At 37.5% G+C, this 144,179-nt stretch overlaps 3 protein-coding genes and 1 pseudogene across 7 annotated transcripts; 1 reads left to right on the top strand and 3 right to left on the bottom strand.

Moving 5' to 3' along the window:
- Positions 1-25,809: 25,809 nt before the first annotated feature.
- Positions 25,810-55,796, top strand: GNB4 (G protein subunit beta 4). Its single transcript, XM_040480821.1, has 9 exons — positions 25,810-25,913; positions 35,464-35,502; positions 36,206-36,312; positions 39,274-39,337; positions 41,575-41,737; positions 42,693-42,759; positions 42,904-43,105; positions 51,807-52,023; positions 55,488-55,796. The coding sequence occupies exons 1-9, from the start codon at positions 25,857-25,859 to the stop codon at positions 55,592-55,594; spliced, it is 1,023 nt and encodes a 340-aa protein (XP_040336755.1). The 5' UTR covers positions 25,810-25,856; the 3' UTR covers positions 55,595-55,796.
- A 4,477-nt stretch (positions 55,797-60,273) lies between these two features.
- Positions 60,274-95,827, bottom strand: MFN1 (mitofusin 1). Of its 3 annotated transcripts, none has more exons than XM_040480817.1 (18): positions 95,395-95,821; positions 94,558-94,676; positions 91,837-91,972; positions 90,839-91,001; positions 85,953-86,077; positions 84,564-84,672; positions 82,860-82,967; positions 79,514-79,667; positions 79,331-79,398; positions 72,667-72,788; positions 70,862-70,988; positions 70,643-70,747; positions 70,264-70,366; positions 69,901-70,130; positions 67,895-68,047; positions 66,908-67,104; positions 64,213-64,347; positions 60,274-62,434 (listed from the first exon to the last, which is right to left on the bottom strand). In XM_040480817.1, exons 2-18 carry the CDS (start codon positions 94,667-94,669, stop codon positions 62,353-62,355), a joined length of 2,229 nt encoding a protein of 742 aa, XP_040336751.1. In that variant the 5' UTR covers positions 94,670-94,676; positions 95,395-95,821; the 3' UTR covers positions 60,274-62,352. The 3 variants fall into 3 exon arrangements, with proteins under 3 accessions (XP_040336751.1, XP_040336753.1, XP_040336752.1); XM_040480818.1 differs by having other exon boundaries at positions 60,301-62,434; positions 95,715-95,827; XM_040480819.1 differs by lacking the exons at positions 90,839-91,001; positions 91,837-91,972; positions 95,395-95,821 and having other exon boundaries at positions 94,558-94,669.
- Positions 95,828-107,763: 11,936 nt separating this feature from the next.
- ZNF639 (zinc finger protein 639) lies at positions 107,764-119,069 on the bottom strand. Of its 3 annotated transcripts, none has more exons than XM_040480814.1 (6): positions 118,884-119,069; positions 115,261-115,334; positions 114,510-114,578; positions 113,399-113,509; positions 110,985-111,119; positions 107,764-110,852 (listed from the first exon to the last, which is right to left on the bottom strand). In XM_040480814.1, the coding sequence occupies exons 3-6, from the start codon at positions 114,565-114,567 to the stop codon at positions 109,699-109,701; spliced, it is 1,458 nt and encodes a 485-aa protein (XP_040336748.1). In that variant the 5' UTR covers positions 114,568-114,578; positions 115,261-115,334; positions 118,884-119,069; the 3' UTR covers positions 107,764-109,698. The 3 variants fall into 3 exon arrangements, with proteins under 3 accessions (XP_040336748.1, XP_040336747.1, XP_040336746.1); XM_040480813.1 differs by lacking the exon at positions 118,884-119,069 and adding an exon at positions 118,750-118,865; XM_040480812.1 differs by lacking the exon at positions 118,884-119,069 and adding an exon at positions 118,551-118,678.
- A 10,898-nt stretch (positions 119,070-129,967) lies between these two features.
- LOC121034227 (protein Smaug homolog 2-like) lies at positions 129,968-130,818 on the bottom strand (annotated as a pseudogene).
- Between the last annotated feature and the right edge of the window lie 13,361 nt (positions 130,819-144,179).

Genomic DNA, 144,179 nt, shown 5'->3' with positions numbered 1-144,179 from the left:
TTTGGAAATGATTTGTCCATTATTGGGGAGGGGGTAGTGGATAGGAATTCTTGTAAATTCTGAACATGGTAAAATGTTTTTCTTTTCTCTCCACATTCTTTTTCTGCTTCAAAACATAAATGATTGCCTTCTACTTTGATATTTATTGCTCTACGGTAAGGCAAGACTGAATTTCCAAAAGTTTAAAAACAGACTTGAATTTGTTTATAGAAGCGATGCTTTGTTATCTTGCCTCTCTCTCTTTCACTCCTTCCCTTTCTCTTAGTAGAGGATGTGGATACATCTTTCTTTCGGCCACGGACTGAATAGCTCGGCGGCGTTTGGATAAAGCACCCTACTGGGAAGTTTTCTTAAGACATTCGAGATTTAATTGTTGGTCAGAACGCTTTATTATCATTCCTTCTTAGCGTTGCAAACTGAGATTGTGACCTTAGAGTACATTTTCCTAGAACCCCGAGCACACACTGCTTATTTAAGATGAAAGGGAAGTCATTTCTAGACGTGGAGGAAAAGGACGGTTTGGATACATAAAATTGTATGCTTTGAGTGTCTTTTCCATTGTACATTTTAAGACTTTAGTGTGGGGCTTTTTGTTTATTACTGATCCTGGGCTCTGAAGGTTTATTGTGTATTTCAGTATTTGGCTAAAGATCATTTTAAGATTTTCCTTGTTGCATTTTGGTTTGCAGATGAATTTGAAACTGAAATGGAAACTTTTAAAATACCGTTTTATTGAACGTGGTTAACCCTCTTGTGCATACACATTTATAAAATTATAAAATTGGTTAATGTGGCTTGCAGTACATTCAGGTTCATCTCTTTGTGAGCCATAGGCATTATTTTGGTGGTTATTCTGAGTCATCGGTCTTTGTTAATCTGTAGAATTACTTTTATTATTTTTTCCAGCTTTACTGAGATATAATTGACATCTAACATGGTATAAGTTTAAGATATTCAGCGTGTTGACTTGATACTCATGTATTGCAAAATGGTGACCATAGTAAGGTTAGTTAACACATCCATCACCTTCCATAATTACCTATGTGTGTATGTGTGTGTGTTTAGCAACTTTCAAGTATAGAATACAGTGTTAACCATAGTAATCATGCGGTACCATGCATCCCCAGAACTTTCTTATAACTGGAAGTTTGTACCATTTGATCAACATCTCCCCAGAATTGTTTCTTTAAAGTCATTGGCGCTTTAGTATGTCAGCACATATTTTTACACTTTAAAAATAGATTCTGGGACATTTTGAAAATTGAGAATTGGAACAAAGTATCGGACATTTTTCTGCCCTTAGCAAGTACTGCCTGAGATGGTGTGATTTCTGATTTTTTTCAGGCATGTTACTAAATGCACTGTGTCACTAGTTTCTTTACCTTGCTGACTGGTTTTGCCTGTATTTATTATAGGAACTATTTATTTGACATTTCTTCTGGTCCAGGGGGTGATGCTGTACATTTTTCTCTTTATGTCTTACATGAACTTGGCAAAGGGGGCATTATTCAGTTCTAAAGGTAAGGAAACTGTGCCCCTGAGATGTTAAGTAACCGCTGATGGTCGATGTAGCTGTTAAGTAACTCATCTGGGATACAAGGCCAGACCTCTCTGAATCTGAAGTCCACGTTCTTTCCTCTGTGCCACATTGACTTAGTGCCAGGACATGAGGAATGACCCTCAATTACTCGTTAGCATATTTGTAAATTTTCCAAGACATGCCAGAGATACAGATTTGTTTTTCTAGCATTATCATTACTATCCGTCTGTGTTGTTATACAGATTCTCATGTCAACCATTCTCTTCTCACTTCTTTATTCCTGGTTAAATGTCTGGCTCAGGGTTCAAGACCTCCCTCTTGCGAGGGCAGATTTTCTCCTGTCAACATTAATAGGTGGTGAAAGCTTGATGATTCTTCCAAAATAATAACCCCCTATTAATGTGGGGTTTCTAGAGCTGTAGATACAACTATTTTGGAAGGTTATAAACAGTATGGCAATCTGTTTTGGACTATGGGAACCCTCTGAGATTCCTCAAATTAAGCCAGATGATATTTTGATAGATGTTTACCCCTGCAGTTATCCTGTCTCTACTACAATTTCAATTCAGTTTCTGCAGAATCATTTATATCATTATACAAACATTCTGTTATGTCTCTCATCTTAAAATTATTTTCTTGATCCAGTATTCTGCCCCACTTCTCTGGCTCCACTTTGAGAAGGCATAATTTTTTTTTTTTTTTGAGAAAGCATAATTTTTTGATAGAACAAAAATAAATACAGGCAAGGATAACCAGAACGTAATTAGTCATCTACAGGGGGTGGGTAGGAACTGAGTAGAAGGCAGTGGAGGGAACAGCACTGTGGCAATTATATCTTTTTGTATAGTTTTGAGTTTTGGAAACTTGTTTATGTTTTATATGTTCAAAAATAAAATTAACAAGGTTGAAAGCAAAAACCTCCAAAATTGAATATAAACAGCAACAAATGAACCAGCTATATTTCAGTGAATAACATGAACTCTGTGAAGAAAAATCCAAGTAAGTCTTTAACACAACACTTGGACTATCTACCCTTAATCTAAAGATAGAAGGGACTGCAAAACAACAACAACAAAACCAACTTGAACCTGGTATAGCAAACTGGTTTTTTATGGTGGTAGGAAAAAAAGCAGTTCTTGAACTATTTTGTATGTGCTGTAGGAATGAGCAAATGAGTAAATTCATTGATGTTTTTTGAGGTAGGGTTTACACTGTGGGAGAAGGGAAATAAAGATATGGAGTGGAAGAAGACAGTGAAACACTCTCTGGTGTTGGGTTGGAATTAGAGTTATCATATATTTCCTAGCTCTGCCTGATGAACAGGTGTAGACAGTAGCAGTGAGCACAAGTAGTGCCCATATCTAAGTGGCTGGTTCCAGGGCTGGGGCAGGGAAAGTAGAAGACAAGCCTAGAACACAAAGTAAGGAATTGTTCTCCAAAATGGTGGTGGCATATCAAAAGGACATAGGAACTAGCTTGAACGGCTAAATCTGGGAAAATTTGAGCCTCGAAATGAATAATGATAGTAATGGATTGTAACCTATGGAATAAAATAAGAACCCACAAGTTCATAATAAATAAGGGAAAGGGGAAAGCACTCTCAAGTAGACTGCCAATAAAAATGTAGAAGGAGCAAGAGAATTCATAAAGTGACTGGCTTGTAACCACCATGGTCACGTTGATTCAGGCAAATGTTACTAATGGAGAAAGTTTGATGGGGAAAGGATATTAATACAGTTTCTAGTGGTCTCTCCAGAGGTTCATGACCAAGGGGAAAAGCAATAACTTCACAGTACAGAAGTCTGGCAGACCATCTCAGTGAAGCGATCAGTGTTAATATCACCAATAGTGGGATAAACAGATTCTTCCTGGTGTGCTTGGACTGGGGACATCAGTATTTTTCTAAAGTGCATAATCAAAATCTATGTAGAGGAAACAATTGAGGGACCTTAATTGAGGGCCATTCTACAGAGTTACTAGCTTGTGCTTTTCCAATATGTTAATATCATAAAAGACAAAGGCAAAGGAACTGTTGCAGATTAAAGGAAGTTTAAGAGACCTGACAGTAAAATCCAGTGCATAATCCTGGATTGGATCTTGGATTGGAAAATCCAGTTGATCTAAGACTATTATCAGGACATTGGCAAAATTTGAATATGTACCAAATATTAAATAATAGTATTGCATCACTGTTAAGTTTCCTGAATATGATAATTGTGCTGTGGTTATGTAAGACAGTGTCCTTGTTCTTAGAAGATACACAGTGAATTATTTAGGACTAAATGGCCAAAGTATCTTCAATTTACTCTCAAACGGATGAGCAGTAAGAATTATTATATATGAAGAAGGAACTTGATAAAGCAAACATGGCAAATATTAACAATTACTGAATCTAGGTGAAGAGTCTAAGAGTATTCACTATATTACTTTTTTCTTTTTCTTTTTTTTTAATTTTATTTTTTCTTTGTTAAAATTTACCTCCAAATTAGCATATAGTAAAACAATGATTTCAGGAGTAGATTCCTTAGTGCCCCTTTACCCATTTAGCCCCCCCCCCCAAACCCCTCCAGTAACCTTCAGTTTGTTCTCCATATTTATGAGTCTCTTCTGTTTTGTCCCCCTCCCTGTTTTTATATTATTTTTCTTTCCCTTCCCTTAATGTTCGTCTGTTTTTTCTCTTTACTTTTTTCAACTTTATATTTTAAATTTAAAAAAATGGAATGTTAAAAATAAAACTTCAAAAAATAATAAAGTTACTTTGTGTCCCAAAACGACAAAAACATTTTTGAAGGAGTCCATGTAAGCTGTATCTGCTCCTCAACTCCCCTCTTGTTCTGAATTCGTTCCAGAGAGACTTTATCCTTCCTGTGCTGAGAAGAGGCCATTCTTCTCAAGGTCACCAGCAATGTCAGTCCTTCCACATTAGATCTCTTGGCTGCATTTAACTCAGGTGATAGATAACTTCTTCCTATTGAAGCATTTTTCCCTTGGCTTCTGGGACACTGATTTTCATCCTGCTTCACTGGCTATGTAATCTCCTCAGTAACTGGTGTCATCATCTACCCAGCCACTTAGGCTAACAATCCTAAGAGTTCTCTTTAATGCTCCTGTTTCACTCATCCTACATCTATTCCTCCATTGGCAACTATAATGGGTTGTGACTTAAATATTATTTCAAATTTGGCTGTATTTTATTTCTACTGCCACTACCCTTGCCTCAAACCACCATCTTCCCTCGCCTGGACTACAGCAGTAGCCCCTAACTGGTCTTTCTGCTTCCAATCTCAGTCAGCAGAACCAATTGCTATTAGATAAAGTCTGAAGTTTTACTGTGGTCTGGAGGCCTACATGATTACATGCCCACCCACCTAATCTCTTCTGCTTTGTGTACTCCCCTCTAGCCTATCATCTCTCCTGTTGATTCAGCATGCCAGGTTAGTTTCTGCCTCAGGACCTTTGCATTTACTGTATATTCTTCCTGGAATGCTGTTCTCCCATTTAAGGCATGGCTCATTTGATCATTTTATTCAGGCTTTACAGATTAATTTATTTAAAAATAGCCTTCCTTGTCACTAACTTCTTGCAGTTTCTTTTCTCTTGCATAGTACTTATCTGTACTTGAAATTGTTGTTTATTTATGTGCTTTATTATCTGTTTCCTAGACAGATATAGAATAAAGCTCCATGACAACAGGGCCTTTTGTTTGTTTTGTTGACTGCTAAATCCCTAGAGCCTGGAATGTGCCTGGCATGTGGTTAGAACTCAGATATTTGTTGAATGAATGAATAAATGCATAGATTAATATTTGCCAACTTTTTTTTTTTTATTTAATACTATTTCAAATGGAGAAGACTGTCTCAGAGAATCCTGTAATGTTAGTGCTGTTTGAAGTTTCTTGGTGATACTGCTTAGCTTCTCTGGAAGTTATCAAGTTGTCAATTTTGTTTCTCAGCTTCACCTTCCTTTTGTCTGCCCTCTGGTGGAGGTAATGCAGATAACCAGCAGAGGAGAACAATAGGTTACTAGGAAGAAACAAAAAGTGAAGAACCTTGACTACCAACTGGATAATTAACTTCTAAATTACAAAGATGTAAAAAATTTTAATTTTTGATAAGCCTCTCAGTTCACCTATTAATATTGGAAAGATTGACAAGAAACAGCAATATTTGGATTTCAAGAGATATCTAGGATGAAGAAAAAAACCTATTTATCTCCAAAATGTTTTGATTACTTAACATAATCCCTGTTTAAATATACTTCGTTCTATTAAAATATTTTTAATATTTTTCCACTTTTAGTAATATTAATATTAATTTCAGTTCATCTTTTGACTTTTCTGTATGTCAGTAACATATACCAATGGAGAAGCCAGTATTCAAACCCCAACACTAGAGGGACTAGAAGCAGTCTAGACTAGAGGCAGCACTCTTAATATTTATGCTTCACCACAGCCTTCCTGTTGTGCTGTGATGAACAATATATGTTCCTCAATACCATTTTTCCAGTATGCATTGTGGAGAGCCTTCTAGAATTGCTGAAAATTATATCTTATTTAATTTGTTTTGAAGTAGCAATCACATTAAATGATTTTAACACCCATGTGCTACTGACTTGCTAAAATAATGTAAATTTAAAGTTTCTCTTAATGTCCATCTTTAATATTTAAGGCAATACACAGCTTAAATTACTGCCCCCTTTCCCATTTTGGCTTTGCAGGGTTGTTTCCTGGGCTGTATAGTTTTTACCAAGGAAACTTAACATATTAATATATTAAGGGCAAACACCCACTGAAACGCTTATCTTACAGTTGGAACCCCAGAAGGGAGCATTTGTTCAGGGGTGTCGTTAGTACTGGCATCTTTGCAAGTGTTTTGAGCTCTGATGTTCTCATCTTAAACAGCTACATAATATTTCATCATATGGTTATGCCACATCTGCTTTGCTGTTTGTTTGTTATTTTTTTTGCAATTTTTTGTTATATAAACAATTGGATAGTGACTGTCCTTAAACATTCATTCTTACTTATTCAGAAATACTGTGTTTTTAGAAGTCTTACTGTTTCTTCTTCATCATCTAGTTTTTTAGCTATGGAGAAATTGATAGAATCTGTACCACATAGAATGAGAACACTACTTTGGAATAGACAAAGATGAAGACAGTGGTTCCTGTGCTCAAAGAGCTCTTTGTCTCTTGGCTTGTGTATAAGAATTTCTGATACTTTTGTTATGGTAACATTTAGCAATGGCTTGACTCATTTTTTCCCCTTCAATTTTTATGAGTTCCCCACCTACACACCATTACCCTGGAATTGCTTAACGAATGAAAATTGGGCCTTAACTATTTGGTTATGTGAAATTAAAAATCCAGTAATGCAGCTTAAGCAGAATGAGACTTTGTTGTCTAACTGGCGTAGATTATACATTGTATGGAGGATAGTTAACAAGGCTTATAGTGACCAGGTTTTTATAAGGAAGTAATTTATTTGCTAGACTTCTGTAAATTAAATTATGTGCTTAATGGAAAAATGGTAGACATTGAAATTGAAATTCATCAACAAGGGATCTTCATTATGTGCATTACTTATGAATTGGGTCTCTGGGGAAGCTGTTGTGGGGGAAGGAATAAAATTTTTGAGAAAATGTGGTCTTGGAGTGCCTGACTGGCTCAGTTGGAAGAGCATGTGATTCTTGATGTTGGGGTTGTGAGTTCGAGCCCCTCATTGGATGTAGAGATTACTTAAATAAGTAAATATTTTTTTAAAAAATGTGGTCTTGGGGCGCCTGGGTGGCGCAGTCGGTTAAGCGTCCGACTTCAGCCAGGTCACGATCTCGCGGTCCGTGAGTTCGAGCCCCGCGTCAGACTCTGGGCTGATGGCTCAGAGCCTGGAGCCTGCTTCCGATTCTGTGTCTCCCTCTTTCTCTGCCCCTCCCCCGTTCATGCTCTGTCTCTCTGTCCCAAAAAAATAAATAAACGTTAAAAAAAAAAAATAAAAAAAAAATAAATAAAAAATAAAAAAATGTGGTCTTGTGTCCATGATATGAAAAGCAAAAACAGTTGATATTTAAAATTTTTAAACCTTAGATATTAATTTTTATGGTTATATGTTAACCTTTATGGGAACTAAAATTTATCAACAAGGGATTTCATTATTTCATTAATTAATGTGCCACTAGGGAAGCTTTTGGGGAAAAATACTTAAAAACAGAGAAATGCTCCTCTGTGACTTAGGATATAAAGAAGGGGAGACATGTTCATACGTAAATTTCACCCATGGTTTTGTGCTAACTTTCAGTGAGGAAACAATCCTTGTAAAGTTTTTAGAGATGATGGTGAGACATGTTGTGAAGGGATGATGAAACATCAGGAGTAATGCGTGTTTCCTTAATGCTGCTGAAGAGTGAGCTATATTGGTATATGTGATAGTGAGTGTTGCAGGATGAAAACATCAGTAGGAGAATCAGAGCAATAGAATAAAACTAAATGTGTCTAAATGTAAAAAAAAAAAAAAAAAAAAAAGGAAACACTGTTCAAGCCTCTTGGGAGAGATAAGATGTATTGATGGATTTTGAGAACATTAGTGGTCCTGGAGGGAGTTGAGGATGGAGTGGAATCACGAATAGCTAGTGTGGGTTATTAGCTGTTAGTCTAAACCCAGGAAAGCAATCATATGATGTTTTTGTAAATAAAGTGTGATCCTGAAGTAGCATTCGTGGATATCTGTTCCTCTCAGACCAATACCACATAGGTGTATTTGCTTTTTAATTATTAAAAAAAAAAGTTTTACTTTGTGCCTAGGCATTATGGTTTTGTGTTAGAAAGAATGAAAACTGTACTGAAAGAAAGACATTGAGTGTTGTACTCTATTTCCACTTATTGGTAACTTTAAGATAATTTTACTTTTTAATTTTTTATCAAAAAAAATTTTTTTAATTAAGTTTATTTATTTTTGACAGACTAGTGAGAGCATGCACTGGGGAGGGGCAGAGAGAGAGAGGGAGACACAGAATCCGAAGCAGGCTCCAGGCTCCAAGCTGTCAGCACAGAGCCTGATGCGAGGCTCAAACTCATGAACCATGAGATCATGACCTGGGCTGAAGTCGGATGCTTAACCGACTGAGCCACCCAGGTGCCCCAGTTTAAAAAATTTTTTTTAATATTTACTTATATTTAAGAGAGAGAGAGGGGGACAGAGTGCAAATGGGGGAGGGGCAGAGAGAGGGAGACACAGAACCCGAAGCAGGCTCCAGGCTGAGCTGTCAGCACAGAGCCTAATGTGGGGCTTGAACCTGTGAAATGCAAGATAGTAACCTGAACTGAAGTTGGACACTCAACCCACTGAGCCACCCAGGTGCCCCTAATTTTGCTTTTTTAAAAAACATATTTTACTTTTACTAAAGCTGTGAACACATAGAATTATAGCTATCTTTCCATGAATATGTTAGTTGCACATCACATTTTGTCCTGTGAAGCCAAATTAGCAAATAAGCTAGATCATGATGCCTGTTGGGCACTTACATTTGTTGGATGAAATGCTGATCACCGCAGTTGTCATATTTATTTTAAATCAATTTGATTTGCAAAGTCAGTCAAAGTTTTTTTATTATTTTTAGAGGGATAGAGAAAGAGCCTGCACGGGCCACTGTGCAGGGGAAGGGCAGAGGGGGAGAGAGAATCTCAAGCAGGTTCCATGCTTAGCACTGAGCCCAACATGGGGCTCTATCCCATGGCCCGGGGATCATGACCTGAGCTGAAATCAAGAGTCAGATGCTCAACAGACTGAGCCACCCAGGTGCCCCCACAGTTGTCATATTTCCATCCTTTAGTGGTAGGATTCATTTAAACATTTTTTAGATATAACCAAGAGTAATACGTAACCAATTCTGGTAAATATAAGGGGTTTCTGGTCTAAGACTGTGTGATGTAGTGATACGGAGATGAACCATACATGGTCCTATAAAAAAAATCCAAGAGGTAATAATACTTGAGTGAAGTCATAAGAGAAAAGATAGTCTGAAAAAGTTATGATTTACATAATTTATTTTCCTAATGTTTGGTTCAGAATCTTAAAAATACTAAAACCAGAGGTGTCTCAACTTAGAAATGGTAGGACTTAGAGAAGTCCTTTTAGACTAAGTAAAAGGAAATTCCCTGCCATTTTACATAGCTGCCAGTGAATTTATAGAACTTGTTGCTTTAAGAGGTAGTACAGCTAAAAATATAAGCATACTAAAAACGGTTTCAGTTTAAGGGAACTTAGTGTGGTGAGTTCAGCCATATTCTCAGGAAACATTCAATTTTGGTGACATAACATCCTAAATATGTGCTGTTTCCACCCTTACATCCTAATATAATGATTATTACTTACCTTTCTCATGAGAAGATGAACTTTTCTGATTGCGGTGGGTCAGTGCCTGTACCTAATGTAAGTAGGTGTTAAATACATGTTTCTTGAGTAGAAGAATGAATCACATGAGTTGGATTGACAGTAGGTCGGGACAGTGTTCATTTCTTATGTGTTTTAGAATTATAGCTAAAGATAATAGGAATAATGCAGGAAGAAAAACCTTTTGAAAGGTTTTCCCCAAATGTTGACTGGAAAAAAGCTAAACTTATTCACTTAAAGCTTCCGTTTTCTTTCTGTATATGAATGTAGGATACACTAAAAGAATGGAAAAATATCCACTCTATATTTAAAACATACACTCTACATTAGGTTTTCATGTAATAGCTGATATTATTATAAGCTGTTACTACCTTTGTCTCAAAGACTCCTTCCCTTTTCCTTGATTTAAAGGATACTTTGTATAATTTGTAATTTAAAAATTAAACCCAAGGGATTTATGATTAAACACTCAGCTTTTATAAATGGCAAATAGTCTAAAACACTACAGGTGTCACACGTATTTAATTTATAACACAAATGTAAAAATGTATGGGAATGAAACAAAGTCTGGTTTTAATTCCATGAATTCCTATCCATTTTTTTTCCTTTTATTCATGACATTTTATTGGGTCATGGAATTTACTACTTCAGTTTAGATTTCTACCAAGATGACAAATCCTGTTCAATGACAGACCCCCTGATTTTTATCCAAAGTGTTCACCTCAGTGCATCTGTTTATGATACTTGGATGAAGAATTTGTTTTCTTGTTGATTGATTTATGACTAGGTGTGGCCTGATCTTGTGACTTAAGAAAATTTAATCACAAGTTCTTAAAACAAACAAACAAACAAACAAAAAGCCATAAAAGCTTCGTTTGGCATTTGAGCATCTAAGGCCCTTTTTAAATTAATTCCAGAGGTACATGAAACACAGGGGGTCTTTTTCACATACTTTGTTACTTTAACGAAGATTAAAAACTTTTCGGGGCACCTGGGTGGCTTGGTCGGTTAAGCGTCCGACTTCGGCTCCGGTCATGATCTCACGGTCCGTGGGTTCAAGCCCCGCATCGGGCTCTGTGCTGACAGCTTGGAGCCTGGAGCCTGTTTCAGATTCTGTGTCTCCCTCTCTCTGTGACCCTCCCCCACTCATGCTCTGTCTCTCTCTGTCTCAAAAATAAATAAACGTTAAAAAAAATTAAAAAATAAATAAATAAAAAAAATAAAAACTTTTCAAGTATCTCTTTTTTCAGGTGTTATGGGTATTTCCTGATAGAAGATCGCTGGTTCCTAAGCCATCCTTCCAACTCTTGAGTTTATTTCATTCTTCTATTTCTTAAAGAGTAAAGCAAGACCAACTACAGGTGGATTGTTTTAAAGAAGGCAGTGGCTGCCAAAATAAAAAAAAATCAGGTTATTGCTAGATACATTATTTCCCTTGAGGAAAGGGAAGCTAACACTTGAAATACATCAAGGAATCGTTAACGATTTCTTTGTAAAGGCATGGTTAAGTTGTATTTGAAAAATAGGAAATTTTTTTTTTTTAATTTTTTTTTCAACGTTTTTTATTTATTTTTGGGACAGAGAGAGACAGAGCATGAACGAGGGAGGGGCAGAGAGAGAGGGAGACACAGAATCGGAAACAGGCTCCAGGCTCCGAGCCATCAGCCCAGAGCCTGACGCGGGGCTCGAACTCGCGGACCGCGAGATCGTGACCTGGCTGAAGTCGGACGCTCAACCGACTGCGCCACCCAGGCGCCCCTGAAAAATAGGAAATTTATATGGGACCTTGTCTCTCTTTTTTCTCTCTTCCCATTCTTAAGCCATTCCTCAGAAAAAAAAAATTCAAAAAATTTTCACCATTCAGATATGGGAAATAAGCCTGCTCTATTTAAAAACCGATAAGAGGGGCGCCTGGGTGGCGCAGTCGGTTAAGCGTCCGACTTCAGCCAGGTCACGATCTCGCGGTCCGTTCGAGCCCCGCGTCAGACTCTGGGCTGATGGCTCAGAGCCTGGAGCCTGTTTCCGATTCTGTGTCTCCCTCTCTCTCTGCCCCTCCCGTTCATGCTCTGTCTCTCTCTGTCCCAAAAATAAATAAACGTTGAAAAAAAAAATTAAAAAAAAAACTGATAAGAATGGGAATGATTTTTTTTCTATAATTATGTATTCCAACAAATATATTTTTTTAAAGCATTTAGATGTTGTGTTTGACCAGGAAGATAGTATAAATGCCATTTAGCATTTTTAGGAACTTCTTAATGCATGAACAAACACATTCTTGAACTTTCATCCAATCAAATGGTTTTAGATTTGTTTCCTAGGTAAACAAGAGTTTAAACTTGTGGCTCTCAAACTCTAGGAGGCACCAGAAACACCTGGAGTGCTTGTCGAGCACTGAATACCAAGCTCCACCCTCAGAGTGGGAAAGGACCTAAAAATTTGTGTTTCTAGCAAGTTCCCCAGTGCTGCTGATGCTTCTGGTCCCCACACTTTGAGAACCACGGCTTAGGCTATTTAGTTAATTAGTGGTTATTAACCACGTTTCTTCCCTCATGCACCTGAAAGGTATATATAACATTAACAGCTTCAGTCTAAGAATCAAGGCATTAGGGTGGGGGTAGGCAGTGTGCTGGGGTGTGCCAGGAATTGATGTCTTCACAAGGTGGGTGTAGTTTGAGAAAGGCCTTCATGTGAATGGATGTTTTCTCTCTTACCCTGTTTCCCACCTTGAAGCTTTTTTCTCTCCTCCGCACTCATTAGAGTGTCTTGGTGTATATAGTAGGGGATAGGGATAATGTTTTCTCCTGGCAGACTATATAGAGAATAGAGTTTCCAGGGAGGAATCTTCAGTGCTTCTCAAGGAGTTACGGAGAGAACAAAGTGGTTATGTTGCAGCATAACTGAGATGCTGAGCCTATGACAAAAATTCTTTCTGGTAATAATTGTATTTTTCTCTTTTGTTTCAAGTATTTTGTGTTATATCTGTTGATCCAGATAAAGATATGGGTCTGAGTAGTGTTTCTGGTTAGAGTGTCTTTGTATATTTCCCTTGCTGGGCAACTTAGCCCTTACTTAAATATCCAAGGGCATTTTGTGAATGTGTATATTTAATTCCCAAAACAATCCCATGGGGTATCTCCACTGTACCGAAGAGGAAATCGAGACTCAGAGCTGTTAAGCAATTTCTGGGATCACACAGTAAGTATAATGTGAGTGAGTCAGCAAGCTCTATTAGGTTGTATGAACTTGGGTAAGCGCCGTAACCTCTATAACATGTAGTTTCCTCATCTGTAGGATGGGGATGATATTAACCGCTACCTACTGAGGTCAATTTGAAGTGCTCAAATGAGTTACTATGAAGAGTTTTGAACAGTGCATGGCACATAGTGCTCAGTAAATGCCATCTCTTGGTTGGCTAACTCCTACTAACTCCTCAGTTCTGGGGTTGTCCTAACTTTGTGCCAGGTAATCTTCCTCTTATATACTATAGTCTCTTATCCATAATTTGGAGATCCAAAATGCTTTGAAAACTGCAGTGTTTCTTTGTTTTGTTTTTTCATAAATTGTTTAGTGGCAAAATTTTATGTGAGTTGGACTCATTTTGTGCCACAACATGGCCTGAACATGAAACTTGCTAGTCTATTTTTCCCCCCTAGTTGTGAGTGTGCTTATTTTTTTTTTAATTTTTAAAAATGTTTTATTTATTTTTTGAGAGCGAGAGACAGAGACAGAGCATGAGCGGGTTGGGGCAGAGAGAGAGGGAGAGGGAGACACAGAATCTGAAGCAGGCTCCTGGCTCTGAGCTGTCAGTGCATAGCCAGACATGGGGCTCAAACTCACAAACTGTGAGATCATGACCTGAGCTGAAGTTGTACACTTAACCATCAGAGCCACCCAGGCGCCCCGTGAATGTGTGTGTTTTGTTGCAGAAATACTCCTTGATTATCTGGGGTGCTGCCTCAGAGTCCCATTGGTATGTTATGCAGTATATGGACACACCTTTTTAAAATCTGAAAACTTCCAAATCTGAAACACCTGGTGCTTCAGCTTAGGGTAATGGGTTACGGACCCATGTAAGCATGCGCATAAATGTCTTTTTCCTGCTTAACTGTGAACTGGGGAACTGTCCTACTCATGTGTACTCATTGTACATGATAGGCATTCAGTAAACGTTTGGTGAAAGAAGGAGCTGTGCCACAACATACCGTTAGGTGAAGGAAAACAGACTGAAGAGTGGCATCTTATTTTCTGGAACATAGACAAAACAGACCGCCTTCAGTTCTCAAGAGGTGGAATTTTTTACTTTGGGGGCACTTAATCGTGATGAGAAATTTGCTAGCAAAAAAACAAAGCAAAACAAAACCTTGATGCCCGTGCTACAGTTTCAGCAGCTCTAACGTTAGCTCTCACTTCAGTTTTTCTGTTGTATCCATCCATTTGCCCCATGCAGCTCCAGGTTTTTGGCTAACTTCTTGTAAAAGCCACATGGAAAGATCTGTATTTGGAATACTTGGGGTGGATAGGCAAGTATGTTTTGTTGTTGTTGTTGTTTATTTTGAGAGAGCGAGGGGCAGAGAGAGGGAGAGACAGAATCCCAAACGGGCTCCGCACTGTCAATGCAGAGGTTGAAGCAGGGCTTGAACTCATGAACCACAAGATCATGACCTGAGCCAAATCAAGAGTGGTCCGCTTACCCAACTAAGCCACCCAGGTGCCCTGCAAGTGTGTTTTTAAATTCCATGGTAAGAATGATCATAAAAGCTTTGAATACCTTACCTAATTGATTATGGGCTTAGGGTTGGGTTTTGTTGTTGTAGTTGTTTTTTAGCTTTACAAAGTATAGGAATTATAAAGACTACAAAGAGAAAAGTAGAACATTAGAGAATTATAATAGCAGCCTTGAATTTTTCTAACGAATAGACATAGTAAGCAAAAGTATTTTTATGCTTAAATTTAAGTACAATTTAAAATATTCTTTCATGCCTTATGAGCTTTCATGTTTAGTATGAAAAATATTAGTAGCTAAAAAATACTCCTATTTCCTTGTCTCATAGAGATGAAGATGGTTGTTCACCAGTGTAGCAATATAATTGTACAGGCTACATAATGCCTTGCTTTAGTAAAAATTCTGTGAACATTTTAAGAAGTGGAGAGGGAAGGTTGTTTGAATTATACAACTGTATTTTTTTCGATTTATTTAATAAATTGGCTTGGATACAGTGACTCATTGGTATTTTTTGAGTATGTGTAACTGGCACAGCTGAACTTTTAAAAAGATAACCAATATGCTGCTTTCTTCTCAACATACAATGCTTTCACTATATAATAATTTCAATTGTGTTAAATGAATCCGTTGTTCATGTTGAAAAGAACTTGGTCAAGAAGTTATGGTAACTGAAAGACACTGTGCTTATATTAAACTAATTTCGATTGAATTATTAGTTTAAAATTGCTTTAGTCTGCAGTTTCAGTACTACTTCAGAGATTGTAATGAATAGCTCCAGTGTGACCTAGCGTAAAAAAATCCCCATTGGTGAAATTGAGAATTACATTCTACCCTTCTGATGTTTTTTGTTTGTGTGTTTTGTTCTTGGTGTGTGTGTGTGTTGTGTTGTGTTGTGTTGTTTGTTTGTTTTGTGAAGGAATGTAGTTGGCTCATAGATTATCTCCTATTCCTCTATCTTTCCTTCCTCCCAGGAGGGAAATTTCTTGACCAGTTGGCTAAACATAGACCCTGGGAAACCAAAGTATTGAAGAAGGTGAATGGGGGTGGAAGGAGTCCACAAAAAGACAGAAAAACAATAGTGAGTGAAGTATAAGGAGGATCTAGGAAGTTGGGGTGATGAAAGCCGTAGTAGTAAAGTGCATAAAAAGGGAGTGTCATCAGTCATATTCAGCAGAGAAGTCTAATGAGAAGCCCTTTGAAAAGAGGCAGTGTGGTAGGGTAGTTGAGATCCTGGGTTCCATGCTTGGATTCAGTTCCCAGCGGTGCCTCTAATCTTAATAAGCAAGTTATTTAACCTGTCTGAGCCTCAGTTTATCTTTGGCTTTAAAAAAAAAAAAAAAAATTAGGTAAGGTCTATGCCCCATATGGGGCTCAAACTCATGACCCTGATCAAGAGTCACACACTTTTATGACTGAGCCAGCCACGTGCCCCTCTTTTTGTCTTTATGTCATTCCACTTATACTATGGTTGCCATTGGACTTGAGGTATGTTAAAAGATAAACTGAGGCATATTAAATATTTTAAGACTTTTTTAAAATTTTTTTTTCTTTTTCAACGTTTTTATTTATTTTTGGAACAGAGAGAGACAGAGCATGAACGGGGGAGGGGCAGAGAGAGAGGGAGACACAGAATCGGAAACAGGCTCCAGGCTCCGAGCCATCAGCCCAGAGCCTGACGTGGGGCTTGAACTCACGGACCGTGAGATTGTGACCTGGCTGAAGTCGGACGCTCAACTGACTGTGCCACCCAGGCGCCCCTTAAGACTTTTTTAAAGCAAAAATCGATTTAGTTTGGGCAGTGGTAGGGCAAGATTTTTATAGAGCTGGAAGCAAAACAAGAAAATTATTTGAATAGTTGATTAGCTTCTGTGGTTTCCCTCTTTGGAAGGCCTAGTTGGCTGCGATTGGTTGTCCTTAGGTTTTGACTTAACCTTGACAATTACAGGCTTAGTTTTGGTTTGCTTACATAGTATTCTACTGTATCAGAACCACCTCAGTCTAATAGCCTCCTTGTTTAATTAGTGCAAGAGTTCTATTAACTATAAAATATTTATTGTGGATCCATGTGTGACTTACTTTTATATATTTAAATTTGGTTGCTTATTGATAAACATAAATACCTGTAAAGCAAATACCCAAATCAGGAATTCAAAAATTAACAATCACTTGTAACTGCTGTACTTGTGTGCTTCTCCCTTGTACTGTTTTATCATTACCTTGAAAAACTTTTATTACATATGTATGCATTCCTAAACAATGTATTTCTTAGTTTTAGTTTTTGAGTTTTATAAAAAGTATAATGCTGGCATGTGTCTTCTGGAACTTGCTTCCCCCTACCCCCATGATATTGTTCAGATTAATCTATATTGTATACAACTGTAGTTCATTTGTTTTCATTGCAATAGAATTCAACATAAAAACACTATAATTGTCCATTCTCCTGTTGGTTGGCATTAGTGTTTTAGTTTATTGCTATTACCAGTAGTACTGTATGAACCCAACTCTTGAGCAACATGAGCACATGTACTTGAGTTTCTTTTAGGGCTTCTATACCCAGAAGTGGAATTAAATCTTTTTTTTTTTTTTTTTTTTTCCTTTAAGTAAACTCCATACCCAGTGTGGGGCTCGAACTCACCACTCCAGATCAGGAGTGGCGTATTCTACCAACTGAGCTAGCCAGGTGCCCTCAGAAATGGAATGGTCAGATTGAAAGATAGACATCACCTTTGCTAGATATTGGCCAAATTGCTTCCTGAGAGTTTTCCCACCTGAATTGAGTTAGCATTTTCCCCCAACCTTGCCAATTCTGGGTTGAGATAAAATTTTATCAATTTGATAGATACGAAATAGTTTTTTATATGCATTGCCCTGATTACTGAGGTTGAATATCTTTTCATTTGTATATTGGCTTCCACAGTTTTTCCTGTTGTGATTTGCTGATTCGTATCTTTGTACATTTTTCAATTGGATCATTGATCTTTTGTTCTTAGTTTGGAGAATTGCCTTTAAACTCCAGATGCTAATCCTTTATCTTAATTTTAGCTTGTAATTATCTTTTCCCTATCTGTGGCTTGGTTCCCCCTCTCCTCCTGCCCCCCTCCTCCGTAGACGAGAAACTCTTCTCATCATGAATACACTGTCCTTACACAACAGAAGATGCTAACCCTTCTAGCTGACCTTTTCTCCTCTTCTCAGCCTTCTTGTATGCATGGATCATTGTAAGAATTATGGTCAACAGTTGTGTTGTGGGTAGTGGTGGTGTGCCGCAGACCGTTGGGCTATTCAGTAAGCCTTGAGGTTGATTCTGCTCTCATATGTTAGAAGCTTTAAAAAACAGCATAGAGGCGCCTGGGTGGCTTAGTCGGTTACGCGTCAGACTTTGGCTCACGTCGTGATCTCACGGTTCAGTTCGTGAGTCTGAGCCTCACATCGGGCTCTGGCTCTGTGGTGACACTGCGGAGTCTGTCTGTCTCTCTCTCTCTACCTCTCCCCTACTCTATCTCCAAAAAGAAAATGTAGCATAATTGTTGTCTCTGCCTTCAGCTTTGGAGCTGTTCACTACATCTGAGTCCTCAGAAGTCCTACTCGGTTTTCTGTTAGGCACATGACCAGCGTAGATGAAAACCTTAATTTCTGTCTATAATCACTTCCATTTTTTGGTCATTAATTCATGTAAGGTCTGATCAGTGAAAGAGTATGTTTTGGTTTACTTCTCAGGTTGGATTCTTGATTACTTTAAACTTTAAGGAAGATTTGGAGTTAATTTATGTGGCAGTTGGCCTGGCCATCCCAGTGGAGAATTTTAGTGGTGTGTGACTGTTTTATTTTACTGGTTTTCTTTCCTCTGCCATTACTTTTCATATCCCCTTCCCCCAACCCTCAGGTTGAATTCACAATTAAAAAAAAAATTTTGCCATTTCCTTGATTTGTTATTAACTGTGGCTGTAAAGTAACTGCAGGAGTGCCAGCAAGTGGTTGGATGACTGTTGTTATAGTCAAATATGTGCCCTTGAAGACTTACTTGGCTTTAGATCTATAGTTTGAGGGAGCTACTTACTAAATTGTACCTGATGCAACAGTATTGTTCTCAAGAATTCAGAACTTTTATAGCCATAATCAATACACAGACCGACCACTTAGGTTGTCCTTTAGCCTTTCAAAACATAATGTAGTAGGATTTGGGGGTGTCTTATTGATTCATTTTTAACCCCAGTCAGCCTCTAGGCTTGTATGGAAGTAGTTTATAATCTAGTTTATGCTAGATCTTCCCTTTATTGGTATTCTCAGGAATCCAGCAATTGTCATGTGAGAAGAAAAGATCAACAGAAAGCTTGTGTAATCAAAATAATCCTTTCTCCTTAGTGACAGAACTAATAAGTTGGCTTTAAAGAGTGAAAAATTATGGGGCACCTGGGTGGCTCAGTGGTTAGGCGTCCCACTTCGGCTCAGGTGGTGGGTTCAAGCCTGCCCCTCCCCCGCTCGCACTGTCTCTGTGTCTGTCTCTGTCTCTCTCTCTCAAAAATAAATAAAAATGTTAAAAAAAACAAAGAGTGAAAAATTAGTTCCTCCTTTTAGCAGCAGATGTGCAAGAGGGGGGAAGGCAACTTGAACATTTCTTTTTAGGCATCCAGAAAAAATTTATGGTCTTCTCTGTAGGGGAGGAAGAATAATTTTCCCTTTACCCTTCTGAGTTCTTGACCGAGACCCCCTGCAGTAAAAGATAAATGAGAAAAACAAGTTTGTGAACACGTATTTCTCTGGTATACGAGGGAGATTCCCAGGGAAAAACTCCCTTAGATAGCCCAAGGCACCAGCTTAAATACCATCTTCAGCTAACGACCAAAGAAAGTGTACCAAGAGTACCGGTGGAGTGGATGGGGAGGGGCCGAATCCTGGAGGTTATCAGGAAAAGCAAGGGTAAACAAGGGTAAGATTTGTTGTGCAGATTTAAGCTGGTATGTTCTCCGTTGGTTAAGATTTTCTGGTGATAGAGTCCTCTTTTTCTTCCTAGTAGGAGAGGGAGACACCCTTACAAATGGAAATTTTCTTTATAAATGTACATTTCCATTTCAGAGGGGTGACTTCTCTTTTGTTTTCAGTTTCTCCTTAGTTTGCTGTTTCTGAGAATAATCCTATGCCACATCCTTAGGCCATATTTGGGGTGGCATATTCTGCTAGCTTTCATTTGGTACAAACATCACAAGGACTCTGATTTTGCCTCTTAGAAACCTTTCCAACACAGTCCCTTGCCTTATAACTGCCCCTGCCTTTTCCATGATGACTGCTTAATCTTACCTGAAGTTGGCTGGGCATGAGTGAGGCTGGAGAATTTATATTTCCTGTGAAGAAATGGGGTTATGTATAGGCAGCTCTCTTTGAGAGTTCATAATGAAGGACAGGAAGAGGAGTATGAGTGATAGTGAAATGTCAATCAAGGTGTTTTGTCTTTCTCTCCTCCCTCCCTCCCCCCCCCTTTTTTTAAGGGAGAGACTTGGGCATGTTTAACCCTGATAGAAAGGATCCAATTGAAAGTGAAAGGTTACCCACAGGTGGCAGTTTGCTAGGTAAAAGTGAGGAATTACAACTTTACAATAAACTAAGCTGTTAACGCCTAAATATACTGACTAATCTTAGCTTTCATTAAGTTCATTCTGATATAATATGAAGTCTGCAGTGTTACCTGGAAGTATTCCTGCCAGACACATTGAACTTGAGTATCATCTAGCATGTAGCTCTAACTTCCAGTCGATTGGCAGGATAGAGGATAGAGAAACAAGTTACACAATAACATAAGGAAGTAAACAGAATGTGAGTCACTCCAGTAAGTATTCTAGGGGAAAAAAAGAAAGCAGGTGGTGGATACTTTTAGATGGGAGAGACTTGAGACGTAGCCAAATGTACTACATAGTCCTTAGTTGGATCCTGTTTTGAATAAATCAGATGTAAGATAGTGGTGGAATAATTGGGGAGATTTGAAAGGACTAGATATTAGCTCCTAATTAATTACTATTAATTTTGGTAGATTGATTAAAGTTATTATGGTTAAATAGAAAACTGTCCTAATATTTTTGGAGATATATGCTGACGTATTTCAGAGTGAAATGTCTTGATGTTTGTACTACTTCAGCAAAAATAAGGTAAATATAACAATATTAGCAACTTGTAAATCACGTGGTGGGTATTATGGGTGTCCATTATAACTAATATCTTTACCTTTTTCTGTGTTTAAAAATCATCCTAAAAGACTAAGACAACGGAGGAAAAATGAGAGCATGAATATTCTAGAAGAGATCATCAGAAGTGTAACATTACTGAAAAGATGATAGATAGGATTTAAATCATAGGTGGAAGAATTGGACCAAATGACCGAAAAGTCAATTGCTCTGTCTTAATAGAGGGGAAAGAGAATGTGATGAGTCAGTTATGTTCGTGTGGTTTTATATATTTAGTAGTAGAAAATTGAAAGAGTTCATGTCTGATGGCTTCTGCTTTCTCTGTGATGTAGAAGGCAGTCATCTGCAAGAGGGGGTATGAAAGGTCAAAAGCTTAAAGAGTTCAAAGGAACTGAAATAGTTGATAGTAAGAGTGGAAGTGATAAAAAGCTGCATAGGCTGTTGGGTGGTTTTGAGGGCCCATTTGAGATGGGTAAAATGAATTTGTAGTGTCACTAATATGCCGTTTGACTTTTTCGATCAATGTTTGGCCACTTCAGTACTGGCTGAAAGAAAGTAGGTAGTTGGGTTTATGAAGGTTGTGATTTTTGTCTGTTGAGTATGACAGAATAAAAGGGTGGGGAAACTAGGGTGCTAGCAAGATTGTTGATCAATGCTGGATCTGGAACCTAATCCGTATAAGGAGGAAAATGCAGTTTGCAAGTAGCAGATGAATAAGCTCTGGGGGTCTAATGCACAGCCTAGTGACTACAGTCAACTGCACTGTGTCATATACTTCAAAGTTGCTAAGAGTCTCGATCTCACATGTTGTCTTTACAAAGAAAAGATGGTAATTGTGTGATAGGGTAGTTAACTCCTTGGTAATCATATTGCAATGTAGAAATCACATTCTTTAAAACTTCTACAGTAACTACATAATATTATATGTCAATATATCTCAAGAGGTACCACAAACTCACTGTGTTTCACACTGGACTCCTTATCTCTCTTATGAACTTCTCCTTCGAGGAGTCAAGGACTTGAAAGTGTCTGGGATTTTAAGTACTTGCAGGACGGTCAGTTAGCCTATTCCTGTTTCATGGATGCTAGCTGACCACAGAGACTCCTTGGTCAGAGACCAAGGACCACCTTACTCACAGCACAGCAAGTAGCATATCCTGGTGTTGGTTTGTGTTAATTTCCCCATGCTCTTCAGTTTCTATGAGGTTAACACAGGTGGGGGTAGATGGATGCCACACATACAGTGAGTGGGGTTTGTGTCACAGCCCAGAAACACTGAGCTTGCGGAATTGACTGATTTTACAGTTAGGTGGAAGCAAGCCTGCTGTGTCTTGGGGTTGAGGAGACATTGTGTCATCCCTCAAGGTTGCTCGCCCCGAATACATCCCTGAGAAATGGCCCAATTGAAAGTGACTAGGGCCTTACATTTTGGCTCACCCAGGAGAAATGTGTAGGGACGTCCAGGGACCATGGCCTCTCCCAAAAGTAACCCATCCACAGAGTGGTGGTGATGAGGGAACTGCTTTTTGTCATTCCTGTTCATGGTACCTCCATCCTTTTGGACACCCAGGCTAGAAAATCTCATTCATTTGGTACATACCATAGTGTGTTCTGAGTAGCCCTTGCCACATGCTACTAGCCTTGTTACCTGAAACTGGATTTGCCTCTTGATGAATGTTGAGCCAAAACACACAACCAAAGAACAGGAAAAGGAAGGGTTTTACTTGTCATAAGTAAAGGAGAATACCTTTGTTTGTTTCTTCCCCAAAGCAGTGTCTCCCTGACTGACAAAATTGAGGACATTTTAAGCTGAGGGTGAGTACATATTCATGAAGGGGTTTAGGCAATGGGAAATACAGCATGGAGTTGGGGCAAATGTCATCTTAAGGTAACTAGGTCCAGGTCAAAGTCACAAGGAATGGTAGTGCTGACCTCTGCTTCTATCAGTTCTCTGGCTCCAGTTGGACTGATATCTAAGTGCTCAAAGGGGTGTAGATCTTGCAAAGTTAACTCTAGAATGTGGGTCGGGTCACCTGGCCTGATAGTGGCTGTTCTCACATTCTTTCCTGAGATGTCTGGGGGCCTCAAATGACTTTTTAAGAAAGCTATGTCTGTTGGTCTTTTTCTGGGGACCCCTAACTCTTTGTGTTTACAGTTGGAGATAAGCTCTTCTGTAAAGGGTCATTTGTGTGTGGGTGGCTTTGGGTGGAAAGGCAGTAGTGAGTGGGTAAAAAGTGGCTTTGAATACCCTGTAACTAATGAGATCTGTTAGAGCTCCTTGGTACTCCTTTTGAGTACATTAGCAACTCAGTAAGCAAGATTTACACCAATTTTACTTGCTTAGGAGTTTCTGGAACTCAGGAAATGAAGAAGCATCAGAACCAGAGTTTTTAGGATTTGGGGGCCAGTGATATCTTCGGTATGATCCAGCACGGGCAGTTAAGGTTGTGAATTTAAAGAATCTGTGAATGCTACTTACCTTCAGTTAGGCAGAATGATATTCCAGATTGGCTGTAATCCAGTCAGTCTGGTAGTCTCTGAGGAACATACTAAATTATTAAACAGTAGGATTTTGTCATGAAATGGTTAAGACTTACAAAGAAAGTTACCCAAATTTGCTGAAAATTTAGATAATGGAGAAGTATATTACAAAAGTAAATTGGAAATGGAATATTAGAAGGATGTCAGCTCTTCTCAAATGTATTTACAGTTTAATGCTATTCCAGTCAATCCCAATAGATTACTTTGTTAGTTTGACAAAATAAACTGAAAATTAACCCTGAAAAATAAACAGATACTTATACTACAGTTGAAGTGAATGAAGGGTAGACACCAGAAACAAATTTTCTCTTATGGGAGAGTCTCTCTTATGGGAGTTTGGGGTTGGGATAGTCTTTTGGGGCTCTAATTTTGACCTGAGGAAACACAAACTGGATCTTGCGCTTGGAGAAACAGAAAAAAGTTATTTTGTAGAAAGAAGAAAAACAAAAATATGAAGAGAAAAACAGGACAGGTAGAGAAATAATACTATCAGTTTTCAGCTTCTAGTTTTGTGCTGAGGTAGTAATATTCTTGCCTTGTGGTTCTGTGATTCATCCTAAATACTTAGCTTAATAAATAAAGGAAAATTTTTTCTATTTCAACTTAATTTACCGGAGGAGTGTCTTGCGTGCTAGGGATGTAGACAAAAAATAAAGCGAACAAGGTTCCTGCCTCAAAGGAGCTTTCATTCTACCACGAGGAAATGGACGACAAATAAGCAAATACATGCAGGGTGGCAGCGTTAAGTGATGTTATAGGATAAGGCGCGTACATATGTGCTGTCAGTAAAGATCCCTCTGAGGGGGTAACGTTTGAACAAAAATCCAAGAGCAAGCAATGAAAATACCAGGAATAAGAGCATTTCAGACCCAGGAAAGAGCAAATATAAAGACACTGAGGCTGGGGCCCCTGGGTGGCTCAGTTGGTTAAGTGTCTGACGTCGGCTCAGATCATGGTCTCATGGTTCATGAGTTGGAGCCCCACATCAGGCTCTTTCCTTACAGTGCAGAGCCTGCTTTGGATAGTCTGTCTCCCTCTCTCTCTGCCCTCCACCCCCCTACCTCAAAAACAAACTTAAACAAAAAGCAAAAAACACTGAGGCCAGATCCTAGTTAGTGTGTTCAAAGGACGTCAAGAAATCTTCAGAGTGGCTGGAGCAGAGTGAGGGGATGGTGTGATTGATAAGGTCAGAGGGATGTGTGTGAGAGGTTGTCTAGAGCTTTGTAGGTTAAGGTAGAGAGTTAGGTTTTCCTCAGAATGGGAATGGAAAAACCATTATAAGACTTAAAGCAGAAGAGAGACTTGTGGGTTTTTCTTTTTTTAAGTTTATTTTGATTTTTTAAAAAGTTTGTTTTGAGAGAGAATGGGGGAGGGGCAGAGAGAAGAGGATCCCAGGCAGGCTCTGCACTCTCAGAGCCTGATGTGGGGCTTGAACTCACAAACCATGAGATTATAACCTGAGCCGAAGTTGGATGCTTAACCTGCTGAGCCACCCAGGCACCCCGGGAGACTTGTGTTTTAAAGGATCACTTGGGGGGCACCTGGGTGGCTCAGGCAGTTAAGCGTCTGACTTCGGCTCAGGTCATGATCTCATGGTTCGTGAGTTCGAGCCTCTCATCTGGCTCTGTGCTGACAGTTCGGAGCCTGGAGCCTGTTTTGGATTCTGTGTCTCCTATCTCTGCCCCTCCCCCACTTGTGCTCTGTCTCTCAAAAATAAATAAATGTAAAAAAAAAAGAAAAAAAGGATCACTTGGTTGCTGTATTTAGAATAGATTGGGAAGTGGTCATCCACAGTAGAAAGGAGACCAAGTTAGATGGTGGTGGCTTAGACTGAGGTAGTCAAGGTGGAGGTAATCAGAGTTGGTCAGATCCTAAATATTCTTTTCTGAAGGAAGAACTGGCATGCTTTGCTGATGGATTACATATAGGGTGTGAAAGAAACAGAAGTTAAGGATGGCTCCCAGGTTTTTGGCTGAAACAGTTGGAAGGACTGAACTTTCATTCATGGAGACAGGGAAGACCTGGGGTAGAGTGGGGTTCAGCTTTGAAGTATGAACTTTGAGGTGCTGATTAGACATGTATGTGGGGATAACTATTGGTGCCCTCTGACGTATTGTAAAGTACTTCTTACTGGTCTGTATTCTAGTACTAATGATCTGTAATTTAGTCTTTTTATTTTTATTTTTATAATTACCTTTTTTTTTTTTAAGTTATTTATTTTGGGAGAGAGTATGCATGCTCTAGCAGGGGAGGGGGAGAGAGAAAGGGAGAGAGAGAATCCCAAGAGGCTCTGTGCTAACAGTTCTATCCCAGGAACCCCTGAGATCATGACCTGAGCTGAAATCAAGAGTCTGAGCTTAACCAACTGAGCCACCCAGGCACCCCTGAAAGTAGATTAATATGTAAATGGACAACTAAATCAGTCTCTGTCACTGTTTTTGTTTTGTTTTGACAGTTGCTTTCACTTCTTAATTTCTGAGGTAAACAAGTTAAAGGATGAGTGAACTGGAACAGTTGAGGCAGGAAGCTGAACAACTTCGGAATCAGATCCAGGTAAGAACAAAGTTTCTCGTTTTAAAATTTTAACACTTTTATTCAGTACCAGCAATGAATAAAATTTGTTCATTATTTCATCAGTCTACATATATTAAATCTATAAGGCTTGAAATGGTCAATTTGTTTTTATCCTACCTCTGAAGTATTCTATAAAAATTATTCCTGAAAAATATCTCTGTGGACCTATGGCCTCTGTGTCCCTAAGAAGTTAATATTATATATGGAATTCCTGCTGAAAGTCAAACATCATTTTCTTCTTAGTTACATACCTGGAATTGTAGTTTAATTTTTGATGCAATACGATGAGGCAGGTATTATCACATTGCAATTGTAATACACTAGAAAAATAGGAAACTCTAAAACATTACAGAAAAACATTAAAAATTATTAGTGGCATAATAAAGACGTGTCTGTCATCTTTCACTCTTGGAAATCAACTCAAAACAGCAAAGATCTTAATAAAGTTCTATCTTAAAACAAAATTAAAAGACACTTAGGAATTCACACCAAGAGTCAAACGGAGTGATGCATCAGGGTGTGAGAAGCCTCCAGAAAAAGGGTTTCTGCAAAGTGGGGAGCACTCCTCAGCAACAACACCAGTAATCCTCTTGGGAACAGTGGAAACAGATGTTTCCTGGACAGAGGAGTATCAAGGAGCAGAGATAAACGATGGCGTGTCTATATTCCTTCATGTTTAGGAAGCCTCTTAGTGAGCAGGGTGGAGGAAAGAGACTGAGCTGTAGCCTGGCGCTGCCTACTTTTTGCAGGGAAAGCAAAGGCTGAAACAGATACGAATGAAGAACTTCAGCGCGAAGTGAGGAGAATCCCTAATAACTTGGAACACTGCTGACTGCTCACCTCCACCCTGCTGCCCCTGCTCTGAACCTTTTGCAATGGCTGTTTCAGAAGAAGTCTTCTGGTTTGAAAGTGAAGAGTAAGAAGAAAGGAACAAGCACAGGATCTATAGAAGGATATTAACAAGAGAAGAGAGGAAAGGAGCAGGAAAAACAGGGGTGGCTGAAGAACATGCGCCAAGAAAACATTGTTTCTGATTGGATTGAAATTATAACCAAATGTTACTGCCAGGAATTCAAGGAAGTGAATTTGGATGTGAATAAGAACTCTTGAGTTTGATAGTGTAGATGTTTGAATAAAGCTGTCCAAACAAAGAAGGGATGTATTTTGCCTGTGATGATGAACGAAGGCTTCATAGAATAATCTGTAAATTAGATGATGTTGCCAACACCAGAATGAATTCTCAGTGATCTCTACTTGGTATCACTTGCTCCACATGCTGAACAGGACTAACTCCTTGGCTAAGTACATGGTCACATGACCAACTATGTCATTTAAAAAATTCTATTCTCTGTATATGAACTTGGCTTTTTTTTTTTTTTTTAATTTTTATTAAATGTAAGGGAGATCGTATGGTATTTGTTTTTTGTCAGATTTGTTTCACTTAGCATAATGCCGACAGGGTCTACTCATGTAGTTGGAAATGGCAAGATCTCTCTCTGTCTCTCTCCCTCTCTCTTTTAAGTAAGCTTCAGTCCCAGTGCAGAGCCCGACACAGGGCTTGAACTCCTGACCCTGAGACCAAGAGTCGGATGCTTCACTGATTGAGCGCCCCAGGCGCCCAAGATTTTTTTTTTAATGGCTGAATACTATTCCTGTGCATATGTACATACATTTTCTTTATTTACTCTTTTATTGATGGACACTTAACGTTGTTTCCATGTCCTAGCTATGTAAATAGTGCTGCAATGAACATGGGTGTGCATATATCTTTCTGAGTTAGTATTTTTGTTCTGATAAATACCAGAAGTTGAATTGCTGGATCATATGGTAATTTTATTTTTAATTTTGTTGAGGAACCTCCCTATTGTTTTCCATAGTGGCTGCACCAATTCACATTCCCATCAGCTGTGCACAAGGGTTCCCTTTTCTCCATATCCTTGCCAATGCTTGTTATTTCTTGTCTTTTTGATACTTGCCATTCTAACAGGTGTGAGGCAATATTTCATGGGGGTTTTGATTTGCATTTCCATGATGATTAGTTATGTTGAACACCTTTTTGTGTGTCTTTTGGCCATCTTGTAGGTCTTCTCTGGAAAAATGTCTATCCAGGTCAGCTGCCCTTTTTTTTTTTTTTTTTTTTTAAATCATTTATTGTCAAGTTGGCTAACATCCGTGTATAGTATACAGTGTGCTCTTGGCTTCCGGGAGTAGATTCCCATGATTCATCGCTTACATACAACACCCAGTGCTCGTCCCAACAAGTGCCCTCCTCGATGTCCATAACCCATTTTCCCCTCTTCTCTGTTCATCCCCCATTACCTTCAGTTTGTTCTGTTTAAGAGTCTCTTATAGTTTGCCTCCCTCGCTGTTTGAAGCTATTTTTTCCCCTTCCCATTCCCCATGGTCTTCTGTTAAGTTTCTCAAATTCCACATATGAGTGAAAACCTATAATATTTGTGTTTCTCTTATTTTACTTGGCATAATACCCTCCAGTTCCATCCACGTTGTAGTGAATCTCTGCCCATTTTTTGATCAGATTGTGTTTTTTCTGGTGTTGAGTTATATCAATTCTTTATATAGTTTGGACATTAACCCCTTATGGGACAGATCATTTGCAGATATCTTCTCTTATTTAGTAGGTTGCCTTACTGTTTTGTTGATGGTTTCTTTTACTGTGCAAAAGCTTTTTATTTTAGTGTAGTTACAATAGTTTATTTTGCTTTTGTTTCCCTTGCCTGAGGAGACCTATTCAAAAATATGTTGCTAAGGTTTTGTGTTTGAGAGAGAGAGAGAGAGAGAGAGAGAGAGAGAGCGCGAGCACGAGGCGGGGAGGGGAAGAGACAGGGAGACACAGAATCTGAAGCAGGCCCCAGGCTCTGAGCTGTCAGCACACAGCCAAACATGGGGCTCAGACTCCCCACAAGACCATGACCTGAGCCAAAGTTGAGTGCTTAACCAACTGAACCACCCAGGCACCCCTGGTTATTCTTTTGTTTTGTTTTGTTTTTTAAGGTGTTTTATGTTTTATGGTTTCAGGTCTCACGTTTAGGTCTTTACTCCATTTTGAGTTTATTTTTGTTTGTGGTGTAAAGTGGTCCAGTTTCATTCTTTTGCATGTAAATGTCCAGTTTTCCTAACTCCATTTATTTAAGGAGTGTCACCCCCCTCCCCCATTGCATCCTTTGTCATAGACTAATTGGCCGTATAAACATACATTTATTTCAGGGCTCTGTCCTGTTCTGTTGATCTGTGTGTCTATTGTTGTGTCAGTACCATACTGTTTTGATTACTGTGGCTTAGTAGTATGGTTTGAAATCTGGAATTGTGATACCTCCAGCTTTGTTCTTTCTCAGATTGGCTATTCAGCTTTGGCTATTCAGGGTCATTTGTGGTTCCATACGGATTTTAGGATAATTTGTTGTGGTTCTGTGAAAAATGCTATTAGTGTTTGCCTGGGGATTGCATTGCATTGAACCTGTAGATCGCTTTGGGTAGTATGGACATTTTAAATAATAGTATTCTTTCAATCATGGGCGTGGTATATTTTTCCATTTTTTTTTAAATTGGATTGTTTTGCTTTTGAGTTGTCCAGGTTCTTTGTTTTGTATCTTAACCCCTTATCAGATACAGGATATACAAATATTCTCTCCCTTCCAGTAGGTTGCTTTTTCATTTTATTGATGGTTTCCTTTGCTGTGCAGAAGCTTTTTGGTTTGATATAGACCCACTTGTTTATTTTGCTTTTGTTGTCATTGCTTTGGGTGTCCAATCCAAAAAATCATCACCAAGACAGATGTCAAGGAGCTTACCACCTATGTTTTCTTCTAGGGCTTTTATGGTTTCAGGTATTCAAGGGTTTAATCGTCTTGAATTTATTTTTGTGTATGGTGTAAGATAGTGGTACAGTTTCATTCTTCTGCTTGGGGCTCTCCAGTTTTTCCAACACTATTGAAGAGACCATCTTTCGTTGTCATAAATTGACCACATATGCATGGGTATATTCCTGGTTTCTCTGTTCTATCGATCCATATGTTCATTTTTATGCCAATACCATACTGTTTGGTTACTGTGGCTTTGTAATGTAATTTGAAATAAGAGAGCATGATGCCTCCAGTTTTGTTCTTTTGTCTCAAATTTTCTTTGAAACCACAAAAGACCCTAAATAGCCATACAGATTTTAGGATTATTTGTATTTTTGTGGAAAATGTATTTTGTGGAATTTTGATAGGGATTGCATTGCATCTATAGCTTGTTTTGAGTAGTATGGGCATTTTAACAATATTCCTTCAATCCACTAGAATAGAATGGCTTTCCATTGATTTGTGTCTTTAGTTTCTTTCATTTTTTCTATTTTCAATACACAGGTCTTTCACCTCCTTGGTTAAATTTATCCCTAGGTATTTTATTCCTTTTGATGCAGTTGTAAGTGGGATTGTTCCCTTGATATCTTTCTGACAGTTAATTATATGTGTATAGGAACACAATAGATTCTTGTATGTTTTGTATGTGTTGCAGCTTTACTGAATTTATTTCTAACGGTTTATTAGTAAAGTCTTTAGGGTTTCCTATATATAATATATCATCTGCAGAGAGTGACAGCTTTATTTCTTCCTTTCCAATTTGGATGCCTTTATTTCCTTTTTCTTGCCTAATTGCTCCGGCAAGGATTTCCAGTAACATTAAAGTGGGAAGTGTGGGCATCCTTGTCTTGTTCCTGATGTCAGAGGAAAAGCTTTCAGCTTTTCATTGTTGAGTATGATGTTATCAGCTTGTCCTTTATGACCTTTATTATGTTGAGGTACATTTCCTTTATACCCACCTTTGTTGAGGGTTTTTATCATAAATGGATGCTGCATTTTGTCAAATGCCTTTTCTTCATCTACTGTGATGATCATACAGGTTTTATCTTTCATTTTGTTAATGTACTATGTCACATTGATTTGTGGATGTTGAGCCATCCTTGCATCCCTGATATAAGTCCGACTTGATTATGGTGTGTGATTGCTTTAATGTATTGTTGAATTTGGTTTGCTAATATTTTATTGAGGTTTTACATCTGTGTTCATCAGAGATAGTGACCTGTAATTTTCTTGTGGTGTCCTTGTCTGGAATGATTGGCCAGGCACACGGTCACATGTTGATCTCACTGAATCCTCATAGCAACCCTGTGAGGTAGATGGTGTTGCTTTGTTTTACAGCTGAGGAAACTGATCCTCAGTGAGATTAAATAACTTGCCAAGGTAACATAACTGCTCGTCCAGATTTTTTGAAGTCCAGATTCAGGATTCAGTTCAGGTATATTTTGGTGCCAGAGCCTGTGCCCCAACACCACTGCTACACTGCCTCCCAGCTCTGCAGTCTGTACCAACATCCTGCTCTACATCCTGTGTTGTAGCCATATATTTCTGGTGGCCAGTTTCTGAACGTGCATTGCTCTTTCCCAGTTTATCGCTCTTTTACAAGTTGTTTCCTTTGCCTAGAATTATGCTATCTTTGCTCCAGTTTTGCTCCTATGACTCCAGTTCATTGAGTCCCCATCATCTGAAAAGACTCACCAGAGTCCTCCAGTTGGATTTATTCTCCCATTTATTGGAAGGCCTCATGGCATGGTAGAAAGTGCGTGGGTTCACATTTTAATTATTCTGTGGCCTTGAGCAAGTTTAACTTCTTTGATGCTTGGTAGCTTTGCTGTAAAGCAAAGATTGGTGGAGACGATTAAATGGAATGACATGGAAAGAACTTACTAATAAGTGGGAAGGCCTTACTCCTGTAGCACTTTGGACTTGTGTTATAGGGCTGATCACAGCTGGCCTTGTTTTATATAGCTCCTTGTGCACATTTGCCTCTGCTACTTGTACTTGGTTGGAGAATTCTGTGCTTTAATCCCCTTTATATCTCACCAGCCTCCCAAACACAATTGCATGGGTGCAGGTGCTCACTGAATCATCTCCTGTGATTTCAAGTAACCACATGTATGTAAAGTGACAAAATCATGACATGTTATATTTAAAGACCTTCCCTCTTTCTTTCCCCCTCACTTCTAGAAATATTAGCTAACAGTATACTTAAGTATGGTATAAACACATGACACAATAGAAATGTATGCAATTTTATGCAATATGATTCATTTTAAATTAAAAACCGATTAAAAAACAGAAAAACAGATTTTCCTTTGTTACTTGGAGTGGGAAATATATCGCTTTTCTCTTGTACAAAGATGTCTTGTATTATGGTAGACAATATGAATTTCAGCCTTTATTTGGAGTAATTTTATATTCAGTTTTATAATGGATAAGTGTTCATAAGAGTAAGTTCTCTGAATGTGAATAGAGTCTTCGCGTGATTGGCAAGTAACTGTTATTTGTAGTATGCTTATATTCCAACATTTTGATTTTTACTGATTTGCACTATTTAGTAATTTTCATGTGCAGTTTAATTGTGCTGTTAATATTACAAGCCCTGTAGGAGGGCCAGGATTTTTGTTTTGTCTGCTGCTGTAACTGTGGTGCCCAGAATAGTACCTGACACAATGTTCAATGGATTTTTTTTTTTTTTTTTTTTACTGAATGACTGAATTAAGAAAGACAACCTAAGCAAGGATTTTCATAAAGCTTAAAATCAGAGAACCCTGTTTTTAGAATATAGTCTTGGACTCTACCATTTTTGGAACATGGCTCAGGCCATCACTATCCTTTCTGGAAATTCTTTTCATTGTCGGAAAATGGACTAAATTATTCCTTGCCAAATGAAGTTTCTCAGCCCACAATTTGACTACGAATGAGAGAATCAAATCATGTGTTTGTGTAACTGCTTAAGAACATCCTTACATAGAGATATTCTAAGTGTTATAAATAGGTTGAAAGGGCAGCTAAAAGGATCCTGTGTTCCATCTGGTCTTTGCTGCAAGCAGAGGCAGGCATTTTCCCCTTGGCTGACTGGAACGAGTTGTCCATTTGGGGCATTTATTCAGCAAATACCATGTGCTGCCTCTTTGCACAGGAGTCGACTAAGCTCAGTAGGGAAAAGCAGTTGAAAGAGGATACTACCCTAATTTTTGAGAGGAAAAAACAGTTTCAAGTCTAGTAGGAAGAATTGTGCTTCTGATTTTCCCATGTATATGAATCCTCTAAATTTGTTGGGAAACTCCTTTGAAAACATTTTGTTGCTTAGTAAATGTTATTTTGTCATATTGATTCCTGTTTCACCATCTTCTTTTTGATAATTTCCTTCAGATTTAAGGTCATTTTGAAATGCTATCATATAATGCTTAAGCATAAACATCTGCTTACATAGAAGGGCCTTGCTATTAATATAAAAATATAGATGTGACTCAGTATCAGCTGTTCCTTATTAACATAAATTATTTTCTTGATGTATCCTATCTTCATATTGGAGCTAAAATATTTTATTCCTAATTGCAAGTATGCTGTATATAGATACTAAGCATTTTAAAGATGTGTTGTAGACATTAAAAAATACTTCTGAAATGACCTGGGTTATGCTATAAATATCCTTCCCATCACCTCAACTTCTAAATGCCAGAACAAACCAAAAGGGAACCCTGAACCTTTTTGCTGAAGCTTAGTAATAAATATAACTCAGGATACTATGGGCTTATTAAACCAACCTAGTTCATTTTTACTCATGGGGATACAATTTAAAATCTTTTAATCATAAACCAAAAGTATATTTGCACAATGGAATAGAATTGAGAGTCCTTAAATGAACCCATTTATCTAGGGCCGATTGATTTTCAACGAGGATAACAAGGCCATTTGAGAGAGAAAGAATAGTCTTTCCAACAGATGGTGCTGGAACAACTGGGTATCCACATGCAGAAGAATGAATTTGGACTACTACCTCAAACCATTTACAAAAATTAACTGAAAATGGTACCTAAATATAAACGCTAAAAGTATAAAATTCTTAGAACTAAGTATAGCTGTCAATCTTTGTGACCTTGGATTAGGCAATAGTTTAAATTTTAATGTTTTTGTTATTTATTTTGAGACAGCGAGCGTGCATGAGTGGAGGAGGGGCAGAGAGGGAGACACAGAATCTGAAGCAGGCTCCAGGCTTTGAGCTGTCAGCACAGAGCCTGATGCAGGGCTTGAACTCACAAACCATGAGGTCATGACCTGAGCCAAAGTCAGACGTTTAACCAACTGAGACACCCAGGTGCCCCTGGCAGCAGTTGAATATGACACTGAAAGCCTAAGCAACGGAAGAAATCAATAAATCAGACTTCATCAAAATGAAAAACTTGTATGTAAGGACAGTAATGAAGAAAATGAAAAGACAGTCTACAGAATGTGAGAATAATTTATAGTATAGAATACTATATTCTGTAGAATAGTTGCAAATCCTATATCTGATAAAGGTCTAGTACCCAGAATGTATATAAAGAACTCCTACAACTCAACAATAACATAATTGAAAAATGGGCAAAGGGGGGATGCCTGGGTGGCTCAGTCAGTTAAACGTCTGACTTCGGCTCAGGTCATGATCTCGCGGTTTGTGGGTTTGAGCCCCGTGTCGGGCTCTGTGCTGACAGCTCGGAGCCTAGAGCCTGCTTCATATTCTGTGTCTCCCTCTCTCTCTGCCTCTCCCCTGCTCATGCTCTGACTCTGTCTTTCAATAATAAATAAACGTTAAAAAAATTAAAAAAAAAATGGGCAAAGGATTTGAATAGACATTTGTCCAAAGATCTACAAATGGCCAATGAGCATATGTGCAGATGCTCACCATTACTAATCATTAGGGAAATGCAAATAAAAACTATAGTAAGATACTACTACTTCACAACCATGAAAATGTCTATAATAATAAAGAGAACAGTATTGGTGAGGATGTGAAGAAATTGGAAAGCTCCTAATACATTCCTGGTTGGAATGTAAAATGGTACAGCTGCTGTGATAAAAACAATTTGACATTTGGTTAAAAAATTAGAGTTAGCGTATCACCTGCCATTCCTAGGTATATACCCAGAAGAATTGAAAACGTGTACACACAACTTGTATGTGAATGTCCACAGCATCGTTATTCATTAAAAACCAAAAAATGGAAACGTAAATGTCCATCAGTTAATGGATAAACAGTGGGATAAATCCATACAGTGGAATATTACTCAGCCATAAAAAGAAATTAAGTACTGATGCACCACAATATGGAGGTACCCTGAAAACCTACATTAAGTGAAAGAAGCCAGACAAAAGGTCATATTCTAGGATTCCATTTATACGAAATGTCCAGAATAGGCAGTCCATAGAGATAGAAAGTAAACTAGTGATTATCAAGGGATGAGGGAATTGGGAAGCACGGGTTTTTTTTGTTTGTTTTAATGATAAATGTTCTGGAATTGATGGTGGCAGTTGCACAGCATTGTGAATGTACTGACCACTGAATTTTAAGTAAAGATCATGTGGTACAGTAAAAGGTATATTTGTAAGTCTACATTTTCAATGAAAAATAGCATTTTAAATCCTATTCAGAGATTTCTATGTTTAAATGTATTATAATCATCTTTCAGGATGCCAGGAAAGCATGTAATGATGCAACACTTATTCAGGTAAAGTTATTTTTTTTCTTCATTTTAGTAATTCACATGAAATAGCTTAACACTGATACAAATGACATGTAGATGGTATTTGTGAGTATTTAATTGAAAAAATGAGATCTCTATTTAAAAACACTTTGTAATTTGTCAGATGCTGTATATATGCTATTTAAAGCATACTTGTTAAAATAGAAGACTGTGGAAAAATAAATAGTATAAAAACATGTAGATTCATATGTATGTTTTAGGTTAGCTTCTGACTCGTTTTGATATGCCCTGATTAACTTTTTTTTTTTTTTTTTTTTTACATAAACTCTTAGGAAGGTTTCATTAGCTTAACTAATACTGATAATTTTTATTAAGGAAATGTATGCTAAAGCTTGCTTTCCTATAGACAGTTAAAATTATACATGTTTCATTTGATCATTTGATTTTTATTTGTTGCTGTTTTTTTTACTAAAGTTGGGAGGTATGTCTATTCTTTTTAAAAGTTGATAGTCTGTAGTAGATATTCTCACTGGAAGGTGTGTCAATAGGATAATTTCAAATCATACTTTTTCTTCAATTTACTGATCCTATATCTATAATGACTCTGGAATTATTTAAACTACCTTCAGTTGCTATCAGTTTGTTTTATGTCTTATGCTTATTGTTTCTACCTTATTTTCTGAGCTACATCTAAGGTAGAGAATAACATTCTTGGTGCTTTCTAAAGATCACATCAAATATGGATTCCGTGGGTCGAATACAGATGCGAACGAGACGTACGCTGAGGGGTCACCTAGCTAAAATCTATGCGATGCATTGGGGATACGATTCAAGGTTTGTACCTGGCATCATCCAACTATTGGAATTATTTTCATTAAGATTCCTCATTTGCATTTTCTTTGTTTTAAAACAAGCAATATTATGAGGTGTTTATAGAAAATGCTTCAAATATGAACATTTGGCTTTTACTAAAAATCATTCATTGACACTTTAAATGTTTTGAAGCCTTTAATATGGAAAATAAGTTTACCTCTGAAAAGTCTCCTTTATCAGATGATCCATGTAAAATGGTTAGGATTTCTTTTCTTTGCAGTGTATTATTATTACTGTTTTTCTTAATGTGCCAAAGGCAGCTTCACTGTATATTGATCTTAATTTCAGTTAATAGGCAATATTTGAATATTATTGCTATGTACAAGTTACTGTATATTGCTATAATTACTACCTAAAAATCACAAAAGATGGAATTACATAATACAAGTACACTCATACATCTTCTGTTTCCCTAGCCCCAGTATGCAAGTGCATGTGTATGTGTGCACACATACATGGCTGCTGTCTGGTTTGCATTGGATGGTTGGTCATAGACTTACAGAATAACTACAATTGCAGATCGGCCTGCTGTCATAGTGGTTGACTTGTTTCTTTGATTTGATCAATCTCATTGGGAAAAGTCCCAACTAAAAAATTATTTTCTTAAGTTTACTTATTTTGAGAGAGCATGCGTGAGCAGAGGAGGGGCAGAGAGAGAGGGAGAGAGCGAATCCCAAGCAGGCTCCATGCTGTTAGTGCGAGCCTGATGCAGGGCTGGATCTCACAAACCATGGGATCATGACCTGAGCTGAAATCAAGAGTTAGGCGCTTAGCTAACTGAGCCACCCAGGTGCCCCAAGAAATTATTTTTTAATAGAAGCTGCACATTTATGCTTTCCCAGGAGAAACTAAAAAGGTTGTGCCTACTTCAGGTGTCTTCCTGTTTCTTGGCATATCTCAGTGTAAATGGGATACTTGGGTACAGTATTATATTTATTATTATTTTTTTAATGTTTTTATTTTTGAGACAGAGACAGAGCATGAGCAGGGGAGGGGCAGAGAGAGAGGGAGACACAAAATCCGAAGCAGGCTCCGGGATCTGAGCTGCCAGCACAGAGCCCGATGTGGGGCTCGAACCCACGGACTGTGAGATCATGACCCAAGCTGAAGTCAGACACCCAACTGACTGAGCCACCCAGGCGCCCCTGGGTACAGTATTATAGAAATGTGCCTCCTATGGGGTGACTGGATGACTCAGTTGGTTAAACAATCGCCTCTCAATTCCAGCCCAGGTCGTGATCTCAGAGTCGTGAGATCAAGCCGCACATCAGGCTCTGGGCTCTGTGCTGAGTGTGGAGCCTGCTTAAGATTCTCTGTGTTGTATCTCTGTCACTCTGTCACTCTCTCTACAAAAAAAAAAAAAAAAAAAAAAATTGCCTCCTAGGAGGGGGAAAAATAAATAATGGACAGGTGGCATAAAGTTAGGCCGAATGTTTTACTGTTTTTCTTAAAGAAGTTTAAGATAAAAAAAAAAAGTTTGCCCATTGCTGCAGCGAACTTTTCACTCAAAATATAATCACTTGAAATAATTACTTGAATAAATTACTTTCCTCAGAATTTCTCAAGACTATTACTCTTCATAGAAAAACATCAAGGAACCTGTCTTTAGCAGTTCATCACTTAATAGTTCTTCTCACCACGATGCTGATGATGCCAATTGATTTTTTTTTTTTTAAGTTTATTTAGAGAGAGAGAAAAATGAGAATGAATCCCAAGCAGGTTCCCTGCTGTCAGTGCAGAGCCTGATGCAGGGCTCAATGTCATAAACCATGAGATCATGACCAGAGCTGAAATCAAGAGTTGGATGCTTAACCTTCTGAGCCACCCAGGTGCTCCAGATGCCAATTGATTTTTACAGAATCTATTTCTGGTTCTGTCTTGCGTCCTAAAGTTAGATCTTCCCTTTCATAAAGAATTTGCTGCAGTTGCTACATAAAATCCTGCTAATGTTATATACCTGTGGGGAAGGAGGGATCTGGGTGGGTTGGTGACAGGGATAGGAAGGTGACTTTTTGTCACTGGATTTTTTTTTTTGTATCTTTTAAATTTTATACCATAGTGACAAATTTCCAAAGGAAAACAAGAAGTTCAATAACTAATAGTTACTTAGAGTTCTTATTTAGCCAGCAAACAAAGCCTTCTGCAGTTGAAGCCCAGTCTGCTTTTCTTACCTGTTATACCCATTTCTCACACATTCTCTGCAACTGGAAAATTCACAGTTCTTGAAACACTGTATTTTTCTACCTTTTGTCATTGAACATAGCCTCCTCACAGAATATAGACTTTTCTCTGCCTTTAGCTCTCAGAATTCCATTTTTCATCGTGCATTTTTAGCAAGACTACTTGATTAACTCAACCAGCACTTATTTGGCCCTCTTCTGTTTTTCTGTGGCGTTGATTATATACCACCCCTCTGACAATTTTCACTTAATTTATTGTGAACATGTGTAAGTATCTTCTTCTCTGCTAGATGCTAGAGACCTCAAGGGCAGGTGGCATATCCTGCACCACACCTGTAATTCTGTGTTGCATTCACAGGCTCTCAGTTGAGATTTTTATATGAAGTGAAATATGGTTGTTAGGCTTATATCTACTCTGTTGTCTTTAAAGTCTGTAAATAATCAGTAAGCTAATATCTTCAGAATCTTGAATAGGAACTAGAATGTTGCAATAAAAAAGTTGAATCATTAAAAAAAGTTTAATCGTAACCAGAGACATTTTTAAAATGTTTAAATTTTACTCAATTGTATTTATTGAAAACTTTGGCATGCAGAATAAATTTGACAGGATATTTTCTGGTATCAAGTTTTTAACTAGAAAAATTGTATTTTTCTTTTCTGAAGTGTTCTACATTAATGCAGTGCATGACTAAACTATTTTTTTCTTCTAAGTGTCAAATTATTTTTGTGTTTGTTCCTATAGGTTACTCGTCAGTGCTTCTCAAGATGGAAAATTAATTATTTGGGATAGCTATACAACAAATAAGGTAGGATTTCTTAAGAGAGTGATTAAATAACCTTTTATTTGGCGTGGTGTCCAACAGTTTTTGCCTTTATTTGTTACTTCAGACTTTAATTTCCTTCAAAGATAAGTTTATTTTCTCTATTTTAATCTAGTTCCTCTCTTTGGGCTTAGAGCCCTTTTATGTTCCCAAGGACAACCGCAGGAATATTGTTCAGTGTGTTTTACTTGAGTCTCTTATTTTGTATTTGAATATTAGAAAAGAATGTGCATCAGTTTTAAATATGTGATTTTTTAATTTTATTTCTTAAGTTTTATTTATTTCAGTAATTTCTACACCCACTGTGGGGCTCGAATTCATGACCTCGAGATCAAAAGTTGGATGCTCTTAAAAAATAAATAAGTAGGGGCGCCTGGGTGGCTCAGTCAGTTGGGCGTCCTACTTCGGCTTAGGTCACGATCTCGCGGTCCACGAGTTCGAGCCCCGCGTCGGGCTCTGGGCTGATGGCTCAGAGCCTGGAGCCTGCTTCCGATTCTGTGTCTCCCTCTCTCTCTCTGCCCCTCCCCCGTTCATGCTGTGTCTCTCTCTGTCTCAAAAATAAATAAAAGTTAAAAAAAAATTAAAAAAAAAAAGTAAATAATAGTTATATGCTCTTCTGACTTAGCCAGACAGGTGCCCCTGTAAATGATTTTTTTTTTTTTTTAATTCCCATTTCCTAATGTGGCAATGACCCTGAGATTTTTGTTTCTAGTTGTGGGTGTGCCAGAATGCTACTGTGAACCCTTTCTTTGGTACTCTAGACATTGATTTTTGTTTCTGGAGTGCTCAGAAGATGCAGTAGATTAGAGGTGGATTACATCTTTTAGATTACAGCTTCTTCCCATCTTTTGGCAGACCCAGGGGGTCTTGCTGTTTTGTCCATTGGAAGGAATCCTTGATGAAAAAGTGTGGAGTGGTAGGGGAAAAGCTTCAGGAAAACTTACATCAAATACCTGTTAGATTCTATATATACTTATATCACTATTTTTACTAAAGTTTTAAAAGTACAGTTTTGTGAAACAGCTTCAGTCTGGTTGAGATTTTAAAGCTGGCAAGACAGATTTGTAACAGTTTTTCTATATTAATCAACCCATCCAGCATGTCTTTCAACTGTATTTTCCTAGAACAAAAATAGAGTTTTAAAGATATTTTAGATTTAAGTAAGAACATAATAGTAATAATACAATGTGTTGATTCTCTGGACTATTTAGCCTTGCTATTCCCATATACACTAAATTTTGCCACCTACTTGGAAATAATTGGTATTGGGTAACAAGGCACCAGAATAGTGTGGGCAGATCAGTGCAAACTATTACCATTTTTTGAATTTGAGCACAGAGTATATATCCTATTATTAGAAGGACATACTGCCATCTTTTCATGGAAGAACCATTTTAATTGCTTCTGAGACTTGTGTCGTTCAGTGCTATAATGGAGGAAATTCTTCTTTTGAGTGTTATTGCCAAAACAAAGAATTTTATTCTTTAACATTTTGCATTTAAAATTTTGAATGGGTAGATTGATATTGAAACATCCTGTGTCCTTGCTTCTTTTAAAATAATAATTTTTTAATGTTAATTAATTGAGAGAGAGACAGAGAGAGAGAGAGAGAGAGTGTGTGTGTGCATGCGATTAGGGGAGGGTCAGAGAGAGAGAATCCCAAGCAGGCTCCGTGCTGTCAGTGCAGACCCCACCACAGGGCTCTAGCTCATGAACCGTGCGATCATGACCTGAGCCGAAATCAATAGTTGGACCCTTAGTGACTGAGCCACCCAGGTACCCCAAGAGAATTTCTGATGAGAACACTTAAATCTGAATGAATTGAGGTTAATACAGAAAAAAATCGGTATTTTAGTATGTATTAGTATTTTTCATTGTTCACTTAAACCATTGCATTTTTAATTCAGTTTATTTTTATTTATTTATTTATTTTAGAGCAGGCGTTGAGTGGGGGAGGTACAAAGGGAGAGTGAGAGAGAATCTCAGGCTCCATGCTCAGCATGGAACCAGATGTAGGGCTTGATTCCATGATGCTGAGGTCATGGCCTGAGCCGAAATCAAGAGCCAGATGCTTAACCATGCTAAGCCACCCAGGTGCCCCTCGGCTTATTTTTAGATGCATTTAATTTTTAGTAATATTTGCTTCATTGTAAATAGGTTTGAAAAGTGGAGTGTTTTTGTAATCTTGGTAACAGTTTTTGTGTGTTATATTTGTTGTACAGATGCACGCTATTCCTCTGAGGTCCTCCTGGGTGATGACCTGTGCCTATGCACCCTCTGGTAATTATGTTGCATGTGGAGGACTGGACAACATCTGCTCTATATATAACTTAAAAACCAGAGAGGGAAACGTGAGAGTGAGCCGAGAGTTACCAGGTCACACAGGTGAGCTTCACTAAGTAGTGTCCTTTCCTTCCAAGTAGGAGGACTCCTAAAGAATGAACCAAACCAATCAAGGGGAATGAGTGACAGATTGTGCTTGGCTGCTGAAGGTTGAGTGTCAGTCAAGTGAGAGTAGAAATTACTATGAATCAGGAACACACATACTTTATACTTATACAAGTGATGACCATAACTTTAATAAAAACATAAAAAGAAAGCAAAATAATTTTGTTTTCTCTACAACCATCTAACAATGATGGGATTTTGGCATCTGTACTTAGTTATGTAACTGGAAGTATGTATTAGATACACCATGTAAAACACTTAAAAATGTGATAATGCATTGCCTTATTTGCCAATATGTACACCCTAGTGTGTATACAGTAGTGTATAGCATTTGCTTAGTGGTGTTAATAAGGAATTTATTTCCACTTACCAGGTTTCTGCCTCTCTGAATCCTTGACCGTGTTTTTTTACAAAAATCTCTAATGTCATTTTTCTGCCATTTCCATATTTGAAATACTGGTGAATTCTGAGCATTCACAAGACCCACACTCCCCCCCCCCCCCCCCCATGAAGCCTTCCCTGAGGTGGGTCTAATTTCTCACAGTATTGTTGAAGGATTTCCCTATGTACTCAGCCCAGTCTGTCATAGATGATAGATATTTGTGTAAAGGAATCTCTCAGGTAATTCTACTAGACAGAAGGGATTCTTGCCTTAATTATAATTCTCAGAGTGTCCAATAAGATGCCATTGACATAGTAAATATCAGAGCTTTTGATACAATTTAGTTGCAGACAGTATAGAACTTGAAGTAACTAAAAGTAGAACTACAGATTATACTAACACTTGTTGCCCGTGTATTGATTTAAAAAAATCTATAGTATTACTATTTCACATGGTAATTGAGTTCATGAACCACATCCAACCTAAAACGTGTTGCTTTCATGCTTGTAGGCTACTTGTCCTGCTGTCGATTTTTAGATGACAGCCAAATTGTCACAAGTTCAGGAGATACAACTTGGTAAGTGTGGCCCACAAGAATACTGATTTGGGGGTTGAGGGTGGTAGTAGGAACTACTTATAAGAATTATAAGTCTTACATAAGTCTTATATCTTATAAGAACAAGATATAATTGTCATTATTATAATTTATTTTTGATTATAGTGCTTTGTGGGACATCGAAACTGCCCAGCAGACTACCACATTCACTGGGCATTCTGGAGATGTGATGAGTCTTTCTCTGAGTCCTGACATGAGGACTTTTGTTTCTGGTGCTTGTGATGCCTCTTCAAAATTATGGGATATTCGAGATGGAATGTGTAGACAGTCTTTCACTGGACATGTGTCAGATATTAATGCTGTCAGTGTAAGTAAATAGAATTTCTAAGGAAAATTTATTGTGCATTTAAACTGTTGAAGTCTACAACATGATTTTAACAACAGAAACTCCAAACGGGTAATCACAAGTAGTTTAAGCTCAAATAAGTACCCAGTGCATATGAGAATGAACTAGTCATATATAGTTACAATTATTCTATGTATGTCAGATGCCAAACTGTATAGATGTGACTAGGATTTCCAAAAGTACTATGATTGCAATTTATAAAAAATTTTTCTTTCTTTTTTAAGAGTGAGAGAGCAAGCCAGGGAGGGGCAGAGGAGAGGGAAACAGAATCTGAAGCAGGTTCTGCACTATCAGTGCAAAACCTGATGTGGGGCTCGAACTCACAAACCGTTGAGATCGTGACCTGAGCTGAAGTTGGATGCTTAAGTGACTGAGCAAAGCAAGTGCCCCTCAGGAGTAGAATTTAGTGATTCATTAGTTACATACAATACCCAGTGTGCATCATAACAAGCACCCTCCTTAATTCCCATCACCCATTTAGCTCATCCCTCAACCCACCTACCTTCCAGCTACCTCAGTTTGTTCTCTATAGTTAAGAGTCTCTTATGGTTTGCTTCCCTCTCTTTTTTTTATTTCATTTTTCCTTTTCTTCCCCTCTGTTCATCTATTTTGTCTGTTTTTTTAAATGTTTATTTATTTTTGAGAGAGACAGAGTGTGAGCAGGGAAGGGCAGAAAGAAAGGGAGACACAGAATCTGAAGCAGGCTTCAGGCTCTGAGCTGTCAGCACAGAGCCCAATGCAGGGCTTGAACTCGTGAACCACAGGATCATGACCTGAGCTGAAGTCAGATGCTTAACTGACTGAGCCACCCAGGTGCCTCCATCTATTTTGTTTCTTAAATTTGACATATGAGTGAAATCATCTGGTATTTGTCTTTCTCTGACTTATTTTGCTTAGCATAATACACTCTAGTTCCACTATGTCATTGCAAATGGTAAGATTTCATTATTTATTTTTTAATGTTTATATGTTTATTTAGAGCACATGTGCACAACTGGGGAAGGGGCAGAGAGAAAGAGAGAGGGAGGGAGGGAGAAAGAGCAAGAGCACAAACTGGGGCTGTATTTCCATGAACCATGAGATCATGACCTGAGCTGCAATAAAGAAATCGAGGGTCGGACACTTAACTGACCCAGCTACCCTGGCATCCCAAGATTTCATTCTTTTTGATGGCTGAGTAATAACAACACTCCCATTTCCCCCTGCAGCCTTTGTGCAGCTGTTGTAATTTTACTTTTATATATTTTAAACTCCACAGTACATTGCTTTTGCTTTGAGGAGCTGATACTCTTTAAGGGACATTTAAAAAATAAAGTCTTTGTTTACTTAGCTACCATTTTCTGTTTTCAGTCTTGTTTATAGATTCAGATTTTCGTCTATTTTCCTTCTTCTTGAAGGGCTTCCTTTAACATTTCTTATAGTGTAAATCTGCTAAAGTCCTTTGGCTTCTGTATGTCTAAAATATTTTTGGGGTGCCTGGCTGGCTCAGTCAGAAGAGCGTGTGACCTGTGAACCCAGGTTTGTGAGTTCGAGTCCCGTGTTGGGTGTGCAGATTAACTTAAAATTGTTAAAAGTTTTTTTTTTGTTATTTTGCCATCATTTTTTAAAGGTATTTTCACTTTTTTTTTCTTTTGATACCATAAAGATGTTATTCCATTGTTTTCCATGTTGGTACTGATATGAAATGTGCTTTCATGCTTATATTTGGTCTCTACGCAGTGTGTCCTTTGTTTTTCTCTGACTGCTTTTAATATTTTCTCTTTTGGTTAAGCAACTTTATTATGATGTATCTTGTGTAATTTTCTTCACTTTTCTTGTGTCTGGATCTGTGGGTTACAATTTTCATCAAAATCGGAAAATTTTCAGCCATCATCATTCAAATATATTTTTCGTCTCCTCTCCTTTGGGGGCTCCAAATACATATATATTAAGACAGTTGAAGTGTTCCCACAGTTCGCTTATGCTGTGTTACTTTTATTTTTCAGCCTTCTTTTTTGCTGTTTTTCACTCTGGATAGTTTGTTGCTAGGTCTTCCAGGTCGCTACTCTTCTGCAGTGTCTAATCTGCCATTAAGCCCATATGGTGTACGTTTTAATCAGACATTGCTTGCATCCTTGTCTGTTAACCTATCATCCATGACATTTTTGGGTTTGTGTCAGCTGAATGATTTTTCTAATTGTGGGTCATAGCTTCTTTTTTGTATGTCTGATTTTCTTTTTTTTAATTTAATTTTTTTTTTTTAATGTTTACTTATTTTTGAGCGTGAGAGAGACAGAGAGTGAGTAGGGGGAGGGGCAGAGAGAGAGAAGGAGACATAGAATCTGAAGCAAGCTCCAGGCTCTGAGCTGTCGGCACAGAGCCCAATGTGGGGCTTGAACTTATGAGACCATGACCTGATCTGAAGTTGGACACTTAACTGACTGAGCCACCCAGGCGCCCCTCCCCTCTTTTTAAATTTCTTTTTAATGTTTATTTTTGAGAGAGACAGAGCATAAGTAGGGGAGGGCATGTCTGATTTTCATTAGATGCCAGCCAGACATTGTAAATTTTACCTTATTGGGTGCTGGATATTTTTTTATGTATATAAATATTGCTTTGTTTTAGGGTATAGTTATTTGGAAATAGTGTGATCCTTTCAGGCCTTTCATTTCAGTTTTGTTAGGTGGGACCAGAGCAGCATTTTGTGTATGCTTAAGTTTGCCCCACCAGTGAGGGAAAACCTCTCTCTTCCCAGTGAATTATGAGGTTTTCCCTCTTGTTACAGTTGGACAAGCATCATTCCTGGCCCTGCGTGGGCATCAGTTTCCTGTTATCTTTATGGGTGTCTCCCCTGCTTGAATAGTTTCCTCACACACCTGTGATCAGTTTTCAGCTGAGTACTTGAGAGGCCCCTCATCATCTCCTGACTTTTCTGTCTACGAAGCATTGTCCTGTCTGGTGCTCTGGCCTGTGTACTCTAGCTGCCTTGGACTCCCTGGATTCCTAGCTCTGTCTCTTCAACTCTGGGACATCAGCAGGCTTCATTTGGGTTCCCCTTCCTGGCACCATGACCTGTAAACTTTCTCCAGGCAGGAAGGGGGGTCAGTTATGGAGTTTACCTCATTTGTGTCTTGTCTCTCAGGGACCACTCTTCTTTGTTGACTCCAGTGTCACTGGAGTTGACAACAGTGATGTCCAGTGTCTTTAGAACCATGTTTCATATATGTTGTCCATTTCAATTGTTTTTTTTTCAGCATAGGGGTAAATGTGATCAGCATTACTCCATTTTGGCTGAAAGCAGAAGTATAGCCAAAAAATAATTTTTTAAGCATAAAGTGAGCTGAAGAAAGAAACCAATTGTGAGGGGCTTGCCAAGTACTTGAAAGTAATTTTAAAAGACCAACATAGACCCATCCTCTTGAATTTAAAATATCAAAACATAAGGACCAAAAAATCCTAGAAATATTCAAAATGAAAAAGTAGATTACCTAGATACAAAAAAAAAAAAAAAAAAAAAAAAAAATCAGGCTAGCCTCACACTTTTCCCTAATAGACAGTGCCTAAAGGCTTCTGAACAATATCCACTGAGTGTTGAGGGAGAAATATTGTGACCCAAGAATTTTAAGTATCAGAGGTCATATTTAATGTAGGGAGAAAAATTCCAGTAAATATGACATAGGATAAGAGATTAAGACCAAATATGAATAACTCAGGGCAATACATGTGTATGGTTGCCACTATTAAAAGATACAGAGTAAGTCAAACTCTGTGTTTACAAGAGCTACATCTAAAACAAAATGGCCCAGGATGGCTAACAGTAAAAATGAAAAAGTGGGCACACCTTAAACTAAAAGAAATGTTAGTAATAGTACTACATTTCTATTAAACAAAATAAAATTGAAACAAAAGTTAAAGAAGTTTTATGTTAATAAGAGATGGTCTGTAGGGAAGCCATAACACTGAAATGCCCGTAAAGCCAAAACCATTAGAAATGAAGGGAGAAATGAACCCAAAACACCATTGTGTAAGAGAGTTTCGTATACAACTTTGAGGTATTGATATCCTAGGTAGTCAAGAAAAAAACCCTAAGGATTAAATAATACTGTTTAATAATGTTGACTGAATACACTTACTTCACTCTGCACCATACGGATAACCATTCACATAGTAGGCCACAAAAGAAAGAATAAATCTGAGGTTGAATAGCTCAGGACTTGGGAAAAAGGAAAAAGAACAGTTCACACCAGGAGGGTGAGAGGAAGGAGCTGGTAAAGAGAAAAGCAGAAATACAGATTGAAGTGAGAGCCTTTACCTGAACCAACAGGCTCTCCATTATCTACCCTCTGCCCCTTACCTGCAGTCCATCCAGCCCTGGAGCAGCTGCACCTGTCACATCTGCAAAGTTCTGAAAGACATTCTTTCCCTTCAGTTTAGTGTAGACTCACTCTGTGGCAGAACCTCACTGGAAGGACAAAGAGCTATTTGTATGTAGTCTCTACTTACCCCACTTAGTCTGACCATGTTGCTCACTCAATACACACTGTTGTGTTTATTTACTACAGTGCACTACTTCAGGACCCAGTGGAATTTTATACACAGCATATTACTTTTCTAAAAATCTGGGAAACAACTGTCCCAAGGTGTTTATATCAGCCTGTTAGGTAGGGCTTGTGGGCCTATGATCACCCATTACCCATGCTGCCTACCTCTTCCTGCGATCTGCCCAGTCCTCACTCTGCCTCAGTCACGCTGGCCTCCTTGTCCCCCACCCCCACATTTCCCCCATGGGGTCTGTCACCTTCACTGCTTCCCCCCTCCCTCAGTCTTCCCAGCAGAAGCCCATTGTTCACCTCTTACGGGGCAAGAGGAGGTGTATTTACTAAGTACTTCTCAGTAAAACCTTCCCTGGACACTCTAAGCTTTTGCCCATGCTCCCTTTCCCTTTTCCTGCTTTATTTTTTTTCTCCTTAGTACTTATCTAACATGCTTGGTTTTTTACTTTTTGTGTTTATAGTATGCTTCACAAGAATATAAGCTCCACGGAGACAGATTTTTGTCTGTTTTGTTGACTTCTGTATATCACCTGACTAGCACTCAGAACAGTCGGTGCTCAATGAATATTTGAATGAACATTTAGAAAATTTCAAAAATAGAAAACTATTAGAAAATTTTAAAATTCAATAATCTAAGACTTTGCTCCCTAAATCTCTAGTAAACTTAAGAGGAAAAAGATAAAAATTGCAGATATACAAAATGAAGATACTATAGTAAAGGTTATATTACTCACAGATAAAAGATTTTGTTTTATTTAAAAATTTTTTTAAAGACTTTGAAAATCTTAAAATATATACTGTATAACTTATGGTCATTCTAGTTTTCCAAAACTGTCTCAATAAGTAAAAACTTGCATAGCTTGATAATTTTCTTTAACAAAAAAATAGCTTTAAAAAAACTTACAGACCCATGTATGTTTTAGGCAAATAATTCATACTTCATTTGAAGGAACAGGAAATTTGAGCACTATTAAAGCTGTTCCTAAACACAGAAAAAGGGTCAAAGTTTTCCAGTTTATTGTGTCAAACTAGCATAACCTTTACACCAAAACACAAGACTGGGTACCCCTTAAAACTAGATAAAACCATCTTAGGAGAGATTATAGCAAATCAAATCCAAAAATGTGTCAAAGTAAGAAGAAAAATGTTAAGTAAAAATTATAAGAATGATTTAATGGGGCGCCTGGGTGGCTCAGTTGGTTAAGCGTCCGACTTCGACTTTGGCTCAGGTCCTGATCTCACAGTCCGTGAGTTTGAGCCCTGTGTCGGGCTCTGTGCTGACCTCTCAGCATGGAGTCTGCTTCAGATTCTGTGTCTCCCTCTCTCTCTGCCCCTCCCCTCCCCTGCTCATGCTCTGTCTCTCTGTGTCTCAAAAATAAATTTAAAAAACATTAAAAAAAATTTTTTTTTAAAAGAATGATTTATTATGGAAATTTTTGTTAATATATTTCCTAATATCAGTTTGTCAGTATTCTGGATACTGAAAACTGGCTGATAAAAAGCAAACACCCATTATTTGTTTTGTTTTTTTTTTAAGTTTATTTATTTATTTTGAAAGAGAAAGTGGGGGAGAGGCAGGCAGAGAGAGAGGGAGAGAGAGAATCCCAGGCAGGTCTGCACTGTTAGAGCAGAGCCCAGTCAGTGCGGGGCTTGATTTCAGGAACCTTGAGACCATGACCTGAGCCAAGGCCAAAGTCTGATGTTTAACCGACTGAGCCACCCAAGGTGCCGCCAAACACCCATTCTTAAAAAACAAAGAATTCAGTACTAGAAAGCTCTTCTCTGCCATTTAAAAACAAACAACCCCCATCACAAAACCCACCTTAAATGAACTGCCAACATCACACACACTTTTGAGTGTATATTAAATCTGCCAGATGCATTTAAATCTATATATTTCCTGTCATTCTAAAGGCTATCTTACCTAAGGGCTAATTTCCTGTAGTTTTGAGAGCAGTTAAAACTAGTTCATTGTATTGGTAGAGTGAGCATATATCATCCAAACTGGGAAATGTGAAATTTTCAGTGTGAAAAAGTGCAGTTATTAATTTTGCCAGGGAGAAGGGCATAAACAGAGACTATCCTGTGCAAAATGGGATGGCTGGTCATCCTGTCTCTTGAACATCAATGTTGGCATGCTGTGGCCCCCAAACACGGAGCCAAAAGGGTCGTCTTGATTGGGTGTTCTCCACTAGGCGTCCTTTAGTGCAGGCCCTATAGCTTCGGTTTTGGTCTGTGGTAGAGAACAGGATTGAATCCATACATGCTGATAAATGTATGCAAATGGCATTGCTGAACTTCCAGCAAAGGAACAACACAGAGGATCTTGCTAGCTGGTAGAATGGAAGGAAGTGGTCAAAACCATTAGCCTCTAGCAGTAAGGGTTTGGTGAAGTGTTTCACATTACTGTTAAAATACAAGTACTTGATTTCTGAGAACCTGTTAACCTGTTAGCACTCCCTTCCTCTACCATCATCTGGGAGTGTGGGGGGTTTTACATTCCATATTCGTGGGGCACCTGACTGGCTTATTTGGAGCATGTGACACTTGATCTTGGGGTTGTGAGTTTGAGCCCCATGTTGGGTATAGAAATTACTTAAAATCTTAAAAATAATAAGGGCCACCTGAGTGGCTCAGTCAGTTAAGCATCAGACTCTTGATTTCAGCTTAGATTGTGATCTCATGGTTTATAAAATAGAGCCCTGTGTTGGGGTCCTCACTGACAGCACAGAGCCTGCTTGTGGTTCCTTCTCTCTCTCTGCCCCTCCACTGCTCGCTCACTCAAAAATAAACATTTAAAAAGTAAATAAAATTCCCTATTACTGAATGAGAAGACTGCATATTGTAAACCAATCATTTATTCCTCAAACTAATTTTTAGGCTTAATACAAATTTCAGTTTAAACCCAAGTGGATTTTTTTTGAGATGAGTCAGAGGAATATGAAGAAAATAAATTTGATCAAATATCTGTGAAATTCAGGCGGGGGGAGAAAAAAGGAGAAAATAAAATGATTTGAATCATAGTAATATGAGTATTTTGCCATACCAGATAGAAAAATTTATTAAGTTATGATTTAAAAAAACCATGTGGTATAAGTACCAGAAAGACAGAACTAATGTTTTTGTGTATATAAGAGTTTAGTGAATTAAAGGTGTAACAACAAAATCAGTAAAATTATTTAGTCAGTAGTTGGACAATTGTTTGACTATTAAGAAAATTAAGTTAGATCCTTATACTGAATGCTGTATATCAAATTCCAGATGGATAAAAATTAAGATGTGAAAAATTATTTTTAAAAATTAGAAAAAAAATAATTGAATATCTGGTAATAATCCTGAGAAAGGACTTTATTCATAAAAATAATGGAAATCTCAAAAGGAAAGATGAACTTGACTACATAAAAATGAATATTGCTAAAAAAACATTGCTTTATATTTTAAAAAAACTATAAAAAAACTGTAAAATGTTTGCAAAAAACAAAATTTATATTCATCTAATTCCTTCAAGTACTAACAGCATAGTTAAAATAAGCAAAGATCATGAAAAGTCAGTTCATGAAAGTAATACAGATGACCAACAGGTATATGAAAAAAGCCTTTGTAAAAAACAAAACAAAAAAAAACAACAAAAACAAAAACGTTGAGTAGTGCCGGTTTCTGAGAGAAAGGGATTTACAAACTAATAATGCATAGCTTTCTAACTAGCTTAACTTTATGCCTAGCCTAGCTGGGATGATTTATGTTCTTTGCTGTAAAATGTTTCCTATTTATTTCTCCTAATGGGATTTTGGAATGTTTAAGAGTACACATACATAAATTCTACAAATAGTAATGTTCGATTTAAATCTTTTAATAAGCCATATGGAGGAGGAACAGAGCCAGCATTTACTGAATACTTGCTATGTGCTAAACCATGTACCTTGCATGTTAGTTCATTCAATCCTAACCAACACTCTGAAACCAAGGCCCAAAGTGTTTAAGAATTTTCAGGGCCCAATAGCTTTTCACCTGGTAAGAAGCCAAGTTGGAATTCAAATCTAGGTCTGTTTTACCTAGAGTCTGTCATCCCACCATAACACGTGGTTTTTGTGTACTTTTACAGAATAAATGTTTGTTCCTTTTCTTTCTAGTTTTTCCCAAATGGATATGCCTTTGCCACCGGCTCTGATGATGCCACTTGCCGGCTTTTTGACCTCCGTGCAGACCAAGAATTACTGCTGTATTCTCACGACAATATTATCTGTGGAATCACCTCTGTAGCTTTCTCAAAAAGTGGGCGCCTCCTGTTAGCTGGTTATGATGACTTCAATTGTAATGTATGGGACACGCTAAAAGGAGATCGTGCGGGTTAGTAAAGAAGTCCACAGTAGGTTTTGATTTTGTTAGGAAACGAGGTTCCTATCAGTTGTCGAGGCCTGGACTCTCCTTAGAGCTGTGGGGAATGATGACCTGGCAGTTCTCATGCATGGTCCTTGTCCTGTGAGTGCGTTTCCAGCCCATAAACCATATTTACATTCCTGTTTTCTGAAGAGTAACATCTAGTTCTATAGTAGCTTCTTGTTTGGTGAGTTTTGCTCTAAAGAGAAATAGTGAATATAATTCAGCGTGGTGTTTTCCAAATTACAGTTTCTTCTAACCTAACAGGAAACTAACTGCTCTGAATCATCTTCCTTCTGAGCAGATCCTGTCTGGGACACAACCTAGATCTGCACTCTCTTCCCTTAGCCCCATGCTCTGAGTTCTCCCCTGCAGCTTCCAGAATATTAGTGAAAGTATCAAGTCCTCCTAGGGACTGTCATTAATAACAACTTACACAGAGTGGTATTATGTATATTTTTAGAATCAAAATTATGCTATGGAACCAAGTAAGTACATGGTTTGTTCCCAAAACAGCAGCCCTCTGGCCCTCAACCCACATTTTCTGTTCCCAAAGGTAGCTCCTAAGTATTCATTTCCATATCTTTAAATAACATGCCTGTATCGCTTTTATTTGATGTGTGTGTGCACACACACATGTGCACCCTCCAGTGTGGATTATTTAGTATCCACATGGGGGAGCAGTAGGAGGAGTGATGTTAAGGCTGAACTCTCAACAGCGAATAGCTATAAGGCTATTTTCTTAAAATATTTATTTGTTGAGAGAGCAGGGGAGGGGCAGAGAGAGAATCCCAGACAGCCTCCACACGGTTGTGGAGCCCGACGCAGGGCCTGATCTACTGAACCATGAGATCATGACCTGAGCCGAAACCAAGAGTCTGACACTTAACTGACTGAGCCACCCCGGCGCCCCAAATGCTTAGAAGTTTGTTTTGTTTTAAAGCTAAAGTCTTTTTTTCTTTTAAATTTTTTTTAATGTTTATTTATTTTTAAGAGAGAGAGGGAGACAGCGTGAGCAGGTGGAGGGCAGAGAGAGAGGGAGACCCAGAATCCGAAGCAGGCTCTAGGCTGTCAGCACAGAGCCCAGTGTGGGGCTCGAACTCACAAATGGTGAGATCATGACCTGAGCTGAAGTCGGACGCCTGAGTGAGCCACCCAGGTGGCCCTAAATGCTTAGAAGTTTAGAAACAACAATTCCATTGGGTCATGATTTTTTTTTTTTTTTTTTTTTTAAACTTCATGGCATGCTCTGTTGAGGGTTCAGCTTTAACATCGCTCCTCCTACCACAGCCACATCCTTCCCATCGTTCAGTGTTTACCTGATTAGGACTTTTTAAACAGTACGTATTGCAGAGCAATATACACTTGGTGTATATTAGGTTATGTTAATTTTTTGGCTTATATTCTTAGCTTTGATATACTTATGAATCATCAGACTTTTTGCTGGTTTTTAAAAAAAATTTTTTTTAATGTTTATTTACTTTTGAGAGAAAGAGGTGTGAGCAGGGGAGGGGCAGAGAGAGGGAGACACCAAATCCAAAGCAGGCTCCAGGCTCTGAGCTGGCATCACAGAGCCTGATGCAGGGCTCGAACTCCCAGACCACGAGATCATGTCCTGAGCTGAAGTTAGACGCTCAACCAACTGAGCTACCCAGCCGCCCCAACTTTTTGCTGGTTTTAATAGATCTTGGAGTAGATCCATTTTCTTCTCGTTAAGAGATCATCTCTCTCTTTTTCTATCAAATAAGTCTCTAGGTTTATGCCCTGGTACAAGATGATCAGTCATCTGACTCAGAGTAGAGACCTGCGATGTCCGATTCTTGAACACTTTCTCATGTAGTCTTAGTTTATTTCCCCATCTTTGCCCCTTTCTGTTTCCAGAGATGGCTGGTTCCACTAGCATGTAACCCTTGTAGAGGTGCCGCGGTGTGAATTGATTTCTCAGCATACCACAGCATTTGCTTTGAACTCAGCATTTTGTTTGGGGTCCACTAACACTGTACTACCATGTAGCGTATAGTTTTGTTACCACTGCCGGCTCGGTCCTGTCCTTGTGGGCTTGTATTCTTACCTTTAAACTCCTATACAGTTGTTGAGACTTCTGAGGGAGTAGGGGCAATGTTAACATTCCCGTGAATAACTTTCTACATAACAACCTTTCCTAAGAGATGGCAGAAAAGTTCACAGTTTCACAGTCTGCCTGTAGAAATTTGGAGATACTCTTGTCCAAAGCCAATTACTTTTTCAAGAGGTATTCGGTGTTTTGCCTGGGTTGAATCAGTTAGTATCCATAACAAAATTTAAAATCTGTTTCTTTTCCATGTTTTAGCCTATATTTGAGTTTGAGTGTTGCTTTGCTTACAGCTGCTTGGTTTCAAGTGGGCTCAACTGTATACTTTCACAGTAAAATTGAATGGTGACTTGTGAATTGCTAATTCATTTTTCTTTCCAACGTGACTTGGACTATTTAGTCACTGTTCGTTTTTTGTAATTTTAACCTGTAATTGTAAATTTGCCCATTGCTAAACATTGCCATACTGGAAGTACTACAGAGAATATTAGGAGTTAAGAAAGGATGAACTTCTGTTCCTGAAGTTGGGTGAAAATGATAATGCTTCATTGTATAGAGATCCTGCAGACTCATACACAGTAAAGAAAAAATCTTGATATATTCCAATTTTTCTTCTACATCTTCACATTTCTCATTTTCCTCCCAATTATTTGGGAATAGCCCATGTGGTGATGTGAATAGCAGATAAATTTAACTGTATTTATTCAAATGAATTTAACTTTAATAGACAAAACTAAAACTAGATGTGTTGGTTTCACAAAGTTATAACCAAATTATTGCAGTGTTTGCTGTTTAACAACGAAAATATATAAACTGTGTTGGTATTTTTGGAAGTGGTAATGTCAGGCAATTTCATTCTTACATTTCCCACCCCCCCCCCCCCTTTTTTTTTTTTTTTTTGAGGGGCGGGGGAGAGACTCTAAAGCAGTCTCCATGCCCAGCACAGATATCAAGGGTTTAACTGACTGAGCCACCCAGGCATCCTGTGTTCTTACATTCTTTATGTTCTTGTGAAAGGCTACTTCACTGAACTTCCTTTGGAATTTTGTTTTTGTTGAAAATAGCGTAGAGCAATGGCAGCATCTGGAGTATCATGAACTTACTAGAAATGTAAAATATAATCTGTTTTAGATATAAGCATAATTATAAGATCACTTTACAGAAGTGATAAAAGCATGAGCCAACGTACATGTCAAAAATTCACATAAGGGAAAGAATTGTATTTTGTACACATATAGCTTACCCCTGGGACCAAGTCTCCCCATTTAGGTTTTAAATACCCTCTTAGATCTTTATGCACATAGTTGTTTAATTCTGAAACTTGTCTGTTGCTAATTTTTTTACTGAACTTTTTGTTTTTCAGGTGTTCTTGCTGGTCACGATAACCGGGTCAGCTGTTTAGGTGTAACAGATGATGGCATGGCTGTGGCAACAGGCTCTTGGGACAGTTTTCTTAGAATCTGGAATTAATAGCATGTGCAGGTTTTTCTGTTCTCCGTTGCTATCTGGAGAAATCAGTGCTACAGCCTATAGCTGTGAGAAGAAAATTCTACCTTATATTTGCAGGTGAAGATTTTTCTATTGAGATAATTATATACAAAAAGCAGCTTTCAGTAAACTATAAAACAAAAAAGTGGAAAAAAAAAAAAAAAGGCAAGGGTGCTTGCTGAGATCAAAAGGACCAGTGCATTAATTTGAGTTGAGCTAATTTAACTTTGATGAATTTTTGCTTGTACTCAGATTCTTTATTTTGTGTAGGACAGAATGTACACATTATAGCAGTCTATCATGTTTGTGTGTTTGCATTTTTTTAAGAACTACATTTTTAACTTTCTATACATAAGAATATCACATTTTTGAGTTATGTAATGGAGGAAGTAGGCACAGTGATAGATGGAAGTGATTCCAGATGTATGTGTGCTGTATTTGAAGAAAGTCTTCTTGAAGTCTGACCTTCCTTTTTGATGTAAAAGACATTTGGTTGCCTAATGTTTAAGTATACTAGCAGGCTTAGGTACTTCTGAGGGGAGACCCTTTTGAGTATCAGTAGTTTCTGGTGCATCCTTGGCCATCCTGTGAATTTAAAGAAGTGCTTGTTTTCAGTCCTTGGAGGGGGAGATAATCTGAAGGCCAGGGAATCAAGATTTCATTCTGAAACTTTAGACATACATAAGAAACTCCTATATTAATAGCAGTAATTGCATAAAAATTATTGACATTTTAAAAATGTGATTATGACCAAGACACTTTCAATAGACCTCTAAATAGTTGGGCTTACTTTCCTATGGATTTGATATTCTAGAACTGAGTTTGTAGGTACACTCATTATTTCAGATTGATGAACGATTGGACTGTCCTTTAATCTGAAGAGTTTTCCCCAGTGTACTCCATTGACCTACATGTAGATAGGAAATAATGTGATGACATTATATTGTCGAAAGAAGTGTAAAATCTAATCAGTCACTAGACTTGATTAGTTCTAATTGTGTAGTGTAACAAAGTGGCTTTATGAATTTATGTTCAGATAATACAAAATCTGAATTGATATAAATTTTCTGTGACTTAAATTTGAAAGAAATATTAAAGCTTTTTGCTCTTCTGTAGTACTTCTTCTTTTGGCACAAAATACTGGTTTCTAAGTGATTTTTGCCTCAAAGAATGCTTAGATCCAAGTGACTCCACTTGAAAGCCAAAAGAAAAATTCTAAGAGCAGCTCTTTAAGGAATCAGAGGACAATAGTAAGCAGTTCCTCTGTTCGTAAATGGTATAATGTGTCTGTTACTAGAAGGCCTGCCCGCCCTTCCCTCACATCAAATTTAAACAAAGATACTTTTCCCCTTGGATTTTCTCCTATAAAGGAAGCTAAATGACAATAGAAGATTGTTAGTCTTGCTTGATGGTGAAGTCATGGGTTATTCTGATATATAGAAGTGCATTGTTTTGTGATATAGTGAACTGCATCTGTTACTGTGGAGACAGGTCTCAACTTTTCATCACCTGTAACCCTAACCTAAATACTCCCAAACTGTACTTGTGAATTTTCATTTTTATATTGTGAATGTGCTAGTAAGTGAATCAGCTATAATGTATCAGTTTTAAGAACAGCTGATAATAATAAAAAGGAAAATGGATACAGGAAGATTATGATACAGGACCAAAAAAATACATTGTAGATGGCAGGCATGAATGTATATTTATAAACACATAAGATTTCTATGAACCTTTTGCAGTTAATGTTTGTGAACTGTCATTTCATAAAGAGCAGTTCTTTGAGATAAGCCAAGAGTATTTTAAAGGAATGTACTCATTTCCCCAAAAGGTGAGGGTCTGCCATGTAGTTCAGCAATTCATTCCAAAATCCTATTCAAGAAAGCATTTCTGCCATGTGCAAAGTAACATATATATATATATATACATATATATATATATATGTGTATATATATATATATGGGAAGTATCTTTTCTACTTTGAAATTTAATAACAAGATACTTTCGTCAGAGGCACAGCCTACTTCCATGGTCTTAAACATATTGATAGAATGATTTAAAAAATCTTGGGTAGATTAGTTTAAAAGCAGCTCCCATAATTAAATATGTACTAGGCAACTAAAAACCAACCACTGTTGTGGTTTCTACATGATGACCAAATGGTGACCTCATTACCACATTAACTTTCTAGTTAAACCTTTGCTCTCCAGTAATATAGGTTCCAGTTGCTAAACATTTGTTTACTGAAGCTCAAGTTCAGCTGGTGGTCTATTTAAGTGCTGTGCGTAAGACTTCCTATAATTAGTTAAGAACGTAGTATATAGAGGCACTGTATAAATTTTAGTTCAAGACTAAAATTATGTCCAAATACAGTTTTAAAGAATTCGATCAAGAATGTTGCATTTATTTGGTGCCTATTAATTTTCTTTTACCTTATAAGAAGCATTTAAACATAATATGTCTCAGCATTTTTATTTGTAGACTCCTCATTAATCACCTCGTAAAGAGTGTTTTTTTCAGATCTGGCAAGAATTTTTTTTTTTTTTTTTTTTGATAATCTTAGGTTCCATGCTCAGCACAGAGCCTGACACAGAGCTTGATCCCATGACCCTGGGATCATGACCTGAGCCTAAATCAAGAGGCAGATGCTTAACACACTGAGCCATCCAGGTGCCCCATTGCAAGAATATTTTAAGAGCACATTCTTTTCTAAAAAAAAAAAGTTAGCATGATTGCCATGTGGTTCAGCAAATCATCCCAAAAGCTGATAGTAAGGGCCTCTCTACTTTGAAGGACAGGCCTCATTTTTGGCAGCTGTATTAGAGGTTTAGACTGAATGTCCAAGGTCCCTCCCTAGCTCAGATTTTTATAGTTGTAATCCCATGGTTACATGCACCATATTGAGTTTTATCTTCAGAGGCAAAAATGTGGGTTTAATATTTTAATCTTAAGAGTCTAATACAGTTCTTATTTTAATTTAGTAATTTAGACGCAGCTGAACCCATACTGCGATGATAGTAAACTAGTCTAGACACAATGGATGTAGGTGCTTCTGAATGTGTTGAGCCATTTTAAAGTTAACCTATTAAGAGAAATGGATCTTGACTTCTCCAGGTGACAATGAAACTTTTATTTCTAAAATATACTGTGCCAATATTATAACTTTGTCCGACACTATTGAGGTCTTAGATTTAATAAAATTTTAACCTTTTTAAAAGTGAAAACATTCAGGGAAATTTATGCTGATTACTGTTGAATGTTTCACATATTGAATAGTTACGGCTTATCTGTTGACATTTAAACTTACGGAAACTGATTAAACAATCTTCTAAACTGGCCTATCATTTTAACAATATTCTTTCTAGAATCTTTAGGGTGTAAGTATAAGGCTTAAAAATTTTTGCTTTTAAATTAAGTACTATGTTCAGCTTTAAATTTCCCCTTTGCCATTGTGGAAAGCAAAATTCTAAACTGTCTTATCTCCTGTGAGAATTTAAAACATGCACAAGGATAGACCGTCTTTCTTGTGAGAAATTTAAAGTAAAAGGTGAACTGTTTCATATTTACTAGTGTTTCTCCCGTTCATTTTGAATTGTCTTAAATTCAGTGGTATATTTAAAAATATTGGTTACAATAGGTACTCATTAAGATGGTTTGTAGTTGAATGTCTAAGCTAGCAGTGTATTTTTTAAAAGTTAGTCACAGATTGATGGTACACCTTGTATTTAGCCAATTTGCATGTTGATAAAATTTCCTGAGTCTTTTTTCCTTAAATCCAATTACTGATCCTATAAAATAGTTATAATGCAGCATCATGAAAAAACTGGTTATGTGTTTCAACTGGTTTTAAGTGTTCCCAACAAAATCTTACATCATGTAGTATTTATTTTTTACTTAATGGAATTTCAGTGATACTTGGTGGATATTTCAAGCCTTTTTGTCTTTTACACAATGGTGCTCTATTCTATTGTTTTCAAAGAAGCATTTGAACACTTGGATTTGTGTATTCTTATCCAAAGGCATCCACAAATAAGTGGGTTTTTAAAGCTGATTATTTTTTCCCACTTACAATGGATTCTACAAACTCGTAGCGAATTGACTCTGAATGTCAGTAGTATGACTTGGGGAAAGGTGAACGTAGATTAAAGCTCTTATAAAAGCTTTAAACCAAACTATGGACTTGTACCATGATTTAATAGTATTCTTGGATCTTTTCTTGCACAGTGATTCATTCCTTTATTTGTACAGTAGCTCTGTGAAATATTGCTGTGAATTGATATTGTAATCAATAAAGTGCTTTTAACCAGACTGCATACAGCATGTTTTAATTTTAAAAATCACACTAAAACTTAAGTCTCAGAAGTAAACTCCAAGCCCAGTCATTTCATGCTCAGCCTTTTTTCCTTTATCTAAACATTGGCAATTATGAAATGAAAAATGGGCTGCTGGAAGCAAGGAATAAATGTACTTCACTTTACTGCCTTATGAATGCCAGCTTACTTATTAACCAGTTGATTGCTTATAGGATGTAGATAAAAGTATTCACTGTTGTCATTTCATCTCCACACCGTTGGAGGGAGTTGAGTACTTGGCTAGGCACGTGAGTCATGACCCAAGATACCTATAGCCCTACTGCAAAACTTAAGATTAAAACTCACTAATGCCAGTAAAAATGTACATTTATCAACTATCAGGCAAACAAGTTTTATTTTCACCTTGCATACTTATAAAAATGTAGTTCTATAAAAAGTTTGTTATATAAAGTTTATAAATAATCTCGCAAACGTACATAGTAATCAAGTATGTGCAATAACTTTGAACTACAGCTGTGAAATACATAATTTCTGTATAATTCACGGGCTTAGTCATAGATGCACTTCTCTCCAGGCATAAAGGTTGAGTTTCATTATTTTAGTGTTCTGTTTCCAACATTCATGCATTTTCAAACTTGATCAGGTGGAAATGCATTCAAACTAGTGATGGAAAACTTACTATAAATTGACTATACCAGAACCACTATTCCAGTATTACCCCAACTTTAGTGTGCATCAGGATCACATGGAGGGCTTGTTAAAACAGATGGCTGGTTTCCAAACCTAGTCCTGGATTTAACAGGTCTGGGGTGAGACCCTGCAGTATGTATTTCTTAGTTCACAAGTGATACACAGATAATCCAGAGGTCAAACTTTGACAGGCACTGTACCATACTAATGAGGTGATACCAAACTACACTGTGTCAAAAGTTCAAGTACTTTTCATATAAAGATTAAGGTCTTGAACTTGTAACCTAAATTAGCAGTACCCAGAATCTTAGACATTAGTTTTTCATGTGGAATTTGTTACCTAATCCCATTTGTTGGCAGCCTGTACTATTTTTGGTTATAAAGCAACAAGCTATAAACTAGTATTTGGATTTGAATAGTGCATCCTAGTATCTGCTCTGCATAAAAACATTTTTAAAAGGCTTCTGTGGCCTAAAGAATATTATTTTCTCCTTAAGATATCCTGAAAAATAGTGCTGCACCTGTTATGAAAAGACTGAGTAGCATCCAGAAGCCTTAAAGGCACAAGAAAGGAAATAGTATTAAGAATAAAAGAGCCTAACAGGTTATCCCTCTACGGAAAAGGAGAAAGTATCCCTTGCCAAATGCAGCCATTATGCATCTAACAAGCATCTAGATGCTGCTGCTTTGGTGATCCTCAAGGCTACGTTTTGTGTAGCAAAGCCCTAGAATGTCATTTTTTCACGTTTCCATATAAGTTTAAATTAGTTTTTACACAGAAACAGACAATACTTGAACTCACGAACATTTCATTAAGTTAAAAAGTACAGTAATATTAACAGTGCCCTGGCAAATTCATACAATTAAATAAAAGTAAAGCCACCCGGGGGGACAATCCAGCAGTATCCTCCGCAAGTACCTTCTGAAGAACAACGGCATTGGTACAGGAATACAACCACCCAAAAGTCAGAGCTCCCGTATCTTTGGCTATTTTTATCACTTCAAACTTTGCTCCTAAAACTGAGATAGAAAGGTTTCCTCGCTGTAATCATAGTTGAAACTGAAAATGTTTCTTTAGAAACAGATCAGGCAACTATTCAGACCCAGAAATTTTTATACTTTTATCAGAGACTATAATAACAAACCTTTATACTATTTTACATCCATTTTAATGGGAAAAAAGAGTAAAAACAGTGTATTTATTAGTGGTTTACATACCTGCCAGGATGGCAAAAGTGATTGTGACTTGCATAAACAATACACTCAAGAACATTCCACTCTCCTTGATAGAGCAATGCAGTTTATAAAAGAAAAAAATGACTATTCCCATTATAGTAGGCATCAAAAATTAGTTTTGAGAAAAGATGAAATGACCATTCTCTAACTCCTGGATGCCAGGAAGCAGAGTTTTTTCAGAATCAAAAACAAAGAGAGCCCTAATTAAGAACAAGGCCCCACCCCTCAGGGGTCACATAGTTGGTTCTGTTGCTTTTAACTAATTCATTTTAAACACAAATTTAGCCTTTTCTTTACCCAAAATTAAAATTAAAAAGACCTCATATAATACTCTTCAGAAATGCAAACACCCTGAGATAGATCATTATCAGAATCTACACAAGGATTTGCTACTTAGGTACAGTTAGTATAATTCATATTTAAAGTCATTTCATAAAAAAACTGTCCCAATCTTCCAAGTTCCATTTTCTCCTATGATGATCACCAAAGCAATCTCTACTGTTAAGATTCTTCTTCATTGCTTGAATGTAGAAACTGCTTAGTAAAATTCTCCAGCTCATTTTCAAGTTGAACGGCTTTATTTCTAATTTAAAAAAATGAATAAAAATACCAATCTAATTATCATAAAGGCCAGTGAGAAAGAAATGCATTCCATCCAATCTTCAAAACAAAACAAAAAATCACTAGTCAGGTGCTACTACATGTATCTGAACTCCTATTAAAATATTATCAACCTTTTTAGAGTACGGATGTGTGCTACTATGGCTTTGCTGTAAACGCAGAATCCAATGTCCAGAACTTAAAAAGGTATACTGAAATAAAAACCAAAAACCTGACTAAGAAAGAATGAAAAGCATTAAGAGACCATGGAGTCCTATTACCTTACATGGGAGTTATATCCTAAGTCACAGAATCATAATTGTCCCTGAATTCCCTTTAAGTTAAACAATGTATAGAACAACGGGTTTTCTGTATACATAAAGTAGGTGTCAGATGTCAAAGGACTGTGTATACCAAAAATCTTTTTAAATACTAGAATCATACTTGATGCAGCCAAATACCCTAATGAGATGAAAACAGGAACTAAAACTGATAGAAGAACACAGATTTGCCTCCCATTCTCATACCATGCCAGGGCACACACACACATACTTGGGTGAGCTTTTCTCTCTTGGTCTTGTTGCTGGGGGCATATAGTCAAGGTCATATAAGTTAATGGACACATGAACTACACTGTATGCTTCTTCAGGCAATTGTCTTTTAATTAGGTAACTTAAATTCTATCTGAATTGCGGAGCCTAATTAGTAACAGTGGGGATTCTAAATATTATGGGATTTATTTAGAAAAAGGATTAGCACATAAAAATTATTCATGCTTAAGTCCTACAAAAATCAAAAAGCTACAGCAAGTGCCAATAGTATCATTTGTTTTACAAGATGAAACACTACTAAAAAAAAAAAAACCTAAATAAAAACAACTACTGGATATAGTTTTACTAAAGGCTGTATTTGGGATGATCTAACTTAAAAGAGCTGCAATGGGATAAATGAAATTTACTTGGGAGTGTGTGTGTGTGTGTGTGTATGAAAAGAGGCTGGGGTCTAAGTGATAGGCCGTCATCTTTTGCAGAGATTATGAAACCAAGGTGCAATAACAATGTAACTGCTGATCAGATTAAGACACCATGGATAGACATGACCACAGGTGTTTATGTCCCAAAATTCAGCTCACAAGGACAGCCTCTATGATTTGGAGACATTGCAGGCTGCTCTTATATGGGCATTTTATGTAACACGAGCCCTTATAAGTAGCAGCAGGAATTAAATGATGCTTAATGATACTCATAGGTGAGCCAGCTAATTGGTAAATGCTGAATGTCAGGACTACCAACAAGGAGCCACCTCATGGTGACACTTCTGGTCAGGTCCCCAAAAGCAAACTTAGTTAGACCCCACAGAATCCATGATAAATCATATTAAACCAGAATTCCACATATTAGGATATCTTGTTTACTCTTGTTGCTTCAAATTTTAAGCACATCCACATCCCCCAATGAGAATGGAAGTTATGGGTCTTGGATATACAGGACTAAAAACTCACACTTTTTAATTTTAGAACATCTGTTATGAACGGGGATTAATATAGCTCAACATAAAGTTCTATCTAAAGACCTAAAAAATTCCTTCTAATTCAGATTTGTTTTTTCTTGTTGAAATTAGCTTTCACTGAAAATGCAAAACATATGGAATTAAATATGGATGGAATATAATAATTAAGCCAATGCAGAAAGTTTTAATATAATTATATTTAGGTAATGAGACCAATAAACATTCATACTATCAAGAAAAATGTTCAAATACCTTAAGAACTTTGAATTGCTTTGTATTTTCTCCAGTTGATCTATTTCTTTGGATAATCTAGCAATTTCTTCTTCCAGATGTCTTTGTGTAATATCAACTTGTTGGCACAGGCGAGCAAAAGTGGTTGCCATTTCCCTTAAAAGAAAAAATGTTTTCAGCAGTCATGAATGTCTTTGAAAATGAATGAAGCTTTAATTTAAAGCTTATATAAAAAGATCACAAGTTTAAAATATACGTAAAGTGTAAGGTATCAAAGAACACTGTTAGGAATGGTATAAGGGAGGATATGGCACTAAGGCTTAATACCACTGTAGGCTTAATTTCATCTGGCCTCAAGACAAATGCTCAATAGGCAGTATGAACCTCTACTATATGGTTGTGAATATGAATAAGCTATAAAAAGGCAAAAGATGGGTATATTTCCTCAGAAACACAATAAGACTTACGAGTCCTTTGCCTACAGAAATAAATTACTGAGAACAGGCAAGAAAACTTCATGAGCTTTTGTGACTTGCACAAAAAACACTATTTTTTTAATGTCTATTTTATTTTTGAGACAGATTGCAAGTGGGGAAGAGAGGGAGACACAGGATCTGAAACAGGCTCCAGGCTCTGAGCTGTCAGCACAGAGCCCAATGCGGAGCCTAAACTTGTGAACCACAAGATCATGACCTGAGCTGATCAAGTCAGATGCTTAACCGACTGAGCTACCCAGGCACCTCAAAAACAAAAACTTTATTTTTTTTTTAATTTTTTTTTTCAACGTTTATTTATTTTTGGGACAGAGAGAGACAGAGCATGAATGGGGGAAGAGCAGAGAGAGAGGGAGACACAGAATCGGAAACAGGTTCCAGGCTCTGAGCCATCAGCCCAGAGCCCGACGCGGGGCTCGAACTCCCGGACCGCGAGATCGTGACCTGGCTGAGGTCGGACGCTTAACCGACTGCGCCACCCAGGCGCCCCCAAAACAAAAACTTTAAATCATAGCAACATTAACCATGTTCCTACAACCAAATGGCTCAATTTGTGTGCTAATCTGTTAGCTTTGGCAAACATATTTTTGCAACAGGAAGGATGTCTAGTAGGGGTGTACCTCTGGAATATGATTAACTGACTTTTCTTTGCAACTATTCTCCTGTGCATATTCATCTTTCCCATGGCCTTTTTTCTCTCCATTCTCACCCCATTCTACCATAAATCAATATTAGACAAATTAAGCATCTTGCATTATTTCATATTGCATTAATATTTAGCTCATATTAACTGAATAATTATTTGAGGCTGCTTCCATTAGAATGTATAGTCTTCTAAGAAAGAGGATCTCTAACTTTTTATTTCCCACAACCCCCTCTAGCAGAATTATTAGCACATGGTAGGCAATTAATGAAGACCAAATGAATGGAAAGCTTAACTTTATTTTTACATATGTGACCTGAGATGATTTCTTTTGGAGGTCTAGGTATCTTTATTAGAGAAAAGATCTTCCTTAATATAAATAAAATGAAAACTACTGTATAAAACAGGAGTTCAATAAATATTTGGTAATATTCAGTTACCTCAAATCTGTGCCCTGTTTCCATTCTCTACAGCTCTATGTTAGTACGGGCTTTGACCTTGTGTCTGAAAGTTTAATCTCCTTGCAATTCTTGTCTCTTTAATCTAAACCATTCTATATGCCACACCACTGCAGTTATTTGTTCCAGAGCTAAACGTTAATGACATCTCTCCCCAGACTTCTAATTATCTAAGCTCCTGTCCTAGTGTTAGGTTTATATTCAAATGTACCCCTCTGATATACATATCTGTCACATCGAAATTTTCTCATGTTTCTGAACACACTTCTTTTCCCCTTTCTTTGCTTTGGGGTGTTCTCTCTGCCTACATCTTTTTATTCTATTCTGGCTACCTTGTAGGAAACCCTTATTGACCCACTAGCTTTCCTGATTTAAGATTCTAAAGCCTCACATTATGAGGCTTACTTACCACTTTTCACTTATTATAATTATGTACATGTTATTTCCTTCACTAAACTACAATCATCTTCAGCTCAGAGAACTTTTTAATTTAGGTCTCAGTAGCATCCAAAAATTGGCTATTTTGTATTGATTTAATTGGAGTTCTATATATTTTTACTAGATCAATTAAACAAATTTTAAGACACATAAAAGAAATTAGTGGACACCAGTATTATTATAATAAAATTCCCTTGAGTTCTAAAAGAGTTATGCCTTTAGGGGCGCCTGAGTGGCTCTGTCGGTTAAGCGTCCGACTTCGGCTCAGGTCATGATCTCATGGTCCATGAGTTCGAGTCCCTATCGGGCTCTGTGCTGATAGCTCAGAGCCTGGAGCCTGGTTTGGATTCTGAGTCTCCCTCTCTCTCTGCCCCTCCCCCGCTCTCACTCTGTCTCTCTCAAAAATAAAGATTAAAAAAAATCTTTTAAAAATAAAAAAATAAAAGTTATGCCTTTAAACTTGTAAACCTGGGCTGTGACAGTAAAAATAAATTACACTTGTCATTACGCATTTTTGAACCTACTAGGTTGGTATCATTCGATTTTTTCACCTTGGTGGTGATTACAAAGTGTGTTCACATTGTGATAGTTCCTTGAGCAGTACTTTTGTGCATTTTTTACATGTATGTCATAGTTCAATAATTAAAAAAAAAAAGGAAACAAAGACACATCTTCCAACTTACTGTTGTACTTGATGGCTACAGTTTGCACTCGTGAAGCTGACAATCATCTGCAGTTTTTCAGTTGCATAGTTCACAAACTGCTGTTTAAAGGCTCTCTCCTTAGCACGTGTGGTCCAGGTCAGCCTTTCATAAAGATACAAAGCTCCATACATACTCAATGAAACAGATATGAGTTTCCAGCCTACAGTTTTCCAAATCTGTAAAGATAAATTCATAGGCTACTTTGAGAAAGAAAAGCACCATTAGGGGCATTGTATATTAAGGCATTTTAGAAACTCATCAGCTCCCTAAAGACCTTTGACTCAAATCTATTTTTTAAACAAATATCAGACAAGAACTTTTATAACCCGCCAGACATTTATTTGGTAAATTGATTTAATGTTATCTCGAAAATGGATGTGAATTTTTTTTTTTTTTTTTAGGTCACAGATTTTAAAAAACCAAAACAAGTAAACTCATATTGTTCATGATGTGAAAAAATATTTTACATATATGTACCACTACTAATCTTTAATAATCTTTAATACTTGAAGGCAGATCCCTTTGGTATTCAGAGAAGGCTAGATAAGGAACCTGGATCATTCTTATTACACCAATGTACAAATATCATTTCTTTATGTGCTGTAATGTGAAAATAAGCACTGTTTAAAGGACTAGTTAGTTGGTGGTATTTTTCTCCCTAAAGAAGTATTTGGTAAAAATTTATACTGTGGAAATCATTTTGCAATATCCGCTTTTATGAAATCATTATGTTGTATGCCTAGAACCAATACAATGTTATAGGTCAACTATAGTTAAATTTTAAAATATATAGTTTTAAAAACTTAAGATTAGACCTGTGAAACTCCTCTTTATTCACTAATTTAACAACTTTTCGTGTCATTTTATAGATCCTGGAAATAAAAGTAAATATACCTTTCTTTTCATCATCTAACAAAAAGCTCTGCACAAATTCCAATTTTAATTATACTAAAAAGGACTTCTTACCATCCCTCCAACAACGATGATGCCCATAGAAGTTCTAGATGTGAGAGAAGCTAATCCCGTTATTAAGGTAACCATGAGTTCTTCCTGTGATGCATTGTCTGGCGTTGCTGGATTAGTAGGAGCAGTGGGAGTAGAAGCTAAAGATCTGGGGAGCTGGTAAGGTTGGGGAAAAAGGATTATTATAATTAAACCACTACAAATGGTACAGTTACATTTATAAAGTTCTATTGTATTTCTTTTATAATTACAGTAGTAAATCTATAAAAAGAATGACTCCAATGAGTTCCCAATAAATACATTAAGAAAATAAAAATGGCCTGAAAATTATTTTCTGTGACCAATATTGAACCAATGATATCATGACAAATAATGAATTTTCACACTATATTTCACACTATAGTAGACCCTCAACCCTCAAGAGGAATTAAAACCTTATTTTAAAATTCTCACACCAAAAACACATCCTCAAAAAAAATTGGGCTTAAAAATTAAAATCTTCTACACTTCAAAATACACCATAAGAAAATGGCTTAAAAGCCAAGTCACAGACTAAAAAAAACTTATTTGGATATCATCTGACAAAGGACTTGTATCTAGAGAATATATACAGAACTCCTGCAAGTTACTAAGAAGCCAAATAACCCAATTTAAAAATGGGCAAATGATCTGAATAGACATTTCACAAAATAAGATATACAAATGGCTAATATAAGCACATGAAAAGATGTTCAAACTCTTTAGTCATTAGGGAAATACAAATCAATGGTACATGAGATACCATTTCACACCCACTGAATAAAAAAGATGGACAATAACAAGTCTTGATGAGAATGTTGAGAAACAGCTGGTAACAGAAAATAGCGTAGCTGATTTGGAAAACAGTTTGGCAGTTCCTCAGAAAGTTAAACATGGAGTTACCGATTGGCCCAGCAATTTCATTCCTAGGTATATACTCAAGAGAAATGAAAACAGATGTCCACATAAAAACAGTACATGAGGGGCACATGGGTGGCTCAGTTGGTTAAGCATCCAACTTCAGCTCAGGTCATGATCTCACAGTTCGTGGGCTTGAGCCCCACATCGGGCTCTGTGCTGACAGCTCAGAGCCTGGAGCCTGCTTCAGATTCTGTGTCTCCCTCCCTCTCTGCCTCTCTCCCACTCATGATCTCTCAAAAATAAATAAATGCTAAAAAAAAAATAGTACATGAGTGTTCAAGAGCATCATTATTCACAGTTGCTAAAAAGTACAAACAACTCAAGTGTCCATCAACTGATGGATGAATAAAATGTGTGGTATCTATAATGGAATATTATTCAGCCATTAAAAATGGAATATTTATATATGCTACAACATTCATGTACCATGATGATGAATCTTGAAAATATTATGCTAAGTGAAAGATGCCAGTCACAAAATGCCACATTTTTAATGACTCCATTTATAGGAAATGTCCAGAAAGGGCAAAATATGATACAGAAAGCTAACTAGCAATAGGGCTGAAGGTAGGAATGATTGAAGGACTACAATTGGGCACAACGGTACCATTTGAAGGTGACAGGTTCTACGACTACATTGTGGTGATGGTTTTACAACTCCATAAATTTTCTGAAAAATTATCAAATTGACAGATTCAAAACTTTTAAAAAAATGTTTGTATTAATCTAATTTATTTGAAGTCAAAACTTCAATTTTATTTGAAAACAAAAACTTCTGAGAAAATAAAAACCCATTTCAAAAACCATGTGGAACAACCTACAACAATACTGGATGAAAATGCTGGGATTACCTCTCCCTTTGCATAGTCTGCCTAATTCAGAAATGGCTCTATTTGACAGACATTAAATCATATATATGCAAATTAGACACAGGAAGTTCTATTAGGGAAAATCACATAAGCAAAATAAAAAGGAGAATCTCAACTCATAGAATCAAAGATACATAACTGTGTAGTAGAGCAATAATCAAATAAAAAGCTTGCTCAAAAAAAAGAGAAAAAAAAGGATACCTGGAAGATGGGCTCTGATAATCCTAGCAGCACCCTCTGAGCATTCGTCGGGCCCAGGAAACGATGGACAAGGGAAGACCAGCCCAGGGAAAAACGAAATACAATATCCTCTTGAAAATCTGAACATAACTTATGGCAATTTAGGTCATAGCTGAGATCAAATTTCTTGCAAGGAATCAGTGTATGTAGTTTATTTTGTATACCAGCTGGAAGTAATGGCTTCAAATTTTCTAGACAAAACAAAATTATATTTAAGAAATGACAGTAAATAATGTTTTATGTTGTATAAAAAACCTAAAGGAAAATAAACCCTTTACCAATGAAATAAAAAAATACACATAAACTTGTAGATACAAACATTACCAATAATTTCTTGCTGGGATTGAAGCATTGAAGCATTGACTTCGCTTGTGCACCGATCGGCTAAATTTCTTCCCATGCCATCTTCTATGTGCTTATTTAACTCCTGTTAACATGATAAATGTGCCCATTATTTTTTCTCTAGAACATACATAGATTTTACAAAAACTTTAAAAATGTAGTAAATGCTAAATCTTATTCTTAGAGGATAACTTTTCTGCGTGTTCTGTATACATAGTAGTGTAATTATCACAAGAGTACACAGGAGGTGTAACACTTTAATCATAAGCTGGTTGCCATGAAGATGCTATACCACTAAATATAAATGTACAATAAGGTGAGGAAACTGTATCTAAATAACTTTAAATACAATTTAACTTACATTTTTATATACTTTCAATACACTTGGAGTAGGATGAAACTCTGAACAAAATTCATCAACCAACACAGACAGTCGGCAAATTTCATCTGTCATTGCACATGACACCTGAAAATATGAAGTTAAAACCAATTACTCCAAAAACTAAATTGAATACCCCACCCACTGAGCCAGCCAGGTGCCCCCTTCCCAGAAATTTTAATCATAAATTCACCAACCCACCTTGTTTGCCACCTCCTCTGTAACCTCCCTGATTTTTTTCTTAACATCCAGTGTTAAAAGGTTCATCTGGTTTCGGATAAAGTCCAGTCTATCAATTTGATCTTCCCTCTCTTCCATTGAATAAACCCTATTATAGTATGAAGAGTAATTAATTCTTAGGATATATTAAAGTCCCAAAGCAATTAAGTGAGGGTACTCACTTATGCACTGAACAATCTGTTAGCATGATACAAGAAAAATAATCTTGTATTTTCAACATCTAAAAGGATTCAAATAATATTTCATCTTAAAATATTTATAGAAGACTGGATATAAACTACTTTGTCTCTCTGCCCATGAAGTATCTGAATCCCACAAAGAATCCACCCCCCCCCCCCCGCAAACTAAGAATTAGGAAGGATTCTCCAAACACAGATATGAACAGTCAAAATAAAACAAAACTCAGTACTGACTTCATTTAATAAACAAGGGTTAGCAAATGACATCCTGAAAGCCAAATCCAGCCAGCTGCTAGTTTTTGTTAAGGTTTTCTTAGGATATAGCTATGACCATTCATACATGGCTACCTTGGCTCTAAAACTGAAAAACTGAGTAGCTGCAAAAGAAACAGATGACCCACAAAGCTTAAAATATCTACTATCTGGCTTTTATAGAGATTTGTCAACTACCGGATGGTATAGGAAAACAAAGACCTGAGACACTTTTAAATTATCTTTAGCTAAGAGTTCCCAAGACACGATGATACAAAACATCCTCAAATCACATCTTCTTTGTGGCATGTTTAGTTCAATGTCCTGTATTTTTAAAATTAATAATATTAAGGTCAATTGGTGGACCAAATACTCACTTTGGCTACTGTAATAAAGCAACTGAGCTGAAAGGGGTGTAAACGGCAACACAATCCCATACAGAAACAGTGGGCAGGGCCTGAGATCAGCCTGAGTTCTCAGTCTTGTGTTTTATGTGCTGGAAAATCTCTAATTCTGTACATAATGCATTCCACTAAAAGTGTCAACATTAGGCAATAGATTTAGGTATAAGTGTTTGTCTTCCCAGTAAGATCAAATGCTTTTAAAAATTCCCAATTTAATGTCATCTTTAACTTAATCTTTGATGCTTTATAACTTTCCTTTCTTTGGCTGAAACCCACTGATGGTATAATTAAGGCTGAACACTGTTAACTATCATCATATCTAATAACATCATCTTTGTTTCAAGTGTACCAACTTTGTGAGAACTACCCTTTTCTTCAATAATGTTGGCAATTTCATGCATTCATTTTTGTCTTTATAAGATAATAAATGGAATAACAGCACAGTACAATACGACATATAGGGTAGTGCTTACCAAACTGACTTTCTGGCCGGCAGGTAATATCACCTTGTTTGTTTACCAGTTAATGAAAAAAACCACAACTGGCATCAAAGAGGCATTTCAAGGTATCAGTGTATGAATATATGAAAAATTGGTCATAGGTTGAATGTTAACAAAAAAGAGGGTCACCTCTTTTTTGGACTTCTTCAAAAAATTCCTCTTGAAGAAATGGTTCTTCCACTGCTTTAAAGATATTGTAAACTATGAAATATGTTATGATTTTACTCATGAGAATACTGAGATCCAAGGAATGTAAATGATGTATGCAAGGTTGTAGAATAAATATAATTTCAAATATTCATTTTAAAACATGCAAGTAAATTGATGACTTTAGTATGAAAGTACTTAAAATATAACAATTTAAAACCTTAGTCTAAGGAATTCATATTGATACAAAATGGCTTTTATTTTGCAATAAAGTGAATTCCTACCTTTTCTCTGCTGCTGCCACGTTTACTGAATCCATTATGATTTTCACAGTATCTAGTATCTGTTTAGCTCTGATAGTGTGCTGTTCAAACTTTGTTCTCACTGCTGACTGCGAGATACACTCCTGCGAGGGGCCCAAGCCATAACACATTACTGTAATTCCATCCCAACATTTTCAGGAATTTAAACACAAAAACTTGCTGTATGTAACATTAACCAAAACATAAATAAAGGCAGAAAGTAAATGCATGATAAACAAAAGTTAAAATAACAAAGGCTAAAAAAACTACAAGGAATCAAAAGTAAAAAGGGCATTAACAGCAAGTTCGTATCTTTGTGTAATTTTACACAGTAATGTGCAATGGTTTTTTTGACTATTTTTAAAAATAAATAAATAAGCAGGGTATTGTTTTCAATGTTTAAAGCTTCTCTGTTGAAATTACTAATTTTATCTGATTACCTTTAATCTACTTCTATTCTATCTTGATTTTTCTCATGCTTACAACAGATAACCTAAAGTTCTTAACTGAGTTATGAATTAGAATTCTACATTTTAAGAAATGAGTTGAATGACATGTTTCACATAAGGTTATTTATTATAAAGGAATTCTACCAATTAAAACTTGAACAACTTGAAAGATATTCTTTAGCAACAAACAACCTAAATAATATTTTAAATTATTTAAAAAAAAAACAGGGCGCCTGGGCGGCTCAGTGGTTACATGTCTGACTTCGGCTCAGGTCATGATCTCACGGTTTGAGAGTTTGAACCCTGTGTCAGGGTCTGTGCTGACAGCTCAGAGCCTGAGCCTGCTTCAGGTTCTGTGTCTCCCTCTCTCTCTGTCCCTCCCACTCACTCTCTCTCTCTCTCAAAAATAAATAATAAGCATTTAAAAAATTTTAAAAGAAAAAGGAAAATATTTACAGCTATTTCAGAGACAATCCCTGTTAATGCCCTTGGTCTACAGTTTGTGTACACAGGTCCCAATGATGCCCTATCTCATTTGTTTCACCTTCAAGCTAATTGTAGCTAATAAATCATTTACTGTACAAATCTGTTTCATGACCAGTGTTTTTTTAAAACAGAATATGTTAGAATGCATCACATATAGTAATGGATACATTTATACTGTAAAATGTTTCAATTTTGTTTCAATTTCAATGTGCATGCTACTTGTTATTTAAAATATTTACTGTGATTCATCATTAAATGTTAGCAAAATTATAATATTAAAATTGTCCTTTCATTTTTACCTCATAGAAAGTCAAATTCTGTACTGAAATAACATTTAAAAACAACTACGAGAGTTTACAGAGAAAGGCTATCTGGTCTTTGAACCATCAAGAAATGCTTGTCTGGGTCACAGCAGCAATAACTGACATAGATGTTTTGTAGGCAGCCCCGTTTATTTTCTGTGAGGAATTTTTCAAAATCTGGTATATATCTCCATAATTTCCATGAATTCGTCTTCTTGAACCTCTTTTTATATGTAACCAGTAGTAAAACTGTAGTAATTCTATCCTCTGTCAAAATAGCTTTCAAACTTTAAAAGGTATTCACTTAATACTCTAGTATTTGTCATCTTGGAATCATTAGTATGTTGAACATTCACTCAATATATTATTTATAACCTATGGTTAGCCTTCACAACTCTGAAGTGATTATCTGTTTCACTAAGACAGAGAACATTTTTAAAATTTCTTTTGCCAGTTTAGGTGTCCTTTTCAGTACTTTGAGATATGAAAAATAAAAGAGATTTACTTCTTTAGCCAAAGGATACATGAGGGTAATTCATTTAGTTAACTGTTTATAAAGCCTTAACTCAAAGCCCATTACTTTCCTTCACCGCATAGCCTAAGTTTTGTTCATGGTTAAGCTTATTTACACATCACTCAACATCACTAATCCTGAATAGATTAGTTGAAGGAAGTTGGGGAGGGGAGATTTCCCCCTCCCCCCGCCCCTGCACCTAGAGAACCCACCAATAACTACACAATATTAAGTGTTTAAAAGTATAAACTGCTTATTTTTAACTGAATCAAAGCTTTTTCTTTAAATAACTGTAGCTCATAAGTTGACAAACTGCCACAAAAATTTTGATAAAAGCATAAAAATATTTTTAAAAGAAAAAAAGGTTAAAAGAAATTCTATGTTCCTCGATGAAGCAGATCTAGATATCAGCAATGAAGACTCAAAATTTGTAGATAACAGCACAGTATTAGAGCTAGACCAGAAAGAAAATATTTCCAAAAGTTATTAGGCAATATAAAAGTCATTCCTTGATTTGAAAACATATAATCATCAATAAATATAAAGAAAAAAGCAGGAAATCTTCTTCCAATTAAGAAGTATCCTACACTGATGCTCCTCCTGATCAGAAAAATACCAAGCCAACCTGCAAAAGAAATATTCTATTCTGAAGTGTGGGAAATGCTAATTTAAATACAGGGTTTTTCAGTGTATTATTTCTCAGAACCCTTGCTACATTAATATGCTTATGAATCCCCATAGGGAACATATACAGTAAGCAGCAGTTTCCAGACTTACTTTATCAGGAACACTAATTTTCCAAGGAGAAGGTTAAAATACTACACCAAACCAATTTAAATTCTATCTTGTCAGAGTATCCTGCAGATTATCTTAAAACTTATTAAAGATCTGGAACCAAAACAATAATCCTAATATCAGTTAAGATAGTTTTCTAACTTTCTAATAACATCTTAAGAAGCCAGCTGGTAGTCAATTATAATTACACATTTGTAAATATTAATATTTGTCATTAGGACATACAAATTTGTCAAATCCCTGTAACAGACTGCAAATGCTCATAATAATATGCTATTCATCACTCCCAACTTATTATTTTGAAATACTTTTAACTAAGAGGACTACACAAGAAAAAACACTAATAACACACTATGCCTTTCAAGTAAACATTCCAAGTGTTAACAATCAGCCCCATTTGTTTACCTTTCCCCCCCTCTCCATATAGATATGTCTATACATAGAAATACACATGTATTTTTATACATATTGTTTCTACTCAACAATTTGACCGTTCTTTGCAGACATCACAGCTTTACTACTAAATATATTAACATATGTCCCAAAGAATTGGGTCATTTTCCTATACAACCACAAAATAATTACTGTGTTCAGAACATTATCATTGGGTCAATACTATCAACCTAGCACACGGTCAATTTTCAAATCTTACCAGTTGTCCCAGAAATGTCCTTTACAATTCACTGACATTTTAGAAAAGAGTTATTTTATACATACCTCTTTTCTATCTTATAACCAAACTATTAAGAATGGCCAAATATTTGAACAAAGAAATTCAGATGTCTAAATCATCTTTAGAATATACACTTGCTCAAATACAGGTTTAAAACAATAAGAAAACATACTGACAGAATTAACACGGATTTCCTTGATTGATTTTAAGTGGTTTAATTTTCAGGCCTTATTTTACTTGACACTCTAAATAAATGTTCCTAAGGTTTTTTGATACTTTGGAAACAAGGGAATCTCAAAAAGTCTGTGGCAAGAATCAGATTGCTAAAAATGATTAACTTGGTACAAATTTTTCTTTCCACAAAAAAAATTTTCTAAAGACTTCCAAAAAAAAAAGTGAATTCAAAAACAAAGAGAAAATGTATATAAAAGCCATATTCTGTGACCACAATGCATAGAAATTAAGATATCACCATAATTTAGATGAAAAGAATCAAAACATCTGATTTTTTTTTTTAATTAAAATTTTTTTTCTTTTTTTAAATCTTTTTTTTAACGTTTATTTATTTTTGAGACAGAGAGAGACAGAGCATGAACAGGGGAGGGTCAGAGAGAGGGAGACACAGAATCTGAAATAGGCTCCAGGCTCTGAGCTGTCAGCACAGAGCCTGACGCGGGGCTCGAACTCACGAACCGTGAGATCATGAACTGAGCCAAAGTCGGCCGCTTAACTGACTGAGCCACCCAGGCGCCCCTAAAATTTTTTTTTTTTATAACGTTTATTTATTTTTGAGACAGAGAGAGACAGAGCATGAACGGGGGAGGGGCAGAGAGAGGGAGACACAGAATCTGAAGCAGGCTCCAGGCTCCAAGCTGTCAGCACAGAACCCGATGCGGGGCTCGAACTCACGGACTATGAGATCGTGACCTGAGTTGAAGTCGGACGCTTAACCGACTGAGCCACCCAGGTGCCCCTCAAAACATCTGATTCCTAACAACTCCTGTAATGAATAGGAAATACCAACAAGTATAACTAAAAAAAATCACTAAACAATGAAAACTGGATACTGAAATCCATGGAATACACCCAATGTTACATCACAAATTCACAGCCCTAAATTCTTTCCTAAAGAACAAAAAGCAAAAAACAATTCCACTTAAAAAAAAAAAAAAGTATAAAAAAAGCAGAAGGAAACTATGGTTAAAGATTAATATAGAACTTAAATAAAAACCAAAAAATGCTGTTTATGAATGGAAAAATTAACCAAGGGCTGGGGCTAGGTTGTTGGAGGATAAAGCAGAGCAGTTAAATCACTGACAAATCTATTAAAGTTAGAATATATACTCATTGGGGCGCCTGGGTGGCTCAGTCTATTAAATGTCTGACTTCTGCTCAGGTCGCGATGTCACAGTTCATGGGTTCGAGCCCATGGCGGCTCTGTGCTGACAGCTCAGAGCCTGGAAACTGCTTTGCATTCTCTCTCTCTCTGCCCCTCCCCTGCTTGTGCTCTCTCTCAAAAATAAACAAATAAATATTTGAAAAAATATATATACACGTGTATGTATCAAAGAATATAAAAGTTTTAAAAATGAACAATTTTATACTACAAAGTTATAAATTCTCAGAAATACACCAATTTATAGAAGTCATAAATTACCAAAATTGATTTAAGAAGTAACAAACGTTAGCTCTGGGAAAAAAGCTGAAAAGAATTGTCAATGTAATCATCAAAAAATGCTTTGGCCACCAAAACAATTTTTTGTCCATCTGATTATTTCTTTAGGTAAGTTCAAATAATTTCTAGCTGATTCTCGTATTAAATCTATCATACTTTTAACTGAACAAAAATTTCAAAGTCTAAAGTCTGATGTTCTCTACTTTATGTAAAAGTTCGTGCATAGTTTTTTCATACATAATTTTTATATTCCCAGTGAACCATTATAACAAACTGCCAAGTTTCTTCTAAAAACATTAAAAAGAAAAATTCCTAGGTGTGTCTGGTTATTCCAATCCCTTGAGGAGCTTTGAATATTTATGGATTCCTAGTTCCATCCTAGCCCCACTGGATCGGTCTCTGGGATAATTCAATAGTCTGCAGTTCTCTAAGGCACCTAATGTGATTCTCATGATCAGCCAAGGTTTAGGAACTAGTGCTCTACAGCACAGCTTTTATTCTTCTCATTCCCACCTCTTCAAGGAGATATTCTGTCTGGGTAGCAGGAATCAATATGAAAAACATTACAAATGCATAACAGAACAGAATGATTTGAAAGGAGAAATAAATGACATACACACAGAAGAAAGAAAAGGTCAGTAAGACAAAAGAGATAGAACAATAGATCCTCTTCCCAATATTTTCCCCATGGATGAAATAACTGATCTAAAGAGAAAGGAGAGCACTGAATCTCTTGTGAAAGCGAAAGGGAAAGAATATAAACAATGGTCTGAGTGATTGGGACTTCATGTAATCTATAGCTTAGCTTGGGAGGACATATGCTGAAACCCAGGAGCCTCTGTAGTGGGCTTTCCTTCTTAAATATTTTGTCTTCATCTACTTAATAGTCTGTCTCCAACTCACCAAATTAAAGATGGGGGATAGTGAGCAAATAAATGTTTAGTTAAAAAAATTCTGCCGAACACGTTCAACATTCACATCCTTACTATTAAAGCTGTTATTACTTATACGGAAGAATAACTGCAGATGCAAGTTTTTTCAGTTCTGAAGTCTTTGTGTTCATTCATGGGTGAGAAGGGGATATGCAATCTAAGCAGAGCTGGATCAAATAGGGCTAAATAAAAGTTTAGAAGATTAACACCTAAATAAGAGTTTAGAAGATAAACATCTAAAGAACTTTTCAGTCAAATGTAGGATGAGTTTTAATGTCTTTGAATAAAACACCAAAGTATTAAGACAGTATCCTTCCTCCCCAATGCTGCAAACGCATTAGTTATGTGCCCCAGGTGTTCCTACCACAGGATTCCTAAGGTACAACACCTGTATCTTAATGTGACATTAACTATATTCTCTGTCTATAAACTGTATGGTACAGAAGAAAAAAGATGATCTTCACTTTGCTCTATTATCCACCCCAACAGCAATTACATTTATTTAATCTTGCCTCAAATTATTGAATAAAGAGAATTTCACTCATTGCACAACATATACAATATTAGAAAATAGTTTCTCATTTAAATACAAATATATAAGAAAATAAGAAATTACAATCTTTAGTTTTAAATTCTTACGGATCATCCATTTTGCAGGGACTTCCTTTCTTCAAACTTGTTTCACTTGCTGTGGCAGAAACTATACTAAATAACAGCAAAGGTTATTTGACAAAGATAAACACTAAAAACAGAAGGTTATGATCATTCTCCAACCAATGCTAGGGTTTTGTATTAGTCAATACATTTGCAAAATTCCTACCTCAAAAATTTGTTCAAAATTCTGAAACTCCTGTAATCTTGCCTGGAATCCTTCAGCAAGTGCCCCACCTATAATATTTATGTAAAGAGTTTAAAACCTAGTATACAGCAACATTAAGATTTCTAGCATGCTGTTTCAATAACTATACTTGTATTTCGAAAGACAATCCATAATAATACATACCACCTTCAGGCATCCCCTGTGCTTTGTGCTTTCTAGCAGTAAGAACTTCCTTTGCAGAAACAAAGAAGATACGATTCTGTGCCTCCAAAGGATCCACAACTTTAAGCTCCTCCACCAAGAAATGCAGGCATCTTTCCATGTGCTGTCTACGTACCTAGAGAAAACAAGGTACTAAAATAATTCGAGTAATTAAACAATATAGCTGACAGCTACAGGCCTATAATACTAAACTCCGTTCATAGTGATATTATAGTAATAGTTTCCATATACTTAACAAATCCAAAAATTCTAATAAATGAAGTTTTAAACTTGCTGACAGACTTTTTCTCTTAAAGATCCTTCCTTGACCATTTAAAATTCTGATGGACCACCAAATATGCAGCCATTACAAAACATATTATAGACAAATATTAACACTTACTGCCATAGGAAAGAGTTCTTAATTTTGTATTAATGATGTATATGACTATACTACAAAAAATGATACGCGTATACATATGTGAAAATTAATAGGTGGCATGCAGGCACAGGTGGCATTTTATTTCTTCCTTATGCTCATTTTCCAAATGTTCTACAATGAAGCTATTAAAGTTTGATATCAGAATATAAGTATAATTAATTTGCTACAATGAAGACATTTTTATTGTGAAATCAGAACACAAACGGTCTCTTTTTCTTAAAAAAATGAGAAATTTGGGGAGAATGCATCAGATAGGGATTAGAGCTGCAATGTTAGGATTAAGACTAGCACTTGGGTAATTAAAATTAGGACTACGAGGGGCATCTGGCTGGCTCAGTCAGTAGAGCATGCAACACTTGCTCTCAGAGTCATGAATTCAAGCCCCATGAAGGCATAGAGATTACTTAAATAAAACTTTAAAAAAATTAAAAATAAAAAAAAATAGGACTAAGGGTTAGAAACTAATTAGGGTTTAGTACTAGCCTTTAGCATTGTGGCTACAATAAGAAATCTCTATCTTAAGACTTAATAAAAACTAAGCTAAGGGGCACCTGTGTGGCTCAGTTGGTTTAGTGTCCAACGTCAGCTGAGGTCTGATAGCATAGTTGGTGAGTTCGAGTCCCATGTTGGGCTCTGTGCTGACAGCTCAGAGCTTGGAGCCTGCTTCAGATTCTGTGTCTCCCTCTCTCTGCCCCTCCCTTGCTCACACTCTGTGTGTGTCTCTCTCAAAAATAAATAAACATTAAAAAAAAATAAGCTAAATAGGAATGGAAAAGAACCTGGGGATATTTCCTAATTCTCTGATTAAATGAAACCCCAATTTGAAAAGAGTATAATCATACAACAGTTAATAAAAGCAGGATATATGGTGAGCCTGGATGGCTCAGTCGGTTAAGCACCCAACTTTGGGCTCACAGCATGATCTCACGGTTCGTGAGTTTGAGCCCCGCATCAGGCTCTGTGCTGACAGTGTAGAGCCTGCTTCAGATTCTGTGTCTCCCCTCTCTCTCTATGCCTCCCCTCACCACTCAGCATCCACCCCCCCGACACACAATCTCTAAAAATTAAACAAACATGAAACAAAAATAAATAAATAAGGCTATAAAGCTTCATATTAAACAAAATTCCAATTCTGGGGGTGGGGGAAAAGAATGAAAGCAAATAATCTAACACGTGAACAGTGATGGGACAGTGTAAATTTTAATTTTTTATGCATTTTCTATTTTTATAAATAAACATAAACTATGATTAAAATCAGAAAAAGAAATATCAAGTAAATTAAATATTTTTTATAGATCACAGACCAAATACCAGATACACTATTGTTTTTAAAAAGAAGTTTCTAGGGGCGCCCGGGTGGCTCAGTGGGTTGAGCATCTGACTTCAGCTCAGGTCATGATCTCACAGCTCGTTGGTTCGAGCCCTGCATTGGGCTCTGTGCTGACAGCTCAGAGCCTGGAGCCCGCTTCAGATTCTGTGGCTCCTCCATCCCTCCCCACTCATGTTTTTTTTTTCTCTCTCTCTCTAAAATAAACATTAAAAATTTTTTTTAAAAAAAGAAAAAAAGCAGTTTCTAAAATCACCACCATGACTAAAATTTAAAACAAAAACAAAAATACCAAGTGTTGGCAAGAATATAAATCACCTGGAACTCTCAAACTGCTTGGGAGTATAAGCTGGTACAAGCACCTTACAAAACTTGGGCTGTGTTTACTGAAACAGCATATTTACATGCAATCCACTGATTCTACTCCTAGATATATACTCACAGATTACTGATCTCTGCAGTAATGACATTTTGAATCAGATAAATCTTTGGTTGGGAGGGGCTGATCTGTGTTATGGGACTTTTAACAGCACCCCTAGCCTCCAGTAGGAGATGCCAGTAGCACAGTCCCTGAGCTGTGACAACCAAAAATGTCTTCAGGGGAGCCTGGGTGGCTCAGTCGGTTAAGCGTCCGACTTCAGCTCAGGTCATGACCTCATGGCATGTAAGTCTGAGTCCCACGTCAGGTTCTGTGCCTGTGACAGCTCAGACCCTGGAACCTGCTTCAGATTCAGTATCTCCCTCTCTCTGCCTCTCCTCTGCTTGTGCTCTGTCTCTCTCTCCTTCAAAAGTAAACATTAAAAAAAAAAGTCTTCAGACAGGGCCAAATATTCCCTGGGGATCAAATATGCCCAATCCTTCACACTGAGAACCACTGGTATATATCCAACAGAAATATAAACCTGTGTGCACCAAGAAGACATATATAAGAATGTGCACAGAAGCATTATTCATAACAGCTACATTCAGGAAATTTACCCAAATGGCCATCACTAGCAGAATGAATAAATTTCAAACGTAGTTATTTATAGGCTGAAATATACAGTAATGAAATGCACTTTATGCACAAAGGTATGGACACATATCACAAATGTAACGTTGAGCAGAAGAAAACTGGACACAAAAGTAGATACTATATATGATTCCATTACATAAAGCTGAATAACCAAAAAATTAATCAAGGGCATTAGAAGTCATGGTTAAGTGCTCATCCCTGCCTGAGGATGGAGGGGGTGCATTCTGAAGTGCTGCGAATGTTCTGTTTCTTGAGTTGGACACTTATGATCTGTATACTTTTCTGGTATGTTATACTTTAATAAAAAATTGTAACAAAGTTTCAAGATCTAAAATGATTACATGGTACTTCTATAACAGACTTTTCCTTCAAAGTAGCTTAATATTCTGGTTTCTATCACGTATCCACTTCAGGGTTTCTATAATTACAGTCTTTTCTCAAGTAAGAGAACAGCTGCTTATGATGTTTTATTATATAAGGTATACTGTTTTCTCAGATAACAGTGTACATTACTATATTTCAAAACTTAAAAAAAATAACTTACATCTTCCATATATTCTGGCTCTGATGCAGAGGCATCCCAACGATTATTCAAAATGAAAATGTTAGGTTTGGAAAGTCGCTCATTTACCTTGTGAAAAAACTGCTTTTCCTATAAAACATCAAATACCAGTGTTATGTTCACTTTTAACAGCTATTTTATATTTACATTTATAACTGAAGCTCTAATCTAAAAGTTTGAACCATTTAGACAACAGTGATTAATGCCCACTGATAAAGGATCCCAAAGCACTCTGAACATTAAGATTCTCAAAGGTGAGAATATTGTAAGAAGGCAAAAGTGAAGATTTTCTGCCCTTGCCATGAGTCTTTTCTGAAATTCAATTTAACAGATATTTGTCTGTCTCTACTATTTGCCGAATACAATAGGTACTGCTGGTTATAAACATTATATATTTTCAAAAAGCTACCTCAAATCTCTTTTAATGTTTAGACTAAGTAAATTAATCACAATTTAAGACCTGTGTACATCATAATAAACAACAGAGAAAGGTATGTGCCATAAATGCTGCAAATACATGCTATGCTTATTCAAAGAAGAGACACCCTATCTAGCTAGAATTAGAAAAAGCTCCATTAAGAAAGTGGTGATAGGGGCGCCTGGGTGGCGCAGTCGGTTAAGCGTCCGACTTCAGCCAGGTCACGATCTCGCGGTCCGTGAGTTCAAGCCCCGCGTCGGGCTCTGGGCTGATGGCTCAGAGCCTGGAGCCTGTTTCCGATTCTGTGTCTCCCTCTCTCTCTGCCCCTCGCCCATTCATGCTCTGTCTCTCTCTGTCCCAAAAATAAATAAACGTTGAAAAAAAAAAAAAAAAGAAAGTGGTGATAAAGATAAAGAGCTTAAAAGTACTGACAATGGCTTTCTGAAAGATGAGAAGCTGGGAGCAGGAGAACTGTGTGCAAAGAAGAGCATAAACAAAGACGGAGAAGTCAGAATGTACATCAAAGTTTGTTTACCCAAATAATGGAGTTACTCTAACAAAGATTTTAAACATAGATCTGTTTTTTTAATCATCAGACTATAAACTGTGCTGTCAGAGTAGCCTGGTCTATGTGATAACAGATTATTGGAGGGCACACAACAGTGACAAAACAGAGGTCTGGCTGGTAACACCTAGGTTATAAATGATCTTTGCCCATTTATATACTTTCCAGGAATAACAATTTTAAGAAAATCATACTATAGGTTTGGATATTAGATACCTATAAATTCGAGTTTATTTGGGATGAGTCTGGCTCTAGACATCCTCAAAAATCTGTGAAGTCTGACAGCACTTTAGAATGCATATAGGTAAGCTGGAACCTAGTGTGTACATGGGTAAAGCTGGAAAAGGCTGACAAAACTAAAAATATGATTATATCTTTATATAAAGATATTTTATTATAGTGTATTATGTAGTGTAAAGATATTTTATTATATCTTTATATAAAGATATAAATCTTTATATCACACCTTGAATATAAAGATTTACTAGCAACTAGAGCCATCATGCCCTAGATTCCCAATGATACTCTGGGAACACTCAAGACCACAATCAGCTCTTCAGTCCCATGGAAACACAAACTCCTTTGCTCTCCCTTGATACCAGAGCTTCTTTCGAATCCAGGATCTGGATTTCCCTTACTTTTCAGAATTAACAGACACCATTTCATTTCCTACCATTCAAACATAATAATGATTAAATCCTACCGTGTTCATTAGTGTTGATTCAGAGTTTGCAACCAAAACGAAGACATCAGCATCTAAGCAAAATTTATCAATCCAGCTATCCAGCTCTGTAGTGACATCTGTACCCGGACTAATGGAAGTAAGATAAACTTGTATTATGTAACAATATTTTTTAAAAAGAAAATGTGATTATAGAAAGAATTCTTTTAACTTTTATAAACTGTTTGAAGTCTAAAAACTATTTCTACCAGTTTTCAGCACAAAGCCTAAGAGATTTACTTTCTCATGTATAAGAGAGCATTTGTGGCAAGCTCAGTCTCTGTTTTATAAACTTCTATATTTATTCTGTTGACAAGGAACTCTCAGAGCCTAGCCAATTAACAACAAGTGCTAAAAATTTTTACTTACTAAAGACAACATTGTAATTTTTGATAAAGCAAGTAACATGGTCACTATTATAATCTTTCAAATCTTTATGCTCTGAAAGGATGAAAAATAAGTACTGAAAAAAAACAGGCAAATAGGTAACAAAAATGAAGGTGCAAGCACCCATGTCCAGTACAGCTCAGTAAATACTTCAGTGCTCGTGAGCATAAAGAATAAAACACCCTCTGCTAGGCATAAGTTTAATATATAATTGATACCATAAAAATTATAACACAACTGTCCATACACTGGTTTGATGTATCCCTGTAACAAGGTGGCAAGATGACAGGCGGGGGTCATGGATACAGTCTGGTCATGAAATAAAGCAAAATTAAAAGCTCATCACCAGAACCAATATGGTTTCCAGAGATTGCTAAAATTTTAACTGAAGAAAACAAAAGAGCATACCAAAACTTTAAAAAAATCATTTAACTACCTTTTTTGGTAGGACATTGCTTAGATATACATTATCATTTTACTAAACACCAATGTAGCAAAAAACACATAGTAAATGAAGACTAATCAGCAGAGTTGAAAAAAAATTCCCAAAGTACTTAATTCTTGAACCATGAAAAGTTATGTGAACTGTCCAGGAAAGTTATTTTGGGAAACTTGGTCTCAAGAATGAATTTATTACTAGTTAAAAACTTTACCTATCAGAGTTATCTTTATCTCTCTAGTTATTTAGAATTAGACAGTCTGCAAGGTCCAGCTATTTATCCAAACTACAGTCAATATAGAGGGGGAAAACAAAGTGGCTATCCTTGAAATTTCTTGTAATAGAATTAGACTGGGAAACTGGCACTTTATGTAACCAATAAAAAACAAAACCAACACCTTTGTGTTCTTTAACAATCTAGCAAATGAGGACAAAGCAGCAATTGAGCACTTAAATTTTTATGTGTTACATGTTAAAACAAGCAGTATTATTCTATTAAATGAATCTTTAAAGGAGAAAACCAATTCATATGTATGTAATTTTACCTGTCCACTAAAACCAGGTCATCTCTCAAGAGGGCACATTTTGCCTTTGGCCAAAATACATGCACAAGACAGCCAGCTTTCAAGTCTTTATCCATATGAAGGGCATGGGCCAGCTGATTAACTGTCTAAAGTAGAAGGGAAAGAAAATACAAACTGTGCTTATAATAAAATTCAATAAAAAACACTATGATTTGGGGCGTTCATTTTTGCAAAACATGTATAAAAAGCAGAAGTTTAAATAACTTGAAATAAAACCATCTCAGCAATCTCGAGAAAATGAGTTTTAGAATTACCAAGTAGAAAAAAAATGGTACCCTTGAAACAGTTTACTCATATCATTCTGCACAAATAATCAGAGCTGGTAACATTCTAAATGTCCAACAAATGACCTCTGGCAATGGAATCCTATGCAACTCTTGAAGCTGATATTATATATATGAAAACAAATTCACAATATATTAAGAGAAATCAAAATAGCACATATGAAACCATTTTGTTTACAAAATACTGAGAAACACACATTTAACTCTATACCAAAGGCAAGGACTTCCACTGGTTTTGGGAAGCATGTGAGTTTTGGAAATACCATTAGTATTTTGTCTCTTCTAAAATATTGCCTTTTTTTTAAATTTTTTTTTTAATGTTTACTTATTCTTGAGAGAGACAGAGACGAGTGTGAGTGGAGGAGGAGCAGAGGGACACAGAATCTGAAGCAGGCTCCAGGCTCTGAGCTGTCAGCACAGAGCCCTGTGGGGCTTGAACTCACGAGCCATGAGTGACCTGAGCTGAAGTCGGATGCTTAGTCAACTGAAACACCCAGGCGCCCCTAAAATGTATTGCTTAATAAGGGGTGAAAATAGAAGAAACATCATTATTAACAAAGGTTTAAAAACACCAGAGTAATAATAAGACCAAAGTGAGGCACCTGGGTGGGTCAATCAGTTAAGCATCTGGCTCTCGGGTTTTGGCTTAGGTTATGATCTCACGGTTTGTGGGTTCGAGCCTCACACTGGGCTCTGCGCTGATAGCGTGGAGCCTGCTTGAGATTTTCTCTCCCTCTCTCTCTTCACCCGTCCCTGGCTCTCTCTCAAAATAAACTTAAAAAGAAAAAACACCCAAAGCAATATGAGAAGTTCAATACATATTCTTTTAATAAAGTATTTTTCTCACCAGGCAGTCACTTACTCACATAAGCATGTTTAACATCAATGACTATACCTTCTCTTTCCATTTAAACTCACTAAAATATTTCTATTTCTCAAGATAACTTCTGAAATATACTAGTTTATTAATGTGTTACTTTAGTATCTTTCATGTGTACACGTTAAATACACAATAAATACAAAGAGGTTAATATAAAATTAATATTCAAGGGGCGACTGGGTGGCTCAGCCAGTTGAGCACCCAACTCCTGATTTCTGCTCAGGTCGTGATCTCATGGTTTGTGGGATCGAGCCCTGCGTCAGGCTCTGCTCTGACAGCGAGGAACCTGCTTGGGATTTTCCCTCCCCCTCTCCCTCTACCCCTCCTACACTTCCATGGTCTCATTCTCTCTCTCAAATAAATAAACATTAAAAAAAATTTTTTTGTTTTCCATTAAAAACACCAGGGCACCTGGGTGGCTCAGTCAGTTAAGCATCTGACTTCAGCTCAGATCATGATCTCATGGTCCATGGGTTTGAGCCTCAAGTCAAGCTCTGTGCTGACAGCTCAGAGCCTGGAGCCTGCTTCTAATTCTGTGTCTCCCTCTCTCTCTCTCTCTCTGCTCTCCCCTGCTCATGCGCACTCTCTCTAAAATAAACATTAAAAAAAAAATTTTAAGTAAAATTAATATTCAAGGAAAGGGCACCAGCACACATATCTTTACAATTAATCTGTGCTTTGTATCCAATTTTAAAGGGAAACATCTATTTTCAAATGGGCACAATAGTCCTGATCAGGGTTGAAGTGAATCTTCACAGTGACAATGTTAGCTAGGTTTTAGTTTTATTTGCTTTCATCAACTTTTTGATAGAATTATAAATGTGTACCAATGTCTTGATGCCTGGTCTATAAAATTAAGATAATAAAAAGCACCTATCTGATATAGTTGTGGTATGACTGGAGTTACTGCAGGTATTTAGAATAGTGTTTGGTACTTAGCAAGTGTGCAATAAAGCATTAGCTTTAATTAGTGCATTTCTTTTACTTTTTTTTAATGCTTATTTATTTTTGAGAGAGAGAGAGAGAGAGAGAGAAAGAGAGAGAGAGAGAGAGAGAGAGGAAATCTGAAGTAGGCTCCAGGCTCTGGGCCGTCAGCAGAGAGCCCGACGCAGGACTTGAACCCACAAGCTGTAAGATCATGACCTGAGCTGAAGTCTGACACAGGTGCGTGCCCCAGGCATTTCTTTTACTAAGGAAAACTATTACAGCATGAAACTCAAAGTCTATACTTTAACACAGGCCACTGCTTAAGGTGAACAAATTTAAATTTTGGAGTAGGGGAGAGGAGGAAAAGAGTATGAAGGATTGGAAGTAGAGAGCACAGACCAAGAAATAGGAGGTAACTACTTTAAGGATCTAAAGCCACAGGTAGTTTGAATTTTGATTTGGTAAAAACTTATCACAAAATAAATGATTCCTTCATTTATATGGGTTAAAAGTTTGAGGGGCGCCTGGGTGGCGCAGTCGGTTAAGCGTCCGACTTCAGCCAGGTCACGATCTTGCGGTCCGTGAGTTCGAGCCCCGCGTCAGGCTCTGGGCTGATGGCTCAGAGCCTGGAGCCTGCTTCCGATTCTGTGTCTCCCTCTCTGTCTGCCCCTCCCCCGTTCATGCTCTGTCTCTCTCTGTCCCAAAAATAAATAAACGTTGAAAAAAAAAAGTTTAAAAGTTTGAAAATATTTTCAGAGGGGTGCCTGGGTGGCTCAGTCAGTTAAGCATCTGACTTTGGCTCAGGTCATGATCTCACAGCTTTTGAGTTCAAGCCCCACATCAGGTTCTGTGCTGATAGTATGGGGCCTGCTTCAGACTCTCTGTCTCTCTCTCTCTCAAAAATAAATAAAAAATAAAACATTAAAAAAATTTTTCACAAACATCACCTCCTTTATTCCTTCTAACTAATCTGAAGAGTATTACACAGATGAAGTTACCTAAGCTAGCTCAAACAACAAACTCACAGAACAAGAACTAGACCGATGAATTCAACTCAGTTTTGCAAAAATTAAAACAGCATGGATCTTTAAACACTGAACTTTTGCACTTGTGGAAGAGATCTTAAGACACAAGTGGATGGGGCACCTGGGTGGCTCAGTCAGTTAAGCGGCCGACTTCCGCTCAGGTCATGATCTTGCGGTCCGTGAGTTCGAGCCCCGCGTCAGGCTCTGTGCTGACAGCTCAGAGCCTGGAGCCTGTTTCAGATTCTGTGTCTCCCTCTCTCTGACCCTCCCCTGTTCATGCTCTGTCTCTCCCTGTCTCAAAAATAAATAAAACGTTAAAAAAATAAAAATAAATAAAAGACTCAAGTGGAAAAAAGAAAAGACTTAAGAAAGTGATCACAGGGGCGCCTGGGTGGCTCAGTCGGTTAAGTTTCCGACTTCGGCTCAGGTCATGATCTCACGATCCGTGAGTTCGAGCCCCGCGTCGGGATCTGTGCTGACAGCTCAGAGCCTGGAGCCCGTTTCAGATTCTGTGTCTCCCTCTCTCTCTGCCCCTCCCCTGTTCATGCTCTGTCTCTGTCTCAAAAATAAATAAACGTTAAAAAAAAAAAAAAGAAAGTGATCATAGTGAGAAACACTTTTTTCTTTCGGCTGAAGGAACTTAGTGGCACTGAACTCCTTAAGAAATTTGTTAAAAAAGGGGCACCTGAGTGGCTCAGTAGGTTAAACATCTGTTTTTTTAATTTTTTATTTAAAAAGAAATTTGTTTAATGTTTTATTTATTTTTGAGACAGAGAGAGACAGCATGAGCAGGGGAGGGGCAGAGAGAGAGGGAGACACAGAATCCGAAGCAGGCTCCAGAGCTGCTTTAGTACAGAGCCTGACCGTGGGGCTTGAACTCACAAACAGCAAGATCATGACCTGAGCCAAAGTCGGACGCTCAACCGACTGAGCCACCCAGGCGTCCCTTTTTTTTTTTAATGTTTGTTTATTTATTTTGAGAGACAGTAGGCGAGGGGAGGGGCAGAGAGAGATGGAGAGAGAGAATCCCAAGCAGGCTTAACATTAAGAGGATGGAGCCTGATGTGCGCATGATCCCAAAGACTGAGATCATGACCTGATCCAAAATCAAGAGTCGGATCATTAACTGACTGAGCCACTCAGGCACCCCATGCATCCAACTCTTGATCTCAGCTCAGGTCTTGAGCTCAGGGTCGTGAGTTCAAGCCCTATGTTGGGCTCCATGTAAGGCATGGAGTCTACTTAAGAAATTTATGAAAAGTAGGGAATTGTCACTGACCCTTATCTGATAAAACTATTACATTTATTCACGAATGTGCTTATTAATACTCCAAAGATAAAACAGTTTCTAAAGACACAGACATGCATCAAACACATGCCAAGGTCCAATTTTTTAAACAAAGTTTTCTTTTAAAAGATGAGAGTAGATGAGATTAAACAGCAACAATACACTTCAATAATGTTATTTTCAGAACATTATTTTTAAAATGTAATAAACTTTTAACTCTATTTTACTTTAAGGACATATTTTATTTTTCTAATAATTTAGCTCTGAAGCAAAGGAATTTTAGAGAATTCAAAATATTAGTGATGGCTTTAAAAGCGATGAATTAAAACATCAGTAGTTCTTCTCTCTAGCAATGCAGACATCCTACAAAAATTTTTTTAAAAAGAACAAGTTAAGGGCATTATTTCAGGTACATTATGTTGCTAACAGTCAAAATATTATACCTTCACGCTCTTTTTTTCATCTGATCCTTCTGTCATAAGATAGGCTTTATCTCCATCAGTTCCTTCAACACTCAGGAAGCAATTGGTTGTATGGCCAATCCCACTAGGGAGGACTTTATCCCACAACATTGCATTGATAACAGAGCTCTTCCCACTGCTTGTCCTGAAGAATGAATATATAAAATCATGAAGACAGAACAGTAAAAACTTTAGAGAATAAATGAGAAGAAATACTTTAGACGCAGCAGTCAGGAAAGGTTTCTGAGGTTATAACATTTAGGAAAGGTTTGAAAACTGAGAAAGAGCCAGACATAGATAAAACAAGGCAAAGGGAATTCTAGGTACAGGAAATCCCAAGTGCTAAAAAAAAAGCCCCAAGATGGATTTAAAAGGCCTATAAGTTAGTTTAGTGAGTAAATAAATGCTTCTGTTGATACACAGCACATGATATTTGAGCAAACAAGTATGGGCCTAGTCATTTGTTTTTGTATCCCTAGTGCCTCATACAGTGCATGGCACAAAGGAAGTTAACAAATGATTCCTAAATGAACATATAAGCTGTGGCAGAGATCACACCGTCATTCTCAACAGTTACGTTAACAAATGACTCTTCCTACTCTCCCTCTCTCTGGGAATCATGGGGCTGAGAATTCTTTCGGAAGACATACCTGGTAATAAGAGAACTTTTAAAAAGTCAAAAATTATGCATATCATTAACCCGTATTTCTATGCTTAGTACTTGGCTAAGAATCCAATTCTTAGAGATGAACATCCTTAAAAAATAAAAATATGACCTCCATAAAGCCTTTTATACCAAGAACTAAAATGAACAAATTCTTTTAGATGCTAATAGCTTTAGCATTTAACACAAGGAGAAACTCTTACAGGGAGAAGGGGGAGAACCATCCCTTGCTGAAACATCAGAAACAAAGTTGTGGATAGGACTTAGAAAACCTGATTTCTGGAAACTCCCCTTGAGAGAAATAATAAAGGATTACCTGCCAAAAAATGCCACTTTCATATGCCTCCGAGACAGCACCTCACCAATGATGGAAAGCTTGTTTTTATAACCCTGTATTTCTATCAGATCATCCTCAGTAGCTATTTGATCAAGTTCTGGATTCTTGTATGTTGCTACAAAATTGAAATGGTGTTAGAAAAAGTGGTAAAGATGAACATTAAGTGAATTATACAAAGGAATAGCTAAGATATGCATATATTTTGGCTTTGCTCTGTATTAATGTGGCCATTTAAAAAGTAAAAATGCCATACTATCTGAATATTTGGCAAAAGGTGAATACTTTATTGCAACAGGTCATAAGAATCCTGCCCAAAAAAGCTTCAAAATTATTAAAAATTATAGGGGCCCAGTCCAAAGGGTATTTATTATTCACCTAAGTCTCAAAAATACAAGATACTCATCTGAGACAGGGACACCTGGGTGGCTCAATCGGTTAAGCATCTGATTTTAGTTCAGGTCATGATCTCATGGTTCATGGGGTCGAGCCTCCTTGGGGTTCTCTCATTCCCCTTCCCTCTCTGCCCCTCACCCACTCACACGCACGCTGTCACTCAAAATTACTAAACTAAAAAAACAAAAACAAAAATACCCATCTAAGACAAAAATGTTTTTCTGAACAGAGAAATTAGAACCTAATTATCTACCTATTATTGTTCCATCCTGACTAAAGGGAAAAGAGGGATCCACATACTAAGAAATAGCGAGGTTTGTGAATGGCCACCCCTATAAAATAAAGATATGGTTCAAGTGGGTCTCCAAGCTAGGTAAGACATCGCTACCTTAAAACTTCTTGTCTTCTCAGAGGAATGGAGCAAAACAGCTCATTTAACATAAAAAGAGAATTACCAACTATATCCTACTCCAGTCACGCTAGAGGTAACTGCTCATCCCAGACATAACCTCTTGTCCTCCAAGGGGTGGGTAGAAAAACATGGGTTTGAAAAGCAGAAGCCTTTCAGTTTTGTTTATATTTCAGGAACATACACTTTTACGTTTACATATATATTTTAAGTGGTTACTACAGTATCCATTACAGACAGTTTTCTATTTTTTATCTTTTTTTATTGAAGTATAGTTGACTTACAATGTTGTATTAACTTCATCCCAGTGAACTGACAACTTACATTTTCATTATCTCATTTTAAAGGTAAAAACATGGAGATTCGTTTGGCTATCTGGTACTAATGAGACACACACACACTGACACAGCTTACCCAGTGCTCATGTAATTAAACTCCAGCTTTTACAAATCTCATCATCCTTTTCAAGCACATTAGTAAAATATATGCAGTTAGGTGAATAAAGATGAGACTGGCTTAAGTTATCATTACATTCACCTTGTTTTTCATGTTATTCTTTCTCTTCTATGTTCTTCCTAATTTACCTTTTTGTCTCTTTTTTGCAAGAGATTTTCTGTGAGATTGTAAAAGCAGTAAAATTGAACTCGGACTATAAAGCTGTCATTCACTAGCTCCTAGTATTATGCTCAATCTATAATGGGTTCAATACATAGAAGATATTGAATTTAATTTCACTTCCCATCAACTTTGTTTTGAGTATATATAGCTGACCTATCAACTTTTTAAAAACAATTTAAAAGTCACTGTGCCAGCTCAAATTCTTTCAAAACTGGAAACAGAGATTCGATACCATAACTTTTTTCCCGTCTCATTCAACAAAACTTGAATTGTGTCAGGTTTGGTGATAAAGACACAATAATAAGGCATGATCCCTATCCTCAAGCTAAAAATCTGGTGAGGGAGGGTTAGGAGGGACAAGGACAAAGTTTGATTTTACCAACCCACCAAATGTTTCCTCACAGTCACTGGAGAAGTTTATAAAATCCCTCCCTTTTCATTGTACCGTTGATGGTCATGTAATCTTAGGAACCGAAAATATTTCAACAGTTCTCTCCAAAGCAGTATTCCCTAATAAGACATTCCTCACCAACCTTGAACAGTGACACTCAAAGATTTCTTTTGCCCTTTCCCCACCGAATTCCTGCCTCATTTGAGAAGATAAGATAGGTCTGAGATCTAGGCTGACAGCTGACTTGGGGAAAAGAGAGGAATAATAGCTTAAATGTGGGCTGCCTGACTTTTAAGTCTGGGCATTTACTAGCTAGGTGCTCTTGGGCAAGTTGCTTAAATTTTCTGTGTCTTGGTTTCATCTTTAAAATAATTATAATTAAAATCTGTTCCAGTGTTGATATTTAATGCATTATTGATATAATAAAGTGCTTAGAATAGTACCTCACATGCAAGCACTTATTTCTTAAGTTGTTATTAATAACATTTAATCTTCCTCTTATGGAGGGCAAAAATGGGTTTTGTTATGGCATCTCTCCTAGATTATAACACAATGCCTTATATATGCGTTCTGTAACTAAGGGTGAAAAGGATAAAACACCTAATTTTCTTTAAAAATTTTTTTTTTGTTTTTAATGTTTATTTTTGAGAGAGAGAGACAGAGCATGAGTGGGAGAGGGGCAGAGAGAGAGGGAGACACAGAATCTGAAGCGAGCTCCAGGTTCTGAGCTGTCAGCACAGAGCCCAACATGGGGCTTGAACCGACAAACAATGAGATCATGACATGAGCCGAAATGGAGCGCTTAACCAACTGAGCCACCCAAGTGCCCCACCTTCATATTTTTCATATATTCTCAACAGTAGTATTTAAAAAACTTAGAGAAACTAACCTTCAACAAAATGGGATCCTTCAGTAACAAACTCCAGTAATTGGTCAAAGATTGCAGTAATTGCCTTCTTAGCCAGCACAAAGTGCTTCAGTGGAGAAGCAGTTTCCGCCATTATGTTACTGGGGAAAGAAAATAAAAGTTAGAAAGCACAAATTAAACTATACGATAAAGACATGCAAGTGAATGACACCTTCCTGCCACATTAATTCCCCAGTAACATAAACTGCCAAAATACTTTGAGATAATTTTATTTTGGGGAGAAGTGTTTTAAACTTGTGATACTCCACCAAAATAAGTTAACTCTATTGGACAAAACCTTGGTTGCCAATTTCTACTTTATTTCCCTTTGGTGAAGATGAAACTAATTGTGGCTAAATTGTGACTACTCCCGACTCTTAGGCACATCAAGGCACAGGGTTAGCAAGAAGGAGCAAGTTCACAAACAACAAGTTTCTCAACCTGAAGCTCTAGAGGGTGGAGGTGGATACAGAGTGAAGAAATAAAATTCCAAGATCATAATGTAATACTGCCACTTAAAAACAAAACTCTCATCACAACAAATAAACGCGACCATTAACGTTTCCAGCTAAAGTACCAAGAACTTCAAGGAATTTAAGTTCAAAATTTTTTTTCTGGCAACTTCTCACGAAAAAGACACTAAACAAAAACGATTACACGCCAGTCTTTTCCTGCTGTGTATGCGTGTGGAATGAAACAGAGTGGCCATGAAAAAAGAGCTGAGCCTTCCCGAGGGTCAGGAAATGACTGAGTGAAGGAGCTGCGTGGGAAAACCGGGGTGAGGGCAACGAGCCGGTTCAGTTGGGTGTGAACACCTACCTTGGGGAAAGGCCTTCCACACCGGGCGCTGGAGCCCCGCTCGCAGAGCTAAGGGCCGGACCTCACCGCTGTCCCGCGTGCGCCAGCTCCGGACCGGGTTCCCCAGCCCCCGGGCTTCAGGCCCGAGCCTCGCGGGCTCCGCCGGCCCGACACGGCCGATGGCCCCGTTGGCAGACCTGCCGGCTAGCTGCTTTCACGCAGAACCGCGGCGGCGCCTCGTCACACAGCGCCCGCGCAACTCTCCGCCCCCTGTCCCTGGCCTCACGAAGGTCACCCAAAGCGAAGTGAAGCGGCCGGCGGCCGAGGCAGGAAGCACTCACACTGTCCCGGCTCCGGCTTGTCACCCGCCAACCGCAGACCAGCCTCAGCCCTTAGGCCTCCTCAGCCTCCCTAGAGGGGCTGGGAGGCGGAGAAGGGGTAGGAGGGGTGCCAAAAGGGCGGTCACTTCCGGTCTCTTGTCCTCCCCTATTTTGTTTGGTTCTGTGACCGGAAGTGCATCTACGCTGAGCGCCATTTTTCTTAAGGGCAGAAGGCAGGGCCTGTTGAGGTTAAGGAATGCTACAGGAATTGTTTTACATTTCCCCCGTATTTCTGCCTTCCGTCTCTTCTCCCTTCAAAGTCTTCAAAGCTCTGTCTAGTTTAGGCGTGGGTAGCTTCTAGCGTAGCGAGGGAGAGCTAAAAGGAGTTGGGGTGAAGTGGGATGACGTGGGGTTAGGACTGCCAGATGAGGGATTCCTGCTTGCTGTACTAGCCGCAATAAAGGAAAACCTTTTCACCACTGCACTACTCTCTTCTGTTGTGTAATTGCTTTCTGGGCTGGGAGTACAGCTGTGTTGTGTGTGTGTGTGTTCAATTACTTTCGAGGTAAGACTTAGGAAACTGATGTATTGGTGACTAGTGCTTCTCAAACTTTATACTTAAGAATCACCTGGGGATCTTGTTAAACTGCACATTCTGATTCTTTGGGTCAGAGATGAGGCCTGAGAACATGCATTTCTAACATCCTTGGATGCTGCTGGTCTGTACATAGCTTAACAGATGTCCTGGAGATTTCTTTCCAGAGCTAGTGAGATGCAGTTTTGCAAGTGAAGCCACTTCACCTTTCTGAACCTCAGGCACTTCACCTGTAAAACTGGAGTACTAATTAATAATACTTACCTTATAGGTTGTTGTGAAAATTAAATGGGTCGATAGCATGTAAAGTCCTTATAATATTGCTGAGAATATAGTTAGAAATATTGATCTTCTATTGGAACAGATGAATATCAAAAAATGAAATAAATTACATCATTTCAGATGTGCTTAGTATTCTGAAAAAGAAAAAACGATAGGATAGACTAGATGAAGAAAAATGAGAAAAACAGCCACATAGGTTGATCTTTTCTGAGAAGATAATATTTCCTTGATTTTTCCCAGGAAGCCAATCCTTGGAATATCTGGAGGAAGAGTGCCCAAAATAGTGGGGACAGGAAGTCCAAAGGCCCATAGAAAGGAGAGTGGTATGCTGGGTGAAAAGAAAAAAGGCCAGTATATCTGAGATGCAGAGAGGGAGAGAAAATGTGGGAAGTTTAGAGAGGCAGGAGGTTTAGAATCATATAGGTCAAGGTCTGAAGTTTGGATTTTATTGTAAGTGCAGTGGCTAGCTGTTTTAAACGTGGGGACTGATATGATCTGATTTTCCTTTTAAAAGGTCACTTTGGTTGCTCTGTGGGTAGTGGACTCTACCAAGATTCCACAGACAATGTTTATTAAAGGGCCCAGTCCACTGGCTGGAATTAGAGACCTCTCATTTAAAAAATGGATTTTAGGGATGCCTGGGTGGCTCAGTCAGTTGAGTGTCCGACTCTTGATTTTGGCTCAGGTCATAATCCCAGGGTTGTGGGATCAAGCCCGGCATCGGCTCCGTGCTGAGCTTGGAGCCTGCTTGAGATTCTCTCTCCCCCCTCCCCTGCTCCCACTTTATCTCTTTCTAAAATACAAATTAAAAAAATTATTAAAACAAACTAAAAATGGCTTTTAATATTAATAATATACTAAAGCCCTAGGCATAATTGCAAAATAAACTAGAATCATTTGACTTCAGTATTTTATGATTTTTAATCCCTTATCTCTTCTCACCTCTCCATAAACAAATACACACAAATACAGTAAGCTAATCATTCTGCTAAGAATCCGTATATTGTCCTCTATCAAAATTTGTTTTCCAATAAAGTTCTATTTCTACAATAGATAAAGATCTGCTTATGTAAAAAAACTTCACATTATGATGTAAATGACCAAGGGCAGTCGTATACTTTTCAGGCAGGAGGGTTACAGTGTGTATCAGTCAGGGTTCACAGGGCAAGAAACTTATCACAAAGCATTAGCTTCTGTGATTGTGACGGCTGGCTAGGTAAATCCAAAATATGTAAGGCAAGCCATCAATAAGGGCAGAATGGAAATTCTTGAGCAGGAGATGATACTGCAGCCCACAGGCACCATTCTTTTCTAGAAAAACCTCTATTCTCCTCTTAAAGACTTTTAACTGGTTGGATCAAGCCTACCCAGATTATCCCCAAATAATCTTCTTCATATAAAATCAAAGACTTGTAGATGTAATCACTAATACTTTCCCAGAAACATCTAGATTAGTGTTTGATTGAATAACTGGGTACCATCGTCTATTCAAATGGACACGTAAAACTGTCTATCACAATGTTATTGTCTATTTGGGAAATTATTCAAAATTTATAATGTGAAGGCCTTTTGACGTAGCAATCCCAGGAAAGTAAACATGTGGACAGACACTTAGCTATAAATGTATAACTGGGGCGCCTGGCTGGCTCAGTGGTAGGGGCATTCAACTCGATCTTGGGGTTGTGTTTGAGCCCCACATTAGGTGTAGAGATTGTTTAAATCTTTTTTTTTACATTTTATTTATTTTTGATAGAGAGACAGAGCACAAGTAGGGGAGGGGCAGAGAGAGACAGAGACACAGAATCTGAAGCAAGCTCCAGGCTCTGAGCTGTCAGCACAGAGCTTGATGCAGAGCTGGAACTCACAAACCGCGACATCATGACCTGAGCCAAAGTTGGATGCCTAACCGACTGAGCCACCCAGGCGGTCCCCCCTCCCTTTTTTTTTTTTTTAATTTTTAACGTTTTTATTCATTTTTGAGAGACAGAGTGCAAACAGGGGAGGGGCTGAGACACAGGGAGACACAGAATCCTAAGCAGGCTCCAGGCTCCAAGCTGGCAGCACAGAGCCTGATGCGGAGCTTGAACTCACAAACCGCGAGATCATGACCTGAGTGGAAGTCAGATGCTCAACCGACTGAACCACGCAGGCGCCCTGGTGTAGATTGTTTAAATAAAAAAAAAAAAAAAAAAAAACAAAACAACATTGAAATGTATAACCAAATATTATAAATATATTTAAAAGTACAAAGAAATATAGAGTAAAATATTATTTAAAACCATGAAAAATTGTGAACAATTTAAGTGTTCCCCCAGAGGAGAGGGCTTAGATAAATTATGGTATGTGGACAGGATGGAATATGATGTAGTCATTAAAGATTGTTTTAGAAAAATACTTACACAGACTTATTCACCAGTATATAAAAATATTTTCATAAATTATGTGTAATACTTATATTTTATTTCTGGATGACGATATTACATGTGATGTTTTTTTTCCTTTGTACTTCTCGGTTTTCACATTTTCTATATTGAGCATGTATTTCTACAATGAGAAAATATAATACATAGTTTATTTTTAAAATTTTTATGTTTAATTATTTATTTTGAGAGAGAGAGAGAGAGGGAGGGAGAGAGTCCTAATGCTGACAGCACAGAGCTTGACATGGGCTCAAACTTACAAACCTACTGTGAGTCATGACCTGACCTAAAATCAAGAGTCAGAGGCTAACCCACTGAGCCACCCAGGCACCCCACAGTTTATATTTTTAAATTCTTAATAAAACATATACATGTCTATTACCAATACTGGCTCGTAAGTACTATAATTTACAATGGTGTCAAGGCATTAACCAGAGGGATGAAATTTTAAGGATGAATTTCAAGCATCAACAAGCATGTGGAGGGTGAAAGCCTTTACCACTTTTAAGATCTATTCATATGTTCATTCAACAAATACCTATTTAAGGAGAAATCTTTTAATGGTAAAGTGTGCAACTTGAAATCTGAAGACCGTAGTTCAAGTCTAGACTATGCCACTTAATAGCTATGTGAAATCCTTAACTACTAAAATCATTTTTGAGCATAGGGGATCTCAAAGGGAACTTTCACTTTATTTATATTGTTTGAATTTTTAAAATCATCATAGTAAAAATCATGATTAGTTCTGTAAACAATAATTACATGCTTAATGTAATTATTGTATTATATATATTTAAAAATTTTTTAGTGTTTATTCATTTTTGAGAGAGAGAGAGAGAGAGAGAGAGAGAGAGAGAAGGGCACAGAGAGAGACACAGAATATGAAGAAGGCTGCAGGCTCTGAGCTGTCAGCACAGAGTGGGATATGGGGCTCGAACCCACGAACTGTGAGATCATGACCTGAGCCAAAGTCGGATGCTTAACCAACTGGGCCACCCAGGTGCCCCTAATTATTGTATTTTAAGGTAAAAATCACATTGTTATAAATTATATTATAATAAATATTTTAATATAATAAGTAATAAATAATTTAATTCATTGCTTTTCTTTTAATGGAGGAGACTTTGTAAGCAAAGACCAACAGAGTAAACATAAAGAAGACAAAAACTGGGGTGCCTGGTGGCTCAGTCTATTAAGTGTCCAACTCTTGATATCCACTCAGGTTGTGATCTTGGGGTCTTAAGATCGAGCCCGATTTGGGCTCCACGGTGAACATGGAACCTGCTTGGGATTCTCTCTCTCTCTGCCCCTCCCCTGCTCGTTTTCTCTCTCTCTCTCAAAGTAAATAAACAGTTTTTTAAAAATAAGAAAAAATATATAAAGGCTAAAACAGATACAGATTAACAAAAACTAAAATGTAATTGTTCAAAAACCTTACAAATTTGACATACCACTGCCAATCTGTTCAAGAATGTAAAAAATGGGTGCCTGGGTGGCTCAGTCAGTTGAATGTTTGACCCAGGGTTTTGGCTCAGGTCATGATCCCAGGGTTGTGGGATCAAGCTTGCAATTGGACTCTGCACTGAGGATGGAGCCTGCTTAAGATTCTCAGATTCTCTCTCTCTCTCTCTCTCTCTCCCTCCCTCCCTCCCTCCTTTGGTCTGCCCCTCCCCTACTTGTGAGCACACTTTCGAGAATGTCAAAAACAAGAGAAGACACAAAGCAAGGGGGAAATAACTCCAGATATATACTATAAATACCAATAAATTTGAAAACTTAAATGAAGTGTAAAATTTCTCAGAAGCCATCAAATACCAAAATTGTCCCAAGGAAAAAAAAGAAAAATTGACTAAGTTAATAAGCATTCAAAAAACTGAAATGGCAATTTCCAGTGTGTGTGTGTTTTTAAAAGCCAGGCCTAGATCATTTTAGAGGTGACTTTTTACCAAATCTTTTAAAAAGAGATTAATCTTATCTCAAACTTTTTTTTTCCCTGAGAACAGAAGAGAAGAAACAGCCAACTCACTTAGAAGAGTAGAATAACCTTGAGGTGCAGCTGGGTGGCTCAGCTGGTTAAGTGTCCGGTTCTTGATTTCTGCTCAGGTCATGATGTTGTGCTTTGTGGAATTGAGCCCTGGGTAGGGCTCTGCACTGTCAGCAAGGAGCCTGCTTGGGATTCTCTCCCTCCCTCTCTCTCTCTCTCTGCCCCTCCCTGGCTTGCCTGTGTGTTCTCTCTCTTTCTCTCTCTCTCTCAAAATAAATAAATAAACTTAAAAAGAAAGAAAGGATAACCTTGATACCACACTGGATAGGCAATATAAGTAGGGAAAATTATACTTAAGCAAGTTCCCTGACAGGAACTGGTTCCCTTTGGGATTTTGGCTGGGGGATGGGCGAGGGAGATGGCGCTGGCGAGCACCTTTGTTCCCCACCAAGCTGAGCTCTGTCGTCCGGGGACTCAGCAACTCTCCCTCCCGTTGTCCTCTAGCTTTCCCAGAAAAATTACACTTAAGAACACAGAGGCAAACATTCTCTATGAAACGTTAGCTAACTGAATCCAACATTAGATTAAAAGCTTTTAGGGTGGCTAGATGGCTCAGTCGGTTCAGCTTCTGACTCTTGATTTCTGCTCAGGTCGTGGTCTCTCAGTTTGTGGGATCGAGGCCCACATCAGTCTCTATGCTGACAGTGTGAAGCCTGCTTGGGATTCTCTCTCCCTCTCTCTCTGCCCCTCCCCCGCTCACACTCTCAGTCTCTCTCAAAATAAACAAAATAAAACAAAGTTTTTGTCTAAATAGGATTTTCCTAGGAATACATAGATAATTCAACATCTGAAAATCAACCAATGTAATTTATATTAGCAGAGTAAGGGAGAAACCTCACATATTTATCTTAATAGGTACAGAAAAAGTCATTGCTTAAGTTTAACACCTACTTATAATAAAAGTTCTTAGAAAACTAAGGAACCTGATAAAACTACCTACCAAAACCTATAGTAGATATACTTTAAATACACTTACTGGGGAAACTTTAGGAGTCTTACATCTAAGACTAGAAACAAACAAACAAAAAGAATGCCTGCTATTGCTACTCCTCCTCATTAATAATGGTGCTCATTAGTAATAATAGTGGAAGTTACTAACAAATTCTGTGATAAGAAAAAAAGAGCTATTAGGGACATTTAATTCCTTAAATTTATGTCATTTATAGCAGATTATATGATTATTTACATTACAAATTAAGCAAAGATAGCTATTAGAACTAAGAAGACAAAAACCTGAACAAGGTATTTGTATACAAAATCAATGGTTAAAAAACCAGAAGCCTTCCTATATACCTGTAATAACCAGTTAGAAAATAAACATGTCAAAGCAACCCAAACTGTAAAGAATCCAGGCATTGACTTTACAAAAACTACAAATGACCTTTATGAAAAAATTTAAAAGAACGTTAAAAAGAGACATGAGGAGAAATACACAATTTTTACAAAAGGAAAGATTTTAACATTGTAAAGATGTTAATTCCCTCCAAAATGATTTATAATTTTCATTAATTACAACAAGACTTTAGATGGAATTAGAACTAATCCTAAATTTACGTGGAAGAAGAAAAAACTCCACCAATAACTAAAAAGTTCTCAAAAAGAATAGTAGAGGAGGGGCACTTGGCTGGCTCAGTCAGAAGAGCATGCAACTCTTGATGTCGGGGTTGTGAGTTCAAGCCCCACGTTGAGTTTAGAGATTATTAAAAAAAAAAAAAAAAAAAAAAAAAGAGTAGAGGAAATAAGTTCACACTACCTGATGTTAAGACATATTGCAAAGCCCTAATATTTTAAGCATCCTGTATCTGTTAAAGCCTGTGATACTGTTGCTAGAACAGAGGAATATAATAAGTACAAAGATTCATATACCAGTCATGCCCATGAGGAGTTGGTATATGATAAAATTGATATAATGATCACTGGGGGAAGATGCATTATTTAACAAATAGTATTAGGGAAATTGTCACATTTGAATGAAAAAACAACCAACCTGAATCACACCAACACACAAAGAAACTCAGATGTAGACATGAAGGGTATATCCAGAAAATTATTAGGGGAAAATGTAGGAAAATAATTTTATGACACTGGGGTTAGAGAAGATTCTGTAAACAAAATGCAGAAAGCATAACTTGTAAAGGGAAAATGTAATGGATCTATCTACATTAAAGATTTCTGTTCAACAAAAGACATTAGTAACATAATAATCTGGGAATTTTTTTTGCAGTGTATATAGAAAACAAAGGACTGATATTTGCAATTTATAAAGAACTTTTGAAAATCGACCAGGAGAGGCAGTCCACAAAGTAAGAAACCCAAATGTCTCATAAGCATACGGACATTTCCAATCTTGTTAGCAATCAGATAATGCAAACTCAAATAATAATAATGTACTACTTTATGCCCCTACGATCTGCAGAAAATTAAAAAGTGGCATGATACTAATTTTTGGTGAGGATGTAGGGAAATATGGTCTGCTGATGGGAATATAAACTTTAGCTACTAGCTCAACCCACCCACACACCCCCAAAGAAAACCAAAACAAACCCAAAAAACTTCAACACATAAAAGAATGTTATGACAGTCTCGTGCATTAAAAAAATACTTAGAAGTGCAAAAGTCACTCAGTTTGATATTTAACTGAATTGACTTCAGAAAGGTGACAGAGAAGCGTTTTCTACCTTATGTGGTAAATCTCTTTGAGGACAAGAACCATAGTTTATTTATTCTTATATTCCTGAACTTGATAGTAAATATCCTATAGCTATTTGTCAAACTGAAGAGTAGTGAAATAGACGTTTTTAAGGAGCTGAAGAGTCCATGAACTGTTTGAGAAAAATTTAGTAACATTACATCCACTGTCCGTGGTTACAGTCACACAATTATAGTTAGCAAACAGGGATCAAATATCAAAGTCATATGCTTTGGTCCAGTACTCTCTAATATGTCATTTTCTCTCTTTAGGTGTCTGGTATAACATTTTGTGAAAAAAATGGGCACATTAAAAAAAATTTTTTTTTAATATTTACTAAATTTTTGGGACAGAGGAGAGAGACAGAAAGAGAGAGAGAGAGAGAGAGAGAGAGAGAGAGAGAATGAGTTAGGGAGGGTCAGAAAGAGGGAGGCACGGAATCTGAGCCAGGCTCCAGGCTCTGAGCTGTCAGCACAGAGCCCGACATGGGGCTTGAACTCATGAACTATGAGATCATGACCTGAGCTGAAGTTGGAGGCTTAACCAACTGAGACACCCAAGTGTCCCCCAAATAGGGCACATTTTATTTTTCTAAAGAAAATTTTTTGAAGTGTGGTGGGGAATTAGAAGTTTTGTTTATTCTAGCTTAAAAAACATTTGACTAATGGTATTAGAGAACCATTTTTCTAAGCTATAAACAAGAAGCTTAGATCAGGATTTTGTATTCTCAAATTTTAGTCTTTCATGTATCACCTACACTCCCTTTTCCATGCCCATGTATCATTATTATTTACTTCATATTTTTCTTCAAATCAATTTTTTTCTTAAAAAATCAGTTTTGTCATAAGTAAAAATATTAATAATCAGATTTGATGTGATAGTTAACATATAATTTACAACCATGAAAATAAAACTTATACCACATACAATTATGTTTATATGTTGTGCACTTTGAGTTTGGATTAGATGACCTCTGAGGTCCCTCCCAGATAGACTAACATTCTGTCATTCTAGGTTAGTTCCTCTACCTGAGCATTTTAATTATTCAGTAAAGAAAACTGGTCAGTGCCATAAGGAACTTAACTGTAATCTTGTAACCATAAAGAAGTATTTATTAAGATCTGTGCCATGATATTCTGCTTCATAAAATCCAAGATAGATATGCTGAAATTTATAAATTCAGTACAGCCAAACAGCTGTTAGATTGGAACATATAAAATATTTATAGTGTATAGAAAAAAGTGATGTGGTATATGGTATGAAGGAAGTAACTTATTTTAAGTTAGGGGAATAGAAGAATTAAAGAAAACAAATTTACTCTCACCTTGTTCATTGGGAAAACTTTACTCTTTTAGACCTTCTGGAGACTCAAATGGAGGTGTGTAAGAGTTGCAAAGATGAGGGTAATTAACCATAGATTTTGTCTGAGGAATATGTTTCAGAAACAGGAATAAGGCCATAAAAAGAGGCAACCCTAATAAAATGAACAGGGTAGACAACAGAAGAGAATTTAATGTTCTCAAACTTCAGCCAATCAAAATTCAGAACAGAATGGTGAATGGCCTTTAAATAGAGAATTAAAGAAGAAAAAATTACCCACCAGAAATTACATTTGATGGGTATGATTCCAATTCTTGGTCTCAGGTTACTCTGAAAAAGAAGGGCAACAAAAGTGTCAATTGTTTCAACTATAATGTTTTTTGGTAGTGGACACTATCTGGGTAAGATTAAAAACTAGAAAACTTTTGAGTTTTCATTCAAAACCTACTTTTTATTAAAAATTTCAGGGCATAAGTCATTCAACTCAATATTTTTAGCAAGAGAAAGCCTATCCAAGTTATATTCATTTGCTTTTTTAAAACCAAAAATAAGTAACAATTTTAAAGGTTTTGGTAACAAAAATTCTTAAAAAAAACTGTGCAAATAGTGGTGCCTGGGTGGCTCAGTCGGTTAATCATCTCACTCTTGATCTCAGCTTAGATCTTGATCTCTTGAGTTCAAGCCCTGTGTTGGAGCATGGAGCCTACTTAAAAAACAAAAACTGTCTAAATAATCATCCTTCTTTAACTGTGGGAATAATACTAGTAGATAATATAATATTCCTATGTCGCAAAGTGAGAAAATTGCTTCTTTTTAGAAGAAATTACTCTTCACAAATGTGATTTATTTTGGGTTTGAGTAGTTACCTGTTTAACACTAAGATTATTAAGGAGAATGAACTTAAGGAAGTGTGGTAACTGATGCTTTAAAATGCAAAGTCTTTATCCAGGAAAATTATTTTTCCATCACTTGTATGGAAGTAGTCTTCAAACAACTGTTACTCTTAAAATTTTTAGTTTTTAAATTTACAAATTGAACATATCACTTCATATAAACGTGAATTACATATCATAACTTTTAGTGTTTTTTTTTTTTTTTTGAGAGAGCACAAGTGAGCAAGGGGCCAAGGGGAGCAAAGAGAGAGAGAGAATCCCACAAGGGGCAGAGGGAAAAAGAGAGAGAGAGAGAGAGAGAGAGAGGAGGGACTTACCTGAAGCGAGGTTCATGCTCAACCCATGTGTGTCTCAAACTCATGAACCCGGACATCATGACTTGAGTTGAAGTCAGATGCTTAATGACTGAGCCATCCAGGCACCTGACAACTTTAAGCTTTGTGAATTTATATTATACAATACAAATGTACACATTTTTCTTAGATTTGAATGTTGTCTTAAAAGATTAATTTATGGAAAGTTAAACCAATATGAGTATATGTAAATCCATAACCGAAGTACCATGCCTAAAAATTCTTGTAAATACTCTATCTTTGGTCATCAGAACTGAAAGTTACAGGTAAAGAAATATATATCCCCAAATTTCATTTTAATTTATAGGAATGAGACTGCTAATTGTAGGGTAAACCTGACCAACCAAATTTGCTTCTCCACTGGGATTAACATTTGGCCTTAACTACTTGTTTTCACTTAAATTCTTAATGAGTATTGATATTTGGTAAGCCAATCTACTTTCCGAATGTGGCCATTTGATTTTTTATTTATTTTTAAGCCTTTTTTTTTTTTTTTTGAGAGAGAGAGAGAGAGAGTGAACATGAGTGGGGGAGAAACAGAGAGAGGAGCGGGGAAGGGGAGACAAGAGAATATCCCAAGCAGGCTCCATGCTCAGCCCAACACGAGGCTTGAACTCACAAACTCATGACCTGAGCCGAAATCAAGAGTTGGATGCTTGACTGACTGATCCACTCAGGCACCCCATGGCCATTTCATTTTTATTAGCTTTTTCAAATTATAGCTTGTAGTGCTTTTAGACATAAAAATTCTACTAAAAAACTAATCATAGTAGTTTGAGAAATAAACTTCTTGCAAAAGGTAGTTATACTGACAAAAACAAGCAAAGTAAGGTTAATGGTAAAGTGCCAGAAATTAAGTAATACAGTGCTTTGCAAATCAGATTTAAAAATTAGGGACAGTGTTAGTCTATTGAAAAAAAAAAAAAACCAAAAAATAAAAACTTGTATATATTACACCTGCCAACAACTCAGCAATCACCTAACAGGCTATAGGCCCTGTGAAATGGAGAAACTGGTTAATACGTGATGACACAGGAAACCAAAGACAGGTGATTTTAAACGGTAAAACTGGCAAATTTGCAGGCAGAAAGAGAAGCTTTTGAGTAGTGCACAATCACTTCCAAATTTTGGAGTACAGGGGAAATTTGGAATTTCATAAGTAATAACTAATAGTAACGTGAAGACAAAAAAAAAAGAAAAAAGATGGCCCAACACTACTGCCAAGAATTCTTGATGCCAAGAATTCTATTGTAGTGCTAATAAACATCATTATCAGTTATGTATTCTTAGACTTGAAATGTGGTTCAAATCACAAAAGAGATCAGTGGAATTGTTTCTGAGGAGAAAAAACCCAGAGTAACGAGAAAAATTTCTTTTTAAGTAGGGTTGTTTTTACAAAGAAGTTTTTTAAGCTAGAAATCTAGACCAGCTATCCAAGCAATTTGTGGTGTCATCAACTTATCTGAAAGCTGAGTCAAAGTAAAAAGTTTTTATTGGACAAACTGTCAGTGAGATGTGGCCTTAAGCTGCAGATTCATCAAAAAGTACAAAATTATATATGGTTATAAAACTTGGGTTAATATTTCCTGAGGTTTCCTTACAATCACTTTGATTACTAATGTGATCAAATGTAAAGCAGTAAAATACAGAACTGAGGAAAAAAAAAAAAAAACAACAACCCACCAAGGCATTACTTATTTAAAGTTTGTTTCCTGAAAATAAAATTCCTGAAGCTGGATGTATATCAAAAAAGCATAAAAACAGAATTACCAAGAAGGTAGCCGAGTGGCTAAGTAGTCATGGAAAACACACCAAGGACAAACCTTAGATCTTAATGTAACATGGTGTAATGGAAACAACACTAGACTAGAAGCCAAATAACTTGGATTCCACTCCTGTCTGCTACAACTGATGTTGTGACCTTGGCCTATTTCTACAATAGAAAACTGGAGGGTTTACACCAAATGGTTTCTAAGATTCCCTGCCTGTTTAAACCACTATGATTTTAAGTCTTCTAAGAAACATTTCTATCAGGTAACCCTACCTGAATGTTCCAATCAGATGAGTGTCTAGGAATATAACTATACAATATATGACAATTGTAGAGATAAAAATGGTTTTTAAAAAACTTGTTGCTGCCACCATTCTCAAAATAGGCTACATTTCCATGGTTCTTGTAGTGGGAGAACCATATGTTGTAAATTGGTCTCTTCAACTATATCAATATTCCTGAACAAGAATATTGTTAGCAGCAGTGTTTATTGGAGTCCAATGATAGACAAAATTCTATTTTTGTGATACTGCTATTTAAGAAGCTGCTATTGAATTGTAGTTGTTATGTCTCTTCCTCCCATCCTCCAATTCATATGTTGAAGTCCTGAGCCCCAGTACCTCAAAATATGAGCTTATTTGGGGATAAGGTCTTTCCTAGGTTAAAATAAGATCATTAGCGTTAGCACTAATCCAGTTATGACTGGTGACCTTATAAAAGGGGAAATTTGGGAGACAGACTTGTACACAAAGAGAACAGCACGTGAATAAGGACCGCCATCTACAAGCCAAGAAGAAAGGCCAGGAACACCTTATCTCTCAGATCTTCGTAATTCTATGTTAACACTACAGTGTTAATATACCCACTACAGTGGGTTTTCTCAGTCAATAAATGATTTGACATCGGAAGTTTGGGCTGACTTTGCTGTTGCATAACTTAAAATAAATTGTGAACAGGTTGTGAGTTACAAAATGTTACTTTTTATTGTCAATGCCCTTACCAGTTCCTCCTCACTCCTATCTTAAATTATTTAACTCATGGATAGGGGTTGAAACAGAATAAAATAAAGACTGCCAACAAAACTGGATCTTCGCTTCCTATTGTAACATTTGCCTCCTAGTGTTATTAAAAGAATTACACAGATGGAGAGTCCACTGACAGCCTTGAGGATAATTCCTGATGGGGCATGCAAGAGGGAGAGTCTGGGTTCTTATTAATGGGAGTATCAGTGGACTTAATTGTATGTTACGTTTCATTTTAATGACTTTATATATAAAAAACTGAGCTTGTCTTGAGTTTAAAAAAGTTAATAGCACTCATGGTTACAGAAGGAAAACTGTGGTCTAGTTTCTTTAGTATATCTCTTTCTCATCAATTCATGAAATCAGAGCTTATGTAAGAAACAAGACGACACCAATAGTGGTTAAAACTATGAACTACCTGCATTGAAAATACCACATTTAGGATACCATTATAAATGTAATGAAAAATGTAGCAATGCTAAGAAAATGGGACAATTAAAAAAAATCTTACTTGTTAAAGACGATTCTCATAAGTTGTTTAAAATCATCTATTTTAACATCTCCAAAAGTCAAATTTATTATTTTACATTAATACTATGGCAGTTAAAGAAAATAATCAAGTTGTCTCATGGACTGGAAGGTGACTTATTAATTCCCTCTCATTTCCAAACCTCATCAAGCAGTCACTACATTTATGAGGTAAGTCAGCTGCATGCTTAAAATCTAGATGAATTTTAAGATCTTCAATTTGTCCTGTTGAATATTCACAGTATTGACATAAATAAATCCCTTCAGATAAATGTGAATTTAAATGTTTGCAATATTCTAGCATACTTGAAAAGCCTTTCCCACAGTCATCACAAACATGAGGAAAAATTTTAGTATGTTCAATAGCAACATGCCTGTTAACATTTGTATGAAGTCTACTCCGAAAACCACATACTTGACATACAAAGAAGTTTTTACATTTGTCAAAGGTAATTTTGCTTAAGAGGCTATACTGTCCATGTTCTCCATTGTTATACTTATCACTTAACTCAATTAATTTACATGCATGTTCATTTACCACGTGGCTATGCAAGTCTTCTGGATCATTTGTTTCATGTTCACAAAACTGACACAAGTACTGTTCATCACAGCTGTGCTCCTGGAAATGTAGGTAGAGTTCACTGCTTGAGGAGAACTGTACATCACACTGCTCGCACCAATAAAGGTGGTCACTAAAATGGGTGTCTGCAATGTGCTGGCTGAGGTTCTCAAAAATCACTGTTTTATAATCACAGTATTTACAAATGTAGGGATCCTCTTCATGCAGTTTGGCGTGCTCGATCAGAAGCACGTTGGTAGAGAAACTTTCCTTGCATACTCGACATACATTTGAATCAGTACGCTTATGCTTCAGGATCATATGCTGCTTTAAATCAGAAAAATATTTGCTGTTGAACTCACAAAGTTCACATTTATAGAGGCCGCTGCTATTAGCTCTCAGTAAAGGCCACTTCTGCTGGGCAGTCACATTCAAAGCTTGGCTCTTGTCAAGAATTTTGCAAAGTTTAGATGGCGGCTCCTCATCAGTTTGGTCTTGGAGACTCTCAGAGGAATTGTTTTCTGTTTCTATATCATAATCTTCAGAAATTGCATGCACTTCTGCAGCAATTGGAACATCTTCAGCGGTGTGAACTTCTATAGGACTCTCTTCTTGAGTTTGTTGGTTGACTGATTCAGGTGAGTCACACTCTTCATCACAAATTTCAATATCAGCAGATTTTTCTGAAAAAATGTAATAAGTCTATTATTATCATTAACTAAGACCTATTAAATAAATAATTGGTACAAAATTTATTTTACACATTTTATTAATGTATATAAAATAAATAAATGCTATTAACTAGTTTCCCTAACCTGTAGAAAAGGCAGTGTGGTCTAGAATTCTAAGTACAGGACTGGGAACCAGGTAGTTCTGATTTCTATTTCTGGCCTTGATCCCATCTGTAAATTTTGGCAAGTCATTTGATGTCTCTGTATCAGAATCATCATCTGTAGAAAGAGATTTGGAAAAATACTTATTATTTATACCAAAGTATTAAATATTAATTATTACTAAAGCACTAAGCGTTTTCAATATAATTTTGAATTCTGATAGGAACTAAAGGACTTAGATTTAGCCAGGAAAAGAGATGTTATCCATATACCACAGATACCCAAAAAATCTGTCCAATCAAGCAACTGCTTTTGCTTCCATGCGCCCCATTTGTACTACAATCTACTTTTTAAAGTTGCTTAGGAATTTTAAGTTTAAATTTCTGACTTTGAATAAACCTTTATTCCCTTAGCCCAGCCCCAATGTTTTAAAGTTAGCATGGGGAAACTGAAATACAGGTCAATAGAAAAAGCTGGGCTTCAACATCATGTCAGTGTTGTTTTTAATAGACTTTAAATTTTTAGAAGTTCTCAGAAAAAAATTTGAGAAGATTGTACACAGAATTCCCACATAACCTGAATTCAGTTTCTCTATTCTCTTACAAAAAGATGGTACATTTGTTCCAATTAATAACCAATACTGATAAGATGGTATTAACTAAAGTCCATACTTATCCAGATTTCCTTAGTTTTTACCTAATGTCCTTTTTCTGTTCCAAGATCCTAAGATTCCACATTACATTCAGTTGTCATCTCTCTCTAGGCCTCTGTTAGCTGTGGCAGTTTCTCAGACTTTCCTTGTTTTTGATGATCATGACAGTTTTGAGGAGTACAAGTCAGGTATTTTGTAGGATGTCCCATTAATGAAATGTTGTTTTTTTCATGATTAGACTGGGATTATGGGTTACTGGAGGTAGACCAGAGAGGCAAACTACCATTTTTACCACATCATATAAAGGGTACACACTATTAACATGATTTATTACTATAGACTGATTACCTGGTTGAAGTAGTATTTAGCAGGTTTCTCTGCTGTAAAGTCACTCTTTTACTTTGGAAGGAAGTCCCTGCTTGCAGTCCTTACTTAAGGAGTGGGAAGTCATGCTCCACCTCCTTGAGGGAGGAGTGTTCATATAAATAACTTGGAATTCTTCTGTATAGATTGCTTTCTTACATGAGGGTGCCTGGGTGGCTTGGTCGGTTGAGCATCCGACTCTTGATTTCAGCTCAGGTCATGAACTCATGGTTCCTGAGTTTGAGCCCTACATCAGGCTCTGTGCTGACAGTGCAGAGCCTGCTTGGGATTCTCTCCCCCTCCCCATGCATGCTCTCTTTCTCTTTTAAAATAAATAAATAAACTTAAAAAAAAAAAGATTTCTTTCTTATTTACTTAGTCATATCAGTCATATCAGTATGAACTCATGTGTATTTATTTTATACTTTGGGTTATAATTCTTTTTTTTTTTTTTTTTTTCCTCTCTAATTGTTTCAGCTTTGGCTGCTGGGCGCTCTTTCAGTCAGCCCCTGTGTTTCTTTGACATACCTGTATTGTGTGTGTATGTGTTTTGAGTACCTCCTTATTTTCTGGCACTACAAAATGCTCCAGTCTCATATATTTCCTGCTTCAGAACTAGAATCAGCCATTTCTCTAAGTACCAGTTCTTTTTACTGGAGAATGGTTTTAGAAACCAAAATCTGGGCACTGGTGTGCTCACTCCTACTGGGGTGTCATTTCTTTTAGGCCCTCTCAGCTAACTGACCAAAAATGTGTGTACACTGCCAGATATACAGAGACATATCTATAAATATCTCTGTATGTAACCATCTATGTCTCTATTAAGCCAAACAGGAGTTCACACAGATGTCTCCAACGCCTCATGTTTTTTAAAAATTTATGTTTCTGTGTCTATGAGAGGAGTTCAAGGAAACTGGCAGTTTTGATGGTTGCAAAGAAAGAACAAATGCAAGTTGTTGTCATTTACCCAATGCTCTAGAAAAGCCTCAATGGAAGATGCAACATTGAAAAACACTAAATCATTCACCCTGTTTCTTCCTTCCATTAGCCCTCTAGACTACAGCTAAGTGGAAGAACTGTATGTAATACTATTCTTAACCTTTCTTCATAAATCCTTCCAACTCTGGATTGGTCTCACTTTGCCATCAACTCCTAGCCACCTAAAATGGACTTAGGGGAATGTGCTTTTTATTTATAGGTCTGAAATAACATTAAAAATTAAAAATTCACATACTTGTTTTCTTACAAAAAATTGTTTCCTTACATTTAAACAAATTTAAACACTTGCCCACTTAGAAATCATCATTTTCACCCACATTTTCAAAGAAATACAAATACATAAAAGCAACTTAAAGAATATTTTGGAAAATATTAGATATACCTTTGTTGTCAAAATATTTTAAGTCTGGTTGTCTCATAGAACAAACACTGTAACAATGATCAGAAAAAATTCCATTGAATCCATCTGCAATTCTGCTTATTCCAGAGGAATCTGAACATAAGAGCAAAATTTTACAAATTCCAGGTAAACATACATACACTTAATAACAGCCATCCCATTATCCAACATATTTTCATATTTGAAATTTTCATATTTGTAATAAAGTATTAACATTTCCCTTAATTCTGAAAGCTTCTACATTTCAGACCTGATACTGAACTGAGCTTTGAAAGAACCACAAATTACACAATTTATAATATAACACCTTGAAGCACACAAAAATAGACTTGCCTTACAGTCAGAATTCCACAAATTATAAATATGTGATAATGCATTAACTGCAAAAAACATTGAATTAACTACCAAGATCTGCCATATAGTGACGACAAAACCCAAGGCATAGGGGAAATGGTCTGAGGATCAGTTAGGGCTTCTGAAGAGTCATTTCAAGTCTTGTCTGGGATGAGCTGGCAAGCACTGAACTAGATTTAATTTTCTCAGATATGAAGAATGTGTAGCTTGGGTGGGTTAACAGGTATGCTAGAGACTGTCTCAAATACATGTGGTCACAAAGACTTCTCTTCTTAAGACCTCTCTTGCTGCCAAGACAGCAGAGCCAACCTCAACCAAAAGATCTAAAATAATACAATCAAAATGGAAGTTCACATTTCTGAAAATAATGTACAGGATAAAACATTTTTTTCTGCAATCATGCAAAATATCTCCCACCAAGGTTAATGTTGTGCCTTAAGAACAAGTCTGGGAATCACACAGACAAATCTCAATTATGCTGTATAAGCATGCAACCTTGGGTATCTAATTTTAAGTATCTATCAACCATTAAATTGTATTAAATAATGTTTGTAAAGTTCCGATGTGTGCCTAGCACATGGTAGACAATGAACAATGTATATTCAGAGAATTTAAAGTTTTCTCTTACCTGAAAACGGACCCAGATATTTAACTGTTATTTGATCCATTTATGAGAAAATGGGCAAGAATACAATTGTATGGGAATTAATCCATGGCCCAACTTTAAAAGTCTACTGACCTGAGTAACGAGAAGGGTGTAATGTCTTCCTTTTTCTTTTTTTAGGATATTCATTCATATCTTTTCAATCTGAAAATGGAAAAATTTAACAAAAGTATCAAAAATAAAGACTGTTAATATTTTATAAAAATTCCACCTAACCAAAGAATTTATTGGCAATAAGAAATGTGTGTGCCACTTGAAAATCTATTTCCTAAGAGAAATGTTAAATAATGCCTCCATTTGTATTTTGGATTTATTTTTCTGATCAAGTTTAAAAGTAGGACACCAATATCTGCGTTTTTTTTTCTTTTTTCTCTTGGTGAGGTTGAGAAATCCATTTCAAATGTTGATGTAATTGTGAATACTGGACAATTACAATAAGCCGTACTCTTAGATTTATTTAAAAAAAATTGCTCTTATGATACCATGTTAAGAATAAAACAAGTCCATTTCTTACAACTGAGAATATTTTGATACACTTTTCAATCTAAAGGTGGATATAATGCCTTCAAAAAATACTGTCACAAATCTTTATCTCCTGACTTTCAAAAAATATACTCATCACATAGAAGCTCAGAATATAATTTTCAAGAAAAAATCCTTTTCTTACTTGTAAGGTCACATTCAACACTCTACTGAGAACAAAACAGGTAGTAATCATTTAATAATTAATCATTTACTCAAACAATTAATCAAATCATCATTAAGTGACTGAATTTCCACAGACTGTTACAAAATTGACTAATTGGTTTTGCCACATTCCACTTACTTGGTATAATTCTTAATACTGTGGTGAGGAGAAATGAATTACAGGGAAGTTTTCACAGATGGTAAAAAAATAGCCTGTAGCAAAATACACAACAAAAGTCATATAAGCAAAAATGTAGTTCACTTCTGAGACTCAAGAATACAATGGCACCAGGTCTTTAATTAACTGGAAAATTATATGGAAATAATTCAAGTATAAATAAGCTTTTGGATATACTGTATAAACACTAAAAATTGATAAATATATATGTGTCATATTTCTCTGAAATAAACTTACCTTCTAATGCTATAGCTATATTTTAACACCAAAACAGGAATATAAATCAGCCTACTTTATTCAGCCATAATGAAAGCAAATAGAATGAAAGCAAACCAAATCAGACTTCAAACTGTTTAAGTCCTTATAGATTATCCAACAATATAAGAACAATGACCACTTACTGAGCACCAATCACGTAACAGGTTGTGCACCTACTTTATCTTATTTAATCCTATAACATGATAAATGTACAACAGTCTCTCAAAATTATTTACCCCTTGTTATTGATGAGGAAACTGAAGCACAGTAAGATTAAATAAAGACAATTCTTTTTTTTTTTTTTTTTTAAATTTTTTTTTTCAACGGCTTTTATTTTTGGGACAGAGAGAGACAGAGCATGAACGGGGGAGGGGCAGAGAGAGAGGGAGACACAGAATCGGAAACAGGCTCCAGGCTCCAGCCTTCAGCCCAGAGCCTGATGCGGGGCTCGAACTCACGGACCGCGAGATCGTGACCTGGCTGAAGTCGGACGCTTAACCGACTGCGCCACCCAGGCGCCCCAATAAAGACAATTCTTAATAACTGGTAGAGTTGGAATTTGAATAAAGATCAAATTTTAAAGCACATGCTTTGAAAACAAATAGGGAAATAAAGAGATCACCCCAATTCAAGTAACAGATTAGTGTCAGAATCACAACTACCTCTTCCATTTCAGGTTAGTGTTCCTTCACTGTAGAAATGGGCAAGTAAGGAATGTCAGAAAAAGATATTGAAGTTTTCTCCGCCAGCTTTACATGCTGCTTTTCTTACCATCAAAGCAATATATATAGCAGGTAGAACTTGGTACCATTAGTGAGACCATCTCATTTCTAATGATAAGTGTACATACTGTCTGCTGCTTCACTAGGTTCTGGGTGTATTAATTAGCACTACAGGTGATGTGATAACACAGTATTAAGAGTGCTTTTTAGTTTACTGAACATTTCTCTATCTTATTTTACTGATGAGGAAACAGATTCAGGGAAAGTCAAGTCATCTAAGTTGCAGACCCAGAGATGAAAAAGCATGCCTTCTGAGTTCTGAACAGCTAACTCTGTGTAAGTAATTTTCATTGCTAATCACTATTACCAGTAAGTTACATCTTGGTTCCAGTTCTTACTTAGCCACCAACGGGAGGAAGGGAAGGAAATCACCCAAAGAAACAGACAACAGTGAGATTTATAGAAATATCTATCTATTATATCTATCTATCTATCTATCTGTCATGCCTCACCTACCACAAACAGCATTCCTTGAACCCTTCCCAGTCAAGTGCCTTAAAAAATCAAAAATTTCCGATTATGTAATAAACTAAAATTTCAAGACTTATTCCTAATACCTCTTCTGTATGCTTCTAAAATTTAAAAAGCCCAGAGCATCACACTTCATGTTTTAAATGCTATAAAACTGTCAGCCAAACATTATAGTATCTTCTTGCAATTTCAGAATACACTTCAAATTCTTTCCAACCAGAAGAATGAAAAAGTAAGGAAAGGAAACCAAGCATAGCATTAAAATTGATGTTGCAAGCTGGCATGGATTCAGGTGAGAGGAAGAGGATCATCTTGATCAGGAAAGGTCTGACTCCTACTCAGGGCTGAACAATATCCAAACATTTATCAGACCCCCCCACTTTGGCAGGATGCTAAGATGCCTACTCAAAACCAAAAATGCTATCCATCCTTCATTTCAGCAAATATTCTTATGGACTTTTTATATACATAACTACCCTGATGAAGAAGTTTGGCTTTTTACTCAGAGATGTCACATAAACATTTGCTCACTAGTCTTCCTCTCATGGGTAAGATTCTGAATCACATGCAACTTATCATTCACTCCCTCTTCTCCACTTAAACTGCACATGTAATACATGTCACTGCAGGAAAATTAAGAAAAGGTTTAGAAACCAAGTTAATTAAATCACCTAGAATCTCTTCACCCAGAAAAACCATTAGCATTTTGGGGTATAGACATCTAGGCATTTCCCTATGTTAAGGTATATATAAACATTTTACATTTTTGTAAAAATGTATATGTTTCATGTTTGACACATGAAACAATTTTTTTAAAAGCAACTTACAAAATACATATCAGCCTCTTTCCACCTGTCATTTTTTTTTCAATAAGAATGTACAAAACACCACATTAACAGGCAGTTAGTACCTGTATCAAAAAGACCAACATTTAAGGCCTTTCACTCAGTGTAAATATTCTCTAGCAGATACAAAAATAAGGCAAGTATTTACAATCAAAAGCTCTATTTTTACAACAGCATTTTAACAGCAAGTTCTTTTCTAGCCTCATTTCAAAATAAGTATATAAGCTCCAGATGTTAAAAGAATTGAAACATAAAAATGTTTCGGGAGAGTCTTTGAACTAGAACCAACTGTGTGCCCAACTTGAGTGTCAGTCTTTCCTGAAATACAAATTTATCTCTCTGTAAAGAGAGAAACTGCTTCAAATTACTTGCGTCCCAGGTTATGCTGAAAAAGAAAACCAAAGGGGTGTATAAGCACCCTAACGAGGGGCCGAGGCCACCGCCCGGAGACTGGAGCGCCAGAACCAACGCCTGCTTTCTGCGGCTGTGGCTCGGGGCGAACAAGGGATGCGCCGCCAGAGGGTCTCGAAGCCGCCCCGCACGACCGGGGGCGGGAGCCCAGCCGCCGTAGGACACGACTGTCGGAGAGGCCGCGCAGGAGCCTCCGGGACCCAGCCGCCTCCACGCCCGTGCCACGCGCCAGGCCCACAGGAGCCGGGTGACCAGCGGGGACTCCCAAACCCCGGCCCCAAAGGCGCCATAAGGAAAAGAGCCGCAGGGGGCCTAGGCGTCCTCCCCGGGAGGGGGAACTGCCTTCGGGATGGGGGAGGGGCCGGCATCCCGCCATAAAACGGAGGCAGGGTTTCAGTTTAAAAGACACCGTCCGGTCTTCCATGTCCTCTCGCGTGGGAGGCTGCGTCCGCACACCGCCGGCCCGCTCTTCCCTCACACTCACCGGGACCCCGGGGCCTGTCCGGCCAGCCCAGGCGCAGCTTCGAGGCGGCGGCGGCCAAGGCGCCCGAGCGCGGGAGGAGGGGCCGCGCCACTGTGGCCCTCGCGCTCCCGGGCGCTCCTGCAGGGCAGCCCCTCTCCCTCCCGCGCGCCTCACGCCCTGCCCGCCAGGCCCCAGGCCCAGCCTTGGCTGCCGCACTCACCGCCTCGCTCCGCGCCTGCGCCGCGCACCTCAGGGGCCCGCCGACTAGGCGGGGAGGTGACTAGGTGAGAGTGAGATGGGGGAGGGCTGGGGGGGGGGGGAGATCCGGCTGCGAGGCCACGCCGCACTCCAGACCTGGGAGGGACCACCGGCCTTTGGCCCCGGGGGTGGCCCATCGGCCCGCGCCCCCTGCTGGCACCTCTGCGCCGCCGCAGGCTTCTTCCGGACGGGGTACCGCCCCTCCCATGCGGAGCGGGTGATTCCACTCCCTAGAATTGCTCCCGACGAGGCCACCAAGGGGACTCCCCCCGCCCCGGGCGGGCTTTCAGCCCTTTCTCCCGCCGCTAGAGAAGTGGGAGAAGCGCAGCTTGCCAGCGGCCCCTTTCCCACCCGGCTCCTCCAGGGGGCGTGCTAGAGTGGTCTGGGACGGGTTAGGCGTGGCAAATGGCATTTCAACCCCCAGAGTGGCAGATGCTTGCTGCGTATGTAAAGGGAGACGGCAGAGTCACGGTTTTACGGAGGCCCATTCAAAGAACTACGCAGGGCTGTGATGCTGTTTACCAGGGCAAGAAGGTGAAAATCTTGAAGATCGATGAGTCGTTACTAGGCTTTAGTGGGAAGCCTTGATTCAAGAAATCCCGGTGGAATGAATGTGAAATAATAGGGGATTGGATTTGATTATTTAATTCTTTTTCCGACTGTGAGCTTCTAGGAGCAGATGTAGAGAGGATTAAATTGAACAAGCATAAGTAAATTTGTGAACACGGTTTCATAAATGATCTCTGTATAAGTGTGGTCATATGTTTAATCTTTAATAGTAAATTGAAGTTGTCAGTCCCAATTTACAAATTAGAAAAGCAAAGGACTAGACACTAGATTTTATTGATTTTTGTAACCTCAGCACCCGGGTTACAATAATTGTTAAGTAGATGAATGAGGCCCATGTGGATTATCACATGCTCAAGGTCACTCGGATAGTTAGGGCCGCAATCTGTGTCTTTTCATCCATGGCCATTGTGCTTTTTCTGATTACCACATGCTACCCAACCAAACGCTGGAGAGTAATAATCACAGACCTTACTCCGATCCCTCCAGCTGTATCCCAGAAGATAAAGCCTTATTTTAAAGAGACAGTTTGTGAGGCTCAATTTTTATGACCTCAACTTTTAAGTGTATGCTCAGCCCAAATAAGTGAATGTTTACGAATGCAGCCATGGCCTGAATAAAGTAAGAAGAGCTTTAGTGGTATCTTTTAATCCTAGTATAGTTAGTACCTGCCACCGAATAGGGAATGGACATGTTTGTTGAATTTATGAAGAACAGTATGCCTCCTTCTCTCCTCTGGCTGGGCTGTTTCCGGATGTGACACAGTGGAAGCCACAAGGGGGTGGTATGGGACCATTTTAAGTTACTGTTTTGCTCACGCTTAGCCTTGTGCCAAACGAAATCATTACATTTTAGGCTGAAGTTTTATTTCAAAACATTTTGCAGTAAGAGAAAACCCCACCCCCCCACTTCAGCGCATTACTTAAACAAACAAACAAACAAACCCACATGATTTTCCCTTAACCAGAGAAGTAAATAAGAGCATCACAATGTTTACATGTCCTTTAGCATAATCACAAGGCAGAGGCTACTTGATGTTCTTTGATTAGCTGGAGTATGTTTTCCAGTTTCATTTTTTGCCTCTCCCTTTTCCGCTCCTTCCTTTTAAAGGGAGGGTGGTGGCGGCAGGGATGAAATCCTCAGATCTCAAAAAAGTACCAAGTTGTAGAGTTTGCGATCTATAATTTTGACTAAAGGGCTATTGAATCATCCTTTCTTCCAACTTTTTAAAATCACATTTGTAGCACAGCTTAATTTTTTCCTGATTAGAAAAGGCATACATCTTTATTCCATAATAGAGACATTAGAAAGCTATGAGTAACAAAAGGAAAAGGTATCATAATCCTACAACCCAGAGCTAACTAATGGTAACATTTTGCTCAAGAGCTGTACATTTTTTAAAAATCTATATCCATCTAGAATTTGTTTTAAAAATTTGGATATTATTGTTTATGTTATTCTATAAGAGCTTTTCCCCCCACTCAAATATGGCATGAATATTTTTTACGCTATTAATGTTAATGGCACCTTGGAATTCTACTATAAGCAACCATACAGTTAAATAGTGGATGGTTAGGTTGTTTCTATTTTAAAAAATGCTTGCCAGTTTGCTAAGTAAAATACAGTATTCCATTTTAATTTATATATATATATTTTTGTGAACTTGAATGTTTTCTCGTGTTTATTGGCCATTTATATTTCTCTTGAGAATTTGCAGTTGGTATTCTTTGTCCATTTTTTTATAGGCTATTTATCTTTTTAAAGAAAATGGAAATTTTTAGCCTTTTACCTGAGATACATATTGCATATATTTCTTTCTAGTTTGTTGTTTGCTTTTCAATTTTGTTAATGGTGCAAATGTTTTAAACTTTTGTGAAATCGTGTCTATTAATCTTTTCCTTTATAGATTCTATTATTGGCCTTATGCTGAAATAAACTTTTCTTCTATCCAATATCTAGTTGCATTTTTTACTTTAGCTTTTTAGTTTGTAATTTATTTTGGGGTGTGAGATGAAGAGAGCTCTCTCACCCTCTTTCTGTCATAATACTTTTTTCACATTTCTTTCCATCTTGGATAGCAGACTGAAATTAAATTTGTAAGAGTAGCTTCATCTGATGCTCAATTAACTTCTTAAGGCATTGGTTTTCAAACTTTAACTGCATCAGAATCACTGGCAGGTCTTGTCATACTATAAGTTTCTGTGCACTAGCCCCAGTTTCTCATTGGATAAATCTGGGCTGGAGCTGAGTGCTGCTGATGTTGTTGACCTTAGGATCATGCTTTGAGAGCCACTATCCTAAGGCTTTCCCCACCCAACCCCATCCTAGCAAATAGGCTTTTCACTCTTTCACAGACAGGCTCTAGCTTTTCTTGCCTGTGTGGTTCAGCATGTTTTTTCTACCAGCAATTTCTTTACCTTGTTTCTGTCTGTAAGATCAAGCTCACAGTTTATCTATTCTGTGAAATCTTTGACTTTCCCTAGCAGGGATATCTTATCACTCTTCAGAGACTCAACAGTATTTGGTACATTGGTCCAATTACACCAGAGATGCATTTACTGTGAAGGAAACAATGCTTAAGCCTCAAGTCCCCTCAATTGCATAAGCCTCCTCCAAAATGAGGTATTTGTAATTTTATATTCTTGTGTAATTTTGTATTTAAATTAAATCACATTTTGTATTTATAATTTTATATTCTTTTTCTTAATTTGGCTCCCCCAATTTGCATAAACTTCCTTTCTCACAAACATTGGCTTTACCCCTGTTTATCATATTGTTTCTCCATAGACTTTGAATTCTGGTTGTATTATATTCCAGCCTGCTCCATCTCCCTGCTTAGCAGTGTCTTGCATAGACCCTTATTCATTTTTAATTAAAAAAAGTGTTTTATTTTTGTATGTTAACTAGCTTGGATCTAAATTAAAAAATAAAGTAAATGTTTTCTTTTTTTAAAAATATTTATTTATGGGGTGCATGGGTGGCTCAGTCGGTTAAGCATCTGACGTTGGCTCAGGTCATGATCTCAGTTTGTGGGTTCGAGCCCCGCATCGGGCTGAATGCTGACGCCTCAAAGCCTAGGGCCTGCTTTGGATTGTGTCTCCTTCTCTCTCTGCCTCTCCCCTGCTCATGCTCTGTCTCTCAAAAATAAATAAATGTTAAAAAATTTTTTTAAAAATATTTATTTATTTTTGAGAGAGTAGGGAGGGCCAGAGAGAGAGGGAGACAGAGAATCCGAAGCAGGCTCTGTACCATCAATGCAGAGCCCAATGTGGGGCATGAACCCATGAACTGTGAGATCATGACCTGAGCAGAAGTCAAATGCTTAACCGACTAAGCCACCCAGGTGCCCAACTCATTCATTTTTTAGGTAAAATATTCACTGCACATATACCTTTGGTCCAGCACTATACTAGGTACTAGGGATACAGTGTGATCCGGATAGACATATGCTTGCCTTGCTGCTCTTTATAGTACAGTAGGGAAGATAGGCAATTAGATGGCACTAGAATGTGATGACTAAACTTATATAAAGTAAGTGAAAAATGTTATGGGACCATATGACAGGTTGCCTTACTTGGTCTAAAAGGATGGGGCAGGTAGAGAATCTAGGTATTCAACTTATTGTCCTGGCCACCTAGCTTGCTGATGCTAGTGCAGACCTGACCGAGTGACATACTTATGACTCAGACATGAGGCAGCTGTATGCCATAGCCTAGTGTCAGGGACATTACATCCCCAATAGAGACAACTGGACTCCATAATTTTGTCTTTTTTTTTTTTTTTAATTTTTTTTCAACGTTTATTTATTTTTGGGACAGAGAGAGACAGAGCATGAACGGGGGAGGGGCAGAGAGAGAGGAAGACACAGAATCTGAAACAGGCTCCAGGCTCTGAGCCATCAGCCCAGAGCCTGACGCGGGGCTCGAACTCACGGACCGCGAGATCGTGACCTGAGCTGAGGTCAGACGCTTAACCGACTGCACCACCCAGGCGCCCCTGGACTCCATAATTTTGAACCATTGAGACAGAGGTCCTCTAAACAGCCAGCCCAGTGCTTTTTTTGTGTAAGTTTATTTATTTTTGACAGAGAGAATGCTAGTGTGAGAGGGGCAGAGAGAGAGGGAAACACAGAATCCAAAGCAGGTTGCAGGCTCTGAGCTGCCAGCACAGAGCCCGACCCAGGGCCTGAATTCACCAACCACGAGATCATGACCTGAGCCGAAGTTGGACACTCAACTGACTGAGCCATCCAGGCGCCCCAGCCCAATGCTTTCAAAACCAGCAACCAGATGTACGTAGTCAGCCCACTCACACTCTGCTTTCTTAAAATGGAACAGAGACAGTCTTTTAGCTTTAAAAGACACTCCATCTTCCCTTCCCTGAACCTTATCACTGAGAGTCTACCTAGACTGTATTCTGGATCAAGTTCTCTGCTCGGCTATCAAACTTTTCCACTCAGTGCTGAATCTTCAACTGCTATTAGTCTTTATTTTTTCTTTAATGGAATGGACAAATTAATGAATGATAAAATCCGACTAGACTTCCTTATTATAATATTAATAATAACTTGTATACTGTACAGCACTTTTTATTTTCTAGAGTACTGACTTTACAGCATCTGGGAATGAAGGTCAAAAGTTGTATCCATTTGATAGATTTAAACTCAGACATATATACCTGCAAAGATCTGAAGACTGAACCATATTAAGGGAGATTGAGATTAATAGATGACAAAGAGGAAGCATTTTCCCAGTAAATAGGTATATTTGTTGTCCCTAGGAAGAAAACTCATTGATTGTATAGATTTGCGGAAGGTGTTACTATTGTTGCACAATATCCAATGTCTGGTGCTCTCTGCTTTCAGGCATACAGGAGATTATACTCCCTGCCCTGTTTAAAGTTAGGTAGAACCACATGATGTGCATTGGCCATTGAGATGTCTGTACAAGTGTTATGTGTTACTTCTAGGTGGAAGCATTTCATTTCTAGCACTTGCTTCCCTAGCCTCCCCTTCCTCTGACTGAAGAGCTATCAGCACTCATAACAGACATGACATGAACAAGAAATTTTGTTGTATGAAATTGATAAGCTTTGGGATTGTTATTGAAGAATCAGTAATTCATCAATAATCACTGACTGATATACGGGCTGAATTTATACATTCCCTTCATTGTGGTCTGAGGCCAAAGAACAGAATCTATTAAAATCTGTATTCCATTAGAGTGTCTTTGGACTTTAAGTTCAATTATTTATTCAATTAACAAGCATTTATGAAAGCCTACAATTTGTTTTTTTTTTAATTTTTTTTCAACGTTTTTTATTTATTTTTGGGACAGAGAGAGACAGAGCATGAACGGGGGAGGGGCAGAGAGAGAGGGAGACACAGAATCGGAAACAGGCTCCAGGCTCTGAGCCATCAGCCCAGAGCCCGACGCGGGGCTCGAACTCACGGACCGCGAGATCGTGACCTGGCTGAAGTCGGACGCTTAACCGACTGCGCCACCCAGGCGCCCCTGAAAGCCTACCATTTGTAAGATAACTATAGTAGCCACTGTGGAGGGGAAAAAACAAAACTATGTTTTTGATTACTTTTATGGCAGTCTTACCAGGTCACACTGAAAATCCATGTAAATCTATTAGAACTATAATTTTCTTGTAGTATTTTCATGTAGCACTTCTCACATTTCACACCAAGTGGTGCCATATACCAAATGATAACCATGGGGGCTGCTTTTGATGATTGGGAATATCCAGATGACTTACCTATTTCAAACTTTGACTAGCCCAAAATGAATAGCATAGTTTTCCTTGTTGGCAATGGGAGTCAAAAAATTGAAGGCATAATTATTCATTATGAATGCTAATCACCATAAAATACCACTTCTGGGAGGGGGTGGATAGGAGCTCTGTGGCATCTTCCCAAGTGGACTGTATGCTTTGTGAAGGTAAGAAATGAGTCTGCCTTGTTGAATGTAGATCCTGAAGCCTAGCACAATGTTGACACAGAGTAATCACTTAATATTTATGGTGTGAATGAAGGAAAAAAGGAAAGGATGTCTGAAATCTCTACCACAGGTAAATATTGGTAAAATGTTTAGCTCATTTTGTGTGTTCAAACTATGTTTAATAGTAAAAATTTACTTAGTCCCATTCCTTCTCACTTTAAGCTTTCCTCCGAAATGTGTTTTGAAATGTGAAATTCATTCTGAAATAGAAAAATTGATATGGATCCTTAAGAGAGGGTAACATCGAAGCAAGTTTAGCTTAGTGACTCCATGAAATGTAATAACATTGGTATCATTGAAGTCCCAGAAGAAGAAGAGAGAGAAAATGGAGTTTATTTGAGGAAATTATAGCTGAAAACTTCCCTAATCTGGGGAAGGAAACAGACTTCCAAATCCAGGAGGCAGAGAGAACTGCCATCAAAATCAACAAAACCAGGCCAACACCAAGACATATTGTAATCAAAATTGCAAAATACAGAGATAAAAAAAATCCTAAAAGCAGCAAGGCAAAAGAAGTCCCTAACTTATAAGGGAAGAAGCACATCTCTACTCGGAAACGTGGCAGGCCAGAAGGAAGTGGCATGATATATTCAATGTGCCGAATGTGAAAAATATGCAGCCAAGAATACTTTATCCAGCATGGCTATCATTCAGAATAGGAGAGATAAAGAGTTTTCCAGGCAAAAACTGAAGGAGTTCATGACCACTAAATCAGCCCTGCAAGAAATATTATAGGGGACTCTTTAAGTGGGAAAGAACCCAAAGCAACAAAGACTAGAAAGGAACTGAGAAAATCTCCAGAAACATTGACTTTACTGGTAATACGATGGCACTAAATTTATATCTAGCAAGAATCAGTCTGAATGTAAATGGACTAAATGCCCCAATTGAAAGACATAGGGTATCAGAATGGATAAAAAAGCAAGAAAGATGTATCTATATGCTGCCTGCACGAGACGCATTTTCAACCTAAAGACACCTGTAGATTGAAAGTGGGGGGATGGAGAAAAATTTATCATGCTAATGGATGTCAAAAGAAAGCTGGAGTAGCCATACTTATATCAGATAAACTATATTTAAAATTTGTTTTTTAACGTTTATTTATTTTTGAGACAGAGAGAGAGAGAGCATGAACAGAGGAGGGTCGGAGAAAGAGGGAGACACAGAATCTGAAACAGTCTCCAGGCTCTGAGCTGTCAGCAGAGTCTGACACAGGGCTCGAACCCACGGACCGTGAGATCATGACCTGAGCAGAAGTCAGACGCTTAACTGACTGAGCCACCCAGGCGCCCCAAGATAAACTAGATTTTAAACCAAAGACTGTTAACAAGAGATGAAGAAGACCACTTTATCATAATAAAGGTATTTATCCAACAAGAAGACCTAACGATTGTAAATATTTATGCCTCCAACTTGGAATAGCTAAATATGTAAAATGATTAATAAACAAATAAATTAATTGATAATAATACAATAATAGTAGGGGACTATAATACCCCACCTATATCAATGGGCAGGTAATCTAAGCAGAAAACCAACAAGGAAACAATGACTTTGAATGACACACTGGACCAGATCGACTTAACAGATATTCAGAACGTTTCATCCTAACGCAGCAAAATACACATTCTTTTCATGTGCACATGGGATATTCTGCAGAATAGATCACATACTGGGTCACAAACCAGACCTCAACAAATACAGAAAGATTGAGATCATACCATGCATATTTTCCAACCACAATGAAAATTTGAAGTCAAAACCACACACACAAAAAAAAAGTTTGGAAAGACCACAAATACATGGAGGTTGAAGAACATCTTACTAAAGAATGAATGCGTTAACCAGAAAACTAAAGAAGAAATAAAAAAAAAATACATAGAAGCAAATAAATATGAAATCATGACAAGTCTAAAACCTTTGAGATGCAGCAAAAGCAGTCATAAGAGGGAAGTATATAGCAATACAGGTCTACCTGAAGAAGCAAGAAAAATCTGAAATATAAAACCTAATCGTACACTTAAAAGAAATAGAAAAAGAACAGCAAATGAAGCCTAAAGCCAGCAGAAGAAGGGAAATAATAAATATTACAGCAGAAAAAGATGATATATAAATTAAAAAAAAAAACCAAAAAACCGAGTAGAACAGATCAATGAAACTAGGAGCTGGTTCTTTGAAAAAATTAATAAAGTTGATAACCCCCTATCCAGACTTATCAAAAAGAAAAGAGAAAGGACCCAAATAAATAAAATCATGAATGAGACAGAAGAGATGACAACCAATACTACAGAAATACAAACAATTAGAATATTATAAAAAATTATAATGCTAATAGTAATCTGGAAGAAATGGATAAACCTAGAAACATATAAACTACCAAAACTGAAACAGGAAGAAATAGGAAATTTGAACAGACTGAAAACCAGCAAAGAAGTTGAATCAATAGTAAAAAATCTCCCAACAAACAAAAGTCCAGTGGCAATCTGGAAGAAATGGATAAAACTAGAAACATATAAACTACCAAAACCGAAACAGGAAGAAATAGGAAATTTGAACAGACTGAAAACCAGCAAAGAAATTGAATCAATAATAAAAAATCTCCCAACAAACAAAAGTCCAGGGCCAGATGGCTTCCTAGGGGAATTCTATCAAACACTTAAAAGAGTTAATACCCGTTCTTCTTAAACTGTCCTGAAAAATAGAAATGGAAGGAAAACTTCCCAAATTATTCTACAGTGCCAGTATTACCTTGATTTAAAAACCATACAAAGACTGCACTAAAAAGGAGAATTACAGGCCAATATCCATGATGAAAATGGATGTAAAAATTCTCAACAAAATACTGGCATATCAAATCCAACAGTACATTAAAAGAATCATTCACCAAAATCAAATGGGGTTTATTCCTGGGTTGCAAGGGTGGTTCAATATTCACAAATCAATAGATGTGATACACCACATTAACAAAAGAAAAGAACCACAGGATCCTGTCAATAGATCCAGAAAGCATCTAACAAAGTACAGCATTCATTTTTCCCCCAACATTTTGTATCTTTAATAACATATACAATGGTAACCAACCATATTCATAATGAAAGTTATTCATAAAATATACCTAAAAATAACATTTTCCCACTTTTTGGTGTGAAAATGTTGAGAATGTCCCAGTGGGGGGTGGGGGTGGGTTGAGTAGGAAGATGGGGTTGGAATAGGGGGCCCTTGATTCCCTACAGCCTGAACCCCCATATCCCCTCCCTCCACCTGGGCTCCAGCACAACTCTTCAGCAGGAATAGAGAGACCAGAGGGTCTGTATGACTCCATGGCTGGGACAAATCTCTGGGTTATGATATAGTGTTCCACTTAAGTGAGGTCATGACAGAGTAGGGGGTGGGGAAAGGATCAAAGAAAAGTGGGTGGGGAAAGAAACCAAAAGCCAAACAATCCTCTTTCCCTTATTCTTTACCCCCATGTCTTTCAGCAAGAAGACCTGGGAGTGGACAAGGGTGTGTATTGGTTGTGGGAAGGGGATGTTAAGGCAACAGACTTCCTGACCTCACTTGCTGCCCTAGTTTCTGGCCTTCAACCTTTGCATCTGGAGAGCCAGGGCTGGGGGAGGGGCGGGAAGTGGGGAAGGTCTAGGGGGTCTGGAGGAGGGTCTTGCTTTGCCCTTTCTCCTCCTAAAATTCAGGCTCCCCTGCCACTTTCTTGGCTCAGAGAGAGGCCTGGGGATTCTAAAAATGAGATGGAATGATAAGAGAGATAAACCATTAAGAACTATATAAATATGCATCTTAAATAGGCCAAAGAAATTAATTGTAGACAACCTCTGATATAAACAGGACACAAAGGAAGTGAGGGAACGGAGGGTGGCTCCTGTCCTCGGGGAATGATGGGAATGGGGAAGGAGAAGAAAGTGGCGAGGAGAGAGAAAGAGGCTCCTCCCCTCATCCACCACCTTCTCCTCAGCTCCTCTCAAATAACATCCAGGAAAGCAGGTTATCTACCCCACTTCTCTCTCTGCAAATGTCAGATGGTTCTGAGCAGGCCCCACAAGACAGGAGGAAGCTGCTCCCTTGGGAAGAGCAGGGTTGGGACGGGGCCAGGTTGGGGATGAAGGAGGGAAGGAGGGGCAGTTGGGCTGGCTGGTCCCTGCCCCCTTTATCCTGGTTGCTCCCTACTTACCTGAGCCTCCACAGAGATCCCTCATTGAGCCTGGGAGTGAGCAAGGCATGTGCCAATGTTAAACAAAAGTTAAAAGGATGAGAGGGTAGAGAATTACTAGCATGTATAGCTGAGCCAGCTCACCTTCTCACTGTCATGGAGAAGCCCTTTGGGGGTTAGCCCTCCCCTCCTCCACCACCACCCAGGGAAGATGTGCGTGCGCTGGGCTGTGGGTCCCATCAGATGGTGGAGGTTTTGTCTGTCCCATCTGTGGTGAGAAAGGGAGCAAGGGAGGAAGATCAGGAACTGGTGGGAGGCCCAAGATAAGGTAGCCTGTCATCCCAGTCAGGTCCTCCCTGGAGGCTGGGCTCCCCTGGGGACCCCTCAGGATCCTCTGAGTTGCTCAGTTCAGAAGTGGAAATGATCCTGGGTAGGTGGGAGCTGGGTCAGGGAAAGAGGAAATGCTCACCACCCAAGGTGTGTTCTGTCATGGTCAGACAAAAAGACTTCAGAGTGATCAGGCCCAGGGACCATGAGAATGGCCTGGGGTGAGAAATGGACAGGGAGAGAATGGGTGCTCTGCACAGAGCTGCGGCTCTGGCTAGACATGTTGTTGCTGCCTCTGGAGTTGGCAAACCACAGGTTCTGTGGGCTCTGACTCCCAAGGCTGGGGCTAGTGTGGGCATGTCGGGGAAAGATGCCCCCAATGCCTGAAGGGCTCAGACGGCCTATCCTGCCAGGTGGGAAGGCCTGGGGAGGCATGGGGAACCACCGCTGGGTCCCCCCCCGGCCATCCCCATCCACACAGACCCAGGTACAGGAAGTGAGTTGGAGCCGAATGCCCAGCCTTTCTGCTGCTGGTAGTTCTGCATCTCTAATGCGGCTTTGTGTGGGACCATCCTGAGGAACTTCAGCACTTGCTGTTTCTAAGACAGCAGCTGTTTCTTCTGCATCTCCGTGAATGCTTCATGAGTCAGGCACTTTTCAGTGAGCTGGAGGTAACTGGTGATGTTCTCCTGGTCTGGTCGGGACACCAAGAGCCGGGTGCACACTTTGCCCATCACTAGTATAAACTGGCTGGGGATGTCTCCATTGCCAATGGGAGCCTTCGCTGGCTCACTGCCATCAGTGGGAGCTGGAGTATAGCTCTTTTTATTCTTGATAAAAGCCCTCAACAAAGTAGGGATAGAGGGAACATACCTCAACATCATAAAGGCCATATACAAAAGACCCACAGCTAATACAATCCTCAATGGGGAAAAATTGAGAGTTTATCCTCTATGGTCAAAAACAAGGCAGGGATGTCCACTCTCACCACTGTTATTTAACATAGTCTTGAAATTCCTAGCCCCAGCAATGAGACAACAAAAAGAAATATAAGGCATGGATATATAAAGCATGGAAATATAAAGAATGGAAGAAGTCAAACTTGACTATTTGCAGATGACACGATACTCTATCTAGAGAACCCAAAAGACTCCACCAAAAACCAGCCAGAACTGGGGCACCTGTGTGGCTCAGTTGGATAAGCGTCCGACTTCGGCTCAGGTCATAATCTCATGGTTCGTTGGTTTGAGCCCCGTGTCAGGCTCTGTGTTGACCGCTCAGAGCCTGGATCTTGCTTCATATTCTGTGTATCCCTCCCTCTTTCTCTCTCTGCCCCCCTCTCTCAAAAATAAATAAACATCTAAAAAAAAAACAACCATCCAGAACCGATATACGATTTTAGCAAAGTCATTGTACAGAAATCTGTTGCATTTCTATATACCAATAATGAAACAGCAGACAGAGACATCAAGGAATTGATCCCTTTTACAGCTGTAACTACAATTCCAAAACCTATATAAGATATCTAGCAATAAACATAACCAAAGAGGTAAAAGATCTATATACTCTGAAAACTATAGAAAACTTATGAAAGAGATTGAAGAGGACACAAATAAACAGAAAAACATTCCATGCTCATGGATTGGAAGAACAAACATTGTTAAAGTGTCTATACTATCCAAAGCAATCTACACATTTAATAAAATCCTTATCAAAATATCACCAGCATTTTTCACAGAGCTGGAATAAACAATCCTAAAATTTATATGTAACCACAAAAGACCCCAAATAGCAAAAGCAATCTTGAAAAAGCAAAACAAAGCTGGAGGCATCACAATTCCGGACCTCAAGCTATATTACAAAGCTGAAATGATCAAGACAGTACGGTACGGGCACAAAAACAAATACATAGGTCAGTGGGACATAATGGAAAATTCAGAAATGGACCCACAACTCTATAGTCAACTGATCTTTGGCAAAGCAGGAAAGATTATCCAATGGAAAAAGGTCAGTCTCTTTAACAAATGGTGTTGGGAACAACTGGACAGCAACGTACAGAAGAATGAAACTGGATCACTTTCTTACACCATACGCAAAAATAGATTCAAAAGGGTGAAACACCTAAATGTGAGACAGAAAATCATCAAAATCCTAGAGGAGAACACAGGCAGCAACTGCTTTGGCATCAGCCATAGCAACTTACGAGACATGTCTCTTGAGGCAAGGGCAATGAAAGCAAACATTAACTGTTGGGACTTCATCAAGATAAAAAGCTTCTTCACTTTCACTTTTTTTTTTTTTTCAGAGAAAAAAGGTCAGAGAAAAGACAAATACCATATGATTTCACTTATACGTGGAATTTAAGAAACAAAATAGATGAAAATAGGGGAAAGGGAAAAAAAGAGACTCATCTATAGAGAACAAACTGAGTGTTGCTAGAGGGAAGGTGGGTGGAAGTGAATGATGGGTATTAAGGAGGGCACTTGTGCTGAGCACTGGGTGTTATATGTAAGTGATGAATAACTAAATTCTACTCCTGAAACTAATATTACACTATATGATAAATAACTAGATTTTAAATAAAAACTTGAAACATTAAAAAAAAGAATTTTTAAAGAGATTATGTCATTGATTTGTTCATAAAAATGATGAGGTTTGATATATTCAAAGGTTAGTTTATTTGGATGAGAATCTCACTTAAATTTAATTTTTCCATTTCTTTTAAAGATTTTTTTTGATGTTTATTTTTGAGAGAGACAGACAGAATGTGAGTGGGTTGGGGCAGAGAGACAGGGAGGCACAGAATCTGAAGCAGGCTGCAAGCTCTGAGCTGTCAGCACAGAGCCCAACGCGGGGCTCGAACTCATGAGCTGTGAGATCATGATCTGAGTTGAAGTTGGACACTCAACCGACTGAGCCACCCAGGTGCCCCTATTTTCTCCATTTCTAAAAAATGTTTATTTATTTATTTTGAGAGAGATAGAACTAGCAGGGGAGGTGCAGAGAGAGTGGGAGACAGATAATTCTAAGCAGGCTCTGCATTGTCAGCGTGGAGCCCTATGAGGGCTTGAACTCACAAACTGTGAGATCATGACCTGAGCTGAAATCAAGAGTAGGTTGTTTAACTGAGCCACCCAGGACCCCCTATTTTTTCTATTTTTTTAAATAAAAAATTTTAAATGTTTACTTATTTATTTTGAAAGAAAGGGGCAACACAAGTGGGGAAGGGCAGAGAGAGAGAGAGAGAGAGAGAGAGAGAGAGGGAGAGAGAATCCCAAGCAGGCTCCATGCTCTCAGTGCAGAACCCAATGTGGGGCTCGATCTCACAAACCGTGAGATCATGACCTAAGCCCAAGTCGGATGCTTAACTAAGTGAGTTATCTAGGCGCCCCTATTTTTTCCATTTTTAATCTGCATGCTCTTTGGGTATTTTTCATAGCTTTTATAAACTTTTTCAAACGTACATTACAGAGAATAATCAATGAACCCTCATATACTCAGCATACCATTTTCGGTAATTATCAAGCCATACTTTACTTGCTTTATCTTTTCTTTTTCCTTTTGCTCTCCCACCCTCCCTTACTTCCTTTTATCATTTTCTCACTTGTCTCAAGCATTTTAAGAAGGTCATAGGTCATTTCAGTCCTATGTAATTTTCTGTAGAATATGGACATTTTCACACCTAATAAAAAGAACATTAATTCCTCAGTATCATCAAAGACACAAATTTCTGTTCTCCTAAATATCATTTTTCAGCTGGTTTGTTCAAAAACAAGATCCAATAAAGCCCATAATGAAAACTAGTTGTCATTTTTATATAGTCTCAATTAAGTCAGAGAAATCCCCTTCCCACATTTTTCATATCATTGATTTATGAAAGATGAATTTTTTACTTTCATATATTCAACATTTGTTACAAACAGAACTCCAAAAATTTGTAGTTCTGTTTGTAACAAATGTTGAATATACAATACAACACCTGGGGGAAGATCTGGACAATACTAGCAAAATTACAGATAAATTTGCCATTCGATTGATACATCCCACTGCTCAAAATTTACATTTAAAACATACCAGCACAAATATGAAGTCACACATGCACAAGATGTGTGTGTGTGTGTGTGTGTGTGTGTGTGTGCATGCGTGCGTGTGTGTTAGCCTCTTCCTGAGTTTCTTAAATCATATTTGATTATTGAAGCAAAAATCATAACGTTATCTAATGTGGTGCACACTGTGTGTAAAGGAAATACATAAAATGACTCTTTTTAAAAAGTGGAGAGGGCAAAGGGACCTATATGAAATAAGGTTTCTACATTTCCCATGAAGTGGTAAAACATTCATACCAGTAAGCTATGGTAACTTGCATATGTATATTCTAATAAAAGAACAAATACTAAGAAATCCATACAATGTAATAAACTAAAAGAACCCTTCAAATCAATCAAGATGGAATCCTATGTGTCTAATTAATCCATAGGAAGGTAGGAAAAGACAAACAGGAATGAGATACAGAGGAAACAAACAGAAAACAAATAATAAAATGGCGCTTAAGCCCTTACATATCAATAATTACTTAAAATGTGAGTGGTTTAAATATATCATTAAAAGATTGGCAGTATGGATTAAAATTTTTTTTGATCTAGTGTGAGGAAAATGGGTGAAAGGGAGATGGAGATATAAGCTTCCAGTTATGGAATAAGTAAGTCAAGGGGATAAAAGGCACAGCACAGGAAGTATAGTCAGTTGTATTTCAATAGTGTTGTATGGTGACAGAAGGTAGCTATACTTGTGGTGAGCATAGCATAATGCATAGAGATGTTGAATCATTATGTTGTGCATGTGAAACTAATGTAACATTGTGTGTCAACTATACTAAAATAAAATAAAATAAAATTTGATCCAACAGTATGCTGCTTATAAGAAACTTACTTCAAATTCAAAGGCATACGCATAGGCTGAAACTGAAAGAGAAAGTAAAATGACCAAAAAAATATTTATTTGATTATTTTGGTAGACTTTTGCTAACATTATTTAGTGACATTTTGTCCAAATTTTTATGGAGAGTGCAAAGTCAAAATTGTTTTTATTTTCTGCCAAAGTCTTTGATCCATTTTTAAACTATTTTTTCCAGCTTTTTTGAGAGATAATTGATATATAATATTCTGTAAGGTTAATGTGTACAACATGATGATTTGCTATATGTATATGTCACAAAATGGCTGCCACAAGATGGTTAGCTAACACATCTATCACCTCACATAGCTACCATTTTATTTTTTGCATGTAGCAAGCATTTTTAAGATCTACTCTCTTAGCAACTTTCAAGTATACAATACAGTATTAACTGTAGTCACCATGATGTACATTACATCACCAGAACTTATTTATCAGTGAAAATTTATTTTATCAGTGAAAATTTTATCAGTGAAAATTTATCAGTGAAAATTTGTACTCTTTGACCGCCTTCAGCTACTTCCCTCATCACCTCCCCAATGGTCCCTGGAAAACACCAATTTATTCTCTATTTCTAGAAGTCTGTTTTTTTTTTTTTTTTGTTTTGTTTTTTGTTTTTTTTTAGATTCCACATAAAAGTGAGATCATATAGTATTTATCTTTCTCTGTCTGACTTAACTTACTTTGCATAACACATTCAAAGGTCATCCATGCTGTCACAATAGCAGAAGTTCCTTCTTTTTTATGGCTGAATAATATTCCATTGTGTATATATGCCACAGATTCTTTATCCATCATCCATGGATGGACACTTAAGTTGTTTCCATGTCTTGGCTTTTGTAAATAATGCTGCAGTGAACATAGTAGTGTAAATATCTCTTCAAGACAGTGATTTCATTTCCTTCAGACGTATACAAAGAAGTGGAATTGTTGGATGATATGATAGCTCTATTTGTAGAGCTTTTTGAGGAACTTTTTGAGGAACCTCCATCGTGTTTTTATAGTGGCTGCACCAATTTATATTCCCATGAGCAGTGTACAAGTGTTCCCATTTTTGTTTTTTTTTTGTTTTTTTTTAATGTTTTTTTTTCAACGTTTTTATTTATTTTTGGGACAGAGAGAGACAGAGCATGAACGGGGGAGGGGCAGAGAGAGAGGGAGACACAGAATCGGAAACAGGCTCCAGGCTCTGAGCCATCAGCCCAGAGCCTGACGCGGGGCTCGAACTCCCGGACCGCGAGATCGTGACCTGGCTGAAGTCGGACGCTTAACCGACTGCGCCACCCAGGCGCCCCAGTGTTCCCATTTTTGTAAATACATGTAGCACTTGTTATCTTTTTTTTGATAATAGCTATTCTAACAGGTGCAAAGTTATAGCTCTTTGTGATTTTGACTTACATTTCACTGATAATTAGTGATGTTGAGCACCTTTTCATATACCTTTTGGCCACTGTATATCTTTCTTTTGGAAAAATGTCTGTTCAGGTCTTTTGTCCATTTTCAAATCAGATTGTTTTTTTTTTTTTCTATTGAGATGAGTTCCATATATATTTTGTAATATTAACCCCTTATTAGATAGAAGGGTTTGTAAAGATTTTCTCCCATTACATAGGTTTCCTTCCCATTTTGTTGGTATTTTCTTTTACTGTGCAGAAGTTTTTTAGTTTGATGTATTCCCACTTGTTTATTTTTGCTTTCATTGCTTAGTTTTGGTGTCATATAAAAAAATTGTCAAGATCAATGTGAAAGACTTTGCTACCTATGTTTTCTTCTAGTTTTATGGTTTCAGGGCTTACATTAAAGTTTTAATCCATTTAAAGTTAACTTTTGTGAGTGATGTAAAAAAGAGGTTTAGTTTCATTCTTTTGAATGTGAATATCCAGTTTTCCCAGCACCATGTATCAAAGAGACTATTTTTTCCCTAGTGAGTATTCTTAGCTACCTTGTCAAATATTAGTTGATTATAAATGCATTGGCTTATTTCTGGGTTCTCAGTTGTGTTCTATTGGTCTTTGTGTCTGTTTTTATGCCAGTATCTGGTTTTTGTTTACATTTTCTTGAACTGCCATATTTTTTTTTGTTTTTATTTTTAATTCCAATTAGTTAACATATAGTTTTATGTTAGTTTCAGGTGTACAATATAGTGATTCAACAGTTCCACATATCATCCTATGCTCATCATGACAAGTGCACTCCTTAATCCCCAACACCTATTTAACCTATCTTCGCACCCTCTCCCCTCTGGTGACTATCAGTTTATTCTCTATAATTAAGAGTCTGTTTCTTGATTTGTTTTTCTCTTTCTCCCTTTTTTTCCCTCCTTGGCTTGTTTTGTTTCCTAAATTTCACATATGAATGAAATCATATGGTATTTTTCTTTCTCTGACTGACTTATTTTGCTTAGCATTGTACTCTCTAGCTCCAGCCACATCATTGAAAATGGCAAGATTTCATTATTTTTTATGACTGAATAATATTCCATTGTGTATACCACATCTTCTTTATCCATTCATCAATTGATGGACACGTGGGTTGCTTCCATATTTTGGCTATTGTGAATAATGCTGCCATAAATATATAGGTGTATGTATCATTTGAATTACTGTTCTTGTATTCTTTGGATAAATACCCAGTAGGGAGATTTCTAGATCATGAGGTAGTTTTATTTTTAACTTTTTGAGGAACCTCCATACTGTTTTCCAGAGTAGCTGTACCAGGTTACATTCCCATCAACAGGGCACAAGTGTTCCTTTTTTCTCCATAGCCTCGCCAACACCATTGGTTCCTGGGTTGTTGATTTTAGCCATTCTGACAGGTGTGAAGTGATATAGCATTGTAGTTTTGATTTGCATTTCCCTGATGATAAATGATGATGAACATCTTTTCAGGTGTCTTTTGGCAATCTGGATGTCTTCTGTGGAGAAATGTCTGTTCATGTCTCCTGCCCATTTTTAAGTTGGATTATTTGTTTTCTGGGTGTTGAGTTTGATAAGTTCTTTATATGTCAGTAACAGTTTGATTATTATAGCTTTATGATATAGCTTGAAATCAGGAAGCATAATGCCTCCAGCTTTGTTCTTCTCTCTGAAGATTTCTGTGGATAGTCAAGGCCTTCCTCCATACAAATTTAGGATTTTTTTTTTGATTTCTGTAAAAAAATTGCCATTAGAATTTTCACAGGGATTGCATTGAGTCTATAGATGTAATAGATGGTTTAGGCAGTATAGACACTTTAACAATATTCTTCTGGTCCATGAGCACGAGTTATCTTTCCACTGATTTGTATCTTCTTTAATTTTTTTCATCAATGTCTTATAGTTTTCAGTGATCAGATTTTTTCATCTTCTTGGTTAAGTTTATTACTAAGTGTTTTATTACTTTTGATGCTATTGTGGATGGGATTGTTTTCCTTGTTTTTTCTGGCTTTTCATTGTTAGTGTATAGTCTGACTAAATGTTTGTCAATTTTATCTTTTCAAAGAACCAACTCTTAACTCTCGTTAATCTTTTCTATTATTTTATTATTCTCTATCTCATTTATTTCTGCTCCAATGTTTAGTATTTCATGCCTTATGCTAATTTTGGGCTTAGTTTGTTCTTTTTATGGTGTCTTGAGGCACAATGTTAGGTTGTTTGAGATCTTTTTCTTTTCTTTTTTTAAAGTAGTCTTCATGCCCAAGGTGGGGTTTGAAATCACAATCTTGGGATCAGGATTTGGGAGGGGTACCTGCGTGGTTCAGCTGGTTAAGCGTCTGACTTCAGCTGAGGTCATGATCTTGTGGTTCACGAGTTTGAGCCCTGTGTCAGGCTCTGTGCTGACAGCTCAGAGCCTGGAGCCTGCTTTGGGTTATGTGTCCCCCTCTCTCTCTTCCCCTTTCCCACTCATGCTCTGTCTCTCTTTCTCAAAAATAAATAAACATTAAAAAAAAAAAAAAAGAGTTGGATGCTCTACTGACTGAGCCAGACAGGTGCTCCAAGATTTTCCTTTTCCTTAATGTAGGCATTTATAGCTATAAACTTTTTTTTTTTTTTTTTTTAATTTTTTTTCACGTTTTATTTATTTTTGGGACAGAGAGAGACAGAGCATGAACGGGGGAGGAGCAGAGAGAGAGGGAGACACAGAATCGGAAACAGGCTCCAGGCTCTGAGCCATCAGCCCAGAGCCCGACGCGGGGCTCGAACTCACGGACCGCGAGATCGCGACCTGGCTGAAGTCGGACGCTTAACCGACTGCGCCACCCAGGCGCCCCTATAGCTATAAACTTTTATCTTAGATTTGCTTTTGTTGCATCCCATAAGTTTTGGTATGTTGTGTTTCTATTTTTGTCTCAAGATATTTTTTAATCTCTTTTGTTTTTTTGTTTTTTTTTTTAATTTATATATGAAATTTATTGTCAAATTGGTTTCCATACAACACCCAGTGCTCATCCCAAAAGGTGCCCTCCTCAATACCCATCACCCACCCTCTCCTCCCTCCCACCCCCCATCAACCCTCAGTTTGCTCTCAGTTCTCAACAGTCTCTTATGCTTTGGCTCTCTCCCACTCTAACCTCTTTTTTTTTTTTTTTTCCTTCCCCTCCCCCATGGGTTCCTGTTCAGTTTCTCAGGATCCACATAAGAGTGAAACCATATGGTATCTGTCTTTCTCTGTATGGCTTATTTCACTTAGCATCACACTCTCCAGTTCCATCCACGTTGCTACAAAAGGCCATATTTCATTTTTTCTCATTGCCACGTAGTATTCCATAGTGTATATAAACCACAATTTCTTTATCCATTCATCAGTTGATGGACATTTAGGCTCTTTCCATAATTTGGCTATTGTTGAGAGTGATGCTATGAACATTGGGGTACAAGTGCCCCTATGCATCAGTACTCCTGTGTCCCTTGGATAAATTCCTAGCAGTGCTATTGCTGGGTCATAGGGTAGGTCTATTTTTAATTTTTTGAGGAACCTCCACACTGCTTTCCAGAGCGGCTGTACCAATTTGCATTCCCACCAACAGTGCAAGAGTGTTCCCGTTTCTCCACATCCTCGCCAGCATCTATAGTCTCCTGATTTGTTCATTTTGGCCACTCTGACTGGCGTGAGGTGATATCTGAGTGTGGTTTTGATTTGTATTTCCCTGATAAGGAGCGACGCTGAACATCTTTTCATGTGCCTGTTGGCCATCCGGATGTCTTCTTTAGAGAAGTGTCTATTCATGTTTTCTGCCCATTTCTTCACTGGGTTATTTGCTTTCTGGGTGTGGAGTTTGGTGAGCTCTTTATAGATTTTGGAGACTAGCCCTTTGTCCGATATGTCATTTGCAAATATCTTTTCCCATTCCGTTGGTTGCCTTTTAGTTTTGTTGGTTGTTTCTTTTGCTGTGCAGAAGCTTTTTATCTTCATAAGGTCCCAGTAATTCACTTTTGCTTTTAATTCCCTTGCCTTTGGGGATGTGTCGAGTAAGAGATTGCTACGGCTGAGGTCAGAGAGGTCTTTTCCTGCTTTCTCCTCTAGGGTTTTGATGGTTTCCTGTCTCACATTCAGGTCCTTGATCCATTTTGAGTTTATTTTTGTGAATGGTGTGAGAAAGTGGTCTAGTTTCAACCTTCTGCATGTTGCTGTCCAGTTCTCCCAGCACCATTTGTTAAAGAGACTGTCTTTTTTCCATTGGATGTTCTTTCCTGCTTTGTCAAAGATGAGTTGGCCATACATTTGTGGATCTAGTTCTGGGGTTTCTATTCTATTCCATTGGTCTATGTGTCTGTTTTTGTGCCATTTAATCTCTTTTGATTTCTTCTTTGATCTACTGGTTGTTCAGGAATGTGTTGTTTAATATCAACATATTTGTGAATTTTCCAGCTTTCCTCCTGTTATGATTTCTAGTTTCATACCATTGTGGTCAGAAAAGATACTTCATGTAATTTTTATCTTCTTAAATTTGTTGAGACTTGTTTTGTGACCTAATATATGGTCTATCCTAGAAGATGTTCCACTTGCACTTTGGAAAAATGTGTATTCTGCTGCTTTGGAATGAATGTTCTGTATATGTCTGCTAGGTCCATTTGGTCTACAGTGCTGTTCAAATCTGCAGTCTCCTTTTTGATTCTCTGTCTGATCTATCCATTGTTTAGAGTGGGGTGTTAAAGTCCCAACTGTTACTGCATTGCTGTTTATTTCTCATTTTTGTTCAGTTAGTATTTGCTATATATATTTAGGTGCACTGATGGGTACAAGAATATTTACAAATGTTATATCTTCTTTATTAATTGACCACTTTATCATTATATAGTGACCATCTTTGTCTCTTTTGACCATTTTTAAATTTTATTATTATTATTATTATTATTGTTATTATTATTATTTTTGAGAGAGAGAGGAGAGACAGAGTGCACATGTGTGCATGAGCAGGGCAGGGGGAGAGGGAGAGAGAATCTTAAGCAGGTCCCACACCAAGCATGGAGCCTGTTGAGTGGCTCAATCTCATGACCATGAGATCATGATCTAGGCTGATATCAAGAGTCAGATGCTCAACCAACTGAGCCACCCAGGCCCAGGCACCTCCTTTCCATTTTTTAACTTAAAGTCTTTTTTAGTAAAGTCTAGTTCTTCTTTTTTTTGGTCAATATTTGCTTGGAATAAATATCTTTTTCCATCCCTTCACTCTAGCCTACATGTGACCTTAAAACTTTAGTGAATCTCTTGTAGGCAACATATCATTGGATCTATTTTTCTTAATCCACTCATCCATTCTATGTTTTTTGATTAGAGAATTTAATCCATTTATGTTAAAGTAATTATTGATAGTTAAGGACTTATTATTTCCATATTGTTAATTGTTTTCTGGCTGTTTTGTGGACCCTTTGTTCATTGCTTCCTCTCTTCTGTCTTCCTTTGTGATTTGATAACTTTTGGTGGCAATATTCTTTGACTTCTTTTCACAATGTTTTGTGTATCTAAGATAAGTTTTTTCTTTGTGGTTACCATGAGGCTTACATAAAATATACAATTATAGCATCCTCTTTTAAACTGATAGCAATAATTTGTAGAATACATATTATGTGCCTGTGTTTTGCTACTTACTGGGGAAAGCAAAGTTGAATAAAAGAAAGCCCCCACCCATGAAAACCTGATAGTCTTTTGGGTTAGACAAATATTCTCTGGGCTGTTGAGTCCACGGTGAAAGGGCTTCTTGGAAAATTGGCCGGAATTAGCCATGTGGTAAAGAGGGGAGAATTTATTGGCCAGAGAGAATGCACATACAAAGGAAATGAGAAACAACATGTTTTGGCATTTCTGGAAGAAAGGGTTACATTTGAAGGTGGATGCGTTCTCACACTGGAGAAATGGAACAGTGACCAAGTATGGGAGGGTTTTGTTTATCTAACCAAGAAACTTAGAGTTTATCCTGTAGCCAGTAGGAACCTATTGATAAACAGTAGCATAAACTTCAGATTTGCATTTTACCAAGAACAGTATGGAATAGGGGTTGCTTCCCTGGAGGTAGAGAGAAGAGTTAAAAGCTATGGCAATGTTCTAGGTGACCAATGATAAAGACTCTGAAACAGGGTAGTAGCATTAGGGATGGAGGAATCAACACAAATTCAAGAAATATTTAGGAGGTAAAATTGTCACAACTTGGTGACAATAGGATGTTTGGAGGTGAGGAAGAAGAAACAGCACAGACAGAATTCCCAGTGTCTGCCTTGTGTGACTAATTGAATGGTAGATTAACTGGCTTAAGCAAGGGGGAGGGAAGCAAACCTGGTGGCAAAAGAGGATGAATTAAATTTTGGCCCAGTTGAATTTGACATACAATTGGAGTTTGGTAGGCAGGTCTAATACTTTGTAGAAGGACTAGGTCTGAAGATATACATATGTGGCCAGGATTCAGTGCCATAGCTTACATGGCTAGCATGGCAGATGCTGTGTCAGATTTGTTCATTCATTGACTCCTGTCTCAGTATACTTTCTTCCTTTAACACTGGCAAGAACCCATTGCAAGTGATAGAAATCCAATACAAAGCATCTTCAGCCCTAGAGTATTGGTCCACAACAAGCGGGAAAGAGAGAATACAACCTCAGAGAGAGGTCAACAATATTTTAGAATCTGGAAGGTAGATGCACAAGGGTTAGTTAATTTAGCAGACCACAGAGAGCTCTGCGTTCTGTCAACATTCACCAGGTGGAGCACACCAGAAACACACCTGGAGTTAAACAAAGTTATGTTTATTTAGTTTTCTGCAGCAAGAGAGAACACACACCAGAGGAATGTTGGAAGCATCTCAGTAAGGAAGAATTGGGAAGGAATTCTTACAGGATTGGTCTGTGCTGCATGATTCTAAAGGGGGATTAGGAAAGAAGTGTGCCATCACTGGATGGGATGTAGTTGAGAAACAGGGGAATTTCAGCAATTGGATATCTCAGAAATCTTTGTTCAGGAAACTGAAGGAACAAAACCAGACTGGGCATGTCACTGATAGCAAAGCACCAGTCCCAAGAAAAGATTGTTAGTCATTTTGGCAGCTGTGGTGTAGCTCTGTATAGAAATACTGTCTATGTGACCTTGTCCTGTCCACTGGAAACATTGTTTATGTTCTTTTAGGAATATCACAGTATGATTACCACCAGGGCTGATTTTCATTTTCTCAAATCCAACTGCCTATAAGAGGGTAACTCCAAGAAGCAAGCCAATTTTCACAGCAGTATCCTGGAAAGACTTGAAATGATACAGCAGGCATAGGAATGAGTGAGACTGAACATTTGAGAAAGTCTACATGAAAATTAAAGTCTACTTAAGAAAGGAGTTAGGACTTGTTATGGACTGAATATTTCTATTACTGTCCCCCCTTGCCCCCCCCCCCCCCCCCCCCCCCCCGCCAAATTCATATGTTGAAATCCTAACCAATAATATGATGTTATTAGTAGGTGGCACCTTTGGGAGGTGATTAGGTCATGAGGATGGAACCTTCATGTTTGGGACTAGTGCCCTTATAGAGACCCTAGAGAGTTCCTTTGTCAATTCCACCATTCAAGGACACAGTGAAAAGATAGCTGTCTCTGAACCAGGAAGCAGGCTCTCACCAGACACCAAATCTGCCCATGTCTTTTAAAAAAAATTTTTTTTAAGTTTATTTATTTGTTTTGAGAGAGACAGAGACAGTGAGAGTGGAGGAGGGGCAGAGGAGAGAGGGAGACTGAGAATCCCAAGCAGGCTCTGCACTGTCAGCTCTGAACCTGATGCGGGGCTTGAACTCACAAAACCATGAGATATGTCCTGAGCCCAAACCAAGAGTCAGGTGCTTAACTGACTGAGCCACCCAGGTGCCCCTCTCATTTCTTGATCTTAGACTTCCCAGCTTCCAGAACTGTGAGAAATAAATATTTGTTGTT

The sequence above is a fragment of the Herpailurus yagouaroundi genome, unplaced genomic scaffold (genome assembly GCF_014898765.1).
Source record: "Herpailurus yagouaroundi ecotype Mexico unplaced genomic scaffold, PumYag 159, whole genome shotgun sequence".
Classification (NCBI taxonomy): Eukaryota; Metazoa; Chordata; class Mammalia; order Carnivora; family Felidae; genus Herpailurus; species Herpailurus yagouaroundi.
The sequence above is the reverse complement of the archived record's forward strand: the minus strand, read 5'-3'. Positions and strand labels throughout refer to the sequence as shown.

Coding starts and splice junctions, on each gene's coding strand:
- ZNF639 (XM_040480814.1), bottom strand. CDS start 114,567: ATGAATGAATATCCTAAAAAAAGAAAAAGGAAGACATTACACCCTTCT. Junction 111,120..113,398: donor AAAATATTTTGACAACAAAG/GTATATCTAATA, acceptor CTCTTTCTACAG/ATGATGATTCTGATACAGAG. Junction 110,853..110,984: donor CCACACTGCCTTTTCTACAG/GTTAGGGAAACT, acceptor ACATTTTTTCAG/AAAAATCTGCTGATATTGAA.
- GNB4 (XM_040480821.1), top strand. CDS start 25,857: ATGAGTGAACTGGAACAGTTGAGGCAGGAAGCTGAACAACTTCGGAAT. Junction 25,914..35,463: donor AACTTCGGAATCAGATCCAG/GTAAGAACAAAG, acceptor ATCATCTTTCAG/GATGCCAGGAAAGCATGTAA. Junction 39,338..41,574: donor ATAGCTATACAACAAATAAG/GTAGGATTTCTT, acceptor TTTGTTGTACAG/ATGCACGCTATTCCTCTGAG.
- MFN1 (XM_040480818.1), bottom strand. CDS start 94,669: ATGGCGGAAACTGCTTCTCCACTGAAGCACTTTGTGCTGGCTAAGAAG. Junction 84,673..85,952: donor GACCTGGTTTTAGTGGACAG/GTAAAATTACAT, acceptor TACTTCCATTAG/TCCGGGTACAGATGTCACTA. Junction 70,131..70,263: donor ATCCCAGCAAGAAATTATTG/GTAATGTTTGTA, acceptor TGTTTTGTCTAG/AAAATTTGAAGCCATTACTT.